We start from the raw sequence: 124,674 nt of genomic DNA, 5'->3' as shown, positions 1-124,674 counted from the left end.
AAATGTTAGAATGTAAATCGGGGAGAGGAAATATTTGACAATGGACAAACACTGACTAAATCATTTATACATAATTATTGTAAAAATGTAGCACTTTTTTTATTACAATATTTTCACTGGAGTTCCTCTTTAAGTGGTCAGTGCGGACACAGGTCTACCAAAGCAGCTGGTAACAGGCTGGGGAGCTGCCACAGCTTACACTATAGTTTGGAAGAGCTGTTCAACTAAGTAATGTAGTATGGATACAGAGACGCCAGAAGGATAAAAAGATCCAAAACTTTTAAAGTGAGGCGTTAGTGGTGGATTTGCCTCCTCTGTTCAGTCACAAGAAAATGCCAATCAAAGGCGCATGGCATAGTACCAGACCTGTATATGCTCCATCTTATTGCCTGAGGAAGCGGTCACTCAGGCGAAATGTGTTGTATTTAACTGGAGTATGTAAATTGTTTTGCTGAAACTTAAAGAGGAACTGTAACGACAAAACGGCCCCTGGGGGGTACTCACCTCGGGTGGGGGAAGCCTCAGGATCCTAATGAGGCTTCCCACGCCGTCCTGCGTCCCTCGGGGGTCTCGCTGTAGCCCTCCGTGCAGCGGTGACGCAATATTTACCTTCCTGGCTCCTGCGCAGGCGCTCTGATGCCTCTCGGCGCTGAAGTAGGTGGAAATACCCGATCGCCATCGGGTCTGCTCTACTGCGCAGGCGCAAGTTTCCGGCGCCTGCGCAGTAGAGCGGACCCGACGGAGAGCGGGTATTTCCGTCTATTTCCGTGCCGAAAGTCGCCACAGCGCCCCCGCTGGAGCCAGCAAAGGTAAATATTGAACTGACAGTCGGCACAGTCGCCGGCTGTTCGGAGGGCTGCGGCGAGACCCCCGTGGGACAGAGGACGGCGTGGGAAGCCTCATTAGGATCCGGAGGCTTCCCCCACCTGAGGTGAGTACCCCCCAGGGGAGGTTTTTGTTGTTACAGAGTCTCTTTAATTGGCATTTTCTTGTGTCTGCCTGGAGGAGGCAAGTCCACCACTACCTCCTCACTTTTAAACGGTTTAGATCTTTTTATCTTTCTGGCGCCTCTGTATCCATACTGCATCATACATATCCACCCTTGGTGGAGGGATGTTACCCCGTTTTTTCCTTAAAGGGAAGGTCCAAGCAAAATAAAAAAAAGTTTTACTTACCTGGGGCTTCTACCAGCCCCATGCAGCCATCCTGTGCCCTCGTAGTCACTCACTGCTGCTCCAGTCCCCCGCGGGCAGCTTGCCGACCTCGGAGGTCGGTGGGACGCATTGCGTACATTTTTACGCATTCCCACTAGTGCAGGAACATTAACACATACATTTTTACGCGGTAGTGATGCAACACTTAAAAATGTACGCATTGAACCAGTAACGCGTAAAAATGTATGTGTTAATGTTCCTGCACTAGCGGGAATGCGTAAAAATGTACGCAATGCGTCCCGCCGACCTCCGAGGTTAGCAAGCTGCCTGCGGGGGACTGGTGCAGCAGTGAGTGACTACGAGGGCACAGGATGGCTGCATGGGGCTGGCAGAAGCCCCAGGTAAGTGAAACTCTTTATTTTGCTTGGACCTTCCCTTTACTCTACAGAGAGCTACTTCTTAATCCTGAGTGGGGACAGGTCTAATCTCCCCACCTGCTTTCACAATGGTTGCCTATGCGGTAACTCTGACTTGTGAGTATATTGCACATACTGTTTACACACACCTTCATTTACCTGTACATACTACACTATATTGGGCTCTGTGTCCCTCTTTTTGTTCAACTAAGTAGTTCTAACAAGCGGAGAGATAATGGGGCTGCAGAGAAAAGGGTGAAGGTTCTGTACTATCCAAAGCCCTTCTCTACTTGGGCAAGTGTCACACCTGAAGTGAATTTTTAACTTTAGGTTCTCTAAGCATGGCAAATTCCTGTGGGACCAGTGTGCCTGTGTACTGCCTCTTCCTCCCTGTGTGGGCAGCCAGCTTACCCTAAAACATGCTGCCTGTGGGGATTGCAGACCTTCCCCTCAGCACTTCTCCCTCTAGTGTTGGTTTGTGCCAATGATGTGATCAACAAAAGCCGTTAACAAGGGTGCCATCAACACAATCTGTTAAATATGGTGGGAACCTAATGCTTTGGGGGCTTTTTTCAGCCAATGGACCAGGGAACCTAATCACAGTAAACGGCACCATGAAAAAAGGGCAATACATGAGGATTCTTAATGACAATATCAAGCAGTCTGCAGAGAAACTTGGCCTAGGGCACCAGTGGAAATTTCAGCATGACAATGACCCAAAACACACAGCAAAAGTGGTAAAGAAATGGTGAGCAGACAACAACATTAATGTTTTGGAGTGGCCCAGCCGGAGTTCCGATGAATACAACTGAGAATCTGTGGGGGGAGATAAAGATCAGGGTGATGGCAAGAAGACCCTCCAACCTGAAAGATTTGGAGCTCATTGCTAAAGATGAACAGGCAAAAATACCCGTGGAGAGATGCAAAAAGCTGGTCTGCAATTGTAGGAAGTGTTTGGTTGCTGTAATAGCCAATAAAGGCTTTTCTATTGATTATTGAGAAGGGTATGAATAATTTTGGACTCAACACTTTTTGCTCAAATATAAATAAAAGCAGAGAAATGTTTGTTTTTATCCACAATAATGCCTCTTGTACATCATATCTTTTGGGAGACACCTGTGTCATTTCTGTCAAAAAGTTGCTGGTTGAATAAAAGTAACTTTAAAGAGAACCTGTAACAAAAAAAAAAGTTCCCCTGGAGGTTACTCACCGCAGGAGGGGGAAGCCTCGGTCCCAATGAGGCTTCCCTCTCCCCTGTAGTTGCAGGCAGTCCAGCGCTAGCCCCCTTGAAGTGTCCCGAAATCCTCCCTCGACAAGCCTGCTAAGCGCTGATTTAGTCACCTTTCCTGGCTCCAGCGGAGGCACTGTTGCGGCTTGTCATCGCCTGGAGATGGGCGAAAATAGCCGATCTCCATCTGGTCCGTTCTACTGCGCAGGAGACTTGTGCCTGTGCTGTAGAGCGGCCCGGCGGAGATCGGCTATTTCCACCTATCTGAGGCGGAGAGCTGATACTGCACTGGAGCCGGGGCGGTAAATATTTACATACCCTCCATTCCGGGAGGATTTTTGCCGCCGCCGTGGGACCGAGGAAGATGGGGGAAGCCTCAACAGGATCCGGAGGCTTCCCCCACCCGAGGCGAGTACCCCCCAGGGGAGGTTTTTAAAGTTTCAGGTTTTCTTTAAAGGTAATGTCCAAGGAAAATAAAAAAAGAGTTTCACTTACCTGGGGCTTCTACCAGCCCCATGCAGCCATCCTGTGCCCTCGTAGTCACTCGCTGCTGCTCCAGTCCCCCGCGGGCAGCTTGCCGACCTCGGAGGTCGGCGGGACGCATTGCGTACATTTTTACGCATTCCTGCTAGTGCAGGAACATTAACACATACATTTTTACGCGGTAGTGATGCAACACGTAAAAATGTACGCATTGAACCAGTAATGCATAAAAATGTATGTGTTAATGTTCCTGCACTAGTGGGAATGCGTAAAAATGTACGCAATGCGTCCCGCCGACCTCCGAGGTTGGCAAGCTGCCCGCGGGGGACTGGAGCAGCAGTGAGTGACTACGAGGGCACAGGATGGCTGCATGGGGCTGGGAGAAGCCCCAGGTAAGAAACTCTTTTTATTTTGCTTGAACCTTCCCTTTAAGTCAAAATTTGCCAGGGGTATGAATAATTATGGGCAGCACTGTATATTGTTGAGTCTGATTTCAGCAGCGAATCTATTTTAAATCAATCAAATTGCAGCATTTGATGCAGTGCAAAGCTATGGGTCATCGATCTATCAATGCTCTCCCCCTGCCCCCGATCGACCTAAATTTACCAACCTGTCCGATTAATACTTCTGATTGTTGACAAGAATCAATCAAAACTCGAGCTGACATTTTCAGGGATCGATTCTCAGCAGATGAATAGAATCTGCAGGGAATCGAATGGGAAAATTGATGAGTATATGGGCACCTTAAAGAAAACCTGTAACGGAAAAAAACACTCCCCTGGGGGGTACTCGTGAGTGGGGGAAGCCTCTGGATCCTATTGAGACTTCCCCCGTCGTCCTGTGTCCCATGGCGGCGGCGATAAAGCTCCCCGAGCAGCAGGGATGTAAATATTTACCTTCCCGGCTCCCGCGCAGTATCGGCTCTCTGCATGGAGATGGGCGGAAATAGCCGATCGCTGTCGGGCCGCTGTACTGCGCAGGTGCAAGGCGCCTGCGCAGTAGAGCGGACCCGACAGAGATCGGCTATTTTCGCCTATCTCTGTGCAGAGAGCCGCAACAGCGCCCCCGCTGGAGCCAGGAGAGGTAAATAAATCAGCGCTTGTCGAGGGAGGATTCCGGGACACTTCAGGGGAGCCAGCGCTGGATTGCCTGCAGCTATCAGGAGTGGGGGAAACCTCATTGGGACCCTGAGTCTTCCCCCTCCCGAGGTGAGTACCCCCCAGGGAAACCTTTTTTTTTATTACAGGTTCTCTTTAAGGCATGTTTCTACCATATTTCATGTGAATTTTCGTGCACAGAAAAGAGTCTGAAAAAACAATGCCCATCTATTTGCGCACCAACTTTCGGGGATGTAAAAAAAAAAAAAAAAAATTCAAATGGAAATGTTTCATTTTATCCAAAATCGCTATATTTTAACCTCCATGGCAGTAAGCCCGTGCTGAGCACGGGCTATGCCGCCGGAAGGCACCGCTCAGGCCCCGCTAGGCCGATTTGCATTTTTTTTTTTTTTGCTACACGCAGCTAGCACTTTGCTAGTTGCGTGTGCAATGCGATCGCCGCCGATCCGCCGCTATTCGTTGCGCCGCGGCCGCCCCCCCCTCCCCCCCAGACCCCGTGCGCTGCCTGGCCAATCAGTGACAGGCAGCGCTGTCACTGATTGGCCAGGCAGACGGACGGAAGCCCTCCAGGAGAGCAATCGGTGGGGCTGGGGAGATGCTGCTGAGCAGCGGCTATCATGTAGCGAGACCTTCTCTCGCTACATGAAAAAAGAAATTTTTTTTTTTTTTTAAACGGATTGGCTGCCCCCTGGCGGATTTTTTGCAAACCGCCAGGAGGGTTAATGTATATTCAAGCTTATTCAAAACACTTTCATTGAATGGATTTGTGGCACTGAGGTAGTCTTAGTGTGGCAGGCTTTGGTACTGCATTGAAAAGAAAGAGCCATCCAGTGTCCTACACAGATTCAGTGCCAGATTTCACCGATTACCGTAACTGATGAACTGAGAGAGGAGATGATGCTTCAGTCTGCAGATGGTAGGTTAGCAAACGCCAACGGCCCAGCCTAAAGCTCACCACCTGACAGAGGAAAATGGATCCAACCCGACGACGAGCGCTCCACAACCTCATCTTCTGGCCGGCAGGTACACAGGACGTCACAAGATGGGTCCAAACGGAAAGTCAAGGCATCGCGTAACTTTGTGCAGAGTTGTCAAGGATCTTAAAAATCCACTGTAGCAGTCATCGCAGCGTCGGTAAACGTCGTTCTTTTGATACTGAACCTGTACCCATGTCTGAAGATCGCAAAGACGATTGCTCATCCCTCAAAAAATCACCGGTCGTTGGGAAAAGCGCATGGAGTGTACAGACCTTAATGCCTCTTTCACACAGATGGCAAAGCAGTGCGTTAAAGAACAAGCGACACCCATGCTAACCTAGTAAATAAAAAACATATAAGTAGATAAATGCTACTGCTACTTACATAACAGATGTATTGTGCTATCCACGTAATGATTCCTGTGAATTTTATAAAGGAAAAGCAGAAAATCCTATTCTAGGCAGTGGCCATCTTGCCAAGCTAATGCTGACATCATATCCTCCCTGACTCTTGTTTTCCCCCCTCCCTTCTCTTGCTCATTGTGTATTCATTAGCTGCCCTCCTCTCAGAGTCTTCAGACACTCCCACTGAGGTGTATACTAACAACTGCACTGTCATTTTATTTTCTCCTCCAATCGCTGAGTCACCTCAGCCTTGCTTGTAAACACAAGTGAGCAGAGGTGTTTCAGATAAGAAGCTAGGTAGGGAAATACATGGAAGAGGGGTAATAAATTATAGATAAAAAGAACCCCCAGCATTCAACTGTTTGGCACTGACCACTAAAGGGCCAGTGCTCCTAAAGTATGTGATAACTCCAAACCATAACAGCAGAAAAAGTTTTGCAAGTTTTCAATGCAGGATTAGCATCTTTATCACTTAATACACTCAGACCAGTTGCTGTTGGAATTTGATTTTTATGGTGACAATCCTTAAACAAACCATTTAGCCACCCAGTTGCCGAGATTAAGCAGCTTCCAGTTTCAAAATAATGCAACCGAGAGGGAGTGTTTGACACGCAGTGGAGTCACGTGGCAGCAAAAAAAATGCGACTTAACGGGTGGTTCCTCATAAGCACTACCATGGGAGAAGCTACACAACTTTTCCGACAACCGTTGATTTTTTGAGCCATGAGAGATTGTTTCCGCTATCTTGCGACGTTGGTACAGACGCGCAATTAGGCAAACTTTTGGCAACACACGTGACAACAACCATCGGGCCTGTCGTGTGCCGTTTCATACACCCGCTAAGATCCATTTTCCTGCGTCGTGAGGTATTTAGCTAACATCTAACAACATCAGGCAAAATTCTGCTTAAAAACACAGATGTGATATTTCGGTCAGTCAAGATAGACAAAAACTGCTGTAAAGAAAAAAGATCTTTCATTATAAAAATGATTGCGATGAAAACTCAAATCTGCCAGGTTGGATTCTGTAGGCCGAAGAGCTGGTTAGCATTGTGTTTCTATGGCAACGCCACCTGGGAGACACTATTCACTGCACTGACAGCATGCCTTTGGACAACATCTGTTGAGTGGAACAGGCCTGACAGGCCCGTTTGTGCAGACACAGCTCTCCTTCTTTATAGCCATGACCTGCTCACAGGCCAGCCATTGGAATTTGCCACTAAACCGTCTAAGTTGGATATTTTAGTGACACAATTCCCATCATACACGATTTGGGTGATGCGTTCTTGAAAAGCACACTGCAGGTGTAATTTTGTGGTTTCTGCCCAGCACCTCTCACTGCTGTGAATGCAGTGTGAACGCAAAACCATTATGATGCATTTGTTTGCACTGTGGTACACAACAACGCTTTAAGAAACTTTGGGTGAATGTTTGGCCAAGTGACAGTGGCAAAACGCCATTACCTACAGGGTGACCTTACCGCAAACATCATTACTCATGGCTCATGTGACACAATATGTTCAAAAACAAATTTTTCACCCCAGAGCAAGCATTCTTCCAGCAGATGGATGCCCAAAAAAGAGGGAAATCGTGCATTTTGCTTGACCAGTTACCATATCTTTAGAAAAGTGGTAATTTTCAACTTTGAAATTCTAAAGCCATATTTGCTGCTCTAAAGCTCTACACATGATCACCGTCATTAGAAAATGAGCGATTCCTGGCGGTTTCATGACGCTAGTCTTCTTTAGGAAACCCAGCAGGGTCCCCTAATCAGCTTACATAAATGTGCGGTCAGCATCCTCTCAAACAGCTAGGTTTCAGATAGGTACTCTCACACTGTTCAGCCAATCACAATGCTTTGTCCTTTAAAAGGTGCTGGGATTGGAGAACTGTTCCCTATGAGGTTTCCTGCTGGGTCCCCCAAAGTAGACTAGTGCCCAAAAAAATGTGGCCAGTTACTTCTCTGGGGCTTATTCTAAACTCCTGAAGAACCTCCATCACGATCCCGGGCTGGGAGCACTCGGTGTTTGCACAATTCATGTGCCACGTGTCTGGCGTCATGCATGCGCAGTAGCCAGCGACTCGCAGAGTATCACAGCTTACGAAGGAGGACACCGCAGGAACGGAACGACGACGAGGGATCAAGCGGACTTCTGGGGGCTGGAAGAAGCCCCAAGTAACTGGTCACATTTTTTTTCCCCACTTACGACTAACTAACTTACGTTTAATGACAGCACGACAGTCTGCTAATCGGATCGTTAGTGGAAGCGCATAAATGCGAACAAGGAATTGCGTAATTACACACAAGTTAACAGTTTGACTAGGGTGATCGTTCGATACGAACGACACACCAATTATCGCCTGAACTGATACGCCAAGACGTATCGGTCTACATTCGCGATACTCGCTGTCTTGAATCGTTATTGGAACTTTTTTTCCCGCGCTCCTTGTTCATTTTGGGCGGCAGCGATCGAGCATGTGTACAGGGCTCAACAGAACGCAGTATAGAGTTTATCCATATGATGAGAGATCCAATCTGTCTAAATACATCGAAGGAAGGGCTGGTTCACAAGGACGGCTGGCGGGCGAAAGCCGCGTCGTCCTGTGACGTCTTGTTCGGGAGCGGCGGTACGGTGATCGTCGGCTTCCCTTCCCGATTGGAGTTTCTCATCCCCGCAAGGGGACATGAAGACGCGTCGGCTAGGCGACACTAGAAGCGGTCGGCTGAAACGATGCGGTCAATCAGGATCGGAACACCGCGTTTGCACAATCGACCGTAACCACGCGATGCTAAACGCTCCCATTCACTTGAATAGAAGCACTTAGCCAATGAGTCCCAAATGCTTGGCGGTAAAGGTGCCCAGCGTCCGTGTGAACCTGCCCTAACTAAATAAAAATACTAAAAAAAATACTAACAAAACAAAAATACTAATAAAACTTTTTCTCCCTGGCAGATCTCCCCCTTAGTGAAGTGTCCAGCTGGGCCTCATTTCCCTGTCTGCTCACTATCTTTCCCTGGTGGCTATAGGGGAAGGGGAGGCCATGCAGAGAAGCTGGGAGTTGTAGTGCTCCAGCCCCCCTCCTGGGTGACATATGGAGGTCGCTCTGCAGCACAGACACCCCGATATCGGCACAGTGCGTCATCTCTGCCCCGTCCCTGCTCTGGGGGGGTCGGTGGGAGACCCCAGGAGGGGCAGACAGAGGGGGACACATTGCGGGACTCGGGGAGTCGCGGGGCGGCGGCGGGGAGTCTGGCGGTGGGCGGGGCCACGTTAGACATTTCACCACTCGCCGCCTAGCCCCGCCCACTATTACCGCCAAAAAAAAAGAGGAAAAGAAAAAAAAACAAGAAAATAGGAGAATAAAAAAATTCGGAAGGCGGAAAAATCCTCCCGGCCGGTGCTGGTGGCGGCGGAGAGCGGAGAGTCCGGCGGGGAGAGGCGAGCGGAGGACGGGTGAGGCCCCTCCTGTGTGGCCGGGGAAGATGGCGGCCGGGCCGGAGCGGAAGGAGGCCGGAGCCCAGCGCTGACACCCGCCGGGGAGAGGTAATGCCGCCCCTGCCGGCCTGCCCGGGAGCCCCGCTACCTGCCTGTGGGGGAGGGGAGCACCGTGATCCGCAGGCCGCACTCTGGAGGGGGGAGGGGGCCCAGACTGGCTGACCGACCCCAAACCGATCGTCTGCCTGTGTGTGGCTGCTGATCTGTGACATCGTCTGCTTGTGTGTGGCTGCCGATCTGTGACTCCATCGTCTGCCTGTGTGTGGCTGCTGATCTGTGACATCGTCTGCTTGTGTGTGGCTGCTGATCTGTGACTCCCATCGTCTGCCTGTGTGTGGCTGCTGATCTGTGACTCCATCGTCTGCCTGTGTGTGGCTGCTGATCTGTGACTCCCATCGTCTGCCTGTGTGTGGCTGCTGATCTGTGACTCCATCGTCTGCCTGTGGGTGGCTGCTGATCTGTGACATCGTCTGCTTGTGTGTGGCTGCTGATCTGTGACTCCCATCGTCTGCCTGTGTGTGGCTGCTGATCTGTGACTCCATCGTCTGCCTGTGTGTGGCTGCTGATCTGTGACATCGTCTGCTTGTGTGTGGCTGCCGATCTGTGACTCCATCGTCTGCCTGTGTGTGGCTGCTGATCTGTGACATCGTCTGCTTGTGTGTGGCTGCCGATCTGTGACTCCATCGTCTGCCTGTGTGTGGCTGCTGATCTGTGACTCCCATCGTCTGCCTGTGTGTGGCTGCTGATCTGTGACTCCATCGTCTGCCTGTGCGTGACTGCTGATCTGTGGCTTCGTCTGCCTGTGTGTAGCTGATGATCTGCGACTCCATCATCTGCCTGTGTGTGGCTGCTGATCTGTGACTCCATCGTCTGCGTGCGGCTGCTGATCTGTGACTCCAACGTCTGCCTGTGCATGGCTGCTGATCTGTGCCTCCCATCGTCTGCCTTTGTGTGGCTGCTGATCTGTGACTCCATCGTCTGCCTGCGTGCGGCTGCTGATCTGTGACTCCATCGTCTGCCTGCGTGCGGCTGCTGATCTGTGCCTCCCATCGTCTGCCTTTGTGTGGCTGCTGATCTGTGACTCCATCGTCTGCCTGTGTACGGCGGCTGATCTGTGACTCCATCATCTGCCTGCGTGCGGCTGCTGATCTGTGACTCCATCGTCTGCCTGCGTGCGGCTGCTGATCTGTGACTCCATCGTCTGCCTGTGTGCGGCTGCTGATCTGTGACTCCATCGTCTGCCTGTGTGCGGCTGCTGATCTGTGACTCCATCGTCTGCCTGTGTGTGGCTGCTGATCTGTGACTCCATCGTCTGCCTGTGTGGCTGCTGATCTGTGACTCCATTGTCTGCCTGTGTGGCTGCTGATCTGTGACTCCATCGTCTGCCTGTGTGTGGCTGCTGATCTGTGACTCCATCGTCTGCCTGTGTGTGGCTGCTGATCTGTGACTCCATCGTCTGCCTGTGTGTGGCTGCTGATCTGTGACTCCATCGTCTGCCTGCGTGCGGCTGCTGATCTGTGACTCCATCGTCTGCCTGTGTGGCTGCTGATCTGTGACTCCATCGTCTGCCTGTGTGTGGCTGCTGATCTGTGACTCCATCGTCTGCCTGTGTGTGGCTGCTGATCTGTGACTCCATCGTCTGCCTGTGTGTGGCTGCTGATCTGTGACTCCATCGTCTACCTGTGTGTGGCTGCTGATCTGTGACTCCATCAACTGCCTGTGTGTGGCTGCTGATCTGTGGCTCCATCGTCTGCCTGTGTGTGGCTGCTGATCTGTGACTCCATCATCTGCCTGTGTGTGGCTACTGATCTGTGACTCCATCGTCTGCCTGTATGTGGCTGCTGATCTGTGACTCCCATGGCTCCCATCATCTGTTTCGTCACTGATCTATGATTCCATCATTTCTGTGTGGGTGTGGCCGACCTCTGACTCCCATCGCCTGTGTGGGTGTGGCCGACCTCTGACTCCCATCGCCTGTGTGGGTGTGGCCGACCTCTGACTCCCATCACCTGTGTGTGTGCATGACTGACACTCTGTACATAGCCAACCTCTGGATCAGTCTAATGTTTGTGTACTGTATAAGCATCCTGTTTATGTTGTAGGCTCCACCCACTTTTCTGAATATTTTTCCCGGTCACCAACTGCAAAGTTTAAACAACCACTATGGCGAAAATTTGAAAACTGTCAAATGCATGTTAACATACACAACAAATAAGTATTTTTCTTCCAGAGTAAAATGAGGAGATGGGCTAGTCCAAAACCTGTCGGTTCTGTCAGATTTCTACTACCTACTGAAAGTGGCAGCAACACAGGAGAAACTTAATTTATGGCTCATTTCACTCTGGAAGAAACCTACTTCTTATTTGTATGTGTATACATGTATTTTTTTAATCTTAAGATTTTCGCGATAGTGGTCCTTTAAGAGCCCTGCGATTAACAGTGTAAGAATGGCTGCAGTTTACATTTTCCCTGTAAAATTTGTATTTGTCGCCACCCACTTTTGTAACCTTGACACAGTCACTCAATGACCAAGTTTGTGAACTTTCGGATTCCTGGCATCAAAATTGTATGAATGGAAGCAGTTTATCCACCAAAGAAATCTGATTGGCTGTTTGTGGCTCCACCCCTTTAGTAAATTTGAACCCCTACTTTAGGACTGTGCTAGTTGAAATCTACGCCCTGTTTTGATGGCTATCTGGCTGCCAGGGCGTAGATTTCAATTTGCCACCGCTGTACGCAGCCACCTCCTTCGTTACTCCTGCCGATCTCGCTGCTGAACTCCCGTCACAGCTCACTCGCCCTACCTGTCTCTGTGACGGCAGAGTCCTGTGAGCCAGCATTGACTCCTGGCCCTGTCTTTCAATGTAAGCAACTCCCATTGTTTTACATTCAAAGACAGGGTCAGGAGCCAATGAAAGCGGCTCATGGGTGGCCCAGGTTCCCAACGTGCGGCGATCGTCGTGATTCTGCCGTTTCTGTACCAGCGGTCTCTGGTCCTTTAAGGGGGCAGAGACCACTGGTACTTAAATGGTTAATGACTGACTGCAGCAGATTTAAGGCCTCTGCCATTAACAGTCTAAGAATGGCAGCAATTTAAATATTCCCCTTGAAAATCAATAGATGATTTTTAATTGGCTGTTGTAGGCTCCACCCACTACTTCTGAAAAAGAGCAGCGAAGTAGTTGCACATGTGCAGTGTGGAGCCGCTCGTCTTTTGACAAACTTGGAGACCTGAGTACATCCACAGCCTTCCGAGGAGAACAAAAAGCCTCTTCGATGTTAGACTCTGAAGCGAAAATTTTTGCTATATTTACCTTTTTTAATTAGCTTTTAATTCTCATCAGCGGTAAACCGCCGCATCCCCGCCGAAAAACGAGGGCTGCAGACCCCCCAAACCCCCGGGAGGCAGAGCTATGAGCTGTAGCTCTGGCTCTCCTGCCGTCGATCGCCGCCTCTCCCTGCCCCTCTCTGTGGAAAGAGTGAGAGGGGCGGGGAGAGGTGGCGCTCCGCCACGATTGACATCAGAAGAGGCAGAGCTACAGCAGAAAGCTCTTCCCCTTCCAGGAAGTGCCGGCCAGATTCCCCCCCTGGGGGGTCTGCAGCCCTCATTTTTTGGGGATATTGCGGCGATTTACTGCTAATGAGAGTACTGAAGCTAATTGAAAGGTAAATATAGCAAAACATTTTCGCTTCAGACTCTCTTTAAAGTCAGCTGCTGGAATGGGAGGGCTCGGTGGTAGAATGAGGGGATGCAGAGAGGACCAGGAATGCTCTAAGGGATCCTGAGCCTTCCCTCCTCTTAGGTGAATATATAACTTTTCCCCCCTGATGGTTACAGATATCATCATTTAAAGAGAAACCTTAACCAAGAATTGAACTTCATCTCAATCAATAGCTGATACCCCCTTTCCCATGGGAAATATTTTCCTTTTCTCAAAAGGATCATCAGGGGGGTCTGTATGGCTGATATTGTGGTGAAACCCCGCCCACAGGAAACTGTGAGGACCATGGTCCTGAAAGCTTCCTGTCTGTGAACCTCATTGCACTGTGGGAAATAACAGCTGTTTACAGCTGTTTCCAACTGCCAAAAGAGCAAGCAGAAGTAAAAATGTCACCATGTGATAAATGTCAGAATGTAAATCAGGGTGACGAAAGATTTTACATCCACATGCGCCATGCACTATATCCAGATGTTTATCTACACCCCTGGAACGGGAATACTCTCCCCGCGGGGCATAAGTATACTGCCACAAACACGGCTAGTGGTTAAAGAATACACTAGTTGACATAAGGAGATTGACCTGTGTTTCTTTTTTTTCTGCCTAAAAGGGTTAAACATCAGGAGTGCAAGTGACAGTTTCTGTCCGGGTTGGGACTGGTTCGGACTATAGCGTAACCCTCACTGATAAGGAACTACTGCCATAAATCACTTTCCTGGCAGTAGATGGCTTCTAAGAGGAGGGAAGAGATAAAAATGGTCAATAGTTAACCTCCCTGGCGGTACGCAGATGCAGTGGCTGCGTCCGCGGGAGGGATTTTTAAATAAAAATGCGCTGTATCTGTAAGCTAGCACTAGGCTAGCTATGTGCGGCAAGTCCCCCGGCACCTTTCCGACCCCACCCGATTGCCGCCGTCAACACTCACCCGTCCGCGATCCCGCAAGAGCCGCAGCTGCAGCAGTGAGCTTTACTGTCGTTATGGCGACGATCGGACATGACGTCATGACGACATCGACGTCATGCACAGTCCTGATCCTCCCCATAGCGAAGCCTGGAGCTGATTGGGAGGCTGCGCCATTGCGGGATCCCTGGGGGGTACGTATTGCGGGGGCGATTGGTGGGGACCGGGGGCACCTGGGGGGCACAGCTAACTAGCCAAGTGCTAGCTGAAGAACACACAACTAATTTTATTTTTTTAAAAATCCTCATGGGGCCATGCGATCCCCTACAGCGGCTAGCCCGACACTGTCGGGCTTACCGCCTGGGAGGTTAATAGATTTTAGCTCTGGTATACTTCAATGCATGTGTCACTAAGCAGATACAATGATATGGTAAAAAGTTAAAAAGTAGTTTTAAATATAAAACAAAACTGTGAGATATTTAAAAAAAAAAAAAATAATAATTTTTATAAACTGTCTTAGTGTTTTTTTTTCTGCAATCCAGCTACTACGATTATTGCTATGTTTTGTGTTCCGTCTCACTTTAATAATGTTTTTTGCTTGGTTCTGTTTTGCAGGTGACCACCATGAAGCTAACCTGACCCCGGCGCACTACAACATTCAGCAGATGCCTACGGTTTGAGACAGCGTTGAACTGCTCTCACATTTCAACTTCAAAAGCATTTTTTTCTTTTTTTGTTTTCTTTTTTTTATTAGAAGATTATTATTTTTTTATATATATATTCTATAACAGTATGGCGAGTAAACGGAAGTCAACAACTCCTTGCATGGTGCTCGCAAGAGAACCCGATCCAGATGTAGAAATGAATTCCGACGTTGAGGAAGGCCCGCCGCTACCAGCAGCCACGGAGAGCACCGCTCCGAAAAGCACCGTACCCGAAGCCGCGGCAAAGGAGGAAGATGCACTAGAACCTAACGAATCAGACAATCAGCCAAGCAAACTAGTAGAAGGTGGTTATGAATGTAAATATTGTTCATTTCAAACGCCGGACTTAAATATGTTTACCTTTCATGTAGATTCTGAGCACCCCAACGTTGTACTAAATTCTTCCTATTTTTGTGTGGAGTGTAATTTTCTCACTAAACGGTATGATTCGCTTTCAGAGCACAACACGAAGCACCATCCCGGGGAAGAGAACTTTAAGTTGGCCATGGTTAAGCGCAACAACCAGACCATTTTCGAACAGACTGTCAATGATCTGACCTTCGATGGGAGCTTTGTCCAAGAAGACAACCAGGAGCAGTCAGAGTCCAACCTGTCGTCGATATCGATCAGCAAGACGCCTATCATGAAGATAATGAAGGATAAATCGGAGAAAAAAAAGATCTCCGTTCCGCAGAACACGACAGAGGAAGAAGCCGAGGAAACGGACTTGAAAGTGGAGAACCAGCCGAAGGCGCAACCACCAGAAGAGCCTAAGATTGCTTCGGTCATAACGGAACCTGCAAAGCCAACTGCTACCATTGTCACCAAGGTACCGGAATTGGCCAATCCTGTGATGGCACCGACTACTCTCCTCCAGCCGAGCCTAGCACAGGTCATCACAACGGTCCAGGCACAGCAAAACTTCCTCCCGAAAGTCTTAATTCCCGTCAGCAGCATTCCAACATACAATACCGCAATGGACAACAATCCCCTTTTGTTAGGTAACTATAACAAGTTCCCGTATCCTACCGTTTCAGAGATCAGTCTTCTGGCTAACCAAACCAAGTGCACAGAAGAACAAATAAAGATCTGGTTCTCAGCCCAACGACTAAAACACGGAGTTAGTTGGACACCAGAGGAGGTGGAAGAAGCCCGGAGAAAGCAATTTAACGGCACAGTTCATACCGTCCCTCAGACAATAACCGTGATCCCTGCTCAGATCTCATCTGCCGCCAATGGCCTGCCTTCTATTTTACAAACGTGCCAAATCGTTGGACAGCCTGGCCTTGTGCTCACCCAGGTAGGAGCAAACACATTACCCGTGAGCACACCGATAGCTTTGACTGTTGCCGGTGTTCCAAACAGCGCACAGCTCCATGCGAGCCAAATTTCTCAGGTCCACCCGATGTCTGAAACGAAGAGAATCGCCGCCATCCCTAGCCCTCAACTCCCCAAGCAGGAGCCTTCCATGCTAGCTGACATTTTTGGGCTGCGTGCCAAAAAGTCAAAGGAACAGTTAAACGCTCTGAAAATGAGCTACCTAAGAAACCAGTACCCTCACAATAGCGAAATTGAAAGGTTGATCAGATTAACGGGCTTGACTAAGGGAGAAATAAAAAAATGGTTTAGCGATACGCGGTATAACCAAAGAAACTCCAAAAACAGTCATGGTATGCATTTCACCAGCGATGCCAGTGGAGCCATCATTATCGACTCCAGCGATGAAACAAACGAATCCCCAACCTCTGTGATAGTCGCTACACAACGTAGGCAAAGCTGGAACCCCTTTCCAGATTTTACACCCCAAAAATTCAAGGAGAAAAGTGTGGAACAGGTGCAAGCCCTTGAGGAAAGTTTTCAGAACAACTCCGTACCATCTGATGAGGAGCTAAATAAGCTGAGGGTTCATACCAAACTTACGAAACGAGAAATCGATGCCTGGTTTGCAGAAAGAAGACGATCCCTCGGAATAAAGGAAGAGCCAGGTGCTGTAAACGACAGTCTCGAGACAGAAATAAAGGAAGAAATGGACGATGAAAGTCAGGCAGCTTTCGTAGCTGCTAAAATGGCGAAGAAGAGCCCAGAACAACTGACAGTACTTAAGAATATGTTTGTCCGTACGCAGTGGCCAACGCCGGCAGAATATGACCAGCTCGTACAAGAGACTGGCTTAGCTAGAAGCGACATTGTAGGGTGGTTTGGCGACACCAGGTATGCTGCTAAAAATAATCACTTGAAGTGGTACTACGAATATCAAGTCTCCAAGAATGCTAACCAAGCTGTTATGAACGGGCAGGGTTCCACACGGAGAAGAGGAAGAGGCCGGCCTAAGGGTAAAGGGCGGGGTAGGCCTAGAGGTCGACCAAGGGGACGGAGAACAAGTTGGGAGAGGATTCCTGCCCCGGTAAAGCAAAAAACTGGCAAAGCCTTGCTGAAAGACTACTATTTAATGCACAAGTTCCTCAATGAGGAGGACCTGGACGACTTGGTTGGCAAGTCTCAGATGGGTTATGAGCAAGTGAGGGATTGGTTTGCAGAACGCATGCAAAGAGAAGATGCTGGTTTGGATCCTTTCGAGGACGAGGAAGAAGATGAGGACAACCTATTGGATGATCAGGATGATGAGGAAGAAATCGAATCTGATGACAGTGACACATGGGAGCCCCCAAAACACGTCAAGAGGAGACTTTCAAAAATGGAAGATTGACAAGTAAGTAAACGCCTTTTAGTCTTTGTCATGAAAGATTGTCAAAACATTGCTTAAAGATAATAGTTTTACAGACCGTGGGCCATATGCAATTCACTTTTTTCACCTGTGTTTTCTCCTAGGTGATATTTTTAAACTTGTCAATAAAATGCCTTTTAAGCCCCCAAAAGGCAAGAAAATGATTAAATTAATTTTGATAGTACTTTTTCACCAACTTTTTGGTACTTTTTAAGTTGAAAAGTGCTGGAAAGTTATTTAAAATCAAAGATGAAAAATTATCTCCTAGGTGAAAACTCAGGTGAAAAACAGAATTGCATATGGCCCCATGTGCAGATAGAAGGTTCCTGCTAGCTTTTGGCCTTCAAGGAATTTTCTTCAGTGTTTTTTGCCTGATGAAGATGCCTTGAGTATTGAAACAAGCAAAAATTTGAAGAAATACCTGAGGTAGTTGAAGATGATTGAGCACCTGAATAGGAAATGGTAACAGGGAATGTTTGCGGATGAACTGCTCAGACTGTGTAAAAACATGTTTAGTGAGTGCTGCTCAGCAAACAGTGCAAGAAAGTCTATTTCAAATAATCTGCAATGCCTGGAGAATTATAGCTGACTGCAGAAATCTTCATCTGTCCATACACATATAGATTTACACCCAATGTTCCAAAATGAATTGGTACCTCTCGAGAAAAGAAATGATTCAGAAATGAATGCTTCCTAATCTATTCCTACCACGCACAACGCATTGATTTTTCAATAGATTCCAGCAGGGAGTTTACTGAAAAAAAGATCAAACCGCAGCAGTGCACTGTTGTGAGCAGTTGATTTACTGCCAGAGAACGAGAGCTATGTGGAGGCTGCCATATTTGTTTCCTTCTAAACAATAACAGTTGCCTTACATTCCTGCTGATCTGTTTGGTTGCAGTGGTGTCTGAACCACACACCAGAAACAAGCATGCAGCTAATCTTGTCAGATCTAACAATGTCACAATTACCTGATCTGTTGTATGCTATTTTAGGGTCTATAGCTAAAATTATTAGAGGCAGAGGATCAGCAGGAAAGCCAGGCAACTGGCATTGTTTAAAAGGAAATAAATCTGACAGCCTCCATATACCTCTCATTACAGTTGTCCTTTAAAGAACAAGCGACACCCATGCTAACCTAGAAATAAAAACCACATATATAAGTAGATAAATACTTCTACTTGCATAACTGATGTATTGTGCTATCCACGTAATGATTCATGTGAATTTTACAAAGGAAAAGCAGAAAATTCTTTTCTAGGCAGTGGCCTTCTTGCCAAGCTAATGCTGACATCATATCCTCCCTGACTCTTGTTTCCCCCCCTCCCTTCTCTTGCTCATTGTGTATTCATTAGCTGCCCTCCTCCCAGAGTCTTTTTTTTTTTTTTTTTTTTTATTTACACATCCAATCACTGAGTCACCTCAGCCTTGCTTGTAAACACAAGTGATCAGCTAAGCAAGGAAATAAAAGGAAGAGGAGGAATATATTATAGATAAAAAGAACTCCCAGCATTTAACTTGTTGGCACTGTTTGGCACTAAGGCCAGTGCTCCTATAGTATGTAATAACTCCAAACCGTAACAGCAGAAAAACGTTTTGAATGCAAGATTAGCATCTTTATCACTTAAAGAGATCCCGAGGTGGGATTTAATTATGTTACTGGGGCACAGAGGCTGGCTGTGCACACTAAGACCAGCCTCTGTTGCCCCATGGTGTGCCTCCCATGTCCCCCCTGCGCGCCGCTATACCCCCCGCAGTGCTGGCGACACACAGCGTGTCGCCAGCACAATGTTTACCTAAGCGCTGTCTGTCAGCGCCGCTCCTCCGCCTCCTCCGCATCGGCGCTACCTGCCTGTGTCCCTTCCCTCCCGCTGATAGGAGGGAAGGGACACGGGCGGGTAGCGCCGATGCGGGGGAGCGTCGCTGACTGACAGCTCTTAGGTAAACGTGCTGGCGACGCGCTGCGTGTCGCCAGCACTGCGGGGGCAATAGCGGCGCGCAGGGGGGACATGGGAGGCACACCATGGGGCAACAGAGGCTGGTCTTAGTGTGCACAACCAGCCTCTGTGCCCCAGTAACATAATTAAATCCCACCTCGGATTCTCTTTAATACACTCAGACCAGTTGCTGTTGAAATGTGATTTTTATGGTGACAATACCGCTTTAAAGTGTAACTGTCGGGCATAAAATCAAAAATCAATTCTTTACTTTTATCTGGTAAAAATCTGCTAATCGGGCAATCCAAAAGTTAAAATCACTATTACTTTTCTTGCTGATAAATGATCATTCCCCAGTTTACCTGACTCTTATTTGGTACGTTGCCGCACAAAGGAAGTTGCAGGGCATGCTGGGTTGTCCTTTTTTGCTTCTGTACATTGGTTTAGTCTGAGGGGAAATAAAGAAGCAAAAAAAAAGACAACCCAGCATGCCCTGCAACTTCCTTTGTGCGGCAACGTACCAAATAAGAGTCAGGTAAACTGGGGAATGATCCTTTATAAACAAGAAAAGTAATAGAGATTTTAACTTTTAGATTGCCTGGTTGGCATCCTTGTTACTTGTTTACCAGATAAAAATAAAGAATTGAATTTTGATTTTATGCCCGACAGTCACACTTTATGGGAATTCATTCCCATCTGTTTCAGTCAAAGTGAAAAAGGGGTCATTTTTAATTGCCATAAAACCTCTAAAATGCTTAGTTATCAGTCTGATGTCTGCACAGGTATTCAGAATGACGCCCTTCTTCTCCCCCTTCGCTTGGGGTCTCCACCCGACAACATTTCTAATGCCTAATACACACGGTATGATTTTCCGTGCGATAGATGTATCCGATAGATAAAATCCGTCATGTCCGATATTGCTCCCGATCGTTTCTGCGCTCAATTTCTCATAGCGGTGAAAGGAAAACAATAAGAAAAACGAATGAAGATAAGAGACTCGAGTGCGGAATCGTGCGGGGAAAAACGATCGGGTCGCAAAATCACACGGAAAATCTTACTGTGTGTACCCAGCCTCATCTACATGGTGCAATTTTCCATTAGATCAACCGCTGATCTGATAAGATATTGCATCATGTGTAGATGTCCAAATCCACACATGATGTCCAAATGTTTCTGATCAACTTTGCGATAGATTTTGCTTTGATAAGTACACTAAATCTATTGCAATCTGATTGGACCGGTTGGAAATTATCTAATAGAGCCGTTGATCTGGTGGAAAATTGTACAGTGTAGATGAGGCCTAAAGCCTCATCTACACTGTACAATTGATCGTATCTTTTAGACGGATCGATTAGATAATTTCCAACCGGTCCAATCGGATTGCGTTACATTTTGCAATAGATTTTGGGTACTTATCAAAGCAAAATCTATCGTCTAAATTGTTTCAGATCAATTTTGCGTCTACAAACGATTCAATTTCTGATTAGCTCTATCTAATAGATCTGTCTATCTGATGGGAAATTGTGCTGTGTAAAGGAGGCTTATGCTGGGAAAACTCAATGCGTTTCTGCCACTCGATTCGCTATTCGATGGTTTTTTCGATCCTCTTATCTTCTGCATGTTTTTGTTATCTTTTTCCATTCACGTCTGTCAGAAATCGAGCGGCAAAATGATGGAACGTGACATCGGACATGTCGGAAATTATGTATCGTATCCATCTCTCTGCAGCAGAAACGCATTGTGTATTCCCAGCATTACAGATCTTATTTCTCTGCACATTGCTGCTGACTTATCAGTTACTGCAGGAAAGTGACAGCTGTAAACAAGTTCTCTTTTCTGGCGTAGAGATAAACCTGAGTACATAGGCCCATCTAATGACATTTATTCTGAGTTTTTGTCCTTTGTGGTATTTTCACACCTCGGCAATAAAATGCCGTTTAAAGAGAACCTGTAACAAAAAACAACATCCCCTGGGGGGTACTCGCCTTGGTAGGGGGAAACCTCAGGGTCCCAATGAGGCTCCCCCCCCCCTCCTCCTGTAGCTGCAGGAAATCCAGCGCTGGCTCCCCCGAATCGTCCTGCAATCTTGGCTTGACAAGGCTAATATACTTACCTTCCCTGGCTCCAGCGGGGGTGCTGTTGCGGCTCTCAGCACGGAGATGGGAGGAAATAGCCGAACTCTGTCAGGTCTGCTCTACTACGCAGGCGACTTGCGTCTGTGCAGTAGAGCGTCCCAACAGCGATCGGCTATTTACGCTTATCTCCGAGCGGAGAGCCGATATTGCGCCTGCACTGGAGTCGGGAAGGTAAATATTTACATTCCCGCCGTTTCAGGGGGCTTTTTCGCCGCCGCCGTGGGACACGGACGGGGGAAGCCTCGATAGGATCTGGAGGCTTCCCCCAGCCGAGGTGAATACCCCCAGGGGAACTTTTTGTCGTTACAAGTTTTCAAAAAGCAAGAAAATACTAGAAATTATTTTGATACTATTTCACCCACTTTTTGGTACTTTTTCAATTGGAAAGTACTGAAAAGTTATTTTAAACAGAAGATGAAAAATCTCCTAGTAGAAAACTCAGGAGAAAAAGTGAATTGACTAAGGGCCACAGTGTACTTGCCCAAAATATGACTTGTCTGAGGTCCCTGTTTGTTTTTATTTATTCATTTTGAGCCATGCAATGGAAAAAATAATAATCCTTTTATCTGTGCAAATAATCCAGCCAAATTCAGCTACGGTTCTGCTGAAAAGTAAACAGAAGTCAAAACCCTTCTATTTTTGCTAACAGGACAGGGCTGTGGTTTTCAAATGGCTTGTATTTTGAATTACTGCGGAAAGAAGCAGATTTTGTAGCAGACTGTCAAGGCTGCTATTCGGCATTCAGTCTTAAAATTCAGCCCTTAAAGCGGACCTGACGATTGTTACGAAAAAAGTTTCACTTACCTGGGGTCTCTGCCAGCCCCCTGCAGCCATCCGGTGCCCGCGCATACCTAGAACGATTCTCCGGTCCCACGCCGCGGCTCACTTTCTCTTTCGCTGGTCGCCGTCCACTGCTCCTCCTGGTCGTGCGCGTCCTTGTTTGTACTCCCGTCACTGGGAGCAACCTGTGCAGGTCCAGTAGAGATTTTCTCATACTGCGCAGGACGCTCCTGGCCACGCGAGGGCAAACGAAGATGCAGTGGCAGTCGACTTGTAAGTTGCAGTGGACCGGAGGATCTTTGAGTACCGGCGTGTGACAGGATGGCTGCAGGGGGCTTCGAGAAGACCCAGGTAAGTGAATCTTTGTTAAAAAAAATTCACTTACCTGTGGCTTCTCGAAGCCTCCTGCAGCTGTCCTGTCCCACGCCGGTACTCTAAAGACCAATCTACACAATACGATTCTTTATACGATTCGATTACGATTCTATTTACGATCCGATTAAATCTAACATGTCCGATCGGGATTCGATTTGCCATTGTTTTGCAATGGCAAATCGAATTGAATCGAATCTAGTCCCGATCAGACATGTCGGATTTAATCGAATCGTAAATAGAATCTTAATCGAATCGTGTAGATTGGGTTTTAGATCCTCCGATCCACAGCTCTGTTTCTTTACCACCGACTTTCTTGCTGTTTCCCATTTTTAAAAATGATTTTAACCTTTGGAAATACAAGTGAAATTCAGAAAAAGTAGAATATCGTGCAAAAGTCCATTTATTTCAGTAAGTCAACTGAAAAAGTGAAACTAATATATGAAATGGGAACCCTTTGCAGGAGTTTTGGATGAATTAGCTGATTAGATTCTGACACTTTGAGCCAAGAATATTGAACATTTTCACAATATTCTGATGGTCTGAGATGTTGATTTGGAGGTTCTCATAAGCTGTGAGCCATAATCATCTGTCTTGAAATATCTTGCTTTGTATGTAATGAGTATTTCATATATTAGTTTTGCCTCTTAAAGAGACTCTGTAACATTAAAAAGATCCCCTGGGGGGTACTCACCTCGGGTGGGGGAAGCCTCCGGATCCTAATGAGGCTTCCCACGCCGTCCTGCGTCCCACGGGGGTCTCGCCGCAGCCCTCCGAACAGCCGGCGACTGTGCCGACTGTCAGTTCAATATTTACCTTTGCTGGCTCCAGCGGGGGGCGCTGTGCCGGCTTTCCGTTCCGAACTACACAGAAATACCCGATCTCATTCGGGTCTGCTCTACTGCGCAGGCGCAGGACACTTGCGCCTGCGCAGTAGAGCGGACCCGACGGCGATCGGGTATTTCCGTGTAGTTCGGAGCCGACAGCCGTCAGAGCGCCTGCGCAGGAGCCAGGAAGGTAAATATTGACGTCACCGCTGCACAGACTCCACGGAGGGCTGCAGCGAGACCCCTGACGGATGGAGGACGGCGTGGGAAGCCTCATTAGGATCCGGAGGCTTCCCCCACCCGAGGTGAGTACCCCCCAGGGGATCTTTTCATGTTACAGATCCTCTTTAAAGTGTCGGGCATAAAATTAAAAATCAATTCTTTATTTTTATCTGGTAAACCAGTAATAAGGATGCTAACCAGGCAATCCAAAAGTTAAAAATCACTATTTTCTTGTTGATAAATGATCATTCCCCAGTTTACCTGACTCCAATGTGGTACTAAAAAAGGAAGTTGCAGGGCATGCTGTGTTGTCCTTTTTTGCTTCTCTATTTCCTCTCAGACTTCACTAATGCAGCCCGATTGGCTGAAGCCTCTTTACGCCCTTTTTTCCCCTCCCACACCTCTCTTCTTCTCTGATTGGCCAATGTTTCTCATGCTGAGACAATGCACTTTCTATAGTGTAGGGCGGGCAATGCATACACGATAGTAAGGGAGGAAATTGCATCAGGATTGGCTTAAAAATAGCCACAGTTAAAATGGGAAATGCTAAGGATTTTTTTTTTTTTTTTACTGTAGAAAAATCAAAACTTGGACAGTGCAATACATATGTAAGTAGAGCAAGTATTTATCTACTTATATATGTGTTGTTGTTTTTTTTTCTGAGATAGTATGGCTGACATATCCTCTTTAAGTTGAATTACTGACATAAATAGACTTTTTTGCACAATATTCTAATTTTTCGAGCTTCACTTGTTGCAACCACACAGTGAAACCCACCCAGTCGTGGGTATAATCTCAGTGTAAGTGCAATGCTCGCTGTGTGAATAGACTCTTGATCGCAAAAGTGTGACAGGCCCAAACAGAAGAAGCATTGTTGATGGCGGCAATGTGACTGCATTGTGAGATCGCTTCACCATAGCAATAGATTACCTGGCAGAGACCTTTGTTCAGACACCATCTGCAAAGACTTCATGTGGTTGGTACAGGTCTGTGCATGCTGAGACCTCCTCTGCCTGTACTATACTCAGTATAGCGTAGCAAGTATTTTAGTTTTGGTTCTGCTCCAAAACTTAGGCTGGGAAAACTAGATAATACCCACAGGCTAAATGGGGAAAAAAAGTTCACGTCCTGATATGCTATAAGGTTAAAGAGAACCCGAGGTGGGCAGATGGGACGCAGACATGACATGCCTCTGTGTCCTCACACCTCCGCTCTCTGCCCCCCCCCCCCCCCCCCCCACCGCGTTATAGCTACCCCGAGATTTGCAACATTTGTCACCATCTCTGAGGTAAACGCAGGGAGAGGCATTCCCTGTTCAAAACGCCCGCCAGGGTCGTTCCTACAGGATTTCCAGAGCTGCTATTGGGCAGCTCTCTCTCTCCCTGGCCACTCCCCCTGCTGCTCCCCTCGCCTCCCTGAGCGCTGGTTAGAGAATGAACCTATAGGTCATGAAAGTGAAAATGAGCCAGTGCGGCCCACGGGAGTGGCGGTTTCTGCGTTTTGGGGGGGGGGGGTTTAGCCCACCTTGAGCTCTCTTTAACCTCCTGGGCGTTACGGACGAGCTCGGCTCGTCCAGTAACGCCGCAGTGCACTGCTCAGGCCCTGGTATGCCGATTTGCACAATTTTTTTTTTCAAACACGCAGCTAGCACTTTGCTAGCTGCGTGTTTGTTGCGATCGCCGATCCGCAGCGAAAGATGCGCCGCTACCCCCCGCAGACCCCTTGCACAGCCTGGCCAATCACCGCCAGGCTGCGCTATGGGGTGGATCGGGACTCCCCCTGACGTCACGGGCAACAGGGGAAGCCCATAGAGGTAATCTCGTTCAGAACGGGATTTTCTGATGGGTATTTGCGCCGGCGGCGATCGGAGGGGTGGGTGGGAAAGCGAAGGGAGGGGGGGAAGCATGTAGCTAGCACTAGGCTAGCTACATGTTGAAAAAAAGTCTTCAAAAAACCCTCCCGCGGCCGTGCGCCGCAATAAATCAGAACGCCAGGGAGGTTAAAGTGCGTACATACAAGCAGCATAGTGGATAGCACTCTTGTTTTGCAGCTCTGGGTCCCCAGTTCGTCCAAATCCCATTCAGGGCACTATCTGCACAGTTATTTTATTCTCCCCGTGTCTATGCGGGTTTCCTCCAGGCACTCTGGTTTCCTCCCACATCTCTAAAACGTACAGATACGTTAATTGGCTTCCCATTAACCACCCTGGCGTTCTATTAAGATCGCCAGGGCGGCTGCGGGAGGGTTTTTTTTAAATAAAAAAAAAACTATTTCATGCAGCCAACTTAAAGTTGGCTGCATGAAAGCCCACTAGATGGCGCTCCGGAGGCGTTCTTCTGATCGCCTCCGGCGGCCAAAAGTAACACGGAAGGCCGCAATGAGCAGCCTTCCGTGTTTGGCTTCTCCTGTCGCCATGGCGACGAGCGGAGTGACGTCAGCCGACGTCCTGACGTCAGCCGCCTCCGATCCAGCCCTTAGCGCTGGCCGGAACTATTTGTTCCGGCTGCGCAGGGCTCAGGCGGCTGGGGGGACCCTCTTTCGCCGCTGCTCGCGGCGGATCGCCGCAGAGCGGCGGCGATCGGGCAGCACACGCGGCTGGCAAAGTGCCGCCAGCAGGGCCTGAGCGGCACCCTCTGGCGGTAATGGACGAGCTGAGCTCGTCCATACCGCTAAGGTGGTTAAAGTGCCCCTAGACTACAATGGACACATGACAATGGTATAGATTAGATTGTGAGCTCCTCTGTGGACAGTCAGTGACATGACTATGTACTCTGTACAGCGCTGCAGAAGATGTCAGTGCTATATAAATACGTCATAATAATATGGTAGGACATTAGACTATGCCTATGGCAAGGATTAAGCTCCTCTGAGGACAGTCACTGACATGACTATGTACTCTGTACAGCGCTGCAGAAGATGTCAGCGCTATATAAATAATACTAAGCTCAGCCGTTCATGGCCATCTCATCCGAGAATCGAGGGCGCCTACAGGTGCTTATTTATAAATCTGGAACATCGGATCTTTAAAAGGAACCTGGCGTGAGGACTATAAAGGCTGACGTATATTTTCTTATAAAGAATGCAGATTGCCTGGCTAACCTTGCTGACCCTCTTCCTTTTAATACGTTTAGCCACAGACCCTGAACAAGCATGCAGCAGATCAGGTGTTTCCGACTGAAGTCTGACTGGATTTGCTGCATGCTTGTTACATGTGTGTGATTCAGACATTAGTGATGTCAGAATGATTAGCAGGACTGCCAGGCAACTGGTGTTGTTTAAAAGCAAATCAATATGGCTGCCTCCATATTTCTCTTTAAATAAAAGTGACCCTGTAGCCCATTATTTCCCTCCATACCCCTCCTGGAAGCCGCAGTGTCCTGCACAGTGAGGGCTCCTTTACACTACATGCTCTTATGATTTTTATGGGATTCCAATTTTTTTATGCAATGAAAGGGTTACTGTGGCGAAAAATTGTAACATTTTAAAATGTGTGCAAAAAAAGACAAGTACTTTTTTTCCCAGAATAAAATGAGCTATAAATGACTTTTCTCCTATGTTGCTGTCACTTACAGTAGGTAATAGAAATCTGACAGAAGTGACAGGTTTTGGAGTCAGGCCCGCCATCAGGGGGGTACAACTGTGACTTCCGTCACGGGGCCGGGCCCAGGCCCCCCCCCCCCCCCCCCCCAGGCATTAACCTGCTGACTGGTCTTTTCGCCCCCTCCCCCAGCGACCGCCGCTGTTAATACCTTAGCAGCGGCTGCTCTCCCCTCTCCGGTATGTACTTATTATTCCAGCAGCATCTCCCGGCTGCTGTGTGTGATGATGCGGCAGGAAGCATGGCTCTGTTCCCATAGTAACGGCGAAACACATCGCCGTTACAGGAAGCCGCTGCCCTGCTTCCTGCCGCATCACACACAGTAGCCGGGAGATGCTGCTGGAAAGTACAGGCGCCGGAGAGGGGAGAGCGGCCGCTGTTAAGGTAACAACAGCGGTGGGGACGAGCGGGGGGCACCACCTACCCATACTGGGGCACTGTACTGGCTATACTGGGGCACTGTACTGGCTATACTGGGGCACTATACTAGCTATACTGGGGCACTATACTGGCTATACTGGGGCACTATACTAGCTATACTGGGGCACTATACTGGGACACTATACTAGCTATACTGGGGCACTGTACTGGTGCGCTATACTGGGGCACTGTACTGGCGCGCTATACTGGGGCACTATACTGGCTATACTGGGGCACTGTGCTGGTTATACTGGGGCACTGTGCTGGCTATACTGGGGCACTGTGCTGGCTATACTGGGGCACTATACTAGCTATACTGGGGCACTGTACTGTCTATACTAGGGCACTGTACTGTCTATACTGGTGCACTGTACTGTCTATACTGGGGCACTGTACTGGCTGTACTGGGGCACTGTACTGGCTATACTGGGGCACTGTACTGGCTATACTGGGGCACTGTACTGGCTATACTGGGGCACTATACTGGCGCGCTATACTGGGGCACTGTACTGGCTATACTGGGGCACTATACTGGGGCACTGTACTGGCTATACTGGGGCACTGTACTGGCTATACTGGGGCACTGTACTGGCTATACTGGGGCACTATACTAGCTATACTGGGGCACTATACTAGCTATACTGGGGCACTGTACTGGCTATACTGGGGCACTGTACTGGCTATACTGGGGCACTGTACTGGCTATACTGGGGCACTGTACTGGCTATACTGGGGCACTGTACTGGCTATACTGGGGCACTGTACTGGCTATACTGGGGCACTGTACTGGCTATACTGGGGCACTGTACTGGCTATACTGGGGCACTGTACTGGCTATACTGGGGCACTGTACTGGCTATACTGGGGCACTGTACTGGCTATACTGGGGCACTATACTGGCTATACTGGGGCACTGTACTGGCTATACTGGGGCACTATATTAGCTATACTGGGGCACTGTACTGGCTATACTGGGGCACTGTACTGGCTATACTGGGGCACTGTACTGGCTATACTGGGGCACTATACTGGCTATACTGGGGCACTATACTGGCTATACTGGGGCACTGTACTGGCTATACTGGGGTACTGTACTAGCTATACTGGGGCACTGTACTGGCTATACTGGGGCACTGTACTGGCTATACTGGGGCACTATAATGGCGCGCTATACTGGGGCACTGTACTGGCTATACTGGGGCACTGTACTGGCTATACTGGGGCACTGTACTGGCTATACTGGGGCACTGTACTGGCTATACTGGGGCACTGTACTGGCTATACTGGGGCACTGTACTGGCTATACTGGGGCACTGTACTGGCTATACTGGGGCACTGTACTGGCTATACTGGGGCACTGTACTGGCTATACTTGGGCACTGTACTGGCTATACTTGGGCACTGTACTGGCTATACTTGGGCACTATACTGGGGCACTATACTAGCTATACTGGGGCACTGTACTGGTTATACTGGGGCACTGTACTGGGGCACTATACTAGCTATACTGAGGCACTATACTAGCTATACTGGGGCACTATACTAGCTATACTGGGGCACTGTACTGTCTATACTGGGGCACTATACTGGGGCACTGTACTGGCTATACTGGGGCACTGTACTGGGGCACTGTACTGGCTATACTGGGGCACTGTACTGGCTATACTGGGGCACTATACTGGCTATACTGGGGCACTGTACTGGCTATACTGGGGCACTGTACTGGCTATACTGGGGCACTATTCTGGCTATACTGGGGCACTGTACTGGCTATACTGGGGCACTATACTGGGGCACTGTACTGGGGCACTGTACTGGCTATACTGGGGCACTGTACTGGGCGTGCACAGCAGTCTGTAGGGGGGCCCAGGCTTGATGTTGTGTGAGGGGCCCCAAAATTTCTGATGGCGGCCCTGTTTAGAGTAGTCCATCTCTTCATAGGGGATTCTCAGCAGGGCTTTTATTCTTTGTAAAGATATTCCCTAAAAAGGATTTAAACAATGATGCTGGCCAGCTTCCCTGCTTGCTACACAGTTTTTTGGCAGATGGACAGAGCAACTGCCATTCACGAAGTGCTTTTGAAAATAAATAAATCCCTGAGAATCCCCCATGAAGAGATGAACTAGTCCAAAACCTGTCACTTCTGTCAGATTTCTACTACCTACTGTAAGTGACAGCAACACAGGAGAAAAGTAATTTTTGGCGTTATCTTGTCTAGTGTCCAGTGGTAATCTGGAATTGCGATTTGTAGTGTAAAAGAAGCCTCGGGTGTGCATAGTGCTCACCTTCCAGACTGTAGTCTGTGGACTCCAGTCCCGATCTTTTTGGCTGACAATGCTTCCTGGCTCTGGCAACTCCATGGTGCCTTTGGGCTTTAATAAGACTGTCTAAAATTCTCGCCTCTCCGTTTTCGCCATCGACCCAGGTTTTCAGCTGGCGGTGTGAACGCACACTGACGCCCTGAGCAGGTGGCACACAAACGGTGCGGTGAGAATCTTTAGAGAGTTAAAAGCCACAGGGCACCATGGAGTTCCCAGGGACAGGGCGTGAGGAGAAATCTCACAAGGACGGCTCACCCTGCTGCCGATGGTATTCTGGGCGGTGTGAAATACTATTCAAGCTGTCGCAACTCCAAGGGAGAAGTAATTTAGTGACCAGCTATCACTGGCACCTGATTTACGCTGTAAATCCCGCTGCGCTGCTATAGACCTATAGACTTAAAGGAATACTATTAAAGTATCTCAATTTCTGGCAGCAGCATTAATCAATATGGCAATAATAGTCAGAACCAACACAGCACGGTTTTGCTGTGCAGTGTTTTTTTTGTTTTTTAAATATACCTTGCAGACAGTGTCCCCTGAACAAACTGACGGCGACGGGTTATTGGGGCAGGTCATTATGCTAGAGGTGATGCCTCTTGCTGAGTGCAGCTGTGGATTATACTATTTTTATGCTCCCCCCACATCAGTGCAAGTTATGCAGTGCGTTACTATGAGGAGGGAGCGACAACAGCTCTCCCTCCCTCTCCAAGTCTGCCCGGCCAATAACATCATGCTTACTTGTCCCCTTCTGTTTGCGTGTGAAGGGAAACTTCTGTGTGCAGCGGCTCAGCACACAGAAGATTCCCTTCACACTAGTGATGTCCGGTTCATGAGTGATTGGCTCATTTGAGCCAGTTCTTTCCTGTGAGTCGAGTGATCCGACTCATCACACTGAACCGAATCAGTTCAGTGGATGAGAAAAACACTGAACCAAATCAGTTTAATGGATGAGAAAGGAACTCAAAGGAAAGAACCGACTTGAGCCAATCGCTGCACACAGACGATTCCCTTCACATGCAAACAGAAGGGGACAAGTAACCATGTTATTGGCCGGGCAGACATGGAGTGAGTGAGAGGGAGGGAAAGCTGTTGTCTCTCCCTCCTCATAGTAACACGCTGCATAACTTGCATTAATGTGGGGGGAGCATAAAAATAGTATAATCCACAGCTGCACTCAGCAAGAAGCATCACCTCTAGCAAAATGACCTACCCCAATAACCCGTCGCCGTCAGTTTGTTCAGGGGACACTGTCTGCAAGATCTATTAAAAAAGACACACTGCACAGCAAAATCATGTGCTGTGTTGGTTCTGACTATTATTGCCATATTGATTAATGCTGCCAGAAATTGAGATACTTTAATAGTATTCCTTTAATAACTTTGTCTATGGTGGCGCCCAGGTCAGACGCAGTGAGCGTGCGTTCAAATGATCGGGCAAAAAGACCTGTGATAGGTAGTCAGTCAGACCTGTGATTGTTGGCTTTAGGGGTTAGGTAGTCCGATAGACCTGTAATTGGTGGCTTTAGGGGTTAGGTAGTCCGATAGACCTGTGATTGGTGGATTTAGGGGTTAGGTAGTCAGATAGACCTGTGATTGGTGGATTTAGGGGATAGGTAGTCTGATAGACCTGTGATTGGTGGATTTAGGGGTTAGGTAGTCTGATAGACCTGTGATTGGTATATTTAGGGGTTAGGTAGTCTGATAGACCTGTGATTGGTGGATTTAGGGGTTAGGTAGTCTGATAGACCTGTGATTGGTATATTTAGGGATTAGGTAGTCTGATAGACCTGTGATTGGTGTATTTAGGGGTTAGGTAGTCCAGTAGACCTGCGATTGGTGGATTTAGCGGTTAGGTGGTCATATAGACCTGTGATTGGGGTGTTTAGTGGTTAGGTAGTCTGATAGACCTGTGATTGGTGGATTTAGTGGTTAGGTGGTCCAGTAGACCTGTGATTGGTGGATTTAGGGGTTAGGTAGTCCGATAGACCTGTGATTGGTGGATTTAGGGGTTAGGTAGTCTGATAGACCTGTGATTGGTGGATTTAGGGGTTAGGAAGTCAGATAGACCTGTGATTGGTGTATTTAGGGGTTAGGTAGTCTGATAGACCTGTGATTGGTGTATTTAGTGGTTAGGTAGTCCATTAGACCTGCGATTGGTGGATTTAGGGGTTAGGTGGTCCTATATAGACCTGTGATTAGGGTGTTTAGTGGTTAGGTAGTCTGATAGACCTGTGATTGGTGGATTTAGTGGTTAGGTGGTCCAGTAGACCTGTGATTGGTGGATTTAGGGGTTAGGTAGTCAGATAGACCTGTGATTGGTGGATTTAGGGGTTAGGTAGTCCGATAGACCTGTGATTGGTGGATTTAGGGGTTAGGTAGTCTGATAGACCTGTGATTGGTGGATTTAGGGGTTAGGAAGTCAGATAGACCTGTGATTGGTGTATTTAGGGGTTAGGTAGTCTGATAGACCTGTGATTGGTGTATTTAGTGGTTAGGTAGTCCAGTAGACCTGCGATTGGTGGATTTAGGGGTTAGGTGGTCATATAGACCTGTGATTAGGGTGTTTAGTGGTTAGGTAGTCTGATAGACCTGTGATTGGTGGATTTAGTGGTTAGGTGGTCCAGTAGACCTGTGATTGGTGGATTTAGGGGTTAGGTAGTCCGATAGAACTGTGATTGGCGGATTTAGGGGTTAGGTAGTCTGATAGACCTGTGATTGGTGGATTTAGGGGTTAGGTAGTCCAGTAGACCTGTGATTGGTGGATTTAGGGGTTAGGTAGTCTGATAGACCTGTGATCGGGGTGTTTAGTGGTTAGGTGGTCCAGTAGACCTGTGATTGGTGTATTTAGGGGTTAGGTGGTCCAGTAGACCTGTGATTGGTGGATCTAGGGGTTAGGTAGTCAGATAGACCTGTGATTGGTGTATTTAGGGGTTAGGTAGTCTGATAGATCTGTGATTGGTGTATTTAGGGATTAGGTAGTCTCATAGACCTGTGATTGGTGGATTTAGGGGGTTAGGTAGTCTCATAGATCTGTGATTGGTGGCTTTAGGGGTTAGTCTCATAGATCTGTGATTGGTGGCTTTAGGGGTTAAGTAGTCAGATAGACCTGTGATTGGTGGCTTTAGGGGTTAGGTAGTCCGATTAGACCTGTGATTGGTGGCTTTAGGGGTTAGGTAATCCGATAGACCTGTGATTTATGTATTTAGGGGTTAGGTAGACCTGGAGACCTGTGATTGATGGATGTTGTCCGAGCACCACTGTGCCCAGCAGAACATGTTCTGTATTGTGATATTCTTCCTCCTTTTGCAGGGTGGAGAAGCCCTCCAGAGAAGACGACACTGGCCTTCAATCTTTACTGTGAAAGGCACATCGATCCTGTCTTGTGAACAGTACAGACTGCAGTAAACAGAGGGAGAGGAATGGCGGCCGTCTGCAGGGAAGGGAGCAGCGGGCTCGCATGCTGTGCCAAAGTAGCCACGCTGCAGACAGAGGACCTTGCTGTACATACACATCCAACCTTGTGGGCAGCACATAACTTGTACAATTCAGATTTTAATACGTTTTTACTGACGTTCTTCCCTTATTTTACCCCCCCTTCCTCCCCCTTCCCGTTTTTTTTTCTGCTCTTAGACCTTGTTTTGTGTGAGACAGAAGACAGGTCTGTAATAGCAAACAGTGACCACTAGGTTTGTTTCTATTTTATTTTTTGTCTGTTTTATTTGTGTAGCCTCTCTGCTCTTTAGTGAAACAGATCTAGATTTTTGCTGCCTGCGTCTGTTGACCTGTAACAATCTTTTAGCTTAAAGCGACCAAACTTTTTTTCTTTTGCCTAATCAAAGAGCGCTGTAGTGTGCTGGACGGCCCCCGTGGATTTTGTGCTGAAATCTGTTTGTGCTTTTAGCAGTTCGCATTCTATAGTTTTATATATATATCCCTATACTGTTCTTCTTCCTCAACTGCAAGAGTTGTTAAGCAGGGCGAAGGCTAGATGCACTTTCCTACATTTAATGGCATAAGTCCAGATTTCTTTGTGTGTTTAGTCCTATGAGACCGTGCTATTCGGAGTGCCCTTATCCATCCTTAAAGGACATCTAAATCTAACTTCTTAAATACCTTATATATACTTTTTTGTATATGCCTAGTTTTTCAGCACAAAAAATGTGCTGAAAAGTTACCCTCGGCTTATATGTGAGTCAGTTGAGCAGAACGGGTGGTGGAGCAAGTTTTGTTACTGGAAGAGGAGCGCACTAGTGATCCTGCTCTTGCCAGCTGGTTCCCTGCTGTGTCCGTGCCCAGCATCCCCTGCAACGTGGTGTGCAGAGTGCACTGCTCAAGACTGCCTGTGTCCCTGGGCTTGTGGAGTGGAGCGTGCAAGCAACCTTTCAGTGGTGCAATGATCGTGAATTCTACCTGTGTAGCAAAATCGCTGTGTCTCATAATTATGACACCATCTAGTGGCTTCTTGAGACACAAATGTATCATCCTTGGGGCACATGGGGGAGCTGATTTGCACTGGGGGAACATCTGGCTTCTGTGGAGAGGGTTATACTGGGAAAGGAGGCTTATACGCGAGTCAATCACTTTTTACCCGTTTTCTTAGGAAAAAGTGGGTATCTCGGCTTATACGTGGGTCGGCGAGTGTGTGTATATATATAGTACATGCATATAAACGTACATTTCTCCCAGTGTGAAATGCATTATAAATTATTTTTTTTTCCCCAAGCTCCTGTCCCTTAAGCTGAGTACACACGTACGATAACGATCGTTCGAAAACGAACGATAACGACAATCGGACCGATAATCGTGCGCTCCAAATTTTCCAACGATCGTTTTTTTGGACGATAACGACCGTTATCGTTCAATCCGACTGATCCAACCCGGCGGATTTTTTCGAAAGATAATCGTTCATTCGTTGCAGTGTGTACAAAGATCGTTCGATAACGCATGTTCTTATTGCCTGTCATAACGTCACTTCCGTTTGCGCACGCATTTTTTAATCGTTCGTCGTTCAGTACTTTATACTTATATCGCTCACGTGTGTACACAATCGTTCATTACGAACGATCTTTTCAGTCTAATTTGAATATCGTGTAAACGTCACGAATCGTTCGTAACGAACGATCTTTATCGGACGTCTATACGAACCCTTACAGTAGGTAGTGAAAATCTAACGGGTTTTGGACTAGTCCATCTCCTCATGGGGGATTCTCGGTTATTTCTTTATTTACAAATACACCTACTGAACTGCAGTTGCTCAGACCAACTGCCTAAATGTGCAAACAAGTAGGAAAGCTGGCTGACTTATTTGGATAGATCTGTTTCAGGGAGGGCTTTTGGGAAGATTAAAGAGAATATTGATATCCCATGAGGAAATGGACTAGTCCAATATCTGTCATATCTGTCAGCTTTTTACTACCTATCGTGACAGTAGCATAGGCAAAATGTAATTTATAGTGCATTGTTACACATGGAGAAATGTACATTTCATATGTAAGGTTTTATATTTTACTAATGTTCGCTATAGTGGTCCTTGCATTGTTGTTCTGAAAACCGCAGTTCATTGAGTTTGAAGTTGTGTTGTCGGCCTGCCTACTTTGTGTTTTTGTGCATATGAAGCACAGTCAGTGTGCAGTGTTCCTAACCGTAACTACCAGGCATGTCATAGTTTGAGGCTGGTCTTTTGTTATTTGTGCAGGCCAATTGCTAATGCAATAAGGCAGGAGTTTGTGGATAATTAATCTGTATGCCAAAGTATGGTTTCCATGGTTTCAAAAGGTGCAGTTTGTTTCTTGTTTGTTTGGAAGATTCTCAGCTGGCTGCAGACTAAAATGGAAAGAGTATTTAATAAAGTGCATCACATTGAAAACACCACCGATCCATGTTTATCACAGTTTTTTTTAAGAGGAACTTAAAGGAGAACTTCGTCAGAGTATGGAGGTTGCCATTTTTATTTTTAAAAAATACCAGTTGTTTGGCGGCCCTGCTGATCCTCAGCCTCTAATACTTTTAGCCGTAGGCCCTAAACAAGCATATGCAGATCAGATGTTTCTGACATTGTCCGATCTGACAAGATTAGCTACATGCTTGTTCCTGGTGTTATTAAGACACTATTGCAGCCAAATAGATCAGCGGGGCTGCCATGCAAATGGTATTGTATAAACGGAAATACCTGTAAGTATGGCAGCCTCCATATACCCCTCACTTCAGTTGTCCTTTAAAGGATTGAATTTCCTTCCAATCAGTATCTGATGCCCCCTTTCCCACAAGAAAGGTTTACCTTTTTTTTGACTAGATAACCAGGAGGGTCTGTATGGCTGATATTGTGGTGAAACCCCTCCCACAGCGTGATGTCATGACCATGGTCCTGACAGTTTCCTGTCTGCGAACCTTGTGGCAAATAATGGCTTTTTTCCAACTGTAAAAGATAAGTAAAAATACCTAATCACCTCACCTGAACATAAAAAACAGCAGTGTCCTTGTCAGACCTTCTGTAGCATAAAAAAGACTAGATGAGTCTTCTGACCACCAGGGGGTGTAGTGAGCAATGTTTTCACTATAGTGAATGCTAATCCTGTATTCTACACCCCACAGTGAATACAGTGAATTTCTGACAGCAGAAAGTAATAATACATTTGATTACGGAGATCGCCGGGGGCATTTTCTGGTGAGAAGGGTATGACTGCTCTGTTTCTCTAAAGGTGCTTGTTAACGATCCAATTTTTCAAACAATTGACCATCCGATCGTTGTGATCGATTGAAAATGTACGTCACAACCCAATGGATGGGAAAATAATAAGCAATCCGATCCGTCTAAAAGAATAGTTCGGGAAGTAGGTTCAATGGAATGGTTGACAGTATCATTAACGGTACTCAATCGTTTAGTAAATTATACCATTAAAAGGAACCCGAGGTGTGAGACCTATGAAAGCGGCCATGTTTATTTCCTTTTAAACAATACCAGTTGCCTGGCAGTCCTGCTGATAATTTCTGATCAGTGCATTCTAAATCACACACCTGAAACAAGCATGCTTGTCAGATTTGTCATAGACATCTGGTCTGCATGCTTGTTCAGGGTCTATGGCTTAAAGTATTAGAGGCAGCGGATCAGCAGGACAGCCAGGCAATGTGCATTATTTAAAAGGGAATAAACATATCAGCCTTCATATCCCTTCCACATCGGGTTCGCTTTAATGAGCGCAGGGCCTATTAAACAAGAAATAGTGCAATTTATTCTTTAAAGCTCTTGACAGAGACAGTGCGGAAGCAAAGTGGGAAAGTTGCACGCAGCCTCTCGTGTTCTGCATCGGGAGAGCTGATCTGCGGATGGTGCTGTGTATGACTGGTTATCCCATGTTTGTCAGTAGTCATTGTTTTCTTTTGAGCTACTTGTTGCTTCAGCTTTATTGGCGTGAGCCTTAGTGAGGGAAGGGTTACGCGTGCCCTGACGACGCATGTGCGTCCCTCAGTCAGTCTGAGCAGCAGGTTGGAGGCGGCAACAACTCGCTGCAGTTAGGTCAACGATTCTGCCCAGCAGCATTTAGCCCATTAGTAGCTTCAATAGAGTTGTCTTTGCCCGCAGTCGGCAGAACTCGTACTTGTGCTGTAAATACTTGGCATCCTTTGATGTCTGTCTGCTAGCAGAAAATGTAGAAACTGAAAGCAGAAGTCCTCTGTTATTGTCTCACACTGCCCCCTAGTGACAAGCGGCCATAAATACACGTAAGCAGTACTAATTTGAAGCAGGGAAATGCAACAAATAAGAAATAAAAAAAAAAAAAAAGTTCTAAAATAAATTGGCCTGGAGCACTTGCCTCTAAATAATTTGGCTGCTAAAGGGAATTACAATGAAATTAATGAAGAATTACAATGACAGTTTTTCTTTACTGCTCCAGTGGGGTTACCACACTATAACTACTAAAACAAAATCTTGTTTAAAAAAAGAAAAAGTGCCTAAAATAAGTTACTTTTACCCTGCCTTATCACATGATTGCGCCAAAATAGAGCTGCGCTGCTCTCAGCTCTCCCTGCTGTGCAGGAGATTTTCCTTTTGATCTACTATCGACAAAAGATGAGATTGTTTGTTTATGAAGCCGGGATCTTATATGACTGACTGATGTGATAGCTGCACTATTCCTAAGCAGCAGACTTGCCCCTTTCTCTGACTGAGCAGGATACTCATGCAATTGTTGCTTCCAGCACTGTGATGTGGGAGAGTTGTGCATTTTTCACACAAATGGCATTACTTTGGCACAAAGTTAGGTAGGATAACTATATGGGCAATAAGAAGATGGGAGACAGAAGATAGGTTTTTGTATGTTGTGCCAGACTGTAATTCTGCTTTTAAGAAGAGTAGACTGTGATTGGACAGCACTAAGGAAGAGGTACTGGAACAGATTCAGTGGTTTGCCCTGTGCTGTGAATGATTGCCATTTGGCAGTTGAGCCTAACAAACACAGAATAAACATTGAAGGTATGGCCACACAGTTTTGTTTTTTTATGTGAATTTAAAGTGAACCTGAGGTTCCATACTTACCTGGGGCTTACTTAAAGTGAAACAGAGACTGAGCACCCTCATGTATTTTACCATATATATCAGTGGGAACATTAGAGAAAACACCTACCCTGCTCTCTGTTTCATTCTTCACTGTTCATCTTGCTTCTTTTCAGCCCTGATAAAATCCCGACTGTGCATTCAGTCTAGCTTTGCTATAATGACTCAGCTATAATGATTCCTGAGCAGAGCCACAAGGGGGCAGGCTTGGGCTTGAAAAGACATCAGAGAAGACACACAGCTATAATGATTCCTGAGCAAAGCCAGACTGAATGCTCAGTCAGGGATTTTATTATGCTTGAATGAAACAAAGAGCAGGGTAGGTGTTTTCTCTAATGTCCCCACTGATATATATGGTAAAATACATGAGGGTGCTTCCTCTCTGGTTCACTTTTAGCCCTGTTAATGCTGCTTGTCCCTCGCTGCTATTGTCTTCGAAAGCCTGGCCGAGTCGCGCTCCGTCGCGCATGCGCGGTCCTGCCAGGCGCACTCTGTTGACGCGCTCCCACCCCTGGGAGCGATCTGCGTCTGCACAGAACTGATAGTTTGCAGCGACGTGTAGGCGGCAGGGCAGTGCGCCGGGCTGTGCATGCGGGACAGAGTGCGGCTCAGCCAGGGCTTTCGGGGATCATTGCGGGTGACAGGAGTCACCCAGCGAGACGGCGAGGGACAAGCAGTGTTAACCGGTCTTAAGGAAGCCACAGGTAAGTTTTGTACCAGAGACTCTTCTCATCTCAGGTACACTTTAAGTGTGACTATAATGCCTTAAAATGAGGCTCTGATCAATAATATACTGGCAATACTGCTTGTAGTTTTTGCTTTAAACCTGCTGTTTATACAGAAATGACTGGACTCCTCTGTAGTCAGTGATTGCTGCTAAAAAGATTAAGGGAGGGGAACACACTTCCGGGGCCGTTTTCCACTGCAATTCGCGGGTCTCCGTCAACTTTTGCGTTCGCGGTTTCCACAAACATTTAGCCACAATTCACTGCATAACAGAAGATGTCCTTGTCAGGAGTACTCTGTGCATGTAACAGCTGTAACTCTGTCTGCTTTCATAACATTGTTTACAGGTCTCCTCCATTAGAATGAGGTTGAATAAACTGGCAGGGTGCGCCCTCTAGTGGCTGGAGAGAGCAGCTAGGATGCTTTTAAACAGTTTGCAATGCTTACACCTAAACTAGTGGTCCTGGGTACAACCTCTAAAGTCACCAGGCAGCACGGATGGTTACAGGGACTGTGATAGTGACTATACCTACCTTTTATGCATTTGGAGTGTTTTGCACAATTTATAAACTCCATTCAAAAGCGGTTTCCTAGTTTCTCATCGCAGAATGGCTGTCTGTACCTTTTTTTGTATTTTATCCGTGTTTTTTTTTTTTTTCACTTAGTTTTCTGCAGCTTACCGTTCATTATACCCCATGCAGTCATGCATGTTTTTTACTTAGCCAGTATGTGATGCTGCTACCCCAATTCCAGCCACAACTTTTAGGTTTCGGATATATAGTAGTCATAACTACATCAACACTATTCAGCCAATGACCGCGCTGCCGGTTGTAGGTGTTGCGTGATTGGAGAATTGTTCCCTATTAGGTTTCCTGCTTGGTCATCTCTACCATACTAGCTCCCAATCTTCTGTCGGTCTAAACAGACTATTTAAAAGAAAAATCTAGCCCAAGTTTCCTAGATTACTCATGTGCTTCAAGCTTAGTGTAATTAAGTTGAAGTCACATGACTGGGGTTGGATGTGTGTTGAACCACCTTTTCCTTTGTGTGAGTTTTTATATAATCTCTTGCGAACAGGTTCATTAGGCCCTTCGTTCATGTTAAATAATGTTCTTTTGTGAGTTGACAGACCTGCAGCAGGATCTGAAAGGGCGGAGTCTAAAGCAGTAGCCACGCCCCCAGCTCAGACGCAGCTAGTAGACGAATGCCGGGATTAACTTTTTAGAGGAGCTCCGCCTGTAGAATTCGTCCCCTTGAGTCGGTATAAATGCTTGGAGTGTATCGTTTGCATTCTCACATATCTGTCTATACACAGTTGGAAATATTTTGATGTTGTATCTTGATTTTCTGCAGATTTGTAGCTTAGGTCTTCTGGCTTTTTGTTTCTGAGTTGGTTGAGCTGACGGAGGGTCCGTAGTGCACAAACAAGAATAGTTAGGTGGGGGATGGTGCTTGAGCCATCGGGTCTGATCGCATATCCAACCATACAAGGCTGTCGCTCTTGTGACGCTTTTGTGCCAATTTCAAAAGGAATATCTTGCTAAAAAAAAAAAAAAAAAATTGTTACGTTTTCAATGTGTTATCGATGAGGTCAGAAGGGAGTATTTTGCACAGTGTATGAGAAATAAAAGTAAGCCTTTGAGAGCAGCACGGACGAGGCTGTTGCCGACTTTCTGAAAAAAGCTAGTTCATAGTTACATAGTTATTTGGGTTGAAAAAAGACATACGTCCATCAAGTTCAACCAGTACAAAGTACAACTCCATCCTGCTCCCTCACATATCCCTGTTCATCCAGAGGAAGGCGAAAAACCCTTACAAGGCATGGTCCAATTAGCCCCAAAAGGGAAAAAAATCCTTCCCGACTCCAGATGGCAATCAGATAAAATCCCTGGATCAACATCATTAGGCATTCCTAGTAATTGTAGCCATGGATGTCTTTCAACGCAAGGAAAGCATCTAAGCCCCCTTTAAATGCAGGTATAGAATTTGCCATAACTACTTCCTGTGGCAATGCATTCCACATCTTAATCACTCTTACTGTAAAGAACCCTTTCCTAAATGGCTGAAACGTTTTTCCTCCATTCGCAGATCATGTCCTCTAGTTCCTTTTACGGTAATACTGATTCATGGTCTACAGCATTGGGAGCTAGGACCCGATCTATTCTTCCCTTCACACTGTCTTTTGTCTCATGGCCTTCTATCCAAAATGGTGTCCCTCTTCCCTGGATAGCTGCAGGAGCTATTTCCCTAGCAGCCCCAAACTTAAGCCTCATACACCCAATAGTTGGTTCTTGGCCAAGGTGACCATTTGGCACCACCTATGCCAAGAATCTAGCATGTGTACAGAAGTCACAAACACTGGTTCGCACGACAGCCGGGGGCCCCAGCCTCTCTTACTTGCTGGGGCCCCCAAACCACCATGCGATACCTAGAGGCAAATGCGGGCGAGCTCTGGAACTCTCACTTCTAGGGACTTCAACCCCACTGCCTCTAAACTGAATGCTAACTGCAACACACACATTTGCTCACTACCAAGTCAGGCATGTGTACAGAAGTTCCTGATGCGTCAGTGGGAGATCCAGACTGCCAGATCATCTTGTTCAGATACTTGCCCATTGCTCTCCCTCTTTACCCCTCCCACACCATCGTGTGTGGCGATTCCTAGCTCCATTCCCTCTCAATATCAGCAGAATGTGTTGGTAGGCTAGCAAGGCGCCTGTACGGTCTCTGGCCCAATTGAGTCCTGATCCCTGTGGTCGACAGCAATTGAAGGTGTGTACCTTGCTTTACTTGCAGAGCCCAACTACTACCACCATACGCAGCCTTCGTGTACCATATACAATCCCGGTTTGTGTTGAGCATTCCTTCTCCTCCATAGTGATGGTCATGTCTAGGAGAACTCATGGAGAAGCATGTGATCAGTATGGTCAGGTAATAGATATGCAAGTCTCTGATTTGGTAGTCATGGTCATGTGCTAAAGCAGGATGTCCTCCCAGCAAATCAGAGCTTTGCAAATCAGCTGATCTAACAAATCACATGCTTTTCCATGAGGTCTCCTGGACCTGACCATCATTAGTCCTCCATGTGCAGCTTCTCCTCTCTCCCACGATGAGCTGTGCCATCTCCAGTGGCCCTTACAGAAGCACAGCATTGCTTGGAACAAGGAAGCGGGTCTGGTTGGAGTTTAAAGCCAACGATCATTGTGTTACAGCGCCTGCCGATCGATATCACTCGGGCATGGTTAAAGATCTGTCCTTTCGGGATTCTTAATGAGCCTCAATACCTGAGCATGAACGTTTACAATGCTTGTTGTATAAGCCCCGTTGACAGATTTAAGCTGCTCCTTCGTCCGCTGATCGTCGTCCCGCTTCTCACCCTCCATAGCAATAGGACACAGCGCAAGCCTCAAGGCTAGGAATGTGTCTGTACAGCAGCATTCCGCAAATTGTCGCCCGAGAGATCGTTTCTCGGTCCTTGATGGGTGACAATTCTCACGTGTGTACTTAAGATTCCAGACAGCGTTTATTAGAAGGTCGGCAACAGCAGCCTCCATATTTCTCTCACATTACTGAACCCCCTGCAGTGTTTACCAAGCCGAGAGCCCGTCCCACTATGGAGCAAACCATCTGCTGCATGTGATCTGTATCGCGACTCCTTGCTCCGTACAAAGGCACTCTTCAAATACTTTTTAAAGGGGAAACCATTTCCCCACTTGCTCCTCTTGCCACATATTGGTAGATGCCATCTTTAAATTCTAATATTTATCTTTTAAAATAGGAAACTATTACACAAAACATGCCAATCTAAAGCTTAGTACACACATCCAATTTTGATTGGCCAAGTTTACACCCATGTAGTATGAGAGCTTATCCACACAATACGTTCATAATATTCTAAATCTGTTGGCCCTCATTTTACATGCAGTTGGGAACATTGGACAAGGATTGGCCAATCATAATTAGATGTGTGTTTCAGGCTTTACACCATTCAAAAGACGTACAAACCAACCCTCTGAGGGCAGCGTACCCCTCACTATGCCATCTGCCTGCCCATCATGCCTCTTGGGGGGTAGTATTTACTTTGTTTAAATGGGGGGGCAGTCAACAAGGACACTTGTTGATAATTGTGTGCCTTGATGCAAAACTGTCACAGGCACAGATCGGTGTAACACACGTTCAGCCAGCTAAGAATTTCAGGATGTGGACCATAAGTTGAAACTGCAGTGTTATGCAACCATGGCAACAAAACTTTGTCTGTTCTGTTTGGAATTCTGTTGCCATGAGACAATCCATCAATTAGCAGCTTTCTGCAAGAGTAATTGGCGACAAAAACCATCCATTGGGCGATAATTTCGGGTACGGTGCTGTAGAGAAGCACCGCTAGCCTTTAGCCTGTACATGGAAGGGAAGGGGGGGTGGCGAAAGTATGAAGATCGGTGCACAACAGAGTGAGTTCCTGCAGATAGGGCGTGCAAAAAGAACATTGCTATCGGTCCTGCATGGGCGTCGTGGGCCGTTAATGACTCCCGACGCCTGAGCAAGATTGATCAGTGGCCGCTGTACACACAGAACAATCATCTGTTTCGACTAACAATTATCACATGTGCACGTATCAAAATTCTTATAACCCCGGGTCGGGTTCAGGCGGTAAATCCGCAGCTCAGAGCGGTAATCCCGAGCCTGACTCTGATTAGCCGCCAGAGGTATAGGCAGAATCTGTGCGCAGTGGGTGTTTGTCAGTCACTTCCCTAGGATCCAGATACTGGCACCCATTCTTCTTCCAGTCCTCCGAGGCTCTCGATCCCTCTGGTGAGATTGCCATCTGTCACATGACAGAGGGCAAACTCTCACTGTAAAGGTAGAGAGCCCCTCGGTGGATGGAGGGAGAATTGCAGTGCTGGATTCAGGGTAGGAGAGTTGTATGCAGGGCTGCAGCAGATTTAACTACCAGTATGAATTTTTTTTCTTCCTTTTTTAGGGTGAAAAATTTGCACCACTTTAGACCCTAAAACCCGGAAGTAATCATACCGCTAGCGAGGTTAAAGGAGCAGTTGTGGTAGACACCCCTTCCATTGCAGTCAGTGTACAAAGTGAAGAGATTGAACACACTGCAGTCACCACCCTCTTCAGAAGCTGTTTGGTTTGGAATGACTAAACAAAGGCTGAGAAACTAAACCCTTTAGTCCATGCATCTGGGGCAGCGGGAGGTGTAGCTGTTGCAGTTGGGTCACACGCTGCATTGAGCCCTCTCACTAGATTAAGTATCTTCACTAAGTGACGGGGTAAGTTAGATTTGAGTAATTTGCCACACTGAATATTATGTGAAGGGCAGCCACTGCTTGCTAAACACTGGGGGTATTTATAGAAAGTGCCTGTGTTGCCGGCGGTAACATCTCCAGTTTCCCGCTGTGGTTTCCATGGTGATGGACGCAGACGAGAGCTGGAATTGTGTTTCTGTAGGCAACACATATTTTTTTTTTCTTTTAATAATGCAATCCATATTATTCAATAGGAATGAATTGGTAGATTAAAAAACGACGTATGGCACGTGGCAGCCAATGAGACGCTCTCTCCCACATCCTGGGGTGCAGGAGGAAATTGGGGTAGGAATTGAGTTTCATGGACAGCAAATAACCTGTAAAATTTTTAAATTGGTCCATTATTTTCATTTTTTGTTTTTAAAATTATTTTATTTGTATGTGTAACTTAACAAATGTTTTTAGTGTACTTTTATTCAAAGCATACCTGAAGCTAAAAATACCTTATGATATAATGAATTGTATGTATAGTACGGATAATTAATAGAACATTAGCAAAGAAAAATTCTCATATTTTTTTTTATATTAATCTATATAGCTCTTTTTTATAACATTGCATCATTCTGTCATATTTGCAGTTTTTAAACCACACTCTGTCTTTTAAGCTGTAGAACAAAGTGAATATAATGGCGATTTGAACCTTCCTGCAGTAAAACCTTATCTCGAGCTGTCTCGCCGTTTCTTGGCTGTTTAAGTGCTTCAGAAAACAGGACTGTATTCCTTAGTTTAGAGAAGCTCTTTTGCATAGATAACTGAAGTTTTTTTTTTCCCTCTTCCTGTACTGGAAAACAATATGAGACTCTTTTCATTGCTACTAATGTTCTGTTTCTTAGCTGTACTACACATACAATTCATTAAGTTTATTTTCACTTTGAGAGGTTAAAATATATTTTTTAAAAAGTGGTTTTGATAATGCAATAATATACTTGCATTATTGATATGAGCCTTGTTTTATTATACTGATATGTCACTTTCATGGCTTACAGGTAAAAAAAAATATATATTTATTTTCTGGATCTGTATAGGAGTGCAGAGAGGCAATTTAAAAACAGGGATTGGTGAGGTGACACTTCAGAAGCAGTAGGAAATACTTTAGAAGCACATTTTTCAAAATGGGATCAGCACACACACTGCAGCTTGTTTACTGTCCAGATAGGCATAGAGTAAGGGCTTATATTGTACATACTAGGGGTGACATGCCAGTATTTGAAAACTGGGCCACATTTAGTAATGCGAGTATCCTGCATTGACGAGGCCTTAAATAAAGCACACTTGTGTAGAAGTACACTAACACGGGATGCTTTGAACAGTGCAAGGCGGAGTTTTAATTTCCTTCATTTGCAGTGAAGCCAAATGATGTCCTCTAGTTTAAAGTCACACCCACCTGGTCGTCCATTCAGAAGCCTTATTCCCAGGAAATGAGACTCCTAGACAGTGGAAGTGTTTTTGTTCCTCTTCTTACAACCAATCGGCTTCTACCATTGCTGGTACTAGGGTAGGTTACAGCAAGTACATGGATAAGGCTGTCTGTGCTCACACTTGAGCTGAGAACGGACTTTTTTTTTTTTTTTTTTTGTCTGTTCTCCGCTCATTGCTACACTGACAGTGATCAGCTCCTGTTTTATATATAGGAGCCGCTCACACTTATTACTCTGCAATGGGTCTGCGGGACGCTACACTGTCCACTCCTGCTGGCCGCATGTGATCTGACGCAAGTGGGAACCCAGCCTTACTGTCAGCTTGCTAGGAGAGGAACAAAGGTAATCTACTGTGTGGCTGGATCTGCACAAAATAAAGGTGGCTACTAACAGTCCAATTTCTAGCGAAAAATCGTTCGCACGATCAGATAATTCTGATCGGATTGTTTGTAAATCTCCATTGATGGGCACAATTGATTATGAATGATTATAAAAATAGTCGTCTGATTTGGATTTTGGTCAAACCAAAATTTGGATTTTCTTGTTGGTTGTGATAGATAGGAAGCAAAGATTAGTTCATTGATTGTGTAGTGAACGATTTTTCTTCCGATCAGAATTATCTGATCGCTCGAATGATTTTTATTTTTTGTTTTGGACCATTAGGGATACAAAGTAACATGTTTTAAACCTGGTTGACGGAATACCCTGGTTCCTTGGTAAATGTAAGTGGTAGATGTCACTGCAGCTCTAGTGCTCTCCCCACTGGATTCAGCCAATGAGCAAAGTAATCAGGTATGGTGCGACACTCATGCAGGACCCGCAAAAGAGGCCACTGCATTTCCCAGCATCCCTGCAGTATAATAGTAACCATGTGTCCTTTACAAAAGGAGGTGGGACTATTATCCTCATAAAGTAGTTGACCTTAATGTGCCAGTTATATGGATGCAGAGAGGATCCCCCTCTTTATTTGGTCTCCTTCACCCCAAGTTTACAACTACCATTTCTTTTTATATTATAACTGACCCATCAGTTATATCAGTAAAGTGGTGGCTGTTATGTGTCTTGTCGGGTGAAAGAGACCAAGTAAAAAGAGCGAGCGGCCCTGCTCATTACAAGCTGTAGGGTGTGAAAAGTAATTTTTCTGAGCATATTTTTTCACATAAAATATATAAAGTTTATAATGTTTGGGGTGGGCGGATAAAAACTTCTTGTCTTAGTGGTATTTTAACAGACCCCTTTAGTTTATGAAGTGCAGATTCGGCTACATCGGTTCTTTATTACTAGGGATGGTCAGTGAGATGCAAATAATTGGAGTTGATGCAGCATTATGCAAATTTTGTATGCATCTTGAAAATTAACCCATCAGATCTGGCTGAGGTAAAATTTTGTTCGGTCCATTTTCAAGCGCCATAAATTTGCATAATCTCACATCAACTCAAAAATTATTTGCATCTCACTGACCCCCCCCCCCCCCCCCCCATTTATTACTGCTTCTGACTATAGTCAGTTAATGAGATGCTTGCATGCAAATTGGTCTGGTCAGTGGACAGGAAGTTCACTTGATTGGACCAATTCCAAGCGGCGTGCAAATTGTAACATCTCACCGACTATTCCTACTAGTGACCTTCGCAGGAGAATGCATCAGCGTTACTGTATGCTGCCATTCCTGGTGCCACTCTCTGAAGGGCACATGTGCCTGTGGAGGGGCCACTAGGTGGCAGCAGTGCAATCACAGCTGTTGGGTTTGATCAATGAGATGTAAATATATTTCGGTTTATGCAAATGTATGCATATTTTATGCAAATATATGCAGATTCAAATAGGGATGATCAATGATATGAAAATTCTTCCGAGTTGATGCAAATGTGTGCATTTTTAAAATGAACCAATCCATTTAAAACCAGGTTTAAACTGACTGGTCCTATTTCAAGCTACATATATTTGCATAAAAATGTGCATAAACTCAGAAGAATTTGCATCTCTTTGATCATCCCTTCCTTCAAAATGGACCAATCTGTTTAAAACTAGGTTTAAATGGATTGGTCCGTTTTCAATCTGCATATATTTGCATAAACAGTCACATAAATTTGCATCCACTCAGAAAAATGTGCATATCATTGATCATTCCTATTCCTAGCAGAGGTTTGAAATCCTGCAGGAACATTTTTACAGCAGGAGAGGAAACTCCTTATTTCACACAAAACGCATTTTCCTGGTAGAGTCTCACGTTATCTTAGCGTTGATTTGTAATGTTACACATCCAGCATCTACGGTACATACGCCGCTTCCCTGCTATTTATTCAGTGTTTTATTGAGCTGGTATGCTTGGGGGTTCCACAGGAAAGTCCAGATTCACAGAGATACAATGGATTTTTCTTATTTTTAATTTTGTGTAAAAAAATAAACTTATGCAACGGTCATGCGAAACGTGTTTGTTTGGAAGACCCTGTAGTGATGTTTCCTTTTGCTTTCTTCATCATTGTAAAGCCATTTCATTGTTTTTGACACCTTTTTTTCTTCAAAGAAGAAATAAATATACTTTGTTTAATGTCTTCTGCAGGCCTCCTATTTTATTTGCATGCGTCTTCATTCATTTAAAGTGGAATGAAACTCTATATTAACTGAAAAAATAATCAAATACAAAATGACTTATTTTGCTTACCTCTACTGTTGTTTTGAGTGTTCACTGTCAGATTTAGGAGAAAGGGGGGTATAACAAAAACATTTCTGCTGGTTTCCATCTTTATTGTTCCTCTGTGATGCCAACAGTGACATCACTTCTGCCCTTTTCTTTTTTTCAACCCAGCTCAGTTGTAATTTTCCCTCCCCACTGCCACAGCTTACTGCCACTCCCACAGCAAACATCACCTACACAACAGGCTTACATCACTGTATAAACCCCCCGGGGGGGGGGGGGGGGGGGTGTCCAATTATTATTTATTTATATAGCACCAACATATTCCACATCGCTTTACAAAACACAGTAAGAGAAAACAACATAGGTACAACCAAAGAATATACAGCAGAGTCTCAAGTGTCACAAATATTGCAACAAGAACAGTAAACATTAGGAGGATGACCCTGCCCTTGCGAGCAATTACCTTCTTCTGGTCATCGTGTCCTCATCTTATTAGAAGTGAGAAGCTTTCTGTTATTTGCATGCTAAGATAAGCTTAAAGAGAGTCTGAAGCGAGAATAAATCTCGCTTCAGACCTCATAGATAGCAGGGGCATGTGTGCCCCTGCTAAAACGCCGCTATCCCGCGGCTAAACGGGGGTCCCTTCACCCCCAAATCCCCCTCCGTGCAGCGGGGGAGCGCTTCCTGGTTGGGGCAGGGCTAACTGCCGCAGCCCTGCCCCACATGTGTCTGTCAGCGCGTATCTCCGCCTCTCCCTCGCCCCTCTCAGTCTTCCTTCACTAAGAGGGGCGGGGGAGAGGCGGCGATGCGCCACTGATATACGCGACTGGAGGCAGGGCTGCAGCCGTTAGCCCTGCCTCCAGGAAGAGAAAATCTGTGACCAAGAAGACGACCAAGGTTTGCGGGGGTGGGTTTGGGGGTGAAGGGACCCCCGTTTAGCTGCAGGATAGTGGCCTTTTAGCAGGGGCACACATGCCCCTGCTAACTATGAGCTCTGAAGCGAGATTTATTCTCGCTTCAGAGTCTCTTTAAACAGGCTGTTTTTTTACAATTCTTTAGTGTTCTGCAGCTTTAAAAGCTCGCTGCAGAGCCATAACACTTAGCACACAAATTAATTTTGCCCCCTTTTTCTTGCCACCAACAGAGCTTTCTGTTGGTGCCATCTGATTGCTGCTGTGATAATTTTTTTTTATTATTTTTTTTTTTTAATAAAAATTATTTTTCTTTTTATTTCTGCTGGCCTCCAAAAGAGGGACAGTTGGGAGCTATGGTATGGGCATCGTGCGGGCCAACATCAAGTCCTGAAGACTGATGTCTGGATTTCTGCTGGACATCAGGAGTAGCGTCACAGTAACTCTTCCTCTTGTCATCGCAACACAAGAAGTGCGGCCATCGTGATTTTTAGCAACTTCTGCAGGATTGCCAGTGATAACAAGTATATGGGAACAATGTCTTTTATCTTGTTGTCCAGCGTTCCACCTTAGCATCTCTCACAGCCGCTGTATGAAGTGGAGAAAACTTCTTGTGAACTCTTTTCATAAGTCTCAGCATGTCAGGAATCCTAACTGGAATCTTTTCCTTGTTGTTGTACAGTAACATGTACTAATTTGGAGTAAATAGAAGACGGCATTGTTTTCCTGGAGACGAAAAGGAAACAGTGGCGATTGTTGCTAGGGTGGAGAGCTATAAATTATCATAAGTTGGGTGGTGATGGGTTCAATTACAGTTTATATTACAGTGCTGATGATAGCTAGGCCTGGGGGGTGATGATGAGCGGGGACACACCAGGATATATGTATACACCTTTTATGTGGTGCAGAAAACACAAACAGTGCTCATCGCTGCTTGAAAGGACTGGAGATCATGGTTGGTCCTGCCTTGAAGAAAAGCCATTGCTGTTTGGGTGCAATAGCTATGATATGAGGACCAGAACCAGTGGGGGAGGGGATTTTTCTTAAACCGTTTCACTTTTCTTAATTTTTTTTTTTTGTTCTCCATCCAATAACAACCATTTTCGTGTGTCCTTATTAAAGTCAACTGTTTTTGTTTTTTTCTGTTGAGGACCATTTACCTTGTATTGTCCTCTGATGCTCTGTCCCCTTTTCATTTGTCTGGCTGCAGCCTGGCGGAGCAGTGCTTTTCAGCGTTGCTAGATTTGGGCGCAGCCGGCGTCTCCATAGACTACAATAGGAATCATTCCTATTGCAGCGCTCAGTGAGTAAGGTTGCTTAAAAGCACAATAATTCGGCCTCCAGAAATCGCTGGAAGCCGAATTATTTCATTCCCCCACTATCCATGGCGGCCTGGAGGGGGAATAGTAATTAAAACGGCCCAGACTTGTGTAGAAACAGGATCAGCCATATACCAACTGTATCCTGCGCCCAAGTCTACCGGCGACGATTTCAAATGTACTGGCAGCCTGGCACCCGAAATCACCATTTATAATTATTTGACCATTTCGGTCGAATATCTTGCTATAGAGAGGAGGCAGAGCTTATTTCCCCTGCTCTGGCACTCCTCCAATCAACTTGCGGAGGCGGGGAGCCGCGCTATTGAGGAGGCGGGGAGCGGCGGTGACTGACCGCCTTCAGGTAAACAGCCGGCTAGCGTCAATCTACATGTCGCTAGCCTGGCGTTTCTTTTTTTTTTATGAGGGGCAGCAGAGCCCTGGGGGAGCCAGGAGACAGTGTGTAAGGACACAGAGGCTGCTTATTGTATACCGCACTTGCCTCTGTGTCCTAAAAGGATTTTTCAAACCCACCTCGGGTTCTCTTTAAAAGGAAATAAATATGGCAGTGTAACGATTGCGGAATAATCTCCGTGATCAGTGCACAAGGCGTGCGCTGAGACGGCGAAAATCCTCCACAAGCGTATGAAGGAGGGAACCCAGCTTTGGTGCAAGCACCAGTAGAGGGCAATTCCCACCGGCAGATGGCGCTGTGGAGTGCAGACGAGTACAACCGCTGCACGGCCACAGATCCCAGATGGGGATTGCATGGATCAAGACAATGCGGGGCTGAACAGCCCTTAAAGAGAAAGAGCACAGGTACAGTATGAATGTGTGTTCACCAAACTAGTCGCGACCCAGCGACGGTGAACACACATCAGCAGAAACAAAGTAAGAACGCAATCGCGAGAGAGGCGATTGCCGAAGGGGACACAAGGCCTAAGCAAGACGGGACGAGAGTAGCAAAGGCACAGCAAATCATACAATGAGACGATAAGGAAAATAACAAATGCTAACTAAACGCGAACACCGCACTCATTCGCAACAGCGAACGCGTTTACACCGCGGTCTCTGCGTGCTAAGCACAACAAAGACAAGCACGCCACCCTAACTAACCACCCACAGACAAACATAAAACCGAGAACGCGAGCGCTTGCTTAACGGTTACCTCACCAAGCCTACAGCAAGCGTTCGTATCAGACAAACGGAAAACAGGAATAAGCTAGGAAGGATCCACAGCCGCTACCGCTAGGGGCTAGTGCGATCCAGGAAAACAGAACAGAAGGATCCACAGCACTAGCGCAAGGCTAGTGCGATCCAGGCAAGACAGATCAGAAGGATCCACAGCACTACCGCTAGAGGCTAGTGTGATCCAGGAAAACAGAACAGAAGGATCCACAGCGCTAGCGCAAGACTAGTGCGATCCAAGCAAGACAGATCAGAAGGGGCTACCGGTAGCAACTGCTGCCCCGGTTAGCACCCAGACAAACAGAACGATTTCCTGTCGACCACCGCTGGGACAGGACAATCGCAACAGACAGACAAAACAGATATGCAATCTAACTGCACTAGGAACTGCCTAGTACAGCTCCGAGAATTACTCGAAGATAACTTTAACAAGAAATGGCATGGCTGACACTCTAGGAGTGTTTACAACAAACCCTGAAGAAATGACCAGCAAAGGATTGTGGGTGATCCCAACCTTTATACTGCCAGCAGCTAGATGATTTGCATAACCAATGTATGCAAATCCCTTAGCAACAGAGCAGGTCTGGAACTTGCAAGACAAAGCCAGGTCTCTTATCCAGAGACCTGCATCCCTCAGACACAAGGAATGGTCAAACAGCTGTCTGCCTGTGCAGCCAGCCGAGCGGATCATTACAGGCAGCCTCCATACTCCTTTCACTTCAGTTGTCCTTTTAACTGCTTCCTGAATAGAGTAGAATATCTATGCCCCTTACTACTTGTTCTCAGCTCTAGGGCTGTAGATATTCGTACCCTGCATCTTGTTGCCAGGGTAGCACTGATTGGTGCAGGGGAACATGCATTCCCTGAGCCAATCTGTGCCTTTTTGCTAGTAACAGGGATCACTTCTATGCGAGTCTAGCGCCCTTGAAGTTTCAAAGCCACAATGCACGATCAGGCATGTGTATACACAATCAATTGCATGCACACACTATCCTGTGTGTACACATGCTTCCATGAGACCTTGTGTGTGTGCATGCACTCTCGCATGTGCACTCACCTAAAGGATTATTAGGAACACCATACTAATACGTTGTTTGAGCCCCTTTCCACTTCAGAACTGCCTTAATTCTACTTGGCATTGATTCAACAAGGCGCTGAAAGCATTCTTTAGAAATGTTGGCCCATATTGATAGGATAGCATCTTGCAGTTGATGGAGATTTGTGAGATGCACATCCAGGGCACGAAGCTCCCGTTCCATCACATCCCAAAGATGCTCTATTGGGTTGAGATCTGGTGACTGTGAGGACCATTTTATTATTTATTTTATTTATTTATTTATTTGTTGTATTTATAAAGCGCCAACATATTACGCAGCGCTGGACATTAATTTAGGTTACAGACAATATTTAGGGGTGACAAACAGCAATATGACAATACAGGAATACAAGAAAACCAGATCACACAGCACAGTATGAGTACAAGGTAATGCTTAGTCAGTCACTGGAGGGGAGCATGGAGTTAGGCAAGTTAGGTTCACTCAAATGCATAGCATGGGTGCACAGTAATAGAGGTGCATGATCAGGTAGGACACAAAAGGAGTGAGGACCCTGCCCAAAGGCTTACAATCTAGAGGGAGAGGTAGGGACACGAGAGGTAGGGGACCAGAGTTCGGCTGTGGGTTTAGAGCAATTGTGAGGGGTGGTATGCAAGAGTGAAAAGGTGAGTTTTGAGGGCCTTCTTGAAGGTGTTGAAGGAGGGGGCTGCCCTAATGGGTGGAGGTAGGGAGTTCCATAGTGTCGGAGCGGCTCTTGAGAAATCTTGGAGGCGTGCATGGGACTGGGTGATTCGGGGGACGGTCAGGCAAAGTTCATTGGAGGAGCGGAGTGAGCGGCTTGGTGTGTATCTCTGAGTAAGATCAGAAATGTAGGTTGGACAGGTTTTGTGGATGGATTTGTAGGTCAGACACAATATCTTGAATCTGATTCTGGACTGGATAGGAAGCCAGTGGAGGGATTCACGGAGGGGAGCCGCCCTGGTGGAGCGATGGGAGGAGTGGATAATTCTGGCAGCCGCATTCATGATGGACTGCAGTGGGGCTATTCGGGTCTTAGGGAGTCCAGACAGAAGGGCATTGCAGTAGTCGAGGCGGGAAATTATGAGGGCATGGATGAGGAGTTTGGTGGTGGCAGGGGTCAGGAAAGGGCGAATCTTACAGATGTTACGAAGGTGGAAGTTGCAGGACTTTGTGAGGTTTTGGATGTGGGGAGTGAAGGAGAGTGCGGAGTCCAGGTTGACACCCAGACAGCGGGCTTGAGAGGTAGGGTGAATAGTAGTGTGGTTAACAGTGACCTGCACATCTGGGAGGTCCAGGGATGACCGGGGTGGGAAGATCATAAATTCCGTTTTGTCTGGATTTAGTTTTAGGAACCTAGCGGACATCCAGGAGGAGATGGCAGATAGGCAGGAGGAGACCTTGTCCATGGTAGTGGTGGATATGTCAGGGGTGTGGAGATAGATTTGGGTGTCATCTGCATACAGATGATAGATAGTTATGATTTTAGCACAGTGAACTCATTGTCATGTTCAAGAAACCAATTTAAAATGATTCGAGCTTTGTGACATGGTGCATTATCCTGCTGGAAGTAGCCATCAGAGGATGGGTACATGGTGGTCATGAAGGGATAGACCTGGTCAGAAACAATGCTCAGGTAGCCCATGGCATTTAAACGATGCCCAATTGGCACTAAGGGGCCTAAAGTGTGCCTAGAAAACATTCCCCACACCATTACACCACCACCACCAGCCTGCACAGTGGTAACAAGGCTTGATGGATCCATGTTCTCATTCTGTTTATGCCAAATTCTACATACATCAGACTAGGCAACATTGTTCCAATCTTCAACTGTCCAATTTTGGTGAGCTCGTGCAAATTGTAGCCTCTTTTTCCTATTTGTAGTGAAGATGAGTGGTACCTGGTGGGGTCTTCTGCTGTTTTAGACCATCCGCCTCAAGGTTGTGCGTGTTGTGGCTTCCCAAATGCTTTGCTGCATACCTCGGTTGTAACGAGCTCTTCTATCAGCTTGAATCAGTCGGCCAATTCTCCTCTGACCTCTAGCATCAACAAGGCACTTTCCCCCACTGGACTGCCGTATTCTGTAAGTTTTCGCTTTTCACACCATTCTTTGAAAGCCCTAGAAATGGTTGTGTGTGAAAATCGCAGTAACTGAGCAGATTGTGAATTATTCAGACCGGCTCTTCTGGCACCAACAACCATGCCACGCTCAAGATAAATCACCTTTCCCATTCTGACATTCAGTTTGGAGTTCAGGAGATTGTCTTGACCAGGGCCACACCCCTAAATGCATTGAAGCAACTGCCATGTGATTGGTTGATTAGATAACTGCATTAATGAGAATTTGAACAGGTTAGGTGAGTGTATATGTGCTTTCACAAATTCTTCCGACGACTCCCAATGCAGCACTGATTGGTGCAAGTTCCCTGAGCCTATCTGTGCCTTTTTTTGTGTGAAGAATCACTGTTACAGTCAGTAACAGTGATCATTCTTGGGCTGTAACCATATTGCATCTCAGAAAACTGCAGCTGTTTTCCACGAGCAATTCTGTGCATTTACTGCACGTTTTAACATGTGCCTCACTCACCATAGACCTCCGACACATGCTGACAGTCTATGGTAAGCGCAGGCACATGATTATGCACGTACCCTCACAGGTCCTTGTGCACACACTTTTGTGCACCTTCACACTTTTGTACGTGTGCGCACACACTCCTGACAACTCTCAAGGCAGCACTGATTGGTGCAAGGGAACATGTGTTGTGAGTGATCGCTGTCACAGCCAGTAATGGTACCCTTAGGCCAAGACCACTTGCATGGCACAAAATGGGTACGGTCTTCGCAGGGTGATTTTGGACATCTTTTAATGTGCACATCACACACCATAGACTTCCGCCACTTGCCGCTAGCCTATGATAATCGCAGGCGCGTAGCGATTTTATGCAGGGGGTGATGCGCGGGAATAGTGGTAGCAAATTTGCGAACATTGGAATGAATGTGCGCGTGACCATTAAAAAGCACCATGTGTGGTCCTAGCCTTTAAAGGATACCCAAGGTGACATGTGACATGAGATCGACATGTGTATGTACAGTGCCAAGCACACAAATAACTATGCTGTGTTCCTTTTTTTCTTTCTCTGCCTGAAAAAGATAAATATCAGGTATGTAAGTGGCTGACTCTGTCCTGATTCAGACAGGAAGTGACTACAGTGTGACCCTCACTGATAAGAAATTCCAACTATAAAACACTTTCCTAGCACAAAATGGCTTCTGAGAGCAGGAAAGAGATAAAAAAAGGATCAATAGTTCAAAGATTTTAGCTCTGGTATACTTCAATGAATGTGTCATTGGGCAAAAACAATAAAACAGTTAAAACTTAAAACAGTTAAGCCTTAAAAAATATATTTTTTTACTTACAATTCCTCTTCATCATTATGTCAATAGCTGAAACACCACATCCCCGCGGCAGAACGAGGCCTCTATACCTCCCAAATCCCGGGACAAAATTCCACGACTTTCCAGGTCGTGGGTTTTGTTCCCCGGGGAGGCAGAGCTTTCCGCTCTAGCTCTGCCTCTGCTCACGTCAATCTGTGCGCGGATCTCCACCTCTCCCCGCCCCTCTCAGTGAAAGAAGACTGAGAGGGGCTGGGAGAGGCGGCGATTGCAGCAGATTGACGCAAGCAGAGGCAGACCTACAGCACAAAGCTCTGACTTTAACAGTAAGCAATCCCCAGATTTTGCCCCGGGGATTTGGGGGGTATAGAAGCATCGTTCTGCCGCGGGAATGCGGCATTTCAGCTATTGGCATAATGCTGAAGAGGAATTGTAAGTAAAAAGAGATTTTTTTTTAAGGCTTCAGACTCTCTTGAAAAAGTAGAATTAAGCATAAAATACAAACTGAGGAATATCTTAAAAAGTCATTTTTAGAAGAAGGAAGATACATACAATCGTTTATTTCATTAGTTTATTTTTGCCTCAGGTGTCCTTTACTGGGGGGGGGGGGGCTGCGCTCCTGGCCGTGTACGAGCGCAGCTGTATTTAGTCGGCTTAACCAGTACCTGCGCAGGAGCACAAAATCATGCACAAGCGGCCTCAAGCGACTGCGCAGTACAGCCGCGTTCATACATGGAAGCACTCAGGGTAGCGAGGCCTTCCAAAGTCTCCACAAAAAGCTCTTTTCAGAGCTAATGTTCTTGTGAAGTCTTTTTTTTTGTGTGTGTGTGCACCACGGACACTGCATTATACAGCCCTGTGTGTCGCAGCTTGCCCTTGCTAATTGCTATACTGTGCAAGGCCCAGCACATTCAGTGCCTACCTTTTCACTGCACCTGTGTGTTACAGCTGCACATTTGTAATACCAGTCCGACCGTGCATACCTGTTCATGTTCACTGCACCTGCATGACAGCACGCAGCGTTATATACCAGCAGTCACTGCATAACTGTTCACTGCACCTGTGTGTGTGACAGCTGCACATTGTATTTATACCAGTCCCTGCATACTTGTTCACTGCACCTGCGTGACAGCACGTAGTGTTAATACCAGTCACTGCATACCTGTTCACTGTACCTGTGTGTAACAGCTGCACATTTGTAATACCAGTCCATGCATGCCTTTCACTGCACCTGTGTAACAGCACTCAGTTTTAAATACCAGTCACAGTATAACTGTTCACTGCACCTGTGTAACCGCACATTGTTGTACCAGCAGTCACTGCAACCTTTTCACTGCACCTGTGTAACCGCACATCGTATTAGTCAAGTCAATATGGACAAAACAAGAGGCAGAGGCAGGCCACCCGGCAGGTCTGTTCGAGGTAGTGCTGTCGTGATTTCGTGCGGCCCTCGACCAAAGTACAGTGTTCAGAAGAAGGCACTTGCCATCAACCCCCAATATTGTCAGGACGTAGTTGACTATTTAACACAGAACACCTCAGCTTCCGCACGGAAGCGGAACATATCTTCCTGCTCTGATTCTGGCACCCCACGGAACACCCCGGCGGCAGCCAAGTGCCATCATCCCAGGGCTCAGCGTTGTGGAAATTTTTGTGTGTGTCTGCCTCAGATGAGAGCAATGCCATCTGTACTCTCTGCCAAAGAAAATTGAGCTGGGGAAAGACCAAGACCCGCGTAGGGACAACTACCTTAGGAAGGCACATAATTACAAAGCACAAAATGCAATGGGATGACCACCTGAGGAAAAGCAGCACACAAAAGCAAAGCCACACACCGCAGTGTAATATACCATCATTCAATTATTTCTCAAAAAAGGCGATACCCAAACTGTACCGTGATGTTGAAAGGCAAGTGGTGTCATCTTTGGCACACAGCGTTGGGTCAAGGGTCCATCTGACCACGGATGCCTGGTCTGCAAAGCACACACAGCATCTCTGCCTGCCCCAAGACTAAGTCGGTCCCCACACAGCATCTCTGCCTGCAGGCCACTTGACTTCCTTCTCCGCCACCACCAACAGGGTCCAGGACTCCAGGTGGATTCTTGAGTTTTTAAGGCCGCTGCTAGCAGCGGCCGCTATAATAATTGTTCTGGTGCGTGCACCTGCCTGCCTAATTTTTCTGGCTGCACTGCGGCTGCAACAACAAAACAAAAGGCATGTACATGTGTCAATTCCCCTTCGTGATCGCTACCTTGCCGTGGTGAAGGGGCTTGCGTATCACAATGAAGCAATGACCGGCTAAATGAGTGTGTTGGGGGTCACACCTGACTCAAGAAGATAATAAGGTCGTTGCTTCATTGTGGACAGAAAATTCGATCACCTGGACACTCAATCACTGTTGTTCTGTCATTCAGCTACATTAGCCTGACCATATGGGCTTGAAAACTGCCCTGGCCTGCACTCTGGCCATGGTGCGCACCAGTCCAGCACGGCCGTCACTACACAAACAGCTGTTTGCGGTGCGTTGCACAGTGAGTTTGGTGTGTCAGTGTGAAGCAGTACTCTAATTACACTCCCTGATTGATGTATACACATGCAAGATGTTTTAAAGCACTTTAGGCCTCCAATTTAGCAATAAAATGTGATTTCTGCCCTTAAACCCTGCTTTGCGTCAAATCCGTTTTTTCCCCGGGACTTTTGGCGTGTATCTCACTCCGCCATGCCCCCCTCCAGGTGTTAGACCCTTTGAAACATCTTTTCCATCACTTTAGTGGCCACAATTAGGGTTTGTAGTTTTGAAAGTTTGCCTGCCCATTGAAGTCTATGGCGGTTCGAAAAGTTCGCATGTTCGCAAACTTTTTTTGCATGTTCGTGTTTGAGGTTTGCGAACCAAAATCGGAGGTTTGCGACAACTCTACTCCCAAAAGGCTCATATCTTGAAAGGAGAACAGCTGGGGAACGAGAGAGCTGGGAAGAGAGAGCAGAGAGAACTGGGAAGACTGTGGGATCCAGTGCATTTCCTCTTTTTAGGTGAATTTTTGGTTTTCTTTTGGGTTGCTTCACGTTTTTTTTTTTACGGCCATACAGGATCTAACCTTATGATTTTATGCGGAAATAAATTACAGTTCCATCAACAATGTAACCCCCCTCCCCCGCATACGCACAAAACACGAATGCATTTTTCAGGTAGTTTCGGTGGCCCCAAAGTAACCTCTCTGTGTCATCCTTCTTTTCTTGCATGAAGTTTCTCACTCTAGAACACCGGATGATAAATAGATAAACTGAAAACATTTGGTCTGAAGCTACGTCACCATAGCAACGCCGACCGTGTTATTGTCTGTTTATTTAAGATTAATCCAGATGAGTGACAGGTAAACTTACCGTAGCATTCTTGTACTTTCTCAACCTCGCGGGTCCCTTTCAACACATGGATGTCACGTCCTTAGAATAGAGGCGCCGTATTGTTCGAGGTTTTGTAAGGGATCTCTTTAGAACAATACGCTGTACTAACACAGTTTGTACCTTGCGTCACCCCGAGGAAACAGCAGAGAACGATGGAGATGGCGATGGGAGACACAGGATTGATTTTTTTAAGGTTCTCCCAGTCTGTAGTCCCCTAAAGAATATAAGTGAAAAGACAAAAGGTCCAAGATTTCTTAACCAACTCTATGTCGAGCTACGTCCAATATTGGCCTTTTCCGTATAGGCCCAATGTCGAACATAGTCCAATAATACAAAAAATGTCTGTCACTAAATGGCGCTTTTGGCAGATAAAATCAGCTTCACTATGGCGCACTTCCTCCTTCTGGCTTGAAGGAGGAAGTGCATCATAGCGAGACTTGCAACGCGACCAATAGGACGCGTGCAATCGCTTTGAAACGCAGGGCAGACGGCGGCATTGTGGGTAATTAACCTTGCCGCATCCAGCCGCTCAGCTGCGGCAATTACAGCTCATTTGAATCACGAATAACCACTCATCATTACTCGTGAGAGCACCGCTGAACCCGAGCGTGACTCATAGTAGCCGCTGGAGGTATATAAAGAGCAATACGCGCAGTGGGCGTTTTCACTCACCTCCCGGAGGATCCTAATATCGGCTGCCATTCTTCTTTCTCTCCACGGAGGCTCTGCATCCCCCTTGGTGTCATGATGACAAACGGCAATCTCACTACTGGGTTACGCTGCCACCCAGAGGACGGACGGAAAACTTCAGAGATGGATACCAGAGAGGAGAGTAAGTGCTGGGGCTGCTGCAAGCTCTTTTAGCAGCATGATTTTTTTCCCGGTGTTAGGGTCTAACAGCATGCAAAAAAATTGCATCGCTTTTAGACCCTAAAATCCGGAAAGAATCATACTGCCAAGGGGGTTAAGGCTGTCGCTAGGCGTGCTCTTGCCGGATCTAGTACAAAGTGGCGTCACCCTATGTGGATCAAAGTCCCAAAAGAAGTCTGATGCTTTGATCCCATCCAGCACCATGCAGTAGAAGCCTGCATTGGGTCCACGGGTTACCCAAAATGCGCGTCGGGTTTGGGTACCCATTTTTGAGTTGCGGGTCGGGTGCAGGTACCAGATTCACCATAAAGCGGGTAACGGGTTGCTGGTCGGGTGTGGGTAGCGGAGCTGAAAATTAGACCCGCCCAGGGCATCAGGTGGGGTGCCTGCGAGTTACCCGTTCAGGCCTCTACCATGCAGTACCATGTAATTATGAAATTACGCTGGTGTGTGTGCCAGAAGGCGGAGCTACAGCACGTGAGCTGGAGCTGGCCCCGCCCCCTCCCTCTGATGTCAGGCCACTTCCTCGCTCTAGAGCAGGGGTCTCAAACTCGCGGCCCGCAGGCCATTTGCGGCCCTCGATACAATATTTTGTGGCCCTCGGCGGCAAAAGCCTCCTTATAGTTCGCTTCAGTGCTCCCAAGTAATCCGCCGCATCCCCGCCGCTAAACGAGGGCTGCAGAGCCCCCAAATCGCCCGGGGGGCAATCCACCGGCATTTCCTGGAAGGGGCAGAGCTTTCAGCTTCAGCTCTGCCCCTCCTGACGTCAATCGCTGCCTCTCCCCGCCCCTCTCTGTGAAGGAAGAGTGAGAGAGGCGGCGATGCGCCGCGATTGTGAAATTCCTTATGCGGCCCAGCCTCATCCTGACTTTGCCTCCTGCGGCCCCCAGGTAAATTGAGTTTGAGACCCCTGCTCTAGAGCAAGGAGGTAGAAATCCTTCAGATCTCACTGGTAGTATTGCACGTGTCACGTTTGGCACACAGCAGTGTTACCCCGGAAGGTCTGCCATGCTCCGATGCACCTTCATAAAGGGGGGCGCCTGTACAACACCTGCTCCTGGCCAATGGATGGGTCCAGCTGACAGGAGGTGAATTCACCACCTTCAGCTGTTTGTGGCAGAGAGGCCTAAAACTAACATCCAGCACCCGGCACCCACCCAAAGCAACTACTAGCCATAGTACCAGCCATTCGGCTAGTGATAACTAAAAGTACTAACCTACGTAATAGCAGATCGGCTAATAGCCAACCAGTTGCCAGATTACAAGCCAATCGGCCATTATCAGTCCCCAAACCCACCACCTCGCCGTAACCACATTTTAACATTGCGGGCTATTACATGCCCGCAGTGGTATAAATGTAATTCATGGGTCCCCCCGGCCAAACAGCAAAACTTAGATGGCCTCCCCTCCAATATTCACTCCCCTTCCCTTGCCTCCCCTTCACGGCCTTGCGGCCCATCTCACAAAGGTCATAAAACATGTGTGGCCATCATGAGCTTCACACTCATAACACGTGTAGCCACAAAACCCCCTGATCTGAAGTATAGTGCCCTCTACCAGAGGAGGGGAAGGTTAGTAGTTGGGACCCTCTTATAGCTCTTGGCCCTCTGTGATCGCAGGGGCTACTACCCTCCAGTTACGTTTCTGCTTGCCCGCCAAACCCACTGCCTGATTTCCCTGATCCCACTGGTGGGCCCCAGTGCGGTCGCGACCTCTGTGCCCCCTACTGCTATGCCACTGCTGGCCAGGACACTATCTGCATGGAGGTTGTATGTCTTCTTTTAACCACTTAAAGCGGACCCAAACCAAACATATTTTTTTTTTAATTAAAAATATTTAGTTGCACCACTCTGACACATACAAAGATAAATAAACACTCCTTCAAACCTATGAGCATTTCAGTGCATGCTTTTCACCCTTCTCTTTTCATAACTAGGGATATACAGGTGGCAGCCATTAGCAATTCCTCCTTTGCCGGACACCATCTACTCCACCAGTTTGCCGGAAAAATCCCGGCAATTTGAAAGGAAGGGAGGGGTTCCTCCAATAAATGTAAAATATTTTATATTTGTCATCATGCAGCTGAAAAAAGGCTGCTATTTATTATTATAATTTAGAAAATAGATTTAATTTCTGAAATCTTGTATTTTTAATTTGGGTCCACTTTAATGACATGCTGACTTATAAAAACGTCCTGCAAGAGCCTCTTAATGGCTCTTGCAGATATTCCACAGTATTATTTTATATTTAAATCTACTTTTTAAGTTTTAACTGTTTTATTGTTTTTGCTCAATGACACATTCATTGAACTATGCCAGAGCTAAAATATATGAGCCAATGACCCTTTCTACCTCTTTCCTGCTCCCAGAAGCCATTTTCTGCTAGGAAGGTGTTTTATAGTTGGAATTTCTTATCAGTGAGGGTCACACTGTAGTCACTTCCTGTCTGAGTCAGGAGTGAGTCAGCCACTTATATACCTGATATTTAACTCTTTCAGGCAGAGAAAGATAAAAAGGAACACATCATAGTTATTAGTGTGCTTGGCATTGTACATACACATGTCTATCTCATCATGTCACTTCGGGTATCCTTTAAAACAGAAGGAAATTTGCAATAATTCAGCTATAAGGCCTGGTGCACACCAGATGAGTTTTTCTGAGCGTTTTGAGTTTTTGAAACCTCCTGCTAATGTTATCCTATGTGTCTGTGCACACTGGAGCGATGAGGTTTTGTAAAAAAACAACAACATAGCATTACATTGGGAAGAGCTTTTGAAACCTCTAGTGTTTGGGGAGCTTTTCTGGTGTGTCTCAGCCCTAAGTGAACATTTGTGGTTACCCACAATGCACCACTACTTACACATCCTAAAAACATACACATAAGTTAAGATTCTCCTGAAATATAGCCCTGGCTCTCAATTAATGTACCATGTTTGATGGCCTCTGTGAAGTGCTGTGAAAAATGAGTCAGTTCTGTACAAATGCTTATATCATAATAATGTTATTGATGGATTGGTGTCAGTGTTGTGCACAGGACTGACTCTGCCTGCAGAGGGCGAGCAAGAGCTGAACCCACAAGCTTATACTGTAGTTTGTTTATGAAACTGAATGTGACATAACTGTGACCTCAGCCAACAGAATGTCACCAGTGTGACAGCTGGAGATCATGTTCTTATAGATTCTTTACATTTAGTGCTCTGACATGAGCACTATAAACATCGCTTGTTGCTGTAAGCCGTGTGTCCATCACTCTGGCATTATACTATATTTATACCTCGTGCATACTTTCTTCCTGTCAGTTTGTCAAGGGGAAATATGAGGGTTTAAGTTAAACACACCAATTAAAAATAAAGACCTCTTTTATTCAGTTATAATTGCAGCATATCTCTAAAATCCTCCCCCCACCTTAATCCAAGTCTGACGTTCAATGTCACGTTTACACAAAATCTTTAAAAAGGAGGCCAACACAACTTCTAGGAGTGTGTAAGGGGCTGAAAGAGATTAAAAAGCTCTCTAGGGCCCTTTTCCACTAGAGCGTTTGCGATGGCTGAATCGCGAAATCGCAACCGCTAGTGATTTTCAAATCGCTACGGTTTGCTTTTTAACATAGGAATCGCGGTAGGTCATCTCCACTACCGCAATTCGTTTTTTACTAAAACGCAATTGCACCGCGGAACTATTTTTACCGCGATTTTGCTATGCAGTGCATAGCATAGCAAAATCGTGATTGCAAATGTTGGGAAATCGCCAGGAAATTTTGGACTTTTGCTGAATCGCAATCGCTAGCGTTTAGCGTGAACGCTAGCAATTGCTAGTGGAAAAGGGCCCTCAGGCCCAGTGCACACCAAAATCGCCAGCAGATCTTCAAAACGCTGGAGGTTTTTGGAGCAGATTTCAGAGCGATTCGAGGCATGTTTAGAGACGTTTTCTAAACATGCCTAGCATTTTGGGGAGCGTTTTTGTGTAGCAGATGTCATATATTGTTACAGTAAAAGCTGTTCAGTACCAGCTTTTACTGTAACAATATTTGTAACTAAAACGCCTGGAAAACCGCTCTGATCTAGCGTTTTCCAAAGCGGTTTGAGCTTTTCCTATACTTTACATTGAGGCAGAAACGCTTCTGCAAACCGCAAAAGTGATGCAGGACCCACGTTTGCGGTCTGCTAAAAACCTCAAACCGCTGGTGTGCACCATCCCATTGAAATACATTAGCCAAGCGTTTTCACAGGCGGAAGTGGTTTGGAAAACACTACAAAAACCGCTCGGTGTGCGCCAGGCCTCAGGGCTGGTGCACACCAAGAGTGGTTCTGAGCGTTTTTAAAAACTCTTTCGGGTTGAAAACCACTTGGCTAATGTATAATCCAATACAGTGTATGCGCTCAATACGGTTCCACAGGGTCGTTCCCAGTTTGACAGTTCCAATCCGATCAGTGTCGCCAAATAGTGACAGTTCCAATCCACTCTGTGGTATGTATCTCCGTTACGGTTTTGTGAGTACCAGATGGAGATGCTGCCTGGTTACAAACAGCTCACTGCACTTATATCATAATCCACATATCTTCCTCTGCTCCATTTATCCTCATCAGTTTGTTGGTGGATATTACCAAACTTTCTGGCTGCTCAATTACAAACAGCGCTCTCGCATGTGGTTGTATCAAATGTCAGTCAGATCCTGAATCCTCTCCCCCGCAAAGGTGTCCTCCTTAAAAACTAAGCATATGCTTTCATAGCGCAATAAAAGACTTTTAATATGTTAAAAAAATGTGACATCACACTCATGTTTCCGTAATGTTAAAACAGCATTATACAATGAATTCCAGCGTCCTGGAAACAATCCTCTCGACCTCCGTGTGCCGTCCCAAGCTCCGCCCAACGCGTTTCGTCACATGGACTCATCAGGGGCTAGATCAGAGCGGTTTTCCAAGCGTTTTTTGTTATAGTTGCTGTTCAGTTGCAGCTGTACTGCAATATAAAAAAACGCTACACCAAAACGCTCCAAAAAGCATGCTTAGAAAATAGCTCAAAACATGCCTAGAATCTCTCTGAAAAACCGCTTTAAAAAACGGTAGTTTTTGTGGATACGCTAGCCCTCACTAAAATGCTATGCAAAACAGAAGGTATTTGCGATTATTCAAGTTGGAGTGAGCATATGGTGTCTCCCACAATGCATCACTGCTGAATATGCAAATCATTGTTTGTTGTCCCTCTAAGCTAGCCATGCCTCCAGAAGCACTGGAATGCAATGATGTATCAGCTTGTTAATTGTCCAGAGCTAAACTAATCCAACATGCATACAGACTGTTTCGGATTGGTTGATCCTCATTGGTGCATGGCATGGATTAATGTAGCTCTATGGGGTAGGACTTAAAGAGACACTGAAGCGAAAAAAAAAGATGATATTATGATTTGTATGTGTAGTACAGCTAAGAAATAAAACATTAAGATCAGATACATCGGTGTAATTGTTTCCAGTACAGGAAGAGTTGAGAAACTCCAGTTGTTATCTCTATGCAAACAAGCCATTAAGCTCTCTGACTAAGTTAGTGGTGGAGAGGGCTGTTATCTGACTTTTATTATCTCAACTGTAAGTGAACTGTTTACTTTTTCTCTGCTAGAGGAGAGGTCATTAATTCACAGACTGCTCTGAAAGAATCATTTTGAATGCTGAGTGTTGTGTAATCTGCACATATTATAGAATAATGCAATGTTAGAAAAAACACTATATACCTGAAAATAAAAGTATGAGAATATTTTCTTTGCTGCTAATCTTCTAGAAATTAGTCATAGTACACAACCAATTCACTATATCATATTTTTTTTTCCGCTTCAGTGTCTCTTTAAAACAGCCAGAACCATAGATTGCCCAGCAAGCTCATGGTGAACCAGAACTTCTAGGAATGTGTAAGGGGCTAAAAAGGACCAAAAAGCCTCCTTACTAAAATGCTATGAAACACAAAAGTTTGCCTTCTTAAAGGACAACTGTAACGAGAGGCATACAGAGGCTGCCATATGTATTTAGTTTTAAAGGGAAACTTCAGCCTAAACAAACATACTGTCATCAAGTTACATTAGTTATGTTAATTAGAATAGATAGGTAATATAATCTTTTACCCACCCTGTTTTAAAAGAACAGGCAAATGTTTGTGATTCATGGGGACTACCATCTTTGTCGTGGGGGCAGCCATCTTTTTGGTTGAAAGGAGGTGACAAGGAGCAGGAGACACAGTTCCAGCTGTCCTGTGTCCTGATGACCCCTCCCAGCTGCACACACTAGGCTTCAAATGTCAAATTCAAAATGTAAAAAAAAAAAAATTGCACCAAAACAGCAGAACGAGAACAACATCAAAAATCCCATCATGCTTTGCACAGCATCAGGGGAAAAAAGCCCGGGCAGTTTTCTTCTGTGCAGCTAAAAATGAGGCTTGTATAAGAGAAACAAAGTTCTGATGCTGTGAAACTGTTAAAGAAACACCAGGCCTTTTCAGTGCTGCTGAGTAGATTTTTAGTCTGGAGGTTTACTTTAAGCAATGCCAGTTGCCAGGCAATTCTGCTAATCCTCTCCCTCTAATACTTTTAGCAATAGACCCCTGAACAAGCATGCAGCAGATCAGGTGTTTCTAACATTTTTGTCAGATCTGACAAAATTAGGTGCATGCTTGTTTCTGGTGTGATTTAGACTAGAGTTGGGCCGAACCTCCGATTTTAGGTTCGCGAACCGGGTTCGCGAACTTCCGCGGAAGGTTCGGTTCGCGTTAAAGTTCGCGAACCGCAATAGACTTCAATGGGGATGCGAACTTTGAAAAAAAAAAAAAAATATGCTGGCCACAAAAGTGATGGAAAAGATGTTTCAAGGGGTCTAACACCTGGAGGGGGGCATGGCGGAGTGGGATACACGCCAAAAGTCCCCGGGAAAAATCTGGATGTGACGCAAAGCAGCGTTTTAAGGGCAGAAATCACATTGAATGCTAAATGACAGGCCTAAAGTGCTTTAAAACATCTTGCATGTGTATACATCAATTAGGTAGTGTAATTAAGGTACTGCTTCACACTGACACACCAAACTCACTGTGTAACGCACCGCAAACAGCTGTTTGTGTAGTGACGGCAGTGGCGGGTTCACTGAACAGGAATACAGTGGTGGGTTCACAGAACAGGTATGCAGTGGCAGGTTCACTGAACAGGTATGCAGTGGTGGGTTCACAGAACAGGTATGCAGTGGTGGGTTCACAGTACAGGTATGCAGTGGTGGGTTCACAGAACAGGTATGCAGTGGTGGGTTCACAGAACAGGTATGCAGTGGTGGGTTCACAGAACAGGTATGCAGTGGTGGGTTCACAGAACAGGTATGCAGTGGTGGGTTCACAGAACAGGTATGCAGTGGCAGGTTCACTTAACAGGACAGGTATGCAGCCAGGAACAAGCTAAGACTAACTAATCTTTCCCTATGAGAGACAGTCTGCAGCAGCTCGCCCTACTCTCACTAATGCAGGCACACGAGTGAGCGTAATGGCCGCCGCTGCCTGCCTTATATAAGGGGGGGTGGGGCTCCAGGGGCTAGTGTAGCCTAATTGGCTACACTGGGCCTGCTGACTGTGATGTAGAGGGTCAAAGTTGACCCTCATAGTGCATTATGGGGCGAACCGAACTTCCGCAAAAGTTCGCCTGCGGGACGCGAATGCGAACCACTGAAGTTCGCATGGAACCGTTCGCAGGCGAACCGTTCGGCCCAACTCTAATTTAGACTACTGCAGCCAAATAGATCAGCAGGCCTGCCAGGCAACTGGTATTGTTTAAAAGCAAATAAACATGGTAGCCTCAATATCCCTCTCATACTGATGTCCTGTAAAACAGAAGGTATTTGCGATTATTCAGGTCGGAGTGAGCTCTGGGTATTTCAAGTGGAGTGGCGCTAAGGATTAATGGTTGGTGCTCTCCCTGTGTTGGTAACAGTAAGATTGCCGTGCCCACATCACCTTTACCAGGTTGTATCACTGTCAGCTGTTCCCGAGATACAGGGGGAAGTTGTAGCAGTAGGAAGGGAATGATAAGGACCTGATCACACATGAGGCGACACAGAGCTTCTCTCTCCACCGCTGATGTAACCCAGCGGTATTATCTAACCGTGTCTATAAATATACAGTAGGTGTGTCGGTGGAAGAACATCAGTGGAGCAGAAGACCTCGAGGGGGACACATGCTGGAGTCAGCACCTCTTCAATCAGCAAAGCATGAGACTCCAAGCAAGCTGGCGAGACTCCAGACCTGAGGATGCCACCTTCAATTAATATTACAAAAAGTTTTCCAGCGAGCTGAAAGAAGTCTTACAGCGACTCCAGTCCAGAGAAGTTCAATCATGAAAAGAAGCGGTGGATCAAGATGAGGGTCGTGGAGAGGAACCGCAAAGACTTTTATCAACTTGATCAATAAATAAAGTAAACCACCCTGTTTAGTTTACACTTACAAATTAGGTTAAAGGACACATCTGAGGAAAATAAAAAATCAAGATCTACTTACCTGGGGCTTCCTCCAGCCCCAGGAAGCCGTCCTGTGCCCTCTAGAGATGCGAAGTTCGGATCTTTTCAATGATCCGGATGATTCGAATCGGATCATTGAAAAGATCCGGATCTTTGATCCGAATCTCGGATCATTTTACTACGGAAGCATTCGGGGGTGAAATGACTAGCAGGACAGGAGAAGGGAAGGGGGGTGGACACACAGAGAAGGGGAGAAGATGGACAGAGGGCAGGGAGTGGACAGAGAAGGGAGGAGGGACGAGCAGAGAGCATAAATGTTTGTTTGCACACAATACCCACATGCTGCAATCATATGCTTTACATATATTTCACCTATATGTTCATCTGTACACTTTGAATGCAAACGTCGCACAGTGAAAGAAAGCATTCCCAGAAGATAAGTGCAGCTGTTTAGAGCGAGTGCAGGAGGATCATATTGCGCTGCAATCACAGTGCCTGCAAAGTTACTGAGCTGTGCCAAAAGTTTCCAATTTGTTCACTGTGCACAACTACGGAACAGCCAGCCTATAATGAGCAGCACGTTATAGCCAGTATGTGTGCTCTTCACATATCTGGCAGTGGCACCCATGTCCCCTCTCTCTCATCTACCTGTCCCTGGCTCCCCTCCAACAGAGAACTCCATCTCTGCTGCTTCCAGGACCCCGCTGCCCGCTGAGAGGGGGGGCGTGTCGCTCCTGGCCCTGCCCCTTTTGCGATCCGAATCACTCATTTTGATGATTCGGATGATTCGACTCACAAAAGAGATTCGGATCAAAGATCCGAATCGTTCATGATCCGGACAACACTAGTGCCCTCGCCACAGCACTGGTGTCCCGGGGTCCCCTCTATTGCAGATGCCGATCTTGTCAGGTCAGAATCTTCTACGCCTGTGCAAGTGCACAGCCATGCCGCTTGCGATCCAGTGGCTGGGAACATTTTGAGCAGACACAGTAGTTCTGCGCCTGTGCAGAACGTTCCAGGCCACGTGAGTACGAACGTGAGTGCACTTGCACAGGAGATGCTGACCTGGCGAGGTCGGCATCTGCAACGGAGGGGACCCCGGGACACCGGAGCTGCAGGCCTGCAGCGAGCGACATATTGGCTGCCAGGGGCTAGAGGAAGCCCCGGGTAAGTAGGTCTTGATTTTTTTTATCCTTGGACCTTCCCTTTAAGGCCGTCTTAAAGTGGCCACTAATGGTCTAGTTTCTAATCAAAAATCATTTGAGCGATCATATAATTGTGATGGGATTCATTGTAAATAATCTCTGTTGATGGGCACAATCGATTACGAATGATTATAAAAACAGTCGTCCGATTGGATTTTCTTCAAACCAAAATTTGGATTTTCTTGTCAGATGTGATAGATAGAACAAAGATTGGTTCGTTGATGGTGTAGTGAATGATGTATTGCGATATTTCACTTCTGATCAGAGTTATCTGATCGCTCAAATGATTTTTCGCTAGAAATTGAATCGTTAGTGGCCACCTTTAGGAAGATTCCTGTGAGGGATGGGACAAATCCAAAATTTCTTTGAAGGCATATTAACAGTGGGACGTTGCGGTTTAATGCGACGTTAAAGTCACAACGTATCTGTGTTTAGAGGTAACGCGCTGCAAGCAGTGAGTTACCACAACGCAACATTTTCAATGCACTGTTAACGTCGCGCTGTGAACTTCCCATAGGATTATCATTGTAGTGCAGTAAGCTGCGTTATAAGACTTCATAACGCAGCTCCGCAACGTGGCACTGTGAATGCGACCTGAATCCAAATCCAAATAGGTTCTTGAATATCTCAAAGCTTTTGAATCACAAAAATAGCGCATCCTGAACATAAGAATTGTGTGAATCATATAAGAAACGTAGTTAAAGATTTGAACTCTTCATTCTCTTGAAGAATAAAGATGCAAGTACAAAGTTAAATAGTTTGGATGAAAAAAAAAGTCATTCGTCCATCAAGTCCAACCAGAAAAAAAATAAATAAAATAAAATAAAACGCCATCCTGAACCTGCACATATACCAGTTGATCCAGGGGGAGGCGAGAAACCTTACAAGTAAATCATTTTTTAAATGGAATCCCTGTACAGAACCTACGGTTGATTTGAGGGTCTGCAAGGCACAAATTGTACGTACTATTATTGACTCAATAATATTACAACTCGTGCTTTGCAGACCCTCAAATCAACTGTAGGTTCTGTACAGGAGCATAGCAATAGGGGATACAGAGGTTGCAACTGTATGGAGCCCCTGGACCAGAGGGGTCCACCTTCATCCTTATTAGCTTTTCATTGGTGCTATCACTGCTAGGCTGATAATGAACACCTCTATATGTGCATTAAATAGTGGTAATCCTTAGCATACTGTCATGCAGGGCCGAGGCCTAGGCTGGAGAGGCTCCAGCCTCAGGGCGCAGTGTAGGAGGGGGAGCACAATTAATTCAGCTGTCATTCCTATTTGTGTTTGAAACAGAAAGAAATAAGAAAAGGGGATACATGGCAGTGACTGCAAGCCAGATAACTAAATATTAAGGTGTTGGGGAGGTTGTGGGCCCTGTGGCACCTCTTAGTCTAATAGCAATCAGTGTGTGACGGCTGGGGTGGCAGGGATGGAGGGGCGCACTTTGGTGTCTCAGCCTTGGGTGCTGGAGGACCTTGTCCCGCCTCTGCTGTCATGCCATAGGCGGCAATAAAAGCTTGCTTTTTATCCGGCACCATAATTTCACCTCCTTGGCTTGCCGCTTTTTCTATTGCTGTCTAGGGTGGCAAGGAATAGGTAAACTTAGGCAGGGGGGTAGGGTTCGATAGCTGGGGTGGAGTGGTTAGAGTTAAGGCTCGTACACACGTCTGATGGAATTCAATGACGGGTCCATCGGCACCTCCCGCTGGGCGCTCGATGGATCGTTCAGAAACAGCCTTATCAGTCAGCCGACAGACTGTACACACGCTGTACTGTCTGCTGAAAACCCGCCCAGCGGGAGGTGCCGACGGACCCGTCGTTGAATTCCGTCAGACGTGTGTATGAGCCTTTAGGCAGCTGGGGTGGAGTGGTTAGAGTTAGGCAGCTGGGGTGGAGTGGTTAGAGTTAGGCAGCTGGGGTGGAGTGGTTAGAGTTAGGCAGCTGGGGTGGAGTGGTTAGAGTTAGGCAGCTGGGGTGGAGTGGTTAGGATTAGGCACCTGGGTGGTCTTAGGGTTAGGTAGAGGGAGGGCTCAGTGTGAGAGTAGGCAAAGGTGTAGGTAAACATTACCTGCTCCTGGACGATTGCCTCTTCTCTACTTCCTTGTTGTTAGTTAACAGCTGTCCTGTAGTCAGCCAATCACCATGTGGCTTCAGTCCATGCATGGTGATTGGCTGCTTGTTGGACTCCTGCAAACTAACAAGGAAGTGGAGGTGACGCGATCGACCAGGGAATGTATGAGATGCTGGTAATGACATCTTGGTCCATATGCAATTCACCTTTTCACCTGAGTTTTCGCCTAGGAGATAATTTTTTCATCTTCTATTTAAAATAACTTTCCAGAACTCTTCAACTTAAAAAATACCAAAAGTAAAGGAAAAAGTACTATCAAAATTATTTTGAGTATTTTCTTGTTTGCTGGTGGCTTAAAGGGCATTTTATTGGCAAATTTAAAAATATCACTTAGGAGAAAACTCAGGAGAAAAAGTGAATTGCATATGGGCCCATGTTTCTAAGGTTATTTCATGTTTTAGAGCAATTCTACAAGATCAAAGAGACTCTGAAGCGTTATTAAAAATTGCTTTTTACCCTATATTCAACATGGGCACGTTTGCCCCTGCTAAAACGCCACTGTCCTGCGGCAGAACGAGGGATCTTTACCCCCCAAACACCCTCCTGCAAAATCCATGACCAACTTGGTCGTCAGGGGAGGACTGGGACCTTTTGGCCTGGAGGGAAAACACAAACTAGAGGCCCATTTTCACGGCAGCCCGGGCCTAAATTACAACACACACGTGCCCCATGTGCTATATGCCAAAAGTCACATGGGAAATTCAGTAAGGACACATAAGGGACAGCGTGACAGGTACAGTATAATGCACGGCAATGGGGGGGCACATAAAACATTTCGAGTTCCGTCGCGTTCATTGTTCGTGATTATCGCACTGGATCGACCACATCAGCCCGAGATTTCCCCGCATCTCAGATCGATACTTTCAACCAATTTCCACCCAAAATCAGACAGATATTTTCCCACGGACCTGCAGGCAAGCCTCTGCTCTGCATCATGCTGTTTATATTTACCAACTTGCCCTCCCTCTAATTACTCTGTAATTAGGCATTGATTTCCCTCAGCCAGCCCAGTGGTTCACATTGCCTTATACAAAAACATGTACCAGGCACTTTACCAGCCCTAAATCATTAAATGAGAGGCAGCCTGGGGGGAAATTGCCCCCCTTCCCCCCTGGCCAGTCCTCCCCTGTTGGTCGTAGATTTTGCTGCTCCTGGAGGCAGAGCTAACGGCTGCAGCTCTGCCTCTCACCGCGTCTATCAGCGGCGGATCTCCGCCTCTCCCCCGCCCCTCTCAGTGAAGGAAGACTGAGGGGCGGGGAGAGGCGGCGATCAGCGCTGATAGACGTGCTGAAAGGCAGGACTATAGCCGTTAGCCCTGCCTCAACAGGAAGCGATCCCCGGGCACTACGGAGGGGATTTGGGGGGTAAAGACCCCTTTTTCTGCCGCGGGATAGCGGCGTTTTAGCAGGGGCAATCATGCCCCTGTTGAATATAATGTAAAAAGCCATTTTTAAAGTCGCTTCAGAGTCTCTTTAAATAACCTATGCTCAGGGTCTATGGCTGAGAGTATTAGAGGCAGAGGATCAGCAGGATGGCCAGGCAAAAGGAAATTTGTTTAAATGGAAATACATAAATCATTAGTCTCCATATCCCTCTCACTTCAGGTGTGCTTAAAGTGAACCCAAGGGAAGGGTGATATGGAGGCTTCTATATGTATTTCCTCTTAAAGAATACCAGTTGCCTGGCAGCCCTGCTGATCTTTTTGGCTGCAGTAGTGTCTGAATCACACACCTGAAACAAACATGCGGCTAATCTTGTCAGAAATGTCAGGACCCCCTGATCTGCTGCATGCTTGTTCAGGGTTTATGGCTGAAAGTATTAGAGGCAGAGGATCAGCAGGACAGGCAGGCAACTGGTACTGCTTAAAGTTGTGCTTTCAAAATTGCTTAAAGTGGACCTGAACTCTTGCACAGGACAGAAGGAAAACATACAGAAATGCACCCTGTATATATTTAGAGAGTTTAGCCTGTCTAATCCCCCCTCATCTGTGACTAAGCACAATTTGTAATTTGATCCCTCAGCTGTGTCAGCTGACTGCCACAGCAAAGAGTTAATTGGTAAAAACAGGATGTTAATAATGTGTCTGCTTACACGAAAGCAGGGAGTAGACAGACTGCAGATTTATTTCAGGATTTGTATCAGCTGTAACAAGGAAATGCTTTTCTTTAACCATTTCAGCCTGCGGGTATTTTTCACCTTATGGACGAGAGGAATTTTCACATTTCAGCGCTCCTCCCTTTCATTCCCCAATAACCTTATCACTACTTATCACAAAGAAAATACCTTGATTCTTCTGCCACCAATTAGGCTTTCTTTGGGTGGTACATTATGTTAAGAATTATTTTATTCTAAATGCATTTTAACGGGAATAATAAGAAAAAGGAAAAAAGTCATTATTTATCAGTTTTCAGCCGTTATAGTTTTAAAATACTACATGCTACCGTAATAAAAATTCGCACATTTTATTTGTCCATTTGTCCTGGTTATTGCAACGTTAAAATTATATGGTATAGTATAGTATAATGTATGGTGACAATATTTTATTTGGAAATAAAGGTGCATTTTTTCAATTTTACATCCATCACTAATTTTTAACCCATAAATTAATATGAATATGCCCTCTTGACATACATATTAAACATTTTTATTCCCTAAACACAGTAGGTGTAATTTTACTATTTGGCCACAAGATGTCCCCATTGAACGCTTCCTATTCACGTACAATATGTACGCTATAGGTTGCTACATTGTGACTAAGGAAGTGAGGAAAGCATCCATTGATGACTGTGATCACGGTGGCCTGCAGGGAGATTCATGAATGGGAACAATGGAAACTTTGTTCCCATTCATAAATCTAACGATCGGCGGTGGTAAGCGGTGGAAATCAGTGATGGGAAGAAGCGCGGTGGATTTATTTAAGAATAAAGAGACAGTGTTTATTCTCGGCGGACGAGAACGGATTGGCTCAGTCCCCTGCAGCCAATCTTTCCTGCACCCAGCAACATTGCGATAGCGGGCAGGATTGCCCGCACACCTACCCAAGCTGCAGGAACGTGACTATCGCATCCCTGCAGCTGTAGCAGCTTCCGCTGCGGACGTGAGACTCACGTCCCAGCGGCAGAAATGGTTCAAGAGAGGAAGTTCTGAGATCAGGTCTGCTTTAAAAGGAAATAAATATGGCAGCCTCCTTATAACCCTCATCTCGGGTTCACTTTAAGCCACAGATATGTCTGTGTGTTGCTTGTACATACACGTGTATGCAAATGTTTAGCTATGTGTGCGGTCGCAGTTATATAAGAGACATCTGGCAACATGAAGGTGCTGAAAACACAATCAACATGCGACGTGTTTGTATAAAATATGCAGAGGAGCTGCGGCATAATTTCCTCACCGTGTTTGTGTTGTATAATTTAACAAATATAATTAATCTTTCATTAATCTCATGAATAGCAGTGGTGAAATACATTTCTCATTATTGCAGTTGAATAATACTCCTAATTAGATGCACTAAAAGGACTGGCCTGACTGTGTATAGATAACACGTATTTCACCGAATCACCCAGGGTGTGCTATGTCAGGACATCCTATTATATAGATTGATGTATTACTCCACCCTGTTCCAGTAGCTGCAGGTCTTACACTTTGCCACAGAGGGAAAGTTCTGCAGAGGTTGCCATGGCAGGATAGGCAGCCTGAGCCAGATTTGTGGTAAGGCAATGTAGTCTATGGCCTAGGGCGGCAAAGTTCATGGAGAAGTCAGGAGGATTCTTGCTTCGGTTTTTAATTGTCATTAATCCCTTCTAAACTAACATGATTTTTTTTCTGTTAGGCAATACCTTATTTATTTTTATGCAATATATTGGAATTTAAAGCGCATCCGAGATGAAAAATGAACTATAACAAGTAACTTGTCTATATATCTTATCTAAAGTTTAGATAGTTTACACAGCAAATCTAGCTGCAAAAGTTTACAAAGTGTATGATTATTTATTCCTGTGATACAATGAGGGCAGCCATGTTCTTTTTGTCATATTGTCACAGACTGAGGGCTGGAGATGCTATCAGTTTTCTTGTGTGTAAATTCAGTCCCCTCTCCTCCTCCCTCCTCTCCTCTGCCTTCGAAATCAATGGCTAGTAACACCTTTCCTCCTCCTGCCCCGACTGAGCTCCTGTAAGCCCTTGCTACTGTCTGAAAATGCCTTGGCACTCTGAAAACCTGTGGGCGTGGCTTGTTTAGTTTATAGGGAATTAAAGTATTAAAACAAAAACAAAAAAGTATGTGGCTTGAGGAATGCCCTAAAAACTATAGGAAAGGAACACAATTATGCAATGAGTAAAAGTTAATCTCGGATCCACTTTAACCACTTAATTCTTTTCAGACGGTATATCCACGTCCTGCAGGACTTCAGTTCCTGCCCAGGGGCGTAAATATTTGACTATTGCGGCGAACAGCTGCCGCGTGCTCCCACACTCACCCCTGTGCGCGTTCTCATCGCTGGCCGTTAGTGGGGAGATCAGTGAATGGGTAAGCAATTATTATGGCAATTATGAGCTTGTAATTAGTGATGAACTCAAAACAGAAAAAATACACCTTTATTTAGAAAATAAAATGTTGTCACCATATATTGTACTAGGGAAATATTTTAAACATTGCAATAACCGGGACAGATGGGCAAATAAAATGTGTGGGTTTTTTTCCACAGTAGCACATTTTATTTTAAAACTATAATGGCCGAGAACTGAGAAATAATGATTTTTTTTCCATTTTTCTTTTTTTTGTATTATTCACGTTAAAATGCAGTTAGAGTGAAATAATTATTTGCAAAACATACAACCCAAAGAAAGACTAATTGGTGGTGAAAAAAAATCAAGATATAGATCATTTCATTTTGATAAGTAGTGATAAAGTTATTGGCAAATGTATAACAGAAGCGCTGACAGGGGAATTTGCTCTAGTCCCGAAGGGGAAAAAACCCTTGGTAAGGAAGTGAGTTAAGTGAACTGGAGGCGACCTTAAGGGCAAATAATGAAATACTTATCTAAGAAGAGGGAAGATCTTCCAGAGGCTTCTTATGTTCTCCTCCAGACAGTAGCACAAGTGGCTCGTGGACGGGCGTGTTTTTTGCCTGAAGAGGAGCGCGGTCACAAGACACAGACACAGAACATTTTTGTTGCGCTTTTCTCCTGGCAGACGCAAAATGCCAGAGCTTCAGCCACTAGGGCGCACTCTATAGGCGGTAGCAGTGTTAGGGAGTCTTGCCCAAGGTCTCCTTACTGATTAGGCGCTGGCTTACTGAGCAGGAAGAGCAGAAATAACCCTGGTCTCCTGTGTTACAGGCTGAGCCCTTAAAGAGAATCTGTACTGTGAAAATCTTACATAAATAAACGTACCAGCCTGTTTGTTGTCTTCTCCTAGCCCCCTCTGTGACATTTTCGCCGATCCCGCTGCTTTCTTGGTGATAAAATCACTGTTTTATTCATTGTTTATGTAAACAATGAAGATGGCCGCCAAACAGGAAATATATCATCAGAGCAGGTGCCTGTTTGCAGAGGCTCCTCTCAAACGTGACTTGACTGCTGAAATGTTTCACCCACTTGTTGCCTTAGCTGCTTGTCTGGGCTTTGAACTGATCTTTCTGCACTCACAGCTGTTCACAAGGTCACAGACAGGCTGGCTGTGAGCAAAGACCTTGCCTGTGCCTCATACACACAGCACACAGACAGAGCCTGCAGGGGGCGTGCATAACTCCTCCCTATCACAGCAGAGGCAGTGCATTCCTCTCTGGCTTGACAAAGTAAAGAAGATTAGATATATTACAGAGACAGTGCAACTAGAAAAGGCTGCAGTAAGCCAGACCACATTAGAACAGGTATAGGAACTTATAGGATAAAAGAAATAAGGCTGAAAATGTTGTTAGAGTCTCTTTAAGTATTACACAATCCCGTCACGTTCAGAAATCTGACAGATGTATTTTGGGGGTCTGAGTGCGGCAAGGGTGGGGGTCAGGAGGACAGGGTGGTTGGACCCCCAGTACAAGGGGCTCCTGGTTTCTCTTGCACATTTCCATCCCCCCCCCCCCCCCTCCTTTCTGAAAGATCTACAGGCGTTCCAGACTTCTGCCAAGGTTAGTACAGGTGCTCATTAGGGGTATGTGTGGTGTTAGGGGTGTCATTAGCGTACAGTTAAAAATGGCGCAGGTTAAAAAATGGCGCACTGTTCCGTCGATAAATGTATCATAAAGCGCTATTTACCATTTTAATGTAAATACTTTAATGTTTAATACATTAAAACAGTAAATTTCATTTTATGATACATTTATCGATGGAACGGTGTTAATGCAGCGCCATTTTTATACCATCGTCGCTGTGCGTCATTTTTTATCTGTCCCACTGTAATTAGCTGAAAAATTTTGTTTACTGTTTGTTCTGATTGTGTTATATGTCCTTGTCATTGCAATAAACCATGTACAGTTAGTCATTAAAGGTATCACTGGAATCAACGTTTGTTGGTTTGATATCTGCATTTCTTCTTCTCGACTAACGCCGGACCATGCTTCACTTGTCACTGAAGTGAGATCCTGGACAGACTTCACATACAGTAGATACAGTCATGTCACAGAGGTATCTGCACTGGGTTAGGGCCGTCTTGGAAGACTGTGACATGACTTGACATGACTTAGAGTGGCTCCTCTGCAGTAACCTGTACATGATGTGGTCCCTGTTACTATTACAGAACAATGTGGTAGAACAGGTTCTCTTTGTGCGCAGGGTCACAGCAGTGTGGCATTAAGAAGGACACTCCTCTTGAACTGACAACAGGGACCCCATTCTGCTGCCATCACTAACAAACGCAGAATGTGACCTTTTCAACCAGCAGCGAACGTTTCATCCATGTGAAGTGGAATCGGAAGTTGGGTTTGGCCGGCGTCTTCCACCGTCTCATTTATGATTGTCACAATTCTGTGTAAATATCGCCCTATTCTGATGTGTGAATATAAAGCAGAAATAAGACCAGTTTTTAAAGATCGCATACTTAGGCTGAACCCCCTACTCAGGCTTCTTTGTTTTATTTTCTGTTAAAAAACTTCAGGAGAAAACAGAAACTACAAGGAGGTGAAAAGTGCAGGAGGGCCAATCATAACAAGCCTTTTAAACCGTCAAAGTGTTTGCTTTAGTAATACAACAGAGTAACCAAGCAGCTCGGGGTGACCCGAACCACTAGGAATGTATAGGGGGATAAAAGAGACCGAAAAGCCCTTCTACTAATGAGCAATGCTTGGTGTAATTTGCCTTCTTAAAACAGAAGGAAACTTGCAATAATTCAGCTATAAGTGAACATTTGTGGTTACCCACAATGCACCACTACTGAGTATGCAAATTATCTCTTTTCAACCCCTGTAAACTAAACAAGCATCCAGAACTGCTGGTGTATAGCAAGCCTATAGCTTTAAATATTACACAGCCACACCAACCCCACATGTAGACAGCCTGTGTCAGACTTTTGGTTCTCATCAGTACATGGCAGGGATTGATATGGCTGTATGGGATAGGGCTTGGACCAGTGTAACAAAGTAACCAAGCGTATATATAAATCCATCTGGGGTTGTTGATTTTATTATGTTTTTTATACCTACCCATTATGAATGGGTAAGGGGTCTGGTAAAGACCCCTGTACCCATACTCTGGGTGGCCTTGTGCTTGCTCAGTTATATTGTTCCTCCTGGCAGACTCAAAGAGCTTTAGAGCTGCAGCCACTTAGGGCACACTCCACAGGCAACCAGGATCATTAGGGAGCCTTCCCCAAAGACTCCTTACTGTTTTACATACTGGATTTGAACCCTGGTCAAAGGTTTAAACCCTACATTAACCAAATTCCTCAGCCTCCTTCCTTGCTAGGTACCCTCCCAATGCTTACAAGTGTATTGTAGATGTACATGTAAGAGTAGTTGCTGCATATGGAGATAGCTGCAAATTAACCTGCCTGGCGTTATGATTCCCGCGGTCCTGCGGCCGTGGGAATGTTTTTTGCACATTTTTATTTTTTATCATGAAGCTAGCCTAGCGCTAGCTACATAATTCCCCCCTCCCTGCGGCGTCCCTCCCTGCCCTCCGAGATTGCCTGAACGGGATTTCCTTGAGGGCTTCCCCCGTCGCCACGTCACGTCGTGACGTCACAGGGAGTCCCGATCCACCCCTCAGCGCTGCCTGGCACTGATTGGCCAGGCAGCGCACAGGGTCTCGGGGGGGCCTGTATTGCGGCGGGTAGCGGCGGATCGTCGGCGAGCGGCGGCGATCTGGTAGGACACGCAGCAAGCAAAGTGCTTGCTGCGTGTTTAAAAAAATGTATTCAAATCGGCCCAGCGGGGCCTGAGCGGTGACCTCCGGCGTCGCTGGACGAGCCTAGCTCGTCCAGAACGCCAAGGAGGTTAAAAAGAAAGGCTTCAAATGGGAAACAACACATAGAAGAGGGGAGCTGCGGCATAAGAGAGCTGTACATGAATGGATAGTACACATAGAATGGGGGGGGGGGGGGGCTGCTGCATAGGGAAGGGGAGCAACAAGACAGTTGGCCTAGGGGTACAAAAAGTATAAATCTGGCCTTGTCTGTGTGTGTGTGTGGGGGGGGGGGGGGATGGAGGGGGTTGCTACAGGGGTGCCTGAGCAGCAGAAATTTGCTGGGGGGAGGGGGGCAGATGTTGGAGTTATGCCCCTGCTTCCTGCCATATTTTTCAGCTGTTTGTAAGTCAGGACCAAAGTCTGTGCGTTTGTCTGGAGTTCGTCTTTAACTATTTGACATTCCTGGACGTGAAACTCACGTCCAGGAAGCCATGTGCGCTCCTGCGCGTCCACGCGGCCGATCGCGCGCGTGCACGCGTGCTCCCGGCCGGCGGTTTGTTAGCCAGTGAATCAGTGAATCGGGCAACGGTGCCCGATCACTGATTCCTCTCCCCCGCAGAAAAAGCGACAGCTTCTCTCGGAAGCTACGCTTTTTCTGCTTCCTATGTCGCTCTAAGCGTACGTGGTACGCTTAGAGTGACGTCACTGTAAACAACTCATGGCTGCCATCTTGTGGCCAAAAAGTAAACTACATCTAAATGTTAAATAAAAATAAAAATACACATATTTACAAAAAAAAATACAATTTCAATCCCACCCTCCCAAAAACACCCACATAAAATGTTTAATTAAAAAAAAACAAAAAACATTACAATAAAAAAAAAAAAAACACAAATATTTACCTAAGGGTCTAAACTTTTTAAATATCTATGTAAAGATGAAATATTTCTTTTTTTTTTTTATTCTAAGCTTGTAAATAGTGATGAATGCAAAACGGAAAAAATGCACTTTTATTTCCAAATAAACTATTGTCGCCATACATTGTGATAGGGACATAATTTAAATGATGTAATAACCGGGACAAATGGGCATATACAATACGTGGGTTTTAATTATGGAGGCATGTATTATTTTAAAACTATAATTGCAGAAAAGTGAGAAATAATGATTTGTTTCCGTTTTTTTCTTATTCTTCCTTTTAAAATGCATTTACAGTAAAGTGGCTCTTAGTAAAATGTACCCCCCAAAGAAAGCCTAATTGGTGGCGGAAAAAACAAGATATAGATCAGTTCATTGTGATAAGTAGTAATAAAGTTATAGGCTAATGAATGGGAGGTGAACATTGCTCGGATGCATGAAGCGAAAAACGACTGAATGCGAACTGGTTAAACACAGAAGATATGAATACAGTGAGTTACTGTGCGCTGCTGCTTGTTAGCAGTGTTTACATTCTTCTGCGGCTTTTGCTCTGCGATTTTCAGACCTTGATTGACAGAAGATTATTTCGGACTTTATTTTGCCATAACAGAAGCTCAGGGTGAAACTCGCATTGTTTCGCTCTGTCTATTTATAGGCCACACATTTCCTGTGTCTTACCTTTTCTTTTCATTCTGTTGAATCTTTTGTGTCATTCGAGGAACTTGAGTTTGTTTTGCTCTGTAGTCTCCTTCATCACATCTCCAACTACAATTCATGGGGCCCCCGGCAAAGCTTTTATGGGCCCCCAGTGTTCACACCCCTTCCCTTGCCTTACCTTGGTGCCTTCCATATCTTTGCACCCATCTCACAAGGGCAGGGGTCTGCAAACTTATTCGTCAAAAGAGCCAAATATTAGCATTACAATGATAAAAATTTCTATGGAGAGCCAAATTTCGTTCAAAGAACGATGTTTAGAGGAGACAGCTTAAATTAGCTACTAACATAAAAAAAAAAAACAAATATCCTAATAATAATTATAAAGCGATATTTCACATTCAAATAAAAAAATGGCAATACAGGTAGTCCCCGGTTAACGATTGAGATAGGGACTGTGGGTTTGTTCTTGACCTGAATCTGTTCTTAAGTCGGAACACTGTGCCACCTCTATCCCCTGTACCTCTTCTGTGCCTCCAGTGTCCCCCTCTGTGTCACCTCTGCCCTCTGTACCTGCTTAGACAAGTTTTTAAAATTTATTTTCTTAAAAACTATAAGTCCACTTGGGACTTCAATTTTTTAGCCATTTACTAATTTTTCGCGATAGTGGTCCTTTAAGTATGTAACCGGATTAAGTGGGGATATTCGCGTATATGCCTGCGGTTCAGCTTTAAGCGCCCTCTAGAAAGCGTTTTAACTCTGCCAGTTTTCCCAGAAAACGTCCGCATCTCTTTCAGGCCGTCCTTCATAGAAAGCCAGCTTAGCCCAGAAGTAAAAGGATTTAAAGGCAAATAAAGTTCAGAATGACAATGAATGTTTCCGAGAAGCACCTGGATTACGGTCACCATTGCATCTGAAGCGTGAGAGGTGTCAGGAGCTTACCGTCATGTCAAGCCTTAGGCTCTGCACTGTGTACAGATCAGCAAGACCCAGAGACTGCACACAATGGCAGCAGCCTCCACAATGGGAGCCTCATTATCTTACAATTGGCTTTTCCCATAATGCTTTGCCTTCTGTCCGCCCACACGCCGCTGTAGGCTGAATGCTCATACACCCACCTATCACTCAACACGGCAGCTGGGCCTGTTTGCTGAGGAATGAGATATGGAAGGAAGTGTACGGGTCCACATGTGAGGGACGTGGGTGGCCTGACAACACTCAATAGGAACAGTTTAAAGTCGTCCCCCCCCCCACACACACACACACACGATCATTCCAAATCGTGTGTGTGTGTGTGTCACACACACACGATTTGGAATGATCGCACAGCACCCGACAATTGATTTAATGTTCTCACATGAGATGCTGCAGCTCAACACAATAGCACACTGGCTGGCTGTGAGTCTGTGACAAACAAACTGCTCACCCTCAGCCACTCCATTCCTCCTCAGTCAGGACAGCAGTGCCACCTCCTCTCTTCTGCTGTGCAAGCCAAATGAAATACTGCTGCTCTCCTGCCTCCCCTCTCCTCACTCACTGTCAGACTCCTCGCACAGCACAACAAGCTGCTTTTCCCCAATGATAGAAAGAAAAGAGGGGCGCTCTAAGTCCGCTGCACCACTATACTATGCATCAATAGGACAGGTCTCACCTGTTTACGATGGGGCTGGCACAGCGTACACAGCCCGGATTCGCCTTGTCCCTCTTAGCCGAGCCGGGGACTGAGCTCTAGCGCGGGGCGGAAGTGACGTCACTCGCTCCAGGAAGTGGTGGATCAATAGCCAGACGACGCTAGGCAGCTCTATACAGAGCTTCTGGTGCTGGAAAGCGTGTGTCACCGAGTTATAAACTTCACAAGAAGATATATGGACAGGGAAGTAGTTAGGATATAAAATTTTATTAAAACAACGCGTTTCGCGGAGATACAGTCTCCGCTTTTTCAAGTTAATGCTTACAAGCATTAACTTGATTAAAGCGCGCATGCGCAGTACTTTCACGCCGGCCGCCGTGATGACGCGAGGCGGCCGGCGTGTGACGTAATCCGCGTCATATGCGAAAGAAGCAGCCCGACACTCGGGAGAGTGTCGCCCGGGCTGCGGCCTGTCAGCCATTCCGGAGCGGGGAGAAGGAGAGGAGCCAGGACACCGGCGTGGGACCTCCCGACCAGCACTGGGCTGGAGAAAGCCCCTGGTGAGTACAACTTTTATTTTTTTGTTGAGCTCGGAGTCACTTTAAGGAGAATTTCTCTTAGAGAGAAATAAAGACATTTGGAGGAATTACAGTTCTGATGTTCAGTAGAACATTGTGCTGTGACCCCCAAGGCCGTAGAATAGATATCAAGCTCAGAGCCGGGACAAGGTCCTCCAGCATCCAAGGCTGAGACAGCAAAGTGCGCCCCTCCATCCCTCCCACCCTTTCCCTCGCACACTGATTGCTATTAGACTTAGGGCTGGTTCAGACGGACGCTTGCGGAGCGTTTACCGCCAGCGTTTGGGGCTTGGCGTTAAACGCTCCCATTCAAGTGAATGGGAGCGTTTGTACCAAGCTTTCACACGCGTTTACATGAACGCGGCGTTCGAGTCCCGATTTTCCCTGGCGTTCAAGGAGCCCCTGGAAGCTACATGTAGCTTCCAGGGGCAGTTAACCGCGACGGGTAATGTCCCCCTAGGGGAAGAAAAAACGTGACCGCATCCGAACGCAACGCGAACGCTGCTGAAAGCCCGAACGCATCACCGCCGCAACGTCAATGAATGCGACGCCTCCAAACGTCCATCTGAACCAGCCCTAAGAGGCGCCACAGGGCCCCCAACCTCCGCAGCACCTTAATCTCTAGTTCTCTGGCTTGCAGTCACTGCCATGTATCCCCTTTTCTTATTTCTCTCTGCTTCAGACACAATAGGGGAATGATAGGTGAATGAGTTGTGAGGCCCCTCCTACACTGCGCCCTGAGGCTGAAGCCTCTCTCGCCTTTGCCTCGGCCCGGCCCTGAACAAGCTCGATGTACAGACTTCCAGGCCTTGTGGAATAAACATTGAGTATTTTCATATTTCCTAAAGGTAAACAATAGCCAAGGAACAGAAAATAATGTTCTCCTAAGAACAAGGGAACAGGTCATCGGAAAATGGAATTTTCTCTGCACACCAATTTCCAATAGATTTCAGCATGAAATCTCTCCTCCTCCAACACTGTATTTGGCAGGACCTTCCTCCCCATATGCTCTTCTCTGCCACCATATGGACGCAGTGACATACTACATTGGAATCTGCACATGATCGTTTATTGTTACATCCCTATTGTGTACCGTTGTTTAATATTGTAATGTCTCCCCTATCATGTGTACATGTTGGCTCTTTATAAATGAAGTTTGATAATATTGGTCCGGAGGGCTGTTGCCTAGGGTGACCATATTTTGATTTCCAAAAAAGAGGACGATCACAACAGCATGTGGGCGTGGTCATGGGTGGGGCCAAATATACAAGACCTTAGCAGTGTGCTGTCCAACTTCGCAGGCATGGAGGGTCGTTTTTTTTTCCAGACCACATGGCGGAGGCCGGCCGACCACAAAATGCAATCAGATTCGCAGAATATTTCCCCACAAAATGCAATAAGATTGGCAGCAGATTTCCCCACTAATGCAATCTTATTGGCAGCAGATTTTCCCACTAATGCAATCTTATTGGCAGTACATTTCCCCACAAATGCAATCTTATTGGCAGCACATTTCCCCACAAATGCAATGAGATTGGCAGCACATTTCCCCACAAATGCTATGAGATTGGCAGCACATTTCCCCACAAATGCAATGAGATTGGCAGCACATTTCCTCACAAATGCAATGAGATTGGCAGCACATTTCCCCACAAATGCTATGAGATTGGCAGCACATTTCCCCACAAATGCAATGAGATTGGCAGCACATTTCCCCACAAAATGCTCTTTCCCCCATGCTGCCTAAATATACCTCCCTTGTTCTCCTCTGACCAAGTCACCAACGCAAAGAGTGCGACTGGACAGATTATTGGAGGGGATAATAAGATAACAGAGTGGCTGGAGAGGAAGGCAAGGGAGTCCATGCACCTCATGGAGCTGGTGGAAGCCCCAGGTAAGTATGAAAACAAAACTATTAAACATCTCAGAATTCCTTTAAAGGAAACCTGTAATGTCTTTAAAAAAGTTTCACTTACCTGGAGCTTCTGCCAGCCCCCTGCAGCCTCCGTGGGCACACGCCGTCTCTGAACGATCCACCAGTCCCCCGCCGCAGCTAAGTTTTGTTCTTGCGGACTTGCAAGTCATTGTCCACTGCCCCTGGCCACACAAACGTCCTCATTCGCACTCCCATCACCAAGAGCATCCTGCACAGTACGAGAAAACCTTGCACTGCACCCGTGCAGGACACTCATGGCGAAGGGAACACGAACGTAGATGCGCATGGCCAGGGACATCGACTTGCGAGAATAAAACTTGGCTGCAACAGGAGACAAGAGGACTTTTTTTTTTTTAAGACATTACAGGTTTAATAGCATATAACAAGCATGTATACAGGGTGTCTAACAAGTGTCCAGCTTGTGTTGAAGTACTGTGGCTGGCAAGGGCTTGGAGTTTTCTACACAGTGCACAGCATGCAGGACACTAGTAGTGGCTGAGGCTGCACTCTGCTTCTGCCTCTATTGTCAGCTCACCTCTCCCCCTCCAATCTCAGCCTCCTCTCTCTGTCCTGTGTCAGGCTGTCCACATTTCTTCTCCCCCTCCCATCTGAGGCTTCCTTATCTTATCCCCGGCATTCCGATGACTTGCTTTCAGTCACACAGCCTGTGTGTTATTGCCGCTGCCTTGTTTCCGCCTCCTCCCCCTAGCTGTCGGCACTTCCTAGCTCACTTCTCCTGCAGCCCAAGCTGCAGAAGAACAGCTTGCAGAGATCCACTGAGGCTGAGATGAGCCGAATACTGCGAGCCCAAGTCAGAAGAACCGTTTGCAGAGATTCTCTGCAAGCGGTTCTTCTGCTGCTTGGGCTTGCAGTATTCGGCTCATCTCAGCCTCAGTGGATCTCTGCAAGCGGTTCTTCTGTCGCTGGCTCGCAGTGTTCGGCTCATCTCAGCCCAATGGATCTCTGCAAGTGTCTTCGGCTCTCTTTACTTCACGGGACATTTCAGAAATCCGGTAGGACAGCCCTGGCAGGTCTGAAAAAGTGGACCTGTCCGGGCAAAAGAGGACGCATGGTCAGCCTACTGTTGCCGTGCCGTGTGGAGTCAGTGCCAATGCGTGCCAGGGCTTGGGCATTGCAGTGATGCTACAGAACAGACCCAGACAAGGTGTAGAATGACATGTTTGTGAAGGAACTCGTAGGAAATCAGGGCTCGCTCTGGTTTGCTGACACACTTATTAATGAATACAGTATGGCCTTAATTCCCCTTACTGTATTAAAGGGACACTTAAGTCAAACAAAAAAAAATGAGTTTTACTCACCTGGGGCTTCCAATAGCCCCCTGCAGCTGTCCGGTGCCCTCGCAGTCTCCCTCCGATCCTCCTGGCCCCACCGGCAGCCACTTCCTGTTTCGGTGACAGGAGCTGACAGGCTGGGGACGCGAGTGATCCTTCGCGTTCCTGGCCACAATAGCGCCATCTATGCTGCTATAGCATATAACATATACCATATAGCAGCATAGAGGTAGCTAATGTGTCTGGGAACTCGCGTCCCCAGCCTGTCAGCTCCTGTCACCGAAACAGGAAGTGGCTGCCGGTGGGGCCAGGAGGATTGGAGGGAGACTGCGAGGGCACCGGACAGCTGCAGGGGGCTATTGGTAGCCCCAGGTGAGTAAAACTCATTTTTTGTGTTTGACTTAAGTGTCCCTTTAACCACATAACGACCGCCCCCAGCCGATGGGCGGCGGCAAAGTCTGGGCCCAAACGACCGCAATACGCCCATCGGCGGGGGCGGCTGCGGGAGTGGCTATGCGGCGATCGCGTCATTCGTGACGCGATCAGCCGCCGGGGACTGGCTCCGCCCCCCGTTCGCCGTAACCCGCCGGCCGTTCGGAAGCGCCGGCGGGTTACTGGCATCCGGATCGCCGCTGCAACAGTGTATAATAGGCTTTGTAATGTATACAAAGCCTATTATACTGGCTGCCTCCTGCCCTGGTGGTCCCAGTGTCCGAGGGACCACCAGGGCAGGCTGCAGCCACCCTAGTCTGCACCAAACACACTGATTTCCCCCCCCCCTGCCCCCTGATCGCCCACAGCACCCCTCAGACCCCCCCCTGCCCACCCCCCAGACCACTGTTTGCACCCAGTCACCCTCCTAATCACCCATCAATCACTCCCTGTCACTATCTGTCAACGCTATTTTTTTTTTAAGTCCCTAATCTGCCCCCTACTCCCTCCTGATCACCCCCCCACCCCTCAGATTCTCCCCAGACCCCCCCCAGACCCCCCCCCCCCCCGTGTACTGTATGCATCTATCCCCCCTGATCACCTGTCAATCACCTGTCAATCACCTGTCAATCACCCGTCAATCACCCCCTGTCACTGCCACCCATCAATCAGCCCCTGATCTGCCCCTTGCGGGCAATCTGATCACCCCCCCACACCAATAGATCGCCCGCAGATCCGACATCAGATCACCTCCCAAATCCATTGTTTACATCTATTCTCTCCTCTAAACACCCACTAATTACCCATCAATCACCCCCTATCACCACCTGTCACTGTTACCCATCAGATTAGACCCTAATCTGCCCCTTGCGGGCACCCAATCACCTGCCCACACGCTCAGATTGCCCTCAGACCCCCCCCTTATCAATTCGCCCGTGCAATATTTACATCTGTTCTCCCCTGTAATAACCCACTGATTACCTGTCAATCACCCATCAATCACCCCCTGTCACTGCCACCCATCAATCACCCCCTGTCACTGCCACCCATCAATCAGCCCCTAACCTGCCCCTTGCGGGCAATCTGATCACCCCCCCACACCAATAGATCGCCCGCAGATCCGACATCAGATCACCTCCCAAATCCATTGTTTACATCTATTCTCTCCTCTAAACACCCACTAATTACCCATCAATCACCCCCTATCACCACCTGTCACTGTTACCCATCAGATTAGACCCTAATCTGCCCCTTGCGGGCACCCAATCACCTGCCCACACGCTCAGATTGCCCTCAGACCCCCCCCTTATCAATTCGCCCGTGCAATATTTACATCTGTTCTCCCCTGTAATAACCCACTGATTACCTGTCAATCACCCATCAATCACCCCCTGTCACTGCCACCCATCAATCACCCCCTGTCACTGCCACCCATCAATCAGCCCCTAACCTGCCCCTTGCGGGCAATCTGATCACCCACCCACACCAATAGATCGCCCGCAGATCCGACATCAGATCACCTCCCAAATCCATTGTTTACATCTATTCTCTCCTCTAAACACCCACTAATTACCCATCAATCACCCCCTATCACCACCTGTCACTGTTACCCATCAGATTAGACCCTAATCTGCCCCTTGCGGGCACCCAATCACCTGCCCACACGCTCAGATTGCCCTCAGACCCCCCCCTTATCAATTCGCCCGTGCAATATTTACATCTGTTCTCCCCTGTAATAACCCACTGATTACCTGTCAATCACCCATCAATCACCCCCTGTCACTGCCACCCATCAATCACCCCCTGTCACTGCCACCCATCAATCAGCCCCTAACCTGCCCCTTGCGGGCAATCTGATCACCCACCCACACCAATAGATCGCCCGCAGATCCGACATCAGATCACCTCCCAAATCCATTGTTTACATCTATTCTCTCCTCTAAACACCCACTAATTACCCATCAATCACCCCCTATCACCACCTGTCACTGTTACCCATCAGATTAGACCCTAATCTGCCCCTTGCGGGCACCCAATCACCCGCCCACACCTCAGAACGCCCTCAGACCCCAGCCCTGATCACCTCGCCAGTGCATTGCTTGCATCTATTTCCCCCCTCTAATCACACCTTGAGACACCCATCAATCACCTCCTGTCACCCCCTAGCACACCTACCCATCAGATCAGGCCCTAATTTGCCCCGTGTGGGCTCCTGATCACTCGGCCAAACCCTCAGATCCCCCTCAGACCCCCTTCCGATCACCTCCCCAGTGCATTGATTGCATCTATTTTCCCCTCTAACCGCCCCCTGAGACACCCATCAATCACCTCCTGTCACCCCCCTAGCACTCCTATCCATCAGATCAGGCCCAATACATCCTGTCATCTAAGAGGCCACCCTGCTTATGACCGATTCCACAAAATTTGCCCCCTCATAGACCACCTGTCATCAAAATTTGCAGATGCTTATACCCCTGAACAGTCATTTTGAGAAATTTGGTTTCCAGACTACTCACAGTTTTGGGCCCGTAAAATGCCAGGGCAGTATAGGAACCCCACAAGTGACCCCATTTTAGAAAGAAGACACCCCAAGGTATTCTGTTAGGTGTATGATGAGTTCATAGAAGATTTTATTTTTTGTCAAAAGTTAGCGGAAATTGGATTGTTATTGTTTTTTTCACAAAGTGTCATTTTTCACTAACTTGTGAGAAAAAATAAAATCTTCTATGAACTCACCATACCCCTAACGGAATACCTTGGGGTGTCTTCTTTCTAAAATGGGGTCACTTGTGGGGTTCCTATACTGCCCTGGCATTTTAGGGGCCCTAAACCGTGAGGAGTAGTCTAGAAAACAAATGCCTCAAAATGACCTGTGAATAGGACGTTGGGCCCCTTAGCGCACCTAGGCTGCAAAAAAGTGTCACACATGTGGTATCGCCATACTCAGGAGAAGTAGTATAATGTGTTTTGTGGTGTATTTTTACACATACCCATGCTGGGTGGGAGAAATCTCTCTGTAAATGGACAATTGTGTGTAAAAAAAATCAAAAATGTGTCATTTACAGAGATATTTCTCCCACCCAGCATGGTTATATGTAAAAATACACCACAAAACACATTATACTACTTCTTCTGAGTACGGCGATACCACATGTGTGACACTTTTTTGCAGCCTAACTGTGCTAAGGGGCCCAAAGTCCAATGAGTACCTTTAGGATTTCACAGGTCATTTTGAGACATTTGGGTTCAAGACTACTCCTCACGGTTTAGGGCCCCTAAAATGCCAGGGCAGTATAGGAACCCCACAAGTGACCCCATTTTAGAAAGAAGACACCCCAAGGTATTCTTTTAGGTGTATGATGAGTTCATAGAAGATTTTATTTTTTGTCACAAGTTAGCGGAAATTGATATGTATTGTTTTTTTTTTCACAAAGTGTCATTTTCCGCTAACTTGTGACAAAAAAAAAATCTTCTATGAACTCACCATACTCCTAACAGAATACCTTGGGGTGTCTTCTTTCTAAAATGGGGTCACTTGTGGGGTTCCTATACTGCCCTGGCATTTTAGGGGCCCTAAACCGTGAGGAGTAGTCTAGAATCCAAATGCCTCAAAATGACCTGTGAATAGGACGTTAGGCCCCTTAGCGCACCTAGGTTGCAAAAAAGTGTCACACATGTGGTATCGCCGTACTCAGAAGAAGTAGTATAATGTGTTTTGGGGTGTATTTTTATACATACCCATGCTGGGTGGGAGAAATCTCTCTGTAAATGGACAATTGTGTGTAAAAAAAATCAAATAATTGTCATTTACAGAGATATTTCTCCCACCCAGCATGGGTATGTGTAAAAATACACCCCAAAACACATTATACTACTTCTCCTGAGTACGGCGGTACCACATGTGTGGCACTTTTTTGCACCCTAAGTGCGCTAAGGGGCCCAAAGTCCAATGAGTACCTTTAGGATTTCACAGGTCATTTTGCCACATTTGGTTTCAAGACTACTCCTCACGGTTTAGGGCCCCTAAAATGCCAGGGCAGTATAGGAACCCCACAAATGACTCCATTTTAGAAAGAAGACACCCCAAGGTATTCCGTTAGGAGAATGGCGAGTTCATAGAAGATTTTATTTTTTGTCACAAGTTAGCGGAAAATGACACTTTGTGAAAAAAAACAATTACAATCAATTTCCGCTAACTTGTGACAAAAAAAAAAAATCTTCTATGAACTCACCATACATCTAACGGAATACCTTGGGGTGTCTTCTTTCTAAAATGGGGTAATTTGTGGGGTTCCTATACTGTCCTGGCATTTTAGGGGCCCTAAACCGTGAGGAGTAGTCTTGAAACGAAATTTCTCAAAATGACCTGTGAAATCCTAAAGGTACTCATTGGACTTTGGGCCCCTTAGCGCAGTTAGGGTGCAAAAAAGTGCCACACATGTGGTATCGCCGTACTCAGGAGAAGTAGTATAATGTGTTTTGGGGTGTATTTTTCCACATACCCATGCTGAGTGGGAGAAATATCTCTATAAATAGACAATTGTGTGTAAAAAAAATAAAAAAATTGTCATTTACGGAGATATTTCTCCCACCCAGCATGTGTATGTGTAAAAATACACCCCAAAACACATTATACTACTTTTCCTGAGTACGGCAATACCACATGTGTGGCACTTTTTTGCGGCCTAACTGCGCTAAGGGGCCCAAAGTCCAATGAGCATCTTTAGGCTTTACAGGGGTGCTTACAATTAGGCACCCCCCAAATGCCAGGACAGTAAACACACCCCACAAATGACCCCATTCTGGAAAGTAGACACTTCAAGGTATTCAGAGAGGAGCATAGTGAGTCCGTGGCAGATTTCATTTTTTTTTGTCGCAAGTTAGAAGAAATGGAAACTTTTTTTTTTTTTTTTTTTGTCACAAACTGTCATTTTCCGCTAACTTGTGACAAAAAATAAAATCTTCTATGAACTCACCATGCCTCTCACTGAATACTTTGGGATGTCTTCTTTCCAAAATGGGGTCATTTGGGGGGTATTTGTACTATCCTGGAATTTTAGCCCCTCATGAAACATGACAGGTGCGCAGAAAAGTCAGAGATGCTTGAAAATGGGAAAATTCACTTTTGGCACCATAGTTTGTAAACGCTATAACTTTTACCCAATCCAATAAATATACACTGAATGTTTTTTTTTTTATCAAAGACATGTAGCAGAATAACTTTCGCGCTCAAATGTATAGGAAATTTTACTTTATTTGAAAAATGTCAGCACAGAAAGTTAAAAAAGTCATTTTTTTGACAAAATTCATGTCTTTTTTGATGAATATAATAAAAAGTAAAACTCGCAGCAGCAATCAAATAGCATCAAAAGAAAGCTGTATTAGTGACAAGAAAAGGAGGTAAAATTCATTTAGGTGGTAGGTTTTATGACCGAGCAATAAACCGTGAAAGCTGCAGTGGTCTGAATGGAGAAAAAGGCTCTGGTCCTTAAGGGGTGAAAAGACTGTGGTCCCGAAGTGGTTAAGCAGAAGCTGTAAGGCATGAGATTGATGTATAGATATTATCTCAATTTATAGCTGGTTTAAACTTCTTTTTATAATGTCATTACACAATAATCAGTGATAAACTGGATCTGTATTGTGCCTCTGTGATAAGTCTTGCCAAGCAAGCCAGGCCGAATCACTGCTAAAGTTCTGCCATAGCCCTGACTCATAGGCTAAGTTTACAGAGGGAGCTGTGTTTTGTTCCCTAGAGAAACAGCACGTTGGCCATAGCTCCCAACTGTCCCTCTTTTGGAGGGACAGTCCCTCTTTAGGAGCCCTGTCCCTCTGTCCTCCTCATTTGTCCCTCTTTCAGGACTTTGTCCCTTTTTTTATGTAAATATATGTATTTATCTACTGAAAAATGTGTTTGATTGACTCTAAACTTTATTCCCATCTTTTAAATTGATACATTTCTTATTTTCAAATGTTAATATGAAGGAAAATGAACCAGAATAGAAAGAACCAGTGGAGTTTGAGTTATAAAACAACATATTTTTCTTATGAAATCTTTAAAGAGAATCTGTATTGTTAAAATCGCACAAAAGTAAACATACCAGTGCGTTAGGGGACATCTCCTATTCCCCTCTGTCACAATTTCGCCGCTCCCCGCCACATTAAAAGTAGTCAAAAACAGTTTTAAAAAGTTTGTTTATAAACAAACAAAATGGCCACCAAAACAGGAAGTAGGTTGATGTACAGCAGAAAATACATCCATACACAAGCAGGCTGTATACAGCCTTCCTTTTGAATCTCAAGAGATCATTTGTGTGTTTTTACCTTCTTCCCCCTGCAGCTCTCATCCACTGAAGAGTGACAGGCTGATTGTTTCTTCCTGCAGACAGCTCTGCCGTGTAATTTCTCAGCATGCGACAGCCCAGGCAGCCAGCTCCTTTCACAGCCTAACAGAGGACAATTTATCCAGCTTGTAAAGCTCTCTTCTCTCACTGAGAGAGCAGAGAGGCTGCCTAATTTAAATGACACACACAGGAGTGTGCATAGAGGGGGCGTGCATAACAGATCAACAACACTGAAGAGTTGGCAGCCTTCCAGACACAGGGCGACAAATCCGACAGGGGGAAGATAAGTTGATTTATTACAGAGACAGTGATAGTAGAAAGTGCTGCAGTAAGCCAGAGCACATTAGAATAGGTTTAGGAACTTGTAGGATAGTAGAAAAAAGGATGAAATTTTTGTTACAGAGTCTCTTTAAGGCATGCGTGACTAAGGGTGTGACAGGGGCGTGATCAGGGGTGTGGCAGGGGCATGGCTTAAGTGTGCCTTTTTCTCATCTCAAAAAGTTGAGTGGTATGCGTTGGCGTAGTGGTTAGCACTCTCTCCTTGCAGCGCTGGGTTATCGGTTTGCTCGTACACAAGCGGTTCCGGCTTACTGTGCATGCGCAGACCGGCTCACGCAGCTACTGCACGGCCACGCAGCATGAAGAGGAACTGCATGATTAGTGACAATGTCTTGTCGCTTATCTTCCGCCGGGGTCACGCTCAGCAACGGGGGACATCAGAATAAAGAGGGAAGCCTCAATAGGATCCTGAGGCTTCCTTCTCTTTAGGTAAGTATCTCACTTTAAACTATGTGTTAAACTGCCCCCATCACACCGCCCCACTGTGAAATGATCCATATAGTAACTGCTGGGGGTGTACAGCATAGCTCTCAACTGTCCCTCTTTTAGAAGGACAGTCCCTCTTTGGGAACAAATCCCTCTTCCCTCTTTATGTGTCCCTCTTTCAGGACTGATGTACATATCTGGGTAAATACAGGATCTTCTCAAAAAATTAGCATACTGTGATAAAGTTCATTATTTTCTGTAATGTACTGATAAACATTAGACTTTCATATATTTTAGATTGAAATACACACAACTGAAGTAGTTCAAGCCTTTATTGTTTTAATATTGATGATTTTGGCATACAGCTCATGAAAACCCAAAATTCCTATCTCAAAAAATTAGCATATTTCATCCGACCAATAAAAGAAAAGTGTTTTTAAAACAAAAAAAGTCAACCTTCAAATAATTATGTCCAGTTATGCACTCAATACTTGGTCGGGAATCCTTTTGCAGAAATGACTGCTTCAATGCGACGTGGCATGGAGGCAATCAGCCTGTGACACTGCTCAGGTGTTATGGAGGCCCAGGATGCTTCGATAGCGGCCTTAAGCTAATCCAAAGTGTTGGGTCTTGCGTCTCTCAACTTTCTCTTCACAATATCCCACAGATTCTCTATGGGGTTCAGGTCAGGAGAGTTGGCAGGCCAATTGAGCACAGTAATACCATGGTCAGTAAACCATTTACCAGTGGTTTTGGCACTGTGAGCATTGTATATCCTTGTATCATTGTCATCCTTGTATCATTGTATATATTTATTGTCCAGCGCTGCGTAACATGTTGGCGCTTTATAAATACAATAAATAATAATAATAATCCCTAAGGAGGCTTCCCCTGTCCTCCGGTGTCCCGGCAATCCATCGCTGCAGCCCCCTGAACCGCGGCGAGGTAAATATTTACCTACTGAGATCCTGTTTAGGCGCACTAGTGGCTCTCTGTTCAGGCTAAGGTGAAAATAGCAGAACTTGATTGTACCCGCTCTGCTGCTCAGCTATTTCCGTCTTGGCCCGAACAAAGATCCACTAGTTTGCCTGCGCAGGATCGTGGAGAGGTACAGTAAATATTGCCCGTGCCTGCGCACACTTGTCAGGATTCTTCAAGGGAGCCAGAGCTGGATTTCCTGATGCTTCAGAGGAAGGGGAAGCCTCATTGGGACCCTGAGACTTTCCTCTCTTCCGAGTAAGTATCCCCCAGAGAGATTTTTTTCCTTACAGAGGATCTTTAAAGTGAAGAAAAATGTATGATGATAGAAGTAGTTTGTGATGATAGATGTAGTTTGAATGATAAAACTACATCTTTTGAGTATGAGTTTTTTGTGGTATGATTGGTGAGGCGTGTGGTGGGGGTGTGGTTAGAAGTGTGGCAGGGGCGTGTCCCTCTTTCTTATATTAAAAAGTTGGGATATATGGTATAGAATTGCCACAACTGATGGGTATTTAGATGAACCTATCTGTAGACCTGATTTCTTAAAGGACAACTGAAGTGAGATGGATATGGAGGCTGCCATATTTATTTCCTTTTAAACAATACCAGTTGCCTGGCAGCCCTTCTGGTCTATTTGGCTGCAGTAGTGTCAGAATCACACCAGAAACGAGCATGCAGCTAATCTTGTCAGATCTGACAATAATGTCAGAAAAACCTGATCTGCTGCATGCTTGTTCAGGGTCTACGGCTGAATGTATTAGAGGCAAAGGATCAGCAGGACAGCCAGGCAACTGGTATTGCCTAAAAGGAAATAAATATGGCAGCCTCCATATCCCTCTCACTTCAGTTGTCCTTTAAAGCAAACCTGTGAGATCCATATGAAAAAAGTTTAATACTTACCTTGGTAGTGGGAATCCTTTGGGTCCTCCAGAGGCTTCCTACATTCTCCTCCAGACCACCGATCCAGCGCTGGGACCCCCTGGAACTTTGCGGCTGTGCTCCAGTCCTTAAAGTGAACCAGAGACGAAGCACCCTCATGTATTTTACCATATATATCAGTGGGAACATTAGAGAAAACGCATACCCTGCTCTCTGTTTCATTCTTCACTGTTCAGCTTGCTTCTTATCAGACCTGATAAAATCCCCGACTGAGCATTCAGTCTGGCTTTGCTATAATAACTCAGCTATAATGATTCCTGAGCAGAGCCACAAGGGGGCAGGTTTGGGCTTAAAGGCCTGGTGCACACCAAAAACCGCTAGCAGATCCGCAAAATGCTAGCAGATTTTGAAACGCTTTTTCTTCTTTTTCTGTAGCGTTTCAGCTAGCATTTTGCGGTTTTGTGAAGCGTTTTTGGTGTAGTAGATTTCATGTATTGTTACAGTAAAGCTGTTACTGAACAGCTACTGTAACAAAAAACGCCTGGCAAACCGCTCTGAAGTGCCGTTTTTCAGAGCGGTTTGCGTTTTTCTTATACTTAACATTGAGGCAGAAACGCATCCGCAATCCAAAATCTGCAGCAGCCCGGGAGTATGCGTTTCTGCAAAACGCCTCCCGCTCTGGTGTGCACCAGCCCATTGAAATACATTACCCTAGCGGATCCGCACCCGCAAGCGGATCGCAAACCGCAGCCGAACCGCTCTAGTGTGCACTAGGCCAAAAACACCAGAGAAGACAGTCTCAGCTATAAAGATTCGTGAACAAAGCCAGACTGATTGCTCAGTTGGGGATTTTATCAGGGCTGATAAGAAGCAAGCTGAACAATGAAGAATGAACTAGAGAGCAGGTTAGGTGTTTTCTCTAAATATTAACGACAATAACAATACATTTACAAACGTGCAATCCCAAAAACTTCGGGTGCAGGCACTGGTATCCTTAACCAAAGAAAAAAACACGAAGCAACCAGACCAGTCTTTAGCCGAACACTGCCACAAGTAATTGATGATACAAGGACTGCAAAATTCATCGTTCATCTTGCTGTGGTGCTAAGCTGACAGACAGCTAAATGCCTGCCTTGCTACACACCAACTGTCCCTTTACAGCTATATTGAATGAAGAGCTTTATGCTTGTGGCTGTATGTAAGCCTGTTTATCCAGCTAATTATCAAAAGGACTGTGTTCTTTGGCTTGCTGCTACTTGTGCCTGCTTTTTTGTGGATAAGATCATTGCCTATATGCTTGACAAGGAATATGTGCTGAAACACTTGATGGAACTATACCTATGCTATTCAAAGGAGAGGATTGCATTATAAAATTTGGAGCTTATAGCTTGGACAATATGTGAGATATACTTCCACGGTTTTTGAACCATACTATTTAACCACTTGAGGACCACAGTCTTTTCGCCCCTTAAGGACCAGAGCCTTTTTCTCCATTCAGACCACTGCAGCTTTCACGGTTTATTGCTCGGTCATACAACCTACCACCTAAAGGAATTTTACCTCCTTTTCTTGTCACTAATACAGCTTTCTTTTGCTGCTATTTGATTGCTGCTGCGAGTTTTAGTTTTTATTATATTCATCAAAAAAGACATGAATTTTGGCAAAAAAATGACTTTTTTAACTTGCTGTGCTGACATTTTTCAAATAAAGTAAAATTTCCTATACATTTGAGCGCGAAAGTTATTCTGCTACATGTCTTTGATAAAAAAAAAAACCATTGAGTGTATATTTATTGGATTGGGTAAAAGTTATAGCGTTTACAAACTATGGTGCCAAAAGTGAATTTTCCCATTTTCAAGCATCTCTGACTTTTCTGCGCACCTGTCAGGTTTCATGAGGGGCTAAAATTCCAGGATAGTACAAATACCCCCCAAATGACCCCATTTTGGAAAGAAGACATCCCAAAGTATTCAGTGAGAGGCATGGTGAGTTCATAGAAGATTTTATTTTTTGTCACAAGTTAGCGGAAAATGACACTTTGTGAAAAAAAAAAAAAAAGTTTCCATTTCTTCTAACTTGAGACAAAAAAAAATTAAATCTGCCACGGACTCACTATGCTCCTCTCTGAATACCTTGAAGCGTCTACTTTACAAAATGGGGTCATTTGTGGGGTGTGTTCACTGTCCTGGCATTTTGGGGGGTGCCTAATTGTAAGCACCCCTGTAAAGCCTAAAGATGCTCATTGGACTTTGGGCCCCTTAGCGCAGTTAGGCTGCAAAAAAGTGCCACACATGTGGTATTGCCGTACTCAGGAGAAGTAGTATAATGTGTTTTGGGGTGTATTTTTACACATACCCATGCTGGGTGGGAGAAATATCTCCGTAAATGACAATTGTTTTATTTTTTTTTTCACACAATTGTCTATTTATAGAGATGTTTCTCCCACTCAGCATGGGTATGTGGAAAAATACACCCCAAAACACATTATACTGCTTCTCCTGAGTACGGCGATACCACATGTGTGGCACTTTTTTGCACCCTAACTGCGCTAAGGGGCCCAAAGTTCAATGAGTACCTTTAGGATTTCACAGGTCATTTTGAGAAATTTCGTTTCAAGACTACTCCTCACGGTTTAGGGCCCCTAAAATGCCAGGACAGTATAGGAACCCCACAAATTACCCCATTTTAGAAAGAAGACACCCCAAGGTATTCCGTTAGGAGGATGGTGAGTTCATAGAAGATTTTTTTTTTTTTGTCACAAGTTAGCGGAAATTGATTTTAATTGTTTTTTTTCACAAAGTGTCATTTTCCGCTAACTTGTGCCAAAAAATAAAATCTTCTATGAACTCACCATACTCCTAACGGAATACCTTGGGGTGTCTTCTTTCTAAAATGGGGTCATTTGTGGGGTTCCTATACTGCCCTGGCATTTTAGGGGCCCTAAACCGTGAGGAGTAGTCTTGAAACCAAATGTCGCAAAATGACCTGTGAAATCCTAAAGGTACTCATTGGACTTTGGGCCCCTTAGCGCACTTAGGGTGCAAAAAAGTGCCACACATGTGGTACCGCCGTACTCAGGAGAAGTAGTATAATGTGTTTTGGGGTGTATTTTTACACATACCCATGCTGGGTGGGAGAAATATCTCTGTAAATGACAATTGTTTGATTTTTTTTACACACAATTGTCCATTTACAGAGAGATTTCTCCCACCCAGCATGGGTATGTGTAAAAATACACCCCAAAACACAATATACTACTTCTTCTGAGTACGGCGATACCACATGTGTGACACTTTTTTGCAACCTAGGTGCGCTAAGGGGCCTAACGTCCTATTCACAGGTCATTTTGAGGCATTTGGATTCTAGACTACTGCTCACGGTTTAGGGCCCCTAAAATGCCAGGGCAGTATAGGAACCCCACAAGTGACCCCATTTTAGAAAGAAGACACCCCAAGGTATTCTGTTATGAGTATGGTGAGTTCATAGAAGATTTTTTTTTTGTCACAAGTTAGCGGAAAATGACACTTTGTGAAAAAAAAACAATACATATCAATTTCCGCTAACTTGTGACAAAAAATAAAATCTTCTATGAACTCATCATACACCTAACAGAATACCTTGGGGTGTCTTCTTTCTAAAATGGGGTCACTTGTGGGGTTCCTATACTGCCCTGGCATTTTAGGGGCCCTAAACCGTGAGGAGTAGTCTTGAACCCAAATGTCTCAAAATGACCTGTGAAATCCTAAAGGTACTCACTGGACTTTGGGCCCCTTAGCACAGTTAGGCTGCAAAAAAGTGTCACACATGTGGTATCGCCGTACTCAGAAGAAGTAGTATAATGTGTTTTGTGGTGTATTTTTACATATAACCATGCTGGGTGGGAGAAATATCTCTGTAAATGACACATTTTTGATTTTTTTACACACAATTGTCCATTTACAGAGAGATTTCTCCCACCCAGCATGGGTATGTGTAAAAATACACCACAAAACACATTATACTACTTCTCCTGAGTATGGCGATACCACATGTGTGACACTTTTTTGCAGCCTAGGTGCGCTAAGGGGCCCAACGTCCTATTCACAGGTCATTTTGAGGCATTTGTTTTCTAGACTACTCCTCACGGTTTAGGGCCCCTAAAATGCGAGGGCAGTATAGGAACCCCACAAGTGACCCCATTTTAGAAAGAAGACACCCCAAGGTATTCCGTTAGGGGTATGGTGAGTTCATAGAAGATTTTATTTTTTGTCACAAGTTAGTGAAAAATGACACTTTGTGAAAAAAACAATAAAAATCCAATTTCCGCTAACTTTTGACAAAAAATAAAATCTTCTATGAACTCATCATACACCTAACAGAATACCTTGGGGTGTCTTCTTTCTAAAATGGGGTCACTTGTGGGGTTCCTATACTGCCCTGGCATTTTACGGGCCCAAAACTGTGAGTAGTCTGGAAACCACATTTCTCAAAATGACTGTTCAGGGGTATAAGCATCTGCAAATATTGATGACAGGTGGTCTATGAGGGGGCAAATTTTGTGGAACCGGTCATAAGCAGGGTGGCCTCTTAGATGACAGGATGTTTAGGGCCTGATCTGATGGATAGGAGTGCTAGGGGGGTGACAGGAGGTGATTGATGGGTGTCTCAGGGGGCGGTTAGAGGGGAAAATAGATGCAATCAATGCACTGGGGAGGTGATCGGAAGGGGGTCTGAGGGGGATCTGAGGGTTTGGCCGAGTGATCAGGAGCCCACACGGGGCAAATTAGGGCCTGATCTGATGGGTAGGTGTGCTAGGGGGTGACAGGAGGTGATTGATGGGTGTCTCAAGGTGTGATTAGAGGGGGGAAATAGATGCAAGCAATGCACTAGCGAGGTGATCAGGGCTGGGGTCTGAGGGCGTTCTGAGGTGTGGGCGGGTGATTGGGTGCCCGCAAGGGGCAGATTAGGGTCTAATCTGATGAGTAACAGTGACAGGTGGTGATAGGGGGTGATTGATGGGTAATTAGTGGGTGTTTAGAGGAGAGAAGAGATGTAAACACTGCACTTGGGAGGTGATCTGATGTCGGATCTGCGGGCGATCTATTGGTGTGGGTGATCAGATTGCCCGCAAGGGGCAGGTTAGGGGCTGATTGATGGGTGGCAGTGACAGGGGGTGATTGATGGGTGGCAGTGACAGGGGGTGATTGATAGGTGATTGACAGGTGATCAGTGGGTTATTACAGGGAATAACAGATGTAAATATTGCACTGGCGAATAGATAAGGGGGGGGTCTGAGGGCAATCTGAGCGTGTGGGCGGGTGATTGGGTGCCCGCAAGGGGCAGATTAGGGTCTAATCTGATGGGTAACAGTGACAGGTGGTGATAGGGGGTGATTGATAAGTAATTAGTGGGTGTTTAGAGGAGAGAAGAGATGTAAACACTGCACTTGGGAGGTGATCTGATGTCGGATCTGCGGGCGATCTATTGGTGTGGGTGGGTGATCAGATTGCCCGCAAGGGGCAGGTTAGGGGCTGATTGATGGGTGGCAGTGACAGGGGGTGATTGATGGGTGGCAGTGACAGGGGGTGATTGATAGGTGATTGACAGGTGATCAGTGGGTTATTACAGGGAATAACAGATGTAAATATTGCACTGGCGAATTGATAAGGGGGGGTCTGAGGGCAATCTGAGCGTGTGGGCGGGTGATTGGGTGCCCGCAAGGGGCAGATTAGGGTCTAATCTGATGGGTAACAGTGACAGGTGGTGATAGGGGGTGATTGATGGGTAATTAGTGGGTGTTTAGAGGAGAGAAGAGATGTAAACACTGCACTTGGGAGGTGATCTGATGTCGGATCTGCGGGCGATCTATTGGTGTTTGTGGGTGATCAGATTGCCCGCAAGGGGCAGGTTAGGGGCTGATTGATGGGTGGCAGTGACAGGGGGTGATTGATGGGTGGCAGTGACAGGGGGTGATTGATAGGTGATTGACAGGTGATCAGTGGGTTATTACAGGGAATAACAGATGTAAATATTGCACTGGCGAATTGATAAGGGGGGGGTCTGAGGGCAATCTGAGCGTGTGGGCGGGTGATTGGGTGCCCGCAAGGGGCAGATTAGGGTCTAATCTGATGGGTAACAGTGACAGGTGGTGATAGGGGGTGATTGATGGGTAATTAGTGGGTGTTTAGAGGAGAGAAGAGATGTAAACACTGCACTTGGGAGGTGATCGGATGTCGGATCTGCGGGCGATCTATTGGTGTGGGTGGGTGATCAGATTGCCCGCAAGGGGCAGGTTAGGGGCTGATTGATGGGTAGCAGTGACAGGGGGTGATTGATGGGTGATTGACGGGTATTTGACGGGTGATTGACGGGTGATTGACAGGTGATCAGGGGGTATGGATGCATACAGTACACGGGGGGGGGGGGGGGGGGTCTGGGGGGGGGGAGTCTGGGGAGAATCTGAGGGGTGGGGGGGGGTGATCAGGAGGGAGTAGGGGGCAGATTAGGGACTAAAAAAAAAAATAGCGTTGACAGATAGTGACAGGGAGTGATTGATGGGTGATTAGGGGGGTGACTGGGTACAAACAGTGGTCTGGGGGGTGGGCAGGGGGGGTCTGAGGGGTGCTGTGGGCGATCAGGGGGCAGGAGGGGGGAAATCAGTGTGCTTGGGTGCAGACTAGGGTGGCTGCAGCCTGCCCTGGTGGTCCCTCGGACACTGGGACCACCAGGGCAGGAGGCAGCCAGTATAATAGGCTTTGTATACATCACAAAGCCTATTATACATACGTGCAGCGGCGATCCGGGTGCTAGTAACCCTCCGGCGCTTCCGAACGGCCGGCGGGTTACAGCGAACGGTGGGCGGAGCCAGTCCCCGGCGGCTGATCGCGTCACGAATGACGCGATCGCCGCATAGCCACTCCCGCAGCCACCTCCGCCGATGGGCGTATTGCGGTCGTTTGGGCCCGGACTCTGCCGCCGCCCATCGGCTGGGGGCGGTCCTTAAGTGGTTAAAGTGGTACCACGATTTTTTCATATTTTTTGAATATATGCATCCTTTATTGCTTTTCTAACCTAGCAGTCCAGTTAGAAAAATCAATTCCATAGGCTTATGTGTAATGCTGGATACACACGGTGCGTTTGCGCACTCGATTTTCCCGTCGATTCCCGTGGATTCGTTTATTTCCAACATGTCCGATTTGGATTTCGATGGATCGTTAGGTCGATTCGGCATACTTTGCATGCGAATCGACCTAACGATCCATCGAAATCCAAATCAGACATGTTGGAAATAAACGAATCGACGGGAATCGACGGGAAAATCGAGTGCGCAAACGCACCGTGTGTATCCAGCATAAGGGCTGAGACACACCAGAAAAGCTCCCTGAACGCTAGAGGATTCAAAAGCTCTTCCCAATGTAATGCTATGGGAGTTTTTTACAAAGGGATCAGTGAATAATGACGCACAGCGCCTATGCATAAAAATGGCGCCGCATTAAAAAGATACGCTTATCGCTATTTATCGTTAGTACTGCATAATAATGGCGCACAGGGAAAAAAGAAGAAAAACGGCACACACTAACGTTATTTATCAATAGCGCCCTACATACATAAGCCAAACTGCAGACGTTATTTAACTGCGAAACGGTGAATGGATTTAATGTAACACTGGGAGGGGGGGGGTCTTAGGGTTAGGCACCACCAAGGGGGTGGTCAGGGACGGATCTGGGAGGGGGGATGGGCAAGCGGGTATCTTGCCCCAGGCGCAGTTTGTTGAATTCTTAAAAAGGCGGCAAAAAGAATGGCAGTTTAGGCGCCAAAACCTGACCATTAGGCGCCAAAACCTGACCTTGCCCCAGGCGCAACTTGGTCTTGATCCGTCCCTGGGGGTGGTTAGGGTTAGGTACAGGGAGGGTTCTGTGTGAGAGTAGGGTTAGGTATAGTTACAGTACAATATACACCACCAGGGGGGTGGTTAGGGTTAGGCACTACCAGGGGGGTGGTTAGGGTTAGGCAGCACCGGGGGGGTTTAGGGGTTAGGGAAAGGTACAGAGAGGGTTCTGTGTGTTAACGCTAAATAACGATAAGGCTTTAACGCTAAATAACAATAAGGCTTTAACGTTAAATAGCGATAAGCGGCAAACGGATTAGCGGCAACACTGTGCGCCATTATTCACAGGCGCCATTTTCAGATGGATGCTTTTACAAAACCTCATCGCTCCAGTGTGCACAGACACATAGGATAACATTAGCAGGAGGTTTCAAAAACTCAAAACGCTCAGAAAAACTCCTCTGTTGTGCACCAGGCCTCATGCATATTTATATGCATATAGCCAATTAGTTCAGTGCATAATAGTGGTCACATGCTGGTATAATTGGTAACTAATTGGCGTTCGCCTATATTCCAATCATATTGATCTCCATTAATTTTGATTGTTACCTCTGTGAGTGTATTTTTTCAATTTTTACCTAGCTATAGAGACTTTTTCTGCGGCTTGGGATACCTCACGTACATTATTGGAGGGACTAGGATGTACCACTTTGGTCGGTATATGGCTGGGTTTTTAATGGGTTAGGGAGTGGTGGTGGTCTCTTGGTCGACTATAGCAGTTGCCGAATTATGCAAATGGCATTTTTCATAAGATTTTATTCAATAAAGATTTTCTACTTTTGAATTCAAATTGTGCAGTCCTTGTATTTTCAATTACTTGTGGCAGTGTGCAGCTAAAAACTGGTCTGGTTGCTTTGTGTTTTTTTCTTAGGTGTTTTCTCTACTGTTCCCACTGATATATATGGTAAAATACATGAGGGTGCTTCGTCTCTGGTGACCACACTGGGCTGCTTGGGCTCAGCGAAAAAAGTGGAACCTGAGAGGTTCAGTGCTGTGGTGCAGGTGCCAGACATCCTGGGCATCGCTGCCACAATCATTCCAAGATGGGAGCACAGCTGCGCCCTTGTCAGTGATGTTTCCGGGGGTCCCAGCACTGCATCGATGGAGGCGAGGGGGTGAAGGATGCCTCTAGATTACCCAGCAGCTTCCCTCTACAGAAATAAGTACTTATTTGTGGCACTTTCTTCCCTTTAGGTCCCCTTAAACCACTTAAGTACCAGTGGTCTCTGCCCCCTTAAGGACCAGAGACCGCTGGTACAATAAACGTCAGAATACCGACGAATCGCCGCACATACCCGCCAATACCATCGTCCACGCCGAACCACAGGCCACCCACTCTGCTGTCTCTATAACGGCAGATTACTGTGAGCCGTTCAGGAGCTGCTTTCTATCAATGTAAGCCGATGGGAGTTGCTAACATCGATTGACAGGGTCAGCAGCCAATAAAATCGGCTCCTGACCCGCTCACAGGGCTCTGCCGTCATAGAGACAGCAGAGCGAGTGAGCTGCGGTGGGGAGACAACGGCGAGATCGGTGGGAGCAGCGAGAACGCACGGCATCGGTGAGTGGAAATCTACGCCCTGCCTGCCAGATCAGCATCAAAACAGGGCATAGATTTCAATTAGAGTCGCCTGTTTAAGGTTCTCTAGGATGTGAGAACAAAGAAAAAACTTTAAAGTGATTCTATGGAGTTCCACCAGCCATATATCTCTCTGTCTGTCTTCTCTTTAGAAGGCTGGAAAACAAGTGACTTGCTTGGGGCATCAAAATGATTAGAAAAAAAGACCCTAATTATAGCACAGACTGTTATAAAGTCACTCAACATAAACCATTTGTCAATCATGTGTACATCTCACTCTCAGGTCAAGACTTCAGCAACCATAGGTGGATAATTCGCCTTGTGTTATTGCAAAAACACTTCTCTGTTACCAGGGTTACCAGGTAACATAGTTACCACCAGGGTCAGCATGCTGGGAGGCGGAGCTTCGGTGATGCATGAACAGAGGGAGCCCTTTACCAGTTCACCATAGGAGAGACACACGGATACATAAAACCACATTTTTTTAATGTAAAAATTATGCAATTTTTTTCTAGCCCCGCATGTGATGTGGCAGGACGCTGAATGTTTCCAGGTACTTGCAATGGAAAAGATATCATCTAAAAAAAACCTAATCTGATCCACTGCGACATGAAAATGTACATTTTGTACAAACTCTGTTCCTGGCAGGCTGCCAGAGGCGTGAGGAATGTGCTGTGACATCACGCCTTCTCGCCTTTCCATCCATCCCCCGAGGCCGCAGATTGCTGCGCCGTTCCAACAAAACGTCCCCAGATCGCTATCTGCCTGAGTATAAAATGCTACAACCGATATCCACAGCACTCCGGGACACGTATTTATAGAGCTCTCTTACCGGAGAACCATAAAAAATAATACAAGCTTTTATTACCGTCATAAAACAGACGCGGGAGCATTTCTGTTTTTTTTTTTTTTTTAAAGCGGATCTGAACTCTTGCACAGGACAGAAGAAAAACACAGATAAATGCACCCTGTATGTATTTAGAGAGTTTAGCCTGATTAATCCCCCCTTATTTGTGTCTAATCACCACTGTAATTTGATCTCTCAGCTTTCAGCTGGCTGCCTCGGTACAGCAGCTAATTTGTAGACACAGAATGTTAACCTTATGTCTGCTTCCATGAAAGCAGGAAGTAGACACTGCAGATTGATTGCAGGATTTGTAGCAGCTGTAACAAAGAAATGTTTTTCTTTAAATGCTATTATGCTGTTGCTTATCTTTAGAGCAGATTTCCACTTTCCGTTTTTTTCTGAAGAATAAATGTAATACTGAGAATCCCCCATGAGGAAATGAACCTGTCCAAAATAGTACTAGAACTACCAGTCAGTACACTGGTGCCCCTTTAGTGAATGGCTCTTAGATTTGTCTGTCACATCACAATAATGTTATTTTCCCATAACTTGCCTGGCTACGTACAATAACTATACAAATATTTTGGGCTGTCAGCTTTCCCATTGGCGTCTTCCAATACAATCATAAAAGTATCTTTCATCTGTGCCCTGTAACTTACTGTGATGTGCAGATGTCAGCATTATCTCAGGACTGACTGAGCCCCTCTGTGCGGAGGGCCCAAAACCAGCCTAAATTCAGTCTTGTAATCAGCCAAACACGACCTTCTCAGAATCAGAATAGATTGTATTTGCCAAGTCCAGGGTGTTGCACAAGGAATTATTGTTGTCGTGCAGAGCAGCAGACTACATGGGCAAAGAAATACGCACACATGGGGTACACATAGCTCAGGGGGATAGGTCAGTGTGGATTGATGATTACATTTTGCAGTTAACAGTAGAGGTTGCTAATTTGCATGTTGGGGGGGTTGAGGGCCAGGACAGCTTGGGGGAAGAAGAAGTTTCTGTGTCTGGAGGTCCTGGTGGAGAGGGTCCTGAAGCGGCATCCCTATGTTAGTAGATTAGGTGGTGGTTGCCGGGGTAGGCGGGATTGTTTGCAATCCTGGCTGCACCGGATTGCAGTCTGGAGGAATACAGGGAAGTCTAGAGATGGAAAGGGGGGCCCAATTATCTTCTCAGCAGATATGATTCTCCAGAGCTGGTGCTTGTCCCTGCTGGAGGCACCTGCGTACCAGAAAATGATGGAAGAGCAGAGGATCGACTTGATGGTGGTGGATTAGAATCGAGTCAGGAGATTGCAAGACATGCCAAACTTTTTTTAACTGTGCAGGTAGAATAGTCATTTCTGGGCCTTTTTCCGCATTTTTGAGGTGTTACTTCCCACCTTAAGTCGCTGGAGATGGTAGTGCTCTGGAGGCGAGCGCTGTGGACTCTGGTGATCTTGTAGCCCTCAATGAGAACCGAGGAGGAGTTCAGGGGGGCAATTCCTGAAGTCAGTGGTCAGTTCCACCGTTCTGGTTGAGTTGACGACAATTTTGTTGTCCTTACACCAGTTGCAGATTCTCTCAATCTCTTGGTGGTAAGCTTGTTCGCCCCTCTAGTCCAAGAGGCCGATGACGGTAGTATCATCTGCGAACTTAGTCACCTTAACAAAGTCGTGTTGTAAGGTGCATAAGTTCATGTATAGGGAGAACAAGGAACAAGGAAATAGTCCTCTTCCATGACCGACCAAATACACACTAAAATAAAGGGCTAAGGGAAATTGTAGGGCCTATTGGGCATAAAACCTGCTTTGTTATTCTACATGACGGAATATTTGCGCTATGTGAGGTTTTATGTGTGTACTACGCAAAGCTTTGTGATTTTAGTGCTGTTTGCTCAGGGATGTCATCTTGAGCTATCTGATAACAGTTTGTATTTATGAAGCTTGTGCAATGTAATCTCCTTCAGTGGATCACATTCCAGGTAATGTATGTATTCTCCATGCAGTTACACCAAACATAAACGTGCTGGAAAGTAGCAGATGTTTTTACACATTGTGGAGGCGATTTCTCAATCTCGCTATCAAAGGCTTTGCATAATTAATACATTGCTATTACTTGTACTTAAAGTGACTCCGAACCGAACTTAGAGACAAAAAGGAAATACTTTCCTAAGAAGAGGGAAGACTCTGGATCCTTTAGAGCAGGGGGCGTCCAAAATTTTTTGCTCCGCCCACAGGATGCTGACCTTGGCCAGGATTGAACCCTATTCTCTCACGTCGGAGGCGATGCCCTTGACCAGTATGCTATAGCTGACACACGCATCCAAAATTTTTAAGAAGAAGGACCATATCGACGTTCTTGAGAATGCTAGGGGCCGACTAGCGAAATTAAACACAGTTTTTGCTGATTGCAGATAGGTACACTATACCTGTGACATTTTGTCAAATAAAACATTTCCTTTAGAAATAACCCATATAGGCCCTGTTGCACACCAAAACCCGCTAGCAGATCCGCAAAATGCTAGCAGATTTTGAAACGCTTTTTCTTATTTTTCTGCAGCGTTTCAGCTAGCATTTTGCGGTTTTGGGAAGCGTTTTTGGTGTAGTAGATTTCATGTATTGTTACAGTTAAGCTGTTACTGAACAGCTTCTGTAACAAAAATGCCTGCAAAACCGCTCTGAACTGCCGTTTTTCAGAGCGGTTTGCGGTTTTCCTATACTTTACATTGGAGGCAGAAACGCCTCCGCAATCCAAAATCTGCAGCAGCCTGGGAGTATGCGTTTCTGCAAAACGCCTCCCATTCTGGTGTGCACCAGCCTATTGAAATTCATTACCTAAGCGTTTCCACATCCGCAAGCGGATCGCAAAACGCAGCCGAACCGCTCTGGTGTGCACTAGGCCATACTGTGTGCAGTTAGCACAGTGGTGGCTGCTAATCAGTGGCTGTTACTGCTGCTGGCATAGTGGCAGCTGCTAATCAGTGGCTGCTACTGCTGCTGGCACAGTGGTGGCTGCTAATCAGAGGCTGCTACTGCTGCTGGCACAGTGGTGGCTGCTAATCAGTGGCTGCTACTGCTGCTGGCACAGTGGTGGCTGCTAACCAGTGGCTGCTACTGCTGCTGGCACAGTGGTGGCTGCTAACCAGTGGCTAATACTGCTGCTGGCACAATGGTGGCTGCTAACCAGTGGCTGTAACTGCTGCTGGCACAGTGGAAGCTGCTAATCAGTGGCTGCTACTACGACAGTGGTGGCTGATAACCAAGACAAGGTGGCCCCTGCATGCTGCGCTACAGCCTACAAGCATCATAGAATTAACAACTGTAGAGAGCTTTGGAGGCCACCACAAAAGACTTGACCCACTTTGGATATGCCTTCTATAGAGGCTTCCCGGGTCCTCCTTGCTCCTGGCACTGCTCACCAGGCATCTTCAGAAGATCTTAGCCGCACTCCTCTTCAAGGACACAAGTGGCTCCTGCTTAGTGCGTAGGCACGGGCAAACTCATGCAGGCGCAGTACAGCCGTGCTTGTGCTTAAGGAGGAGCACAGCCCAAATCAATTTTCGACAAGCCCTTTTCAGAAATCTTTGAGCAGCAATGGGGGACCAGAGGACAATGGGAAGCCTCTAGAAAATCCAAAAGCTTCCCTCTGCTTAGGTATTTTCTTTTTTGACTGGGTGGTCGCTCAGGCATGCTGGATCTTAAGGTGACATCTGGGGGGCTCCTGTACACATGCTAGATTCTCACCCAAGGTGGTCTTTATTGCATGTCTTGGCCAAGTTTAGTTTAGTGTGTATGTAGCTAAAGTTATCATCACAAGGGTGGAGGTGAGGTATGATCATGTGGGCAGGGCCGCGCTACCATAGAGGCAAAGGGGGCATTTGCCTCGGGGCCCCGACCTCTGCTGAGGCCCCAGCAGTGCCGACCCTGCTATATTTTCTTTCCCAAACCCCCCTCCCCCCGCTCGCACTGCTCCCCGGGGCCCTGCTGCAAGTATATTAGCAGCCATAATTACCTTAGTCCTGGCGGGCAGTGGTTGCACTCGGAGACACGCTGTCTTTCTCCTTCTCTATGGCCCGGCGTGTGTTTACACATGATGCGTCATAAAGAAGGAGGGAGACAGCATGTCTCCGAGTGCAGCCGCTGCCCGCCCTCTCACCCACCGGGAATAAGGTAATTATGGCTGCTAATATACTTGCAGCTGGGCCCCGGGGAGCAGAGGGGTAATCGGATGGGGGGGTGCGCTGAAGTTTTCCCCAGGTCCACAGGGCCCCTTGAACCGGCCCTGCATGTGGGAATCAGTAACAGGCTCAAGTAACTTCCAGAATTTTTTCATATGGCTAGATAAGACAGAACACAAACATACACACAAGCATACGTTCCTCAATCACACTAAACTTTTAAAGTGGTCTGAAACTCTGACATAACATTCAATAAAAATGTGTTTTCCTGCTTTGTATTACTCATACAGTTATCATATTTGCTTTTGTGCACAAGAAATATTGTCTGTCTACAAATTACAAGTTTCCAAAGTGTAGTTTTTCTTGCCCTGAAAGCTGGCATTGCATTTTATTCGTTTTCTATTACAACTGCTTTTTATTATATATTAAAATCTTCTAATTAGCTATTCAGAACACTGTGTGTGCCTGAAGCAGAGACAGTTTCTCAGAGAGTGTTTGTTTACATTCCAGTGTTGATACATTTGTGTTTACCCTTTTGGGGACCGACGCAGTTTGAATTTACGTCCAGCAGGTGGTGCTGCTGCCCTGACTAGACGTTGATTCAACGTCCGCGCTAAAGAACCATCACGACACCACCGTGCGCACTGGAGAGGGTAGATTAAGCTGTCATACAACAGCTGACATCTCCCCTCAGTGATCAGCAGCCATCGCGTATGGCTGCTGATCACGTGATCACTATGATCGCCGGCGGATAATAGTGATCACTTACAGAGCTGCGGCAGGGGGGAGGAAGAGGATCCACTTACCTTTCTGCTGTTCCCCCGATGATCGGCGCTCCCCTCCGCTCTGGACGGCATCCCTGCTGTATTGACGCTAAGTGCTGGGTCCCGGCTTGATGACGTCATCAAGCCGTGCCCCAGGACTTAGCATCAGTACGAGCCGGGAAGCCAGCGAGAGCGGAGGTGTCTACAGCTGCTGATCGCTGGTGCCTGGGAGGTGAGTAATGGATGCCATCAATATGGGGGACACCTGGCCACCCAGGGGGGACCAAAGCTAAGTGCCCACAGTAGGGATCCGGCTGCCTGACCCCCCCCCAAAATGCGCCCCCCCTGCATGTAAAATACCTGGTCCTTAAGGGGTGGTAGGCAGCTGGTCCTGAAGGGGTTACAAGTAAAAAAGATACTGTTATCTTCAGTTTGGATGCGGATTTGAAGCTGAATAGCAGGACAAAGTGCTTTGTTTAACCGTTTCAGTGATGTTCTGCTAGATTTTTTTTCTGGGATAGTAGCTTTCAAGCTGTGAGAAATCTTTTAGAGCAAAGTAGAAATGCTGGCTTTCAGACCACTTTAAGCTTGGTGCACACATTACATTTTTTGGGCCAATCAGTACAACCTCCATGTAGTATGAGAGCTTACGTTCACAATCTATTCAAAATCTGTTGGCCCTCCTACTACATGGAGGTGGTAACATTTCCCAGTCATTGGCCAATCAAAACTAAGGCTACTTACACACTAAGACGTTGCGTTAGGTGCTACGTTAAGGTCGCATAACGTGCACCTAACGCAACGTATGGTGGTGGTGGCAGAGGACGTTAGAGTGAGCCGCGTTAGGCGGCTCTATCTGCATAAGGTCTACCAGAGTGGCGCTGATTGGCCGGCGGGACCTCGTGATGCGGAGTGAGACACTCCGCATCATGTGGTCCCGCCGGCCAATCAGCAGCCGCCAGTGCAGTGCATATTAAGTAGCCATGTGCGCGGCTACTGTAGCGGCATCTCCCCGCCTCCTCTCGCCCCCCCCACTGAGCATGTGCAAACAGTCTAATGCGGCTTAAGCCGCTCAGAACGCACAGTACGCTGCACTTTGCCAGAACGTGCAGCGTTACTGTGTAACGCAACGTGGGCAGTATGGACAGCATCATTGACTTTGTAGTGCTGTGTGGTGGGCTGCGTTACAGGCTGCACTAACGTGCGCCTGTAACGTCCTGGTGTGTAAGCAGCCTAAATGTGTGACCCAGACTTTACCTACTTTTACAAATAAAAAAGTTTTCCCAATAACACAACAACATACAGAATTCATGTATTATATGTATTTTTATTTAAAATTACAAACAGTTTAAACAGTCAAAACCAGTCAGCTGTGTGCTGGCCTCAATCACACCATATTATTTACACAGCACATCACTAGCCAAAAATACATCTCGATGCCATCAGTCTGGCCACAGGCAGAGGTCTCACAGATACGGGCGATAAGAGGCGGGGTCAACAACTGTCAGTGACCGAAAGCAGTGAAAATACAGCTTATGTTGGCTTCCTTTTTACTGCTTTCGATCTCTGAAAGTTGTTGACTCCGCCACTTATTACCATTATATTATACTGTATATATTTGGGGATAAACTCTGTTGGGTTGCGTTTTGTTTTTACTGTTGTCTGTCTCCCCCATTGGGTAGATTCTGCATCAGTTTCTGTCCATGGGCCCTCCATGGAGTTTAACCACTTAAGGACCGGGCTCACTTTCAGCTTTCTGTGCTGAGTGGACTCTACAGCCCACAGCACAGATCGTAATTGAGCCAGGGCGACCAGACTTCCCCCCTTTTTTCCCCACTAGGGGGATGTCCTGCAGGGGGGGGTCTGATCGCCGCTGGCTATTATGGTTCAGCGGGGGGGGGCTCCTCAAAGCCCCCCTCCGCAGCGATTTCCGCCCTCCCTCTACTTCCCTACCTCTCCCGTGGCTTGTGGGCTGCGCAGGACGGATATCCGTCCTGCGCCGTGTAGTATAGGCTTCAGCCTATCAGAATGCGGCGATCCCCGGCCAATCAGAGGCCGGGGATCGCCAATCTCCTTTACGGCGCTGCTGCGCAGCAGCGCCGTATGATGTAAACAGCGGGGATTTCTTCCCCGCGTGTTTACATTACGCGTGCGAGCCGCGATCGGCGGCTCGCACACTGTTCACGGAGATACCCTCCGTGAACTAGCATGGAAAGGCCGCTCCATGGGAAACCACTAACGACCCGCCGACGCCTATCGGCGTTAGGCGGACGTTAAGTAGTTAATAAATGGAACGCACCAGCGTCATTGGATAGGCAATAGAACATAAATATTTGTCGGTTGCACCATTCTTTATTTGAATCTAATTTATTAGTGAAGTACTCAGACAGATGAGTAGAGAAACAGCTTGCTTGATTAGCAGCACTAGATCCCTCTCTGACTGAATCTGATCATAGATGGATCCAGGGCCGGATTTACCATAAGGCACTGTAGGCACGTGCCTACAGGCGCATGATGATGGAAAGGTGGCTCACTCCCCTCCCCAAGTGCCTGCCTCCCATCTTACCTATGCAGAGTTTAAATAAGAGATTTAGCTGGGTCTCGGGCTCTCCTCATTCCACTGAACAGATCTCCCTTCAGTTGGGGGCACCTCTAATTAACACTGAGGAAAGATAGCTTTGGCTACCTAAAACTAAGTTGCACCTGTAGCTGCATATGATGGGCAAGGGAAGTAAGGTAGAAGTGACAGCTGGGACAGCCAGCACACTTGTGGTGTGGTTGGTTCAGCGGGGCTTTGTAGGTTCATGGAGGGCGGAGTCTAGGGAGCCAGGACATCTGTGCCTATAGGCTCCTCTGATCGAAATCCGGGCCTGGGTGGATCTATTGCCCGCCCACACACACTGCATGCAGATTTCAGCAGGAAACCTACTGGAAATTTTCCTGCAGCCACCCATCCCTTATGTGCAATGTTAAAGGCTGCAGTGTTTGGCATCACATCGAGCATCTGTACCACGCGGCACTGACATATGTAGTGATGTCACTACATGCATCAGCGTCACATGGTATAGGCGCTCGCAGATATAGCAGACACTGGAGGACTCCACAAGTCGGGGTACATATGCTTGAGGGAACACCAGCCAGAGTCCTTCGGTCATCGGGAAATCTAACGCTGTTACCACCGCATCCCCGATCGAGCCTTTGGGATCAAGGTTTTCCATCATGCCCAGTCGATCCTTTCAGCTGATTTTGGCTGGAAATCGATTGAAAGATCAACCAGGTCGCCATGTTGTGGTACCGATTGTCCTCTGATTGGATTGAAAGGTCACTCAGCACGCAAAATCAACAAATGCATGGGTACTCCCTGACTGGAGAGAGAGACGGGCGATTGTTAAATCTTTTTCCACAAATAAACCTTGAAGATGCTGTAGATAGTAATTCAATTTCTGGCCCAATCCAATCATACCTCTTAAGGTGGCCATACACCCTACATTTTCTCAGATCTTATAAATTCAAACGCTTTTTTTTTTCTTTGATTGTATTGTTACAAAAAAACCAATCCACCATACACTATTCAATTTTCCCTGAAAAATTTTCAGAATTTCTTTTTATAAAAAAATTATCAAAATTCTACATTAAAGCGGACCCAAACCAAACATTTTTTTAATTCAAAATGTTTAGCCGCACCACTCTGACACATACAAAGATAAATAAACACTCCTTCAAGCCTATGAGCATTTCAGTGCATGCTTTTCACCCTTCTCTTTGCATAACTAGGGTTATACAGGTGGCAGCCATTAGCAATTCCTCCTTTACTGGACACCTCCTACTCCACCAGTTTGCCGGATTCTGTCCCGGCAATTTGAAAGGAAGGGAGGGGTTTCTCCAATAAATGTAAAATATTTTATATTTGTCATCATGCAGCTGAAAAAAAGGCTGTTATTTATTATTATACTTTAGAAAATAGATTTTATTTCTGAAATCTTGTATTTTTAATTTGGGTCCACTTTAAAGAAAAACTCCGACCAAAAATTTAACTTTATCCCAATCAGTATCTGATACCCCCCTTTACATGAGAAATCTATTCCTTTTCACAAACAGACCACCAGGGGGCGCTGTATGACTGATATTGTGGTGAAACCCCTCCCACAGGAAACTCTGAGGACTGTGGTACTCTTGGCAGTTTCCGGTCTGTGAACCTTGTTACATTGTGGGAAATAGCTGTTTACAGCTGTTTCCAACTGCCAAAAAAGCATGCAGCAGCTACATCACCTGCCAGCAGTAAAAATGTCACCATGTAATAAATGTCAGAATGTAAATCAGGGATTTAAAAGATTTTACAATGGGCAAACACTGACTAAATCATTTATACATAATTATTGTAAAAATGAAGCATTTTTTTAATTTTACATTATTTTCACTGGAGTTCCTCTTTAAGGCCCATAGATAATCCAAAGAAAATTGATTGATTTTCCAACTTAAAAAATTTTTTTTAGATATTATTCCATATAATTGATTATTTAAACAAACAAATGGGAAATTGAAGGTTTTACACAGGACCTTGGTAACTGAAATCTATGCCCTGTTTGGGTGCTGCTATTCCTGCCATGGTGTAGATTTCAATAAGCCCCGCAGCATGGTCTTGAGACGTTGTTTGCGTCTCTGCACCCGCTCGCTGATTTCATTGGCTCTTGACCGCGTGATTACTGTGAGCCAATCACAGTAATTACATGTCTAAACAGGGAAAGGATGGCTCTGGTCCTTAAAGGGCCAGAACAATCCAGTCCTAGAGTGTTTAAAGAGAACCCGAGGTGTGTTTAAAGAATGTTATCTGCATACAGAGGCTGGATCTGCCTATACAGCCCAGCCTCTGTTGCTATCCCAAACCCCAATAAGGTCCCCCTGCACTCTGCAATCCCTCATAAATCACAGCCGTGCTGTGAGGCTGTGTTTACATCTGTAGTGTCAGTCTCAGCTGCTCCCCCGCCTCCTGCATAGCTCCGGTCCCTGCCCCGTCCCTTTCCTCCAATCAGCAGGGAGGGAAGGGATGCAGGCGGGGACTGGAGTTCTGCAGGAGGCGGGGAGAGCAGCAGACTGACACTATAGAGATAAACACAGCCAGCTCTGACAAGCTGTTTGTCAGCAGCGTGGCTGTGATTTATTAGGGATTGCAGAGTGCAGGGGGACCTTAGGGGGGTTTGGGATAGCAACAGAGGCTGGGCTGTATAGGCAGATCCAGCCTCTGTATGCAGATAACATTCTTCAAACCCACCTCGGGTTCTCTTTAAATTAAATGAAAAGAAAAAGATTTACCCACTTTTTGTCAGATGGGGCAACAGACAGCACGAAATACCCACAATCACCCCTCTCCACAATATCCAATAACACAATGAAATATTAATCTTGGTTTTGGATGCCCATCATGAGACCTCTAGGTGACCAAACAGTCGGCTGTCATTACAATCCTCGTTCAAATCAAGGAAAATCACTTGTAACACAGAAGCACTCAAGCAGCAGCAAAGACTAAAAGATACAAAGTCCTGCGGAGGAGATGTCATATGGAAACTTCCGCTAACAGACCATTCTCCTCGAATAACAAAAACATCAGGCAAATACAATAATGTACAATGCATTTTATCGAGAGAACACAAAGTTACTTAACGACCCCTCTAAAAATGCATGCATGTCATTAAGGCAATTTTTATAGTAATTTGGGCTCCGTCTTTTGATGGTGCCCAAATTACTGTCTGAGCGTCGTTATAACTGTAATTCACATTATAGCCTATGGCGACTCATGGTGCGCCCAAATTACCTGCGCTGTTTTTGCCTGTCTCATCTTACAACACTTCCTGGTTGAGTTGTGGGAATACTTCCCAAATGTAACAATACAATGTACAAAAAAAGTCATTCTAAATTGTTCAAGTCTAAACTGGGCTCCGGGCAATAAATATTTCCCTCCAGAACTGATCGTACAAAGGCCATTCATTTGCCTTAAAACAGTACTAAAGTGATATAAGAGAAAATGGCCCTGATACACAAAACATCTGTATTACTGGTACTAATGCCAGTAGAGTATCATGCGCTGCTCAATTAGAGCAACCTACAGTGGCCTCAATTCTGGTAGGGTTTTCAAACATATTACCTCATGTGAGGTAATTTACCTCATGAGGTAATGACATTTAGCAATTCTGGTAGGTTTTAGTCATGTTTTACCTCGTGAGGTAAATTATGAGGTAATTTATGAGGTAATTTGCATTAATTTTACTGAAAATAGCTATGCTCATGAAAATTAGGGGGCATGTTAGCACATAGTTTACCAATCAGTTTAAGACCTGCCTGTTCCTGGAGGTAAAGAAAAAGAGAGAACACCAAGAGCCCAATATAGTGTAGTATGTACTGGTAAGGTATAATTGATAGAGTAATAATATTAATTTAATACTCACAAACCAGGGTTACCAAGTAGGCAACCACTGTCAAAGCAGGTGGGGAGATTGTCCTGACCCCACTCAGGATTAAAAAGTCGCTCTCTGTAGTTGAAGAAGGAAGGGTACAACCCTCCACCAAGGGTGGACTTGATGTAGATAATAGGATAACAGAGGCGCCAATAGGATAAAAAACACTAAAAGAACTTAAAAACCCATCTTGGTAATAGAGGAGGCAGTGGTGGACTCACCCCCTCCAAGCAGAACACACGACTGTGGATTTTCAGTCAAAACAATTTTATTGGATACTCCAAATAAAGTGCAACGCGTTTCACGGGATACAAACCCGCTTCATCAGGCAATAACAGATAGGAGTAAACAGCATCTGCCAGTATCATCAACACTGAGCGCCTCTGTGAAGCGCTCAGTGTTGATGATACTGGCAGATGCTGTTTACTCCTATCTGTTATTGCCTGATGAAGCGGGTTTGTATCCCGTAAAACGCGTTGCACTTTATTTGGAGTATCCAATAAAATTGTTTTGACTGAAAATCCACAGTCGTGTGTTCTGCTTGGAGGGGGTGAGTTCCTGGAGGTAAAGTCAATTTGTATGCATTTTGCAGATTTTAGTGGAGTTCCTATTGCTGTTTTAGTGTCGTTCCTATTCAGGCTGTGTAATAGAAAAGAATAGTAGAAATAAAACTCCAAATATTTACTGGATTTTTTTTTTTTATAAGGGATGCCTATAAATATTCTTTTCATAGGCTGCTACATAATCAAATACACCTTCCCCCTCAAATAAAATAAAATTAAAAAAACATCTTCCAAAGACCAACCTAACTTATGGAAGACAATGAAAGACTACTATTATTTATTTATTGCATGCTTACTGCTGAAATACCTCATGTTTTACCTCACTCTATGCATTTACCTCATGTTCGGAAATGGAGAAACATTTTTCAGAATTGCTAAAAAAAAGAGGAAAATACCTCATGAGGTATTTTACCTACAAAAAAATATTTACCTCACATAGCTACCAGAATTGAGGCCATGTGGTTAACAGGAGCGTTGCTATGGTAGTAGGTGTCATATTGCTTGCTCAAACCCAAAGCTTGGGGGAAAAAATCACAGATATACCTAAGGAGAGGGAAGGCTCTGTATCCTCCAGAGGCTACCCATGCTGTCCTCCACCGCTGCTCGGGTCCCTCCTGAAGTTCAGGGCTGTACTCCCCTTCTGCAGTAGTATTGCAGGTGTGCTAGTATGGCCACGACTGCACAGTAGCACGGAGCAGCTCGGTCTTAAGGCGCGTACACACGCCATACTTCCGCACACGACGGGTCCGCCAGACCCTCCCGAATGTGTATGCGCTGTCGGCAGACTGATAAGGCAGCAGATCATTCAGAAACAGCCTTATCAGTCTGCCGACAGCGCGTACACACGTGCTACTGGCAGAACGTCCGCCCAGCTGGAAGGTCTGGCGGACCAGTCGTGTGCGGAAGTATGGCGTGTGTACGCGCCTTTACTGCGCAGGCGCAGCCATACTGGGGGAAAACGCAGCACTGCCCTGTGCAAACTTGAAGAGAAGCACTTGATGGAAATCTTTGGGGTGAGGTGAGGGGTCACAGGGACCAGAATACTCTTTGGGAAGCCTCTATAGGATCCAGAGGCATCCTTCTTAGGATTAATGCTTTAATGGGTACACTTCATTGCGGATTACCATACCAATGCTTGCTATACCAACGTACCACGAGTCGTGCTAATTGCACAACCCATGGTACTATACTGGTACTATTGGTAATATTACCGGCGGTTTGAACATCGGGCTAAAAGCTTGGCATGTTGCATTGTCTCAGTAGTAACAGCGTTTACCAAGGTGGGACACCTTGAAAAATAATATTGTCATGTACTGTAAATATTGTCCAAAAAAAGTCTTCTGAGGCTGCCCCTTGGAGTCACAGTATCTCCTGAACCTCTCCCTGACTGGCTCTATCCTAAAAACTAAGTGCAACCAGGGTAGCGGACAAACTTCACGGTGAGATGTACACTAAGCTTTAGCAAGCAGAACCCTGCAGCGCCCAGTGCTCACAAAGACAAGGTGACCATCACCAGGGATGAGTATGCAGGTAAGTACTCCACAACCCTTTTTTATAACAATCACTCACATTGCGGGTCCTGCACAACAGGGGCCCATTCCATTAATAAAAGCCTTCACGCACTAAAAGTGCTAATCATACAAATGGTAAAAACCTTGAGATGCCCACTCTCAAGTCAATTCCGGCCGGTTTCGGCTTTTGTAGTCCTCTGGGAAGCACCTTTAGCTCTTCAAGCCTTTTATTGGGTCTCTGTTGTGCAGCAACCACGATGTGAGCGATTGTTTCTACTTTTGTGTTGTTACAATAAAGGTTTGTGGAGTACCTACCTGCATATTTATCAGTGCTTTTATCCCTGGTGAGGGTCACCTGATTTCATACACACTGGAACCATATAAACTGGTACTGGCAAAGGATAAGAATTGTAGAGGTTGTGATCACAACCAGTTCTCTGCTCCACAGGGTGCACCTAGAGATCTGCCTTAGCCACTGCTTCAACCCTTCATTGATCTTACAGTGGTGATGATCTCCACTATTGTATAGTGCTAATGACTTGTTCATCCCTCAGGGGTCAGGTATGTGTCATGGTGTCACTGCTGCTATTCCTATAAAGAATATTCCTGGAGTTTGAAAGAAAGGGCAGCGCTGCAGGTGCCCTGTGTAATGTTGTCCTGAGTGAAGCCCTAGAATACTAGTCTTACTCAGGGGCGGACCTATCATGTAGCCACCTGAATCATGTGAGTCAGGTGGCAAAATCTAGGGGGCGGCGTTTGGACAAACAGTTTGGGCCACCTGGTGCCTGCCTCCTGTCCACTTCCCCACCCGCCTTACTGGAACACACACTACTCTCCTCATCTACGCATCCCCAAATCCCCGTCCTACTTGACCAGTGGCACCTTACGTCCTTCCCTATGACATCATAAGCAGGTGAGGTCTTATCAAGGGATGCTATGGTAAAACCCGATCACTGGCGAGAGCTCACCATGGCCAGTCAGAGGGAAAGCTTTGGCACAAGACCAATCAGGCGGGAGTGCTGGCACCAGACCGGCCCGTCGTGGACACCTGCTGGCCCTCTTGCTAACTGGTGCTGATGGTCTCGCGAGCAGGACCATGCCACCATCATTGGGCCAATCACTGCGCTTGGGTGCATCCTCCAAAGTTTGCTTCAGGCTTCAGAATGTCTAGAATTGGTCCTGATCTTCTTGGAGCCTATGGCTTTAGAGCTACTCCACTGCATAGCACCAGCACCTTTCCTTGGAGACAGCTAAGCCTTTCCTGTCTATGAAACTAAAAATGAGACATTGTTCTGCAGTCCGTTTCAATACTGATTGTTTTTTGTAAATGAAACAATGCATTTTTTAATCTATGTTTTGCTTTTTTTTAACCTTACATTCAGAGCTCATATCTGCTCAGTGCATTTCATACCAGTCCATAGTAAGACAATGCTATGCATTAGATCATGGTGGGGTTAGAGAACACTCTCCACCCTTGGGTGAACCTTGGGCTCAGTAGCTCTTCTCGGCGAGTCCTCAAGGATCGGTAGATGATGTTATTTTTGTTGAACTGATGTGTTGGTGACTCAGGTAGAAAGTTCCTCTGATGATAGTTCCCCTGGTAGTTGGTTGGTGATAGAGGAGTTCGGAGAGAATTGTAGCCATGGAAAGAATTCATACGTTGAAGTGCAGATTGGACTGGGGACTGAACTGTTGACTGAACAGGGGACATAACTGGGGACCGACTTGGGGACTGAACCGTTGTCTGAACTGGGGACTGAACTGGTGTCTCAACTGATGACTTAGCGGGAGATTGAACAGGCGTGTCGATCGTAGGGGATGGTGGACGCTGTGAAACTTGGGAGATGCTGGTTGCAGGGGATCCGCTTAGAGGTTCGGAGGTGGTGTTTGCACTTTCCTGCGTGCTACTGTCCGTCATCGCGCTCAACCCGCTGTCTTCTCTCCTCAGCACGGGTTTCATGGGCACAGGAGACTTAATGCCCATCATTGCCTTGGATTTACCATAGAGGTGTCGGAACTCCTCATCGAATAGCTCAACCACTTGTCCAGAGAACTTACACAAGAAGCTTCTGTGAACTTGTCCTGAGAGCCACGTGAAGCTGGAAACACAACAAAAGCATTGTTAGAATGAACTGATTTATAGATTTTTCCAAAAGAAAGAGACATTTCTATACAAGTCCAAACAACGAACAGTCAAAAAAACCCTTCATTTGTTACAATAGTCTGAATTCCTTTCTCTTATTCTTGGCCAGATCATAATCCTCTTCTGCACAACCTCTCTGCAGCGCTGAAAGGTTCTAACCTCATCTCTGTTATATCTGTGCTGAAGATCTATGTATAAATGCAAATCAATTTATGCAGAACCAGCAGAAGGAAAATGGGAGATTTTTGACTTTTCTCTCCCGAGTTCTAATTTCTGTTTTCTCATCTTATCTACAAAATGAGCAGAAAAAATAATGATATTGAACATAATTTAACTTGGCACATCTTATTTGGAATATTTAGTTGGCTTGCTGGGTGCAGAAAGTTATTCTACATGACCGATACAGGTTGTGTTCCCCTTATGGACCACAGCAATTGTCACATTTCAGTGCTCCTCCCTTCCATTCGCTTATAACTTAATCACTACTCATCTCACCAAAATGAAGTATATCTTGCCATTTTGCCGCCATTTAGGCTTTGTTCAAATCTAAAATCGAAATCGCTGATGGCAGCAATAAAAAAAAAACATTTTTTTTGGGGGGGGGGGAGGGGTTTCTCCTCTCAGCTCTTAGCTGTGTGCGTGCTGGGGAAATCGCTATACCTTCAATTGAGCAAAAACACACAGAAAATGGTACAGGCAGCGCTTTGCTGAGTGGATTGAAAACGAACCACTCAGATGTGAAGCCTCTCATAGCGAATCATTGCACAAGCGCTTTTTTGGGCGATTTTGAAAATTGCCGGCGCTTTAAAAAAACGCAAAACACCGTAGGTGTTAAAGAGCCCTCAGGCTTTCTTTGAGTGGTACTTTTTGCTAAGAATTATTTTATTCTATATGCATTTTAATGGAAATAATAAGAGAAATGCATATGTTTCTCAGTTTTCAGCCATTTTAATTTTAAAATAAAATGTGCTACTGTGGATAAAACCCACCCATTTGATTTGCCCATTTGTCCCAGCTATTACAATATTTAAATTATGTCCCTAGTACAATGTATGGCGACAGTATTTTATTTAGTAATAAAGGTGTATTTTTCCAGTTTTCTTTGTTTACACTATATTACTAATTACAAGCCATTATTTGCAAAAAGAACAGTAATATACCCTCACATACGTATTTAAAAAGTTGAGTCCCTAAGGTAACTATGTATTTTTTTTTTAAATGTCACTTTTTTCACAAGTGTTTTATTTTGGTAACTATGGGGGGGGGGGGGGGGGGGGGAGGTAAGGGGTTAAATAGTGAAGGGTTTATTTATTTTTATTTAATTTAATGGATATAGGTGTCTTTTTACTTCTTGGCAACTAGATGTCCCCGCACTTTATTCCTGTGTACTGTGAACAGCACACAGGAAGTGTTGTGTGAATGTTTTTACTTTCACCTTTGTCAATGACCACCGGCATCTCACTGATGTCGGTGATCACTGATCACAGCACTTT

At 46.1% G+C, this 124,674-nt stretch overlaps 2 protein-coding genes across 5 annotated transcripts in view; one reads left to right on the top strand and one right to left on the bottom strand.

Moving 5' to 3' along the window:
- Positions 1 to 9,060: 9,060 nt before the first annotated feature.
- ZHX1 (zinc fingers and homeoboxes 1) lies at positions 9,061 to 69,110 on the top strand. 4 transcript variants are annotated; one of them, XM_068237988.1, is made up of 4 exons: positions 9,061 to 9,324; positions 14,512 to 14,905; positions 15,059 to 17,310; positions 33,246 to 38,511. In XM_068237988.1, the coding sequence occupies exons 2-3, from the start codon at positions 14,689 to 14,691 to the stop codon at positions 17,305 to 17,307; spliced, it is 2,466 nt and encodes an 821-aa protein (XP_068094089.1). In that variant the 5' UTR covers positions 9,061 to 9,324; positions 14,512 to 14,688; the 3' UTR covers positions 17,308 to 17,310; positions 33,246 to 38,511. The 4 variants fall into 4 exon arrangements, with proteins under 4 accessions (XP_068094089.1, XP_068094088.1, XP_068094086.1 ...); XM_068237987.1 differs by lacking the exon at positions 33,246 to 38,511 and adding an exon at positions 68,880 to 69,110 and having other exon boundaries at positions 14,512 to 17,310; XM_068237985.1 differs by having other exon boundaries at positions 14,512 to 17,310.
- Positions 69,111 to 119,482: 50,372 nt separating this feature from the next.
- The window catches only part of LOC137519170 (protein FAM83A-like), a 97,457-nt gene continuing 92,265 nt past the window's right edge, over positions 119,483 to 124,674 (bottom strand). The window contains exon 4 of the mRNA XM_068237984.1: positions 119,483 to 123,137. Within this exon, the coding sequence (XP_068094085.1) occupies positions 122,477 to 123,137 (661 nt within the window). The 3' untranslated portion in view covers positions 119,483 to 122,476. The remainder of the gene's footprint in view (positions 123,138 to 124,674) is intronic.

The sequence above is a fragment of the Hyperolius riggenbachi genome, chromosome 5 (genome assembly GCF_040937935.1).
Source record: "Hyperolius riggenbachi isolate aHypRig1 chromosome 5, aHypRig1.pri, whole genome shotgun sequence".
In the NCBI taxonomy this organism is placed as follows: Eukaryota; Metazoa; Chordata; class Amphibia; order Anura; family Hyperoliidae; genus Hyperolius; species Hyperolius riggenbachi.
This window is presented reverse-complemented; position numbering and strand designations above follow the sequence as displayed.

What these genes read in the sequence shown, in the direction of transcription:
- ZHX1 (XM_068237987.1), top strand. Translation starts at nt 14,689, where the DNA reads ATGGCGAGTAAACGGAAGTCAACAACTCCTTGCATGGTGCTCGCAAGA.